The 144,179-nt window shown below is 45.1% G+C and overlaps 1 protein-coding gene across 1 annotated transcript; it reads right to left on the minus strand.

The window, feature by feature from the left end:
- Nucleotides 1–47,128: 47,128 nt before the first annotated feature.
- LOC138248764 (nectin-3-like) lies at nt 47,129–117,964 on the minus strand. The gene is made up of 5 exons (XM_069202639.1): nt 117,730–117,964; nt 99,774–100,112; nt 87,111–87,413; nt 83,437–83,557; nt 47,129–49,953 (listed from the first exon to the last, which is right to left on the minus strand). Exons 1-5 carry the CDS (start codon nt 117,785–117,787, stop codon nt 49,941–49,943), a joined length of 834 nt encoding a protein of 277 aa, XP_069058740.1. The 5' UTR covers nt 117,788–117,964; the 3' UTR covers nt 47,129–49,940.
- Between the last annotated feature and the right edge of the window lie 26,215 nt (nt 117,965–144,179).

Here is a 144,179-nt window from a genome sequence, read left to right on the forward strand (position 1 = left end):
TTACCTGAGAACAGCTCCCACAATAGAGAGCCCCAATGTTTCCTATCTACTTCTCTGGCTATCCAATCTATGTCATAGGCAGAAAACCATTTGATGATGTCATCACCTTCTCTTGTAAAGGGGGGTCAACTCCTTTGGGTAGTTTTAGGTTAAAGGATTTCTCTTTTTCCCTATTTATTATTTTAGTCAACCTGGCTAAAGCCAAACCCTCCTCTGAGGAGCTTCTACTTCAGAGACAGAGGATCTGCCCTCATCCTCAGCCTCATTTGTGGTTTCAGGATTCTCGGAGGAATCTCTTTCCACTGGATGTTCTTTCTCATAGGCTGTCACAACTTTATTACGTTTCTTAGTGGTAGCATGAGGTCCAGTGCAAATTTGGTAAGCTTTAGAGAGAGCTAATAGACCTTGCATCCTTGGTGTGGTTTTCTCTGTCTTTTTGCCTCTGCTTCCTGTATTTTGACTGTGTGCTGGATTTCGTGTTTGCTGGATTTTGGTACTCTGGGCCCTTTACCACTACTGACGAATGCTAAAGTGCAAGTGGGCCCTGTGTAAATTGTGATTGGTTATTCCTGATTGGCATATATGATTTACTAGTAAGTTACTAATAAAGTGTACTACCGGTGACCATGGCCTGTAAATCAAAGGCTACTAGTGGGCCTGCAGCACTGATTGTGCCACCCACAAATGTAGCCCTGTAAACCTGTCTAAGACCTGCCACTGCAGTGTTTGTGTGTGCAGGTTTAAACTGACAATTTGACCTGGCAAGTGTACCCACTTGCCAGGCCCAAACTTTCCCTTTTACTACATGTAAGTCATCCATAAGTCAGGCCCTAGGTAGCCCCATGGGGGATGTGCAGTGTATGTAAAAGATAGGACATGTACTGGTGTGTTTTACATGTTGTGTAAAATACTGCCAAATTCGATACTGGGAACCTGGTTAGCAGGAACCCAGTCGCTTCAGTCAAAGTGGCATCTAAAAACTAGGCAAAAAGTGGCAGGAGCTGTAACCAGAACCCAGCTCCCTATGCCGCTCACCAGCCAACTCACAGGCACTACAGGATAGCTGTATGCACCTCAACTTTAGGGTGACCAGATTTTGAAAGTCAAAAACTGGGACATTTAGCAAGCATGGGAAACAAATTACAATTTTACATTGCCTGAGGGACACATATTGACTGAAATGACAGCTGATGAGCGCAGACAGCACAGACAGACATTAAGGGACTAAATGAAAAACTGTTTTTAAACCCAGCATCATGAGTGCTAATTATACTGCTTTCTGATAAGAGCTGCTAAGCAGTCCTACTTATGCGTAAACACATGCAACCTCTGTTGTCGGTCGACCCTCACTTAAAAACTGAGATGTGCTCAATTTGTGGAAAGTGGGAGATTTTCACAAATAAATGGGAGAATGAATTTTCCCCATTCATTTATATTGAAACAGAGGCAATTTCCGGCAGAAGATAGCCAAAATGAAGACATTTTTGGCTTGAAAAACCAAGGGTCTTCCTCCTGCAATCTCCTCAATACTTTCATGTTTTTTACAACTGCCCCTGAATGAAGCCATAAATGTGCACCACGTGTTTCCAGCTAGAAAGACATTATCTATACCAAAACACTGCTTTGAGTCAAGGAGCAAGCAATTACGAGTGGGTACTGGGGGTGGAGCCAACAGCAACAATGATGTCATAGGGACTTCCAAGGCTGGCTCATGTTTGGCTATAAAGGGTTAGAGTGCACAGGAGGGTCATTCTGTTACAAATGTGACGGATATCCTGTCTGCTGTATTACATGTGCATTATATCATATCCAGTGGCTCTTGTAATATGGTGGGAGGGATATCCATCACAGTTGTGATGGAGTAACGCGTCCACCTAACTCTAAATCAGGCCCAAGGTACTGAAAGCAGCTTTATAGTCTGTGGCTCGCCTCATTAAAACCAGAGGGCCTTAATCTCTATAGAGTCACCTGACCTGTATGTATGCCTTATTTAAAATTCCAACTGGTGAGGAGTCACAGTACTGGTTTTATTTTATTATTGATCTGGACTTTTATTGGCTCCACAGTATTGACAAATATTCACTCTATCATCAATGCAAATAGCTGTGGGGTTAAAATAGTAATTCTATACTCCCTATGTATGCTTACTTTGACAATATCGTGGCATCCATATATGTATAGGGGGGTATTATTGATGTTCATATTGTGACGTATTCCTTCGAATGCCAAGCAGGTGGGTTAGTGTGTCACATGCGAAGCAGTGACCATCTGATGCAATGTGTTCCATTGGAGCCCTGTTCAAAAGAAAAAAACAGCCAAAGCAAACAATGTCATAGCAGACCCTGGAGGACAGTACGGGGGCCAGGATCTCCTCAGCAGCTGACTGCCTGCTGAATCGGGAGAATTGCCATGTAGGTGGTTTCGCCGCGTTGATGTGCCAGTCTAGGAGGTGGCTCAAATGAGAACTCTCTGGGATGTGGTCCTGGATAAAGAGGCTCTCTCAAATGCAATTTCTGTAGAAGGGGACTGCAAATGGTTCATTGTAATGCATGTGAAAGTGAACCAATTACATAATATAATACATCATGGTCTGTCATAGTACCTAGGAGCAATGTTTCTCAGTTGCTTTCTCTGTGACTCTCTTTTTCTCCACCCTTTGCATCTCCACTGCCTTTTCGTATGTCCCTTCGTTGCCTCTCTTTACTTTCCAGTCCTGGTTTACCCCCAACTTCCCATCTTACTGTACTCTCCTTTGTTTTCCTATCTTTCTGCTTGTACATGCATTCTGTTACACTAGAAACACATCCGTTTAACGCATTATCACCTGAGTTAAAACAAACACGCAGGGGACTAACTACCATAGGCAATGAACATTTCATGAAGCTTGAAATGACATCACTGAAAGTGACTTCACAGCCCCAGCGTTCACCTTTTGTTAATTTATTTGCTGAAAACGTGCTTTTGAACCAGTAATGCTCCTCATGCTCAGGGACCAGGACTTTAAGAGCCAGTCTAGAAGGATGCTCAAAGGAGACGCTCTGGGATGTGGTGAGTGTGGAAATGAGAGTTATTACAGAGGGGAGAGAAGGGGCAGAGCTTGCATGAAGGTCAACATTTGGGACACTTCAAGAGGTAGACTGTGTAGGAAATACTATGAAACCATTATGTGCTCATTTACCTAACCTGGAACGGTCGACCTCTTAGAATGGGGAACAAGTAAAAAGTAGTGGAAATATATGAATACTTAAGCAAACAACATCAGTTGACTGCCTCCTAAATAGGGAGAATTGTCATGTAGGTGGTATAGCAGTGTCGATGTGATGGATAGAGTTGAAGACCTGTGGGGAACCGGTCTGTCAGCCAAGGCTCATACACATGTACATCTAGTGCAGCGGACCTGCGTCTCCAGCCCTTGGACACTGAGTCACCCTGAACTTCCCAGGGTGTGGAAAGGCCCTTGTAGTCTCGGCTCCCCTGTGTAAGTATTGCAAGGCACTGTTAGGGGATACGTGAACTGGGCAGTGTTGAAGCAGATACTGCTAGGGATATATCCGAAAGCTGTTTCGCAGTGGCAAGTTGGAAAACAGCGGTAGCTAGTAATTCCTCACGGATACTCCAGAGATGTGGGTGCTTGATTCACCAGACTGACACGGGACATGACTTATCTACATGCTCGCCACTCATACAATTCAAATTCCACCCAGATCAAGAAATTGTCTCTGTTTGGACCGCAGAAAGCCATTACCCTAGACCAGTGGTTTTCAAACGTTTTAATGTTGAGCACCCCAAGTGGGGGGAAAAAGTAATAGCCCCCCTTTTAGAATTTTTCACAATTATTCTATTATGTTGACAATGTTTAAATATGTTTAGACCTCTTTAAATATTTCAGTTAAGTTCTGTTACCTTTTTAAAAATGTATTAAATGTTTGTCTGCTTGAAACAAACCACTGGTATCTGCATAAGGCTTCTTTTGGCCAGAGCTTGGCTCCCCCCCTGGGATTACTTCAGGCCCCCCTAGGGCGGCCTGCCCCTCAGTTTGAAGACCCCTGCCCGAGGCAATGCCAGGCAAATCGACATTAAAACCATGCACCAAACAGATGTGGAATCAAGGCAGTCTGTTGGGCATCATAACAGTCCCTGTGGGTGTAAACAGAGTCCAGACCTACCCTGACCCTAATCCTTACCATGTCCCTTAGGCATACCTGGAAAAGATAGAATGAAGCACATGCACTGGCCATGTCAAAGCTAGTCAAACACATTCCTGCTTGCTCATGTGGTTCTATTAGTGAAACGCCACGTGGACATCACACATTTTAATGTATGTTAACAAACAATACTGCTTCACATGATCTATCACATCTCTAATGTTCCATAGATCCATGCATTCTTTCACCCTGCAAGTTGTAATCATGATGCGATCATGATGGGCAGCAAACCTCCTACATAGAGAAGCTGCCGTGACATTGCTTTAGATATGGTGAGCAGCTGAGCTACAATATAGCAACACATTCATCATTGCATAACTGTAAACTGAACTAGTTTTCCACCTTTACATCCCTCCAAATTACAAAGTAGAGCTTCTCCTCATCCACGACCCAGGATAGGAAGCAAACTCCCCCAACCCAAAGCACATCAAACTCATGTTTAAGTTTCGTCTGCACAGCGCTTACAATGTGCTTGTGAAATTTATTGTGTTTAAAATAAATCTTAAAAGGGGCTTAGATCCCGCCCCCTTGCTTTCCTTGCTTTCCTTGCTTTCATAGGTTTACCATGTGTAAACAAAGAGAAACAGAGTTGAATCCTCCTTGGAGTCAGAATGAAAGGAAATATACATGTGATAACAGCAACATAACTCTGAAGTTATTTTCGAAGTAAGAAATGCCAGTTAAACAGAGTTCTTAATTGAAGCCCGGCTCCAAATCACCTGAACACGGCCCCTCAGCTGAGCAAAGAACAACACTTTCTGTCAGGACACAGCATCAGCTGCTGAAGAGATAAGGGGCTTTCTTCTGTTTAAACTGGGAGGCTGCACCAGGGGAATTAAATTACTGTTGACCTTTGGTTGAACTCTCCACACAGCACAGGGAAGCCTCTGACAAGTCTCAACTCTGAGGTATTTTCTCTTCACTTAACTGTTCAGACTCCATTACCTGAATGTGTGAGCACAGGATTTTCTTGTCAGCTGAGTGTGTGGAAGGAAATACAGCCAGTTCCTTAACAGATAAGTGGAATTCCCTTTCTTGAAAGGCTGCTGTAGGGGAAACATATGGACTTTCACTTCTGAGGTATTTCTCTTCATGTGACAGTTTAGAGTCTGCTACGCAATTAAGTAAATGCTGGAATTCCTATCAGCAGAGGGTGTAAAGCAAATTTGGATAGGCAGGCAAAACATGTGAGCTATTTCTGATGCACTGATTCTCAGGGACACCTCTCTGAAAGCATTCAGTCATTATTTTTAAAAATTATAGAAGTCTGTGGCAAAGACTAATTCTGTCAGGAAACACAGCCAGCTGCTGATGAGATGAGTGAAAGGCTGCTGTAAGAGAAGCCTCTGACAACTCTCAACTCTGAGGTATTACTCTTCACTTAACTGTTCAGGATCCATTACGTGATTATGTAAGCACAGGAATTTCTTGTCTACAGGTGTGTGGCGTAAATACAGTTTGCCAAGTGAGTGTTGTACACCATTCCTACAGCTGAGAGAGTTTGTGAAAATTACTCATTCTATCAGGAAACACAGACAGTTTCTGAAGAGATATGTGAAATTCCTTTCCTTGAATGTCGAAAGGCAGCTGTATGAGAAGCATATAAACGTTCACTTCTGAGATATTTTTCTAAATTTCACAATTCAAACTCTACTACGAAATTACATAAACGCCGGAATTCCTATCAGCAGAGGGGGTAAAGTGAATTTGGGTAGGCAGGCGAAAACTGTACAACATTTCTGATGCACTGTTTCTCAGCGACACCTGCTTGAAAACATATAGCCATAATTTTAAAATCCCAGATGTCTGTCACCATTTACAGTGATAATATCTACCTACTTTGTGAGTCAATTAGATATCATATTTGATTACTAAGCTGTACTTATTTATTGTCTTCTCTAACATTAAAATATAACAGTATGGCCAGTGGCAAATCTAATAGAAAGCCTTTGTTTACACAAATAGTAGGGAACACTGTACCTCCAGGCACGTCTACTATTGTCCCACAAGACATTGCTTCTATGGACCTTATTTTAAAAGAGATCTCTGCCGTGGGGCAAAGATTGGGATCTATGGATGTAAAAATTTCAGATCTCGCAACAGAAATGAAGACATTACGGATGGATCTAAACTCTTTTCATACCAAAGTGGAAATTTTAGATCAAAGAACCACTTTTTTGGAAGAGAAATTAGATAATGCAGAGTATTGGGGTCTGGATATCTGGCACCTAAAACAAAAAGTTATAGATTTGGAAGACAGGGCCCGAAGAAATAACATTTGTTTTTATGGAATTCCAGAAAAAATGGAAGTCAATAATGATGTGAAGAACTTGCTACTAACGTTAATATCTTTTGAGCATCCCCTTGAGTTGCAGAGAGCTCACAGAATTCGACCAAGAACTTCACCTCTTGAATCTAGACCTAGATCGATTATAGCATGCCTCTTACGTCATGAACAGGTCCGCCAAATATTAACAGCTGCTCGTAAACATGGTCCGTATGACTTGGAAGGCCATAAAGTATTTATTGCTGCAGACTTCTCCACTGAAACCAATGCCAAACGAAAAGCGTTCCTGCAACTTCGGCCAAGACTTTGCAAATGGGATATCAAATATGGTCTTTTAGAACCTGCCACAATATGGATCACAATGGATGGGAACTCAAGGTATTACACAGAGCCTGAGGATCTGGTACGCTTCCCGGACAGTTTGGATGACCAACATATGGACTCAACGCCACTGGACAAAACATCTATGAATAGTCCGCTTCAATTACAAAAAGATCCACAAAGCCATCGCACCAGTAGATTACACGTCCATACCTTTAAGAAACAGTTTGACAGAGATAAAGCAGTCCACTGCGTAAAGTCACTCACACAGGAAAATCCCAGAGACAAATCGAGATCACCTCTAAAGTCACCCACGTCTTTTAATAAAGTAACTGATGCTCAACCTTCCACTATCACTTCTTCCAGCTAGATGAGTATATTTATACATACTATGTATTAATATAATGTTATTAGTGTTTTACTACAGGTATTAATTCTGTTGGATATGATTTATTTCCTATCCTCATATATTGCTGTTCAATAACCATGTACATTTCCTACTGTGTTTGTATTTGCAGATTTTCTCTTGGATAGATTTTATAACTCCATGGAGTGTTTTTTCTTATAATTTATTTACCATGAGTGGTTTTTCCTTTCCTCCCCTCCATAGTCTGGGTTTCGAACTGAGGTTTAGACCCACCGACGAAAGATACATATTATTTGATCTGCAGTGTTCTTTTACATTCTAGCATTTAGAACGGTGTACTTACACCATTTAGAGTTTAGTGTTAACAATATTTTATGATTATAGTTCCACATATTGGTTTCAGGTTTACTATACTCCAGATAGTTTTTTTTTTTTTTTCTCCTCCAGTAAGTTCTCATTATCACATTACCATATAATTTATCTACTTCCTTTTCCCTTTTTTAGCATTTTGACTCTGTTTCACACAGTACAAATATACTCTAACATTTTTAGTCATCATCATGACAACAAGTCCTATGCAAATTGTATCTCTCAATGTCAATGGCTTTACTAATTACATTAAAAGGAAGAAAATTATTTCCTATTTAGCCTCCAAACATACTGACATTGCTCTCATCCAGGAGACTCATCTATCTGATATAGAATCAGAAAAATTAAAACGAGATTGGGTAGGCCAGATTCTTTACAGTTGCAAATCCCCTTCTCACAAATCAGGAGATGCTACATCCCTCACTACTACTAGAAAAAGTGATGTAGCCATTCTAATACGGAAAACACTGCAATGCCAAATACTTCAGTCATGGTCAGATGAGGATGGTAGATTTGTTTTAGCGAAGCTTAAAGTTGTTAACAATATATTAGGAGTGGGTTCCATTTATGCCCCTGTTAGGACTAAAGCCCCCTTTTTCCTTCATCTAAATAGAATTCTAACAGAAATGTGAATTTCCAGAATAGTTTTGGGAGGTGATTGGAATCTTGCGCCAGATGTGATCTTAGACAGAACAAGTCCCCTGGACACAACTCATGGTAGAGATAGAGCCATACTGGGAGACATCAGAGAAGATCATGGTTTGATCGATATCTGGCATTTACTACATCCATCAGATAAGGGGTTTACATATCACTCGACAGTACATGATTCCCATGCTAGAATAGATTACTTCCTTATTTCACATCCTATTACACCACAAGTACTAGATTGTGATATTTTAGAAATTGCACTGTCAGATCATGTTCCTATCAGTCTCCAGCTTGATTGGGGTCTGAAACGCCCATGTAGGAAACCATGGCGATTAAACATATCGCGCTACAAACTACCGGCAGAAAAGTCACAATTACAATCACATTTGACTACTTATATGAAAGATAACAAAGGATCAGTTTCTTCTCCACAAATCTTATGGACAGCCGCAAAAACCACTATTAGGGGGAAAATTATGAGGGATTCTGCCATAACAAATAAAAACGCAGAATAGAACAACAGGCCATTTTGGAAAATGATATCAAAACACTGACATATACTCATTTTAGTAATCCAACTGAAGCTTCCAGATGCAGATTGGAAAAAGCTAAGATGGAACTTAATACACTATATACTTCCAAAGCAGACAATATGCTATATAGACTTAAGGCTCGCAATTATGAACAAGGAGAAAAAGTAGGCCGTTTACTAGCGGCACGATTAAAACAGCAAAAAGCTATTACAGCTATTACAGCTATATATAACCCTGAGGGTAAACTAATAACTGAGACTCAAGCAATAGCTAATACGTTTGCAGATTATTATACCAAGTTATATAGTTCAGAAGTTGATGATGACCTCCTCAAAGAACAGGAATTCTTTGATAAAATAACACTCCCCTGTCTCAATAAACAGGACCGGCTCATACTGACTGGCGAAATAACAAAGGATGAAATTGTGCAAGCAATCTCCAGTCTCCCATACAATAAAGCACCGGGAGAAGATGGTTTTCCTGGAGAATTTTACCGTTGGGTAAAGCCAGAAGCAATAGATGCCCTTTATGAGGTTTATAAAGAAGCAGAGGAAACTGGTAGTCTCTCCTCACTCTCAAATAAAGCTATCATAAATGTCCTTCCCAAACCTGAGAAAGATCCATTATACTGAAGTAACTATCGTCCGATATCTCTTCTGAATACAGATTCAAAGCTATTAGCCACCATTCTTGCCAAAAGACTCAAACAAGTTATCTCTAAACTAATACATAATTCTCAAGTTGGATTCATGCCAGGCAGAAACTCTCGTAGCCATCTCCGCACTTTGGCGCACATACTTTGGTTTTCCAAGGATGCTGGAGAAGACAGAGTAGCATTATCCTTAGATGCCGAGAAGGCCTTTGACCGCATTGAATGGAGCTATATGTTCCGTACATTGCATAGGTTGGGATTAGGTGATGATTTTATCTCTAAGGTTAAATGGTTATACAAGACACCATCTGCACAAGTGAATTGTGGAGGTTTCCTTTCAAAAACCTTTTTACTGCAAAGAGGTACCCGACAGGGTTGCCCTTTATCGCCCCCCCTTATTTCTTCTTGCACTTGAACCACTGGCTGCAGCAATAAGACAGTGTTCACAAATAGCAGGCATTCCTACACCAGCAGGCATCTCAAAACTACTTCTATATGCGGATGACATATTACTCACACTTACAGATCTACCTACTTCACTCTCGGCACTCATGTCTACTATTTCTCACTTCTCAAACATTTCTGGATACAAAGTCAATTGGAATAAGAGTGGAGCTCTCCCATTGTCCCGGGGCACAACAAAAGCAGCTATCTTAGGCTACAATTTTCAATGGAAAGCAGATCGCCTGAAGTATCTAGGTATTTATATCAACACTGGTTTAGAACGTATGATTCAAGATAACTTAGATCCACTCATTGCTAAAACGAAGTCAGAATATGAAAAATGGACCCATCTTAACCTGTCCTTTTGGGGTAGAGTCCAGGCAGTGAAAATGATTATAGTGCCTCGTTTCACATATGTTTTAGGTATATTACCTTTGACAGTTAAAATATCAATACTGCAAGACATTGACAAAGGTATTAAAACCTTTATTTGGGGATCTCTGAGACCTAGACTCAAAATCTCCAAACTGATTGCTCACAGGCGATCTGGTGGCCTTAGTTTACCATGCATTGAACATTACTATACAGCCCTCCGTTTATCTCAATTGGTTTATCTTTGGCCAATACAGGATGACCCCCCACTATGGGTTATTATTGAAAAGCAATCTTTACAGGTATCTTCAGGTTTGCAAATGTTTTATACTCATACATCGCCTGCTTTACAAAGTTCTAACCCTATTATTCAGTCTATGCTTAAGATTTGGATACACTCCCACAAACTCCTTAAGAGTAATCCGAGGCTACATAATAAGGCTCCCAAATGGCATAACGCTGATATTAGAATAGGGAAACAGACAATTTCCTGGGATATATGGGAGAGAGCAGGTATTCTAATGCTGGATCATTTATTCACTTTAGAAGGGGAGCTTAAAACCTTTACGATGCTTCAGATAGAATTTCAACTCCCTAGCTCTCAAAAGGGGAAATACTTACAATTGAAACAAGCTCTACTTAGTAGACTAGGACCATTTCAGTGGATACCTGAGGATTCCCCAGTCGTACAATACTTAAAAACTTGGGGGAAATTGAAAGGAGCGATCTCTGGATTTACATTCATCACCATTACTAGCACAACTCCACGTCAAATGACAAGGATTACTTAATGTAGCGTATTCCATTGAGGACTGGACGGATGTTGTTTTGAACATGGATAAAGGAATCAGAGAGGCAAGAATGAAATTTACTCTTTTCAAAATTCTTCATAATTGGTACTGGTCACCACAAAAACTCAAGGCAGCAGGTTTACTACACCATTCTACCTGTTGGAGGTGTCCTCATGGGGACTGTGATATCCTACACATTTTATTTCGATGTCCAGTTTTGACGGAATACTGGTCTTCTATAACTTCCTCTATACACAGAGCTATACATGTGCCCATTCCTTTAACCCCTTCGCTGCCAGGCCTTTTCCCCCTCCTGTGCCAGGCCTTTTTTTGCCTATTTGGGGCAGTTCGCGCTTAGGCCCTCATAACTTTTTGTCCACATAAGCTAACCAAGCCAAATTTGCGTCCTTTTTTTCCAACATCCTAGGGATTCTAGAGGTACCCAGACTTTGTGGGTTCCCTTGAAGGAGGCCAAGAAATTGGCCAAAATACAGTGAAAATTTCGTTTTTTTCAAAAAAATTGGAAAAAGTGGCTGCAGAAAAAGGCTTGTGGTTTTTCCCCTGAAAATGGCATCAACAAAGGGTTTGCGGTGCTAAACTCAGCAGCTTCCCAGCTTTCAGGAACAGGCAGACTTGAATCAGAAAACACAATTTTTCAACACAATTTTGGCATTTTACTGGGACATACCCCATTTTTGCAGTTTTTTGTGCTTTCAGCCTCCTTCCAGTCAGTGACAGAAATGGGCATGAAACCAATGCTGGATCCCAGAAACCTAAACATTTCTGAAAAGTAGACAAAATTCTGAATTCAGCAAGGGGTCATTTGTGTAGATCCTACAAGGGTTTCCTACAGAAAATAACAACTGAAAAAGAAAAATATTGAAATTGAGGTGAAAAAAACATAAATGTTTCTCTACGTTTTACTCTGTAACTTTTCCCTGCAATGTCAGATTATCGAAAGCAATATACCGTTACGTCTGCTGGACTCCTCTGGTTGCGGGGATACATAGGGCTTGTAGGTTCATCAAGAACCCAAGGAACCCAGAGCCAATAAATGAGCTGCACCCTGACGTGCGTTTTCATTCTATACCGGGTATAAAGCAATTCATTTGCTGAAATATAAAGAGTAAAAAATTGCTATCAAGAAAACCTTTGTATTTCCAAAAAGGGCAGAAGATAAGGTGTTGAGGAGCAGTGGTTATTTGCACATATCTGAATTCCGGGGTGACCAAACTAGCATGTGAATTACAGGGCATTTCTCAAATAGATGTCTTTTTTACACACTCTCCTATATTTGGAAGGAAAAAATGTAGAGAAAGACAAGGGCCAATAGCACTTGTTTTGCTAATCTATGTTCCCCCAAGTCTCCCGATAAAAATGATACCTCACTTGTGTGGGTAGGCCTAGCGCCCGCGACAGGAAACGCCCCAAAGCGCAACGTGGACACATCCAAAATTTTGGGAGAAAACAGAGGTGTTTTTTTGCGGAGTGCCTACCTGTAGATTTTGGCCTCTAGCTCAGCCGGCACCTAGGGAAACCTACCAAACCTGTGCATTTCTGAAAACTAGAGACCTAGGGGAATCCAAGGAGGGGTGACTTGCGGGGCTCGGACCAGGTTCTGTTACCCAGAATCCTTTGCAAACCTCAAAATTTGGCTAAAAAAACACATGTCCCTCACATTTCTGTGGCAGAAAGTTCTGGAATCTGAGAGGAGCTACAAATTTCCTTCCACCCAGCGTTCCCCCAAGTCTCCCGATAAAAATGATACCTCACTTGCGTGGGTAGGCCTAGCGCCGGCGACAGGAAACAGCCCAAAGCGCAACGTGGACACATCCTAAATTTTGGAAAAAAACAGAGGTGTTTTTTGCGAAGTGCCTACCTGTAGATTTTGGCCTCTAGCTCAGCCGGCACCTAGGGAAACCTACCAAACCTGTGCATTTCTGAAAACTAGAGACCTAGGGGAATCCAAGGAGGGGTGACTTGCGGGGCTCGGACCAGGTTCTGTTACCCAGAATCCTTTGCAAACCTCAAAATTTGGCTAAAAAAACACATGTCCCTCACATTTCTGTGGCAGAAAGTTCTGGAATCTGAGAGGAGCTACAAATTTCCTTCCACCCAGCGTTCCCCCAAGTCTCCCGATAAAAATGATACCTCACTTGCGTGGGTAGGCCTAGCGCCGGCGACAGGAAACAGCCCAAAGCGCAACGTGGACACATCCTAAATTTTGGAAAAAAACAGAGGTGTTTTTTGCGAAGTGCCTACCTGTAGATTTTGGCCTCTAGCTCAGCCGGCACCTAGGGAAACCTACCAAACCTGTGCATTTCTGAAAACTAGAGACCTAGGGAAATCCAAGGAGGGGTGACTTGCGGGGCTCGGACCAGGTTCTGTTACCCAGAATCCTTTGCAAACCTCAAAATTTGGCTAAAAAAACACATGTTCCTCACATTTCTGTGGCAGAAAGTTCTGGAATCTGAGAGGAGCTACAAATTTCCTTCCACCCAGCGTTCCCCCAAGTCTCCCGATAAAAATGATACCTCACTTGCGTGGGTAGGCCTAGCGCCGGCGACAGGAAACAGCCCAAAGCGCAACGTGGACACATCCTAAATTTTGGAAAAAAACAGAGGTGTTTTTTGCGAAGTGCCTACCTGTAGATTTTGGCCTCTAGCTCAGCCGGCACCTAGGGAAACCTACCAAACCTGTGCATTTCTGAAAACTAGAGATCTAGGGGAATCCAAAGAGGGGTGACTTGCGGGGCTCGGACCAGGTTCTGTTACCCAGAATCCTTTGCAAACCTCAAAATTTGGCTAAAAAAACACATGTCCCTCACATTTCTGTGGCAGAAAGTTCTGGAATCTGAGAGGAGCTACAAATTTCCTTCCACCCAGCGTTCCCCCAAGTCTCCCGATAAAAATGATACCTCACTTGCGTGGGTAGGCCTAGCGCCGGCGACAGGAAACACCCCAAAGCGCAACGTGGACACATCCTAAATTTTGGAAAAAAACAGAGGTGTTTTTTGCGAAGTGCCTACCTGTAGATTTTGGCCTCTAGCTCAGCCGGCACCTAGGGAAACCTACCAAACCTGTGCATTTCTGAAAACTAGAGACCTAGGGGAATCCAAGGAGGGGTGACTTGCGGGGCTCGGACCAGGTTCTGTTACCCAGAATCCTTTGCAAACCTCAAAATTTGGCTAAAAAAACACATGTCCCTCACATTTCGGTGGCAGAAAGTACTGGAATCTGAGAGGAGCTACAAATTTCCTTCCACCCAGCGTTCCCCCAAGTCTCCCGATAAAAATGATACCTCACTTGCGTGGGTAGGCCTAGCGCCGGCGACAGGAAACACCCCAAAGCGCAACGTGGACACAGCCTAAATTTTGGGAAAAAACAGAGGTGTTTTTTGCGAAGTGCCTACCTGTAGATTTTGGCCTCTAGCTCAGCCGGCACCTAGGGAAACCTACCAAACCTGTGCATTTCTGAAAACTAGAGACCTAGGGGAATCCAAGGAGGGGTGACTTGCGGGGCTCGGACCAGGTTCTGTTACCCAGAATCCTTTGTAAACCTCAAAATTTGGCTAAAAAAACACATGTCCCTCACATTTCTGTGGCAGAAAGTTCTGGAATCTGAGAGGAGCTACAAATTTCCTTCCACCCAGCGTTCCCCCAAGTCTCCCGATAAAAATGATACCTCACTTGCGTGGGTAGGCCTAGCGCCGGCGACAGGAAACACCCCAAAGCGCAATGTGGACACATCCTAAATTTTGGAAAAAAACAGAGGTGTTTTTTGCGAAGTGCCTACCTGTAGATTTTGGCCTCTAGCTCAGCCGGCACCTAGGGAAACCTACCAAACCTGTGCATTTCTGAAAACTAGAGACCTAGGGGAATCCAAGGAGGGCTGACTTGCGGGGCTCGGACCAGGTTCTGTTACCCAGAATCCTTTGCAAACCTCAAAATTTGGCTAAAAAAACACATGTCCCTCACATTTCTGTGGCAGAAAGTTCTAGAATCTGAGAGGAGCTACAAATTTCCTTCCACCCAGCGTTCCCCCAAGTCTCCCGATAAAAATGATACCTCACTTGCGTGGGTAGGCCTAGCGCCGGCGACAGGAAACACCCCAAAGCGCAACGTGGACACATCCTAAATTTTGGAAAAAAACAGAGGTGTTTTTTGCAAAGTGCCTACCTGTAGATTTTGGCCTCTAGCTCAGCCGGCACCTAGGGAAACCTACCAAACCTGTGCATTTCTGAAAACTAGAGACCTAGGGGAATCCAAGGAGGGCTGACTTGCGGGGCTCGGTCCAGGTTCTGTTACCCAGAATCCTTTGCAAACCTCAAAATTTGGCTAAAAAAACACATGTCCCTCACATTTCTGTGGCAGAAAGTTCTGGAATCTGAGAGGAGCTACAAATTTCCTTCCACCCAGCGTTCCCCCAAGTCTCCCGATAAAAATGATACCTCACTTGCGTGGGTAGGCCTAGCGCCGGCGACAGGAAACAGCCCAAAGCGCAACGTGGACACATCCTAAATTTTGGAAAAAAACAGAGGTGTTTTTTGCGAAGTGCCTACCTGTAGATTTTGGCCTCTAGCTCAGCCGGCACCTAGGGAAACCTACCAAACCTGTGCATTTCTGAAAACTAGAGACCTAGGGGAATCCAAGGAGGGGTGACTTGCGGGGCTCGGACCAGGTTCTGTTACCCAGAATCCTTTGCAAACCTCAAAATTTGGCTAAAAAAACACATGTCCCTCACATTTCTGTGGCAGAAAGTTCTGGAATCTGAGAGGAGCTACAAATTTCCTTCCACCCAGCGTTCCCCCAAGTCTCCCGATAAAAATGATACCTCACTTGCGTGGGTAGGCCTAGCGCCGGCGACAGGAAACACCCCAAAGCGCAACGTGGACACATCCTAAATTTTGGAAAAAAACAGAGGTGTTTTTTGCGAAGTGCCTACCTGTAGATTTTGGCCTCTAGCTCAGCCGGCACCTAGGGAAACCTACCAAACCTGTGCATTTCTGAAAACTAGAGACCTAGGGGAATCCAAGGAGGGGTGACTTGCGGGGCTCGGACCAGGTTCTGTTACCCAGAATCCTTTTCAAACCTCAAAATGTGGCTAAAAAAACACATGTTCCTCACATTTCTGTGGCAGAAAGTTCTGGAATCTGAGAGGAGCCACAAATTTCCTTCCACCCAGCGTTCCCCCAAGTCTCCCGATAAAAATGATACCTCACTTGTGTGGGTGGGCCAGGTGCCTGGAACAGAATAAGGCCCAAAACCTGAAGGGATAGAAGGGATAGTTGGGGGAGCCACGCAAGCCACACCTCCCTGGACTCCTTGGGGTGCCTATTTTTAAAAAATTTCTGGGTTTTGTAGGTTTCCCTACATGACAGCCGCACCCTGGACCAAAAACATAGGTGGGCCCTCCCCCCCCAAACACAGGCATTTTTGGAATATATCACTTTGATGTGTGCACATACGTCCGTGATGTGCCAAACACTAGAATTGTGAAAAGAAATACACTTAGGTTATGTGAAGAAGACCCCTCACCCACCAACCAAGTTGGTGGCATGCTTCATCATCGGGGTCCCACCCGAGGCACCTAGCGTGTCACAGGTGTGCTGCGACGCCTGATTACAGCGGAGCAGGTTTTGTCTTTTTGTACAACACATACTGGTTGGATTTGGCACACGGGTGAGTGATGGTTCAGTGGATCAAATTTTATTAACAAGAGATTTCACAAAAATGAAATGCACTGCTAATAACTGAAAGGCAAAAAAGTGAACCAATGACTCACAGCTCGTGAGCTGTAAAGCCGCGACAAGGCACCAACCGCTTTACAGGCCATTCACACACCTTTCATACATGACACGCACAAGACCATTCACACCGCCAGCCACGGGCCCAGCACATTACAACACTCACATCGACAGACCGCGCCACTCAAGGGCCAATCACTTACATACGCCCACATGCCTGATACAAGAATCACACCAGCTGATGGGAGTGTGGACTGTCGTTCGGCTGGCACCGCCAGCCAAGCGCCACCCCACGCACACCGCCAGCCAAGCGCCACCCCACGCACACCGCCAGCCAAGCGCCACCCCAGCCAAGCGCCACCCCACGCACACCGCCAGCCAAGCGCCACCCCACGCACACCGCCAGCCAAGCGCCACCCCACGCACACCACAATCACTTATTTTTATTTATAAACAACAAAGAAACTACTAATTATAAAATAAGCACAAAACTACAAACACAAAAGCTCTAACTAAATACACAACAGATGCCAACCGTGAAACATATGAAAATATAAAACAGACAGCTTACGCTCACGGTATTTCCCAAAAGTTTTTCCTTGTGTGGTAACTTCTAAAACAGCTGGGAACACACAGCCCAGGCTTTGAAGGGCATTCAGGGCAGTACATCCGGCTCTCCCTCCGGATTGATCTCCGGGCACATACTCTACATTTCTTTGTGGCCATGTCTTTTTTGGGAGTGGGAGGAATGTGATCTGGAAAGTGCCGATCTTTCAATCTAGCCACATCCTCCACCACTTCTACTCTAGGAACTCTTGCCGGTTCCACCACAATAAGGCTTTCTATCACCGACTCCTGAAATTTAACAAATGTCATCCTTGACTCGGGTGAACAATCCTTGTATACAATAAAGGCATTAAAAGTTGCCAAATGAAATAAATGTAGGGCCAACTTTTTATACCACACATATGACTTACGAAGAGCAGTGTAAGGTTCTAACCTCTGATCTACTCTATCAACACCACCCATGTGCCTATTGTAGTCCAAAATGCACGCAGGTTTGCGCACTTCCGCAACCTGACCCCAAACAGCCACAGGGGAAGTACTCTCATCATGGATGGTCGATAGCATGTACACATCCCTCCTGTCTGAAAATTTCAGAGCTAGCAGCTCATTATTCCGCAAGGCACTGCACTGTCCCCTCTCAAGTTTTTTACAGACAAGCTCCATTGGATAGCCTTTCCGGTTAGAACGGATTGTGCCACAAGCAACAGTGTCCACCCTAAACAACTCCTTGAACAACTGCACTCCAGTGTAGAAATTATCTACGTACAAATGGTGACCTTTGTTAAACAGCCGTCTAGCAAGTTCCCACACAATTTTTTCGCTAACTCCAAAAGTGGCCGGACAACCAGGAGGGTCAATACTGGAATCCCTACCAGTGTAGACCCGGAAATTATACACATATCCTGTACTGCTTTCTGACAGCAGATACAATTTAATCCCATACCGTGCCCTCTTACTAGGAATGTACTGCTTAAAAACTAAACGCCCCTTGAAAAGGACCAAAGACTCGTCCACACTTATCTCTTTGCCTGGGACATAGACCTCTGAAAACCGATCCACAAAATGATCAAGGACAGGCCTAATCTTAAAAAGGCGGTCACAATCAGGGTGATCTCGTGGCAAGGCTAAAGCATTGTCTACAAAATGCAGCATACGAAGAAGAAGCAAATACCGATTACGTGTCATAGTTGCAGGAAATATAGCAGTTGCCATCAAGGGACTAGTAGACCAATAAGAAGCCAGTGACGGCTTCATGATCAACCCCATCAAAAAAGACAAACCTAAAAACCTTTTCATCTCTTCCAGATATGTGGGAACCCAATGAGTAGTTCTAGACTGAGGTTTAAGTCTGGCAGCGTTGTCCCGCAAATATTGCTCTGCATACACATTTGTCTGCTCCACAATCTCTTCCAAAAATACATTGTCCATAAACAAGTGAAAGAAATGGACAGGCAGAAAGTTTTCCGTATTAACTCTACACCCTGGGAGACCAGTAAATGCAGGTAACAGTGGCTGCTCCATGTTTGGGGCAATCCAGGTGTCAGGTCTTCCAATGGGAAACCCTGCAGCCCCAGGCTGCTGCACTCTTGGCACATCAATGTCCTCCTCTAACACAGGCCCTTCATCTGCACTGAGAGTAGCTTCCTCATCAGAAGAATACTCTCGGACAGAAAACTCACTGCCAGAATCTCCTGCTTCCTCCTCTGCCTCAGATGCAGAGTCAGTGTCGTAATCATGGTCTGAAGACGACTCAAAGAGCATGCGAACAACCTGCTGAGCGGTCACTTTGCGGCTAGCCATGATCCTAACAACAAATGGATTGCCAACAACAACTAGCACTAAAATAAGTCATAAACAAAGTGTAGCTTTATCACAAAGAGTTATGTACTACAAAAAACAATACCACACAGTTGCCTGAAATAGCTACTCACCAAGCAACTACTCTGCAATCACCAATGATATCCCACTAAAAAGAAAAAAGAAAAAAGCAATTTAGACATATGACAACACAAACACCACTGTGCTCAAATCTAAGGACAATGTCAAACACACAATACTGCATTTAGTACACCACCTACAAACATGTCAACAATACTCCTTTGGAGTAAATTGCGTTCACTTACCTAAAACATGCAACTATGCAAACCGCAGGACAACTACTGCCAAAACCGCAAAGATCCACAGCAAAGGAAGCAAAAGCGTTGAACTAGAAGAAAAAGAAGAAATAAATTGTTATAATCACAAATACAAATACTTTGCCAGTTGACAAACACCCCACCACCAAGAACTTAGCAGTTGTCCCTGGTACCTAAGTGGATCCTGCCCCCCTCGGGGTAGATGGCCGTAAAAGATTTGTCCAATCTGACCCCAAGGGGGACAGAAATGGGCAACACCTCTGTGCCCCCTTTCAGGTGGTGACCCTTCCCCAAGGGGGCACCCCCAGCACAACACAAAACAAAAAAATCCCTGCCCTCCTTGGGGGCAGATGGCCCTACAAAATTACGGGCAGAGATGGGCAATACAAATTTTCCCCACCTTAGGGGGGCGACCGTTGCCCAAGGGGTGCCCCCAAACACACACCAAACACAATCCCTGGCACCTAGTGTGCTTCCACCCCCCCCCCCCCCCGGGCCAGATCGTCCAAAAAATGGCTGGTCTGCCATCGGGGGGGGGGGGGGCGAAACAGAAAAAAAAGCTCCCCAGGGGAGCGACCCTTGCCACAGGAGTTGCCCCCAAAATAAACAATAAAAACAAAATCCCTGGTGTCTAGTGGTTTTCGCCCCCCCCCCCCCCCCGGGGGCAGATCAGCCCAAAAATCGGCTGATCTGCCCCCGGGGGGGGGGGGGGCAAAATACAAATAAAAATTGCCCCCGGGGGGAGGGCGACCCTTGCCCAAGGGGTCGCCCCCAAAAACACACATAAACAAAGATATCCCTGGTGTCTAGTGGTTTTCGCCCCCCCCTGGGGGCAGATCCGCAGAAAAAACGGCGGATCTGCCCCCAGGGGGGGCCAAATACAAATAAAAATTGCCCCCGGGGAGGGGCGACCCCTTGGGCAAAAACAAACATAAAAAAAGATATCCCTGGTGTCTAGTGGTTTTCGCCCCCCCCTGGGGGCAGATCCGCCGAAAAAACGGCCGATCTGCCCCCAGGGGGGGGCGAAATACAAATAAAAATTGCCCCCGGGGGGGGCGACCCTTGCCCAAGGGGTCGCCCCCAAAAACAAACATAAAAAAATATATCCCTGGAGTCTAGTGGTTTTCGCCCCCCCCGGGGGCAGATCCGCCGAAAAATCGGCGGATCTGCCCCCAGGGGGGGGCGAAATCCAAATAAAAATTGCCCCCGGGGGGGGCGACCCTTGCCCAAGGGGTCGCACCCAAATTTAGGCACAAAGAAAATCCCTGGTGGCTAGTGGAGAGCCCGCGATCGTGGAGCAGGAATCTTTTGAAAACAGACACAGGGGGGAAGGAAAAACACTTTCCTTTCCCCCCATGTCTGTTTTCTCAACCCCCCCGCCCCCCAAAAAACGGAGAGGACTCACCTGTGAGTTCCTGCTCCGAAGACGCGCTGGAAGCAAATGGCTTCCAGCGCGCCGGCAACACTAGATGACGTCAGCGCGCTGCGCGCGCGCTGACGTCATCGGATTGCCGTGGGGGGGGCAGGGGTGGAAGGAGAAGGTCTTCCCCTTCCATCCCCGCCTGGGGGGGAAGGGGGGTGCACGGGGGGTGCGCTAGCGTGCCCCCAAGTTCCCCTGTGCCTTGGACGAGATCATCTCGTCCAAGGCACAGAAGGGGTTAACAGAAAAATGTGTTATATTACATGATGTTACTGATCTCCCAAATCTAACAAACCATACAAGACGATTGATTGCTATTGCACTCACTGTAGCAAAAATTTGTATATTACGACATTGGAGAACACCACAAAGTCCTACACATAATGAATGGCTTATTGAAATGTATAACATGGCATCATATGAAAAGCTGATTTACAGATTGCAAGATAATGTTGGGATTTTCATCCAAATTTGGAAACCCTTTCTAGCTAATACATATTCTATTAATATTCACACGTAAACGTTTTCTCATTCTTTGTCTCCTATCTTTATTAAGACATTTTTATTATTGTTTTGAGTCATGCTGTTATTAAGACAATTGACATCTCACCCATTAACACTGTTATTTTAAGTAGGACTTACTGTTCACCAATTCAACACTGTTAAATTGGCAGGAATATCTGCATTTGAAATGTTATATATGTGGATTTGCGTGATATTACTATCTCAACTGTCTTCTAACAACCTATAATATATGGTTTAATACATATTGCATAATTCTTTCTTTCCAGATTTTCTGTTATAGGTCTACTTCTAAGAGTTAATGCACAGTTGGATGCCTTATAAATAATCTCATATATTGCATTTATTGATATATGTACAATGTTTTTTTTTTCGTTTTTTTTTTGTGTTTAGAAATCTGAGAAGTTAATATTTCATAATATTTTTCATATATGGCCATAATTTGATGTATTGTTTCTCTATTTAACACAGTCTGTATATTGACATGTACTTCTCAATAAACATATAAAAAAAAAAAAGAAAAACAAACAGCAGGTAACAGACATATGCATTTGGACCACTTCTGGGCCTATTATCTGGGTAAGCTGTTATTTGACTTACCAACATTTCCAACCCTACCAGTCTTATTGTGGTAAGCTTGTAATAGGCTCCTATGGCCACTATTGTAAATATGATAGAATGTTTGGGGCAGGAAGGTTGGAATGTTGGGGTGACGGTTGGCTAAGGTGGATGGATGGGTGTGAAGCTCCCTCTTGTCTTACAATAAATCTTGCATGCAATGCTTGGTCCAATCTCTTCATTGTTGGATAAACACATTTATTTTGGCAACGAGTGGGAGACTGGAGGCAGCGTTCATCCAATTAACATTGCACCACATGTTGTCTCATTGCGGGACCTGTATAGTGTGGAAATGGAGACCACTGTGAATTGCACTACAGTGAAGTTGGAGGGGAACTTTGACAAAAACAATCGTCTGGGTGAGGAACAATCCTTCATTCTTCATTTTTGGGTTGATGGGCGTTTCTCTGTCACTGTGACAGTTGGGAACTAGCAGAGCCCCTCTCCTTTAAAAAAAAAAGGAGTATGTTTCTAAACAGGCTCTACTTAGTTTAGAAAACACACTGAGCGTTTCTTCATCGCAGCCATTTTAAAATTTAAGAAAAATAAGCTCATCTCCTACGGAAACAAGCCCCATTGTTGATTAGTAGATCCAGGGCGGCCACCTCAGAGAAATTTGACATTACATTTGGCAGTCATCTTGGACTGGGCACTACTTTGAAAATCCATATTTTTATTTCCTGCAATTCATTGTGCACAGGATGTATCTAGAGCGGTCAATTTGAAGTGTGGAAAATTTTACAGACTTTTATGTAATCCTCTCATATTCCACAGTTTGGATTTGAGTTTATTATTTTGGAAACCATTCGTTCACTTAACTACTTACATGTCAAGATGTCAAATATTGTGGCTCCTTATCCATTATTGCAAGTTGCAGGTGAACTCCTATGGAGTGGGAATTATGATTTCCAGTTTTTCAAGCATATGTGGATGTTTTAGAGGGTGAAGATTGTTCTCCTTAAAGAAAACTTGCTTTACTGAAGCATTGTTAAGGAGGAATGGGGTTGAAAGAATTTAAGAACTTTCCTCCTTTAGAACACATAGGTGAAATGGATGTATTTGAGCAAGCAGTGGAGAAATTAAAAAAACGATTTGGAAAAAAAAAAAATACAGTGATGGAAATATTCAAATGTATTCTTGTTCTCAAAAAGAAGATTAATTTATTGAAGACTATAATTCAGTATTAAGAGCACTGGCTGGTTTTTGTGAATTTGAGATGATCACATATGATCAGAGGCTTTGGAATCAAATAATGATGAAGACGAAGAGTAAATAAATCAAGGAAAGGTTATGGGTTGGTGCAGAGACTTCATTGAGGGCTATAATAAATATAGCTAAAGGTATTGAACGATCGGAAAAGTTTGTGAGTGAGATCAGAGGCCAACATCAAAAGACTATCAATATCAATGCAGAAGTTAATGTAATAAAAAACAAGGTTAAACAGAAAAAACACTTAGGGGGTCAATACGAACACGTTGGTTGGTGCAATACTGGAGGTATTACTGACAACAGGCTGGCGGTACCTTCCTCCACTATTATGACATTGGCGGTTTGGCCAAAGCCAAACCGCCAGGTTAACACACTGACCGCCACAGCGGTAGCAACCGCCGGGCTGGAGACTTCAGACTTCAGTCTCCAGCCCGGCGGCCGTCACTAGACCGCCCATTTTGACCCCGCCCACTGCCATGGTTTCCATGGTTTCTGTACCGCCACGGACACCATGGTGGTAGGCACTAGCAGTGCCAGGGAATTCCTTCTCTGGCACTGACAGGGGTCTCCCCTACCCCCTCCCTCTCGTCTTTCCCCACCCTCACCCTCCTGATCCCCCCATATACACACATACACGCACAGACATACACACCCATAGTCACACGCATTCACACATTTACCCAAGCATGCATACATTCATACACATTCACAGCAACACTCACAAACATACATCCAGGCAGACACGCACTCACACGACATGCACGTACACACACACCCACTCATGCACACATGCATTACACATGCATGCACGCATTCTCACACAGTCACACAAATCCCCACACATGCACACAATACCCCCCCTTCTGTCGGAGAACTCGACTTACCTGCTTGCAGGGGGTCCTCCGGCAGGAGACGGAACGTGGTGCTGCTGCCAGAAGCAGCATCCACCAGCAAAACACCGCCAGGCTGTATCATGGAACATGATATAGTAGACGGTGTTTTGCTGGAGTGGTGCTGCTGCTGGCAGCAGCGCCACCTTACCTTACCGCCATGACCCTTGCTGGAATTCCGCCAGCCATCCAGCGGAATTCTGGCAATGGTCATAATTCCATGGATGGTCGGTAGCCACGGTGACGGTATGTTGGCGGCTCTTGCCGTGGCGGTAGGCAGCATTTGCCGCCAATGTCATAATGAGGCCCTTAGACTTTAGAGGTACAGATACGAAGACAAATGGCATGTTATGTTACAGATGTGGTAATCAGTACCATGCAGGCAATATCAAAGGGTGTCCAGCTTTAGACAAATTCTGTTTTAAATGTAAAAAAAAGTACATTTTGGAAGGGTGTGCAGGGCTATTACGTCCAACAAAATTAACTCTGTTACATGTGATGACTTTGATTCAGAAACATTAAGTGGTGGTTCTGTACTTTGTGTTTCTGATAAACAAACCAAAGGGTTTTCCTAAAAAGCATTTCTTTGTTGGTAGACTCTTGAGCATGGTATAGTATAATAGGGAAATCGATATTCAATGACTTATGGAATGGTTGGGAGTTATATCCTCCAGATGTACAACCTGGTGGTTATTCTGGGCACAAAATTGATTTGAAAGGATACTTTTGGTCTGACATTGAATTTGATGGTAGGAGAAGTAAAGGAAAGGTCTATGTGGCCAAGAAGGGAAATTCTATTTTGGGATGGCCACATCAGCAAGAGTTGGGGATGAAGTTAGATTCAAATGCTTTCCAAGCTGTGTCGGTTATCACATCAGAGGTAGACAAAATTGGTTTTGTGAATGGCTTAAAATGTTCATTTCCAAATTTGTTTAAATATGAGCTAGAGAAATTTCAAGGATTCAAACGTTAGGTTATTTTGAAAAAAGGGGCTGTGCCAGTTAGACATAAAGTCAGAAAGATGCCTTTGGCATTTGGAGACAAAATAAAGGAGATGTTACATGACTTATGCCTCAAAAAAGTGATTGAACCGATCGGATCCGCACCTTGGGTATCTGTTAGGGTTTGTGCACAGCAAAGAGCATGTCCCCTCTCACTGCACTAGTGGGTTCTGTAATAGCTCCCTTTTAAACTTACTGTTGAAAGCCTTTCTTGTTATCTCACCTCCCCCCCCCAGGCTTCTGTGTATGTTGTTTAATGTGCTGTTTTGTTTACACATTGGGCCTTGCTTTTACCAAGGATTCTTTAAAACACTCCTCCCTAGACCATGTGTTAATTCAACTCATTTGCATAATAACTGAAACTCTGCACACCTTTCAAGAACATGTGCAGCATGTGAGGACCACACCCAGCTCTTCAAACCACACCCAGCTCTGCACACCTTTCAAGAACATGTGCAGCATGTGAGGACCACACCCAGCCCTTCAAATCACACCCAGCTCTTCAAACCACACCCAGCCCTGTCTATAAAAGGCAGCCCCCGAGCCTCACCCAGTGCTTGTGCTCGTCTACCTCCCGCTTACCTGAGAACAGATCCCTCGGCGCTGGCACTCCTGCTCTCTACAGACTTTCATTGGCTTCAATGGGCGCAGCTGCTGGCTCTTCCTTCTTCCGGTTTCCGGTTCCTCCTTGCCTCAGCCTCTCTCCTACAAGCAACCTGCAAAAGAGAAAGAAGACAAGGTTAGACTGATCAGTATCTCTTGCCAGCAACAAGTAAGTGCAAAACTTTTTATTACCTGAAAGAACTTTGACAACAATTTCTGGATTCGTGTATAGACAATTTGAAACAAGATACCTTCCACGAACATTGTGATTCAAACTCTTTGTTACAAGAATACTTTGCGGAACTTTGTGAAGCAAACAATTTTTTTTTTTTTTTTTTTATGGAACTTTTAAGAATCGAACAGTGGAAACCATTAACAGCAAGGCAAACAGTAAATCAAGGACTTGCACAAATTACATGCTGTATTTTGATGTAAAAGTACAGTATTTGTTTTATAAAAGATTCTGGAAATATGGGAAAAGTGAGTCTGCTATTGGGAATTTAGGCTTTAGTTATATTAAGATGAATGTTTGATATTGGTAATTCTGATAACGGTATTTGTTTAATGTTTTAGAAGCTTTACAGTAATAGAAAGCACATCCCAGAGCAGTAACACATTCCAAACCTGGAAACTAGAGACCAGGATCCAAGAGGTACTTTTAGAAGAGAATTTCTAATAAATAAAGGGATAGTCAGGAACCCATTTAGGAATAGGTTGCACTTATCTGTTCTTTGTTTATGTTTCATTAGGCACCAGTTTCTACAGAAGTCAGAAAGGGCCGCAGATTTGTGCAGCACTTCAACAGTGGAAACGCAAGAACGGTGTTGTCTCTCTATTTTGTTTTATCCACTTCCCCCCTTCCCTTGAGCTTCTGTTCTTAGTGCACTGTTTAAAAACTAGTGTGCTGGAACAAGCAGTTTCAGGGTGGGGTCGGATTGTATTCAACCTCCATCTGAACTGAACAAGAACTCAGGTGAGCTGGGCTTTGATAGAAGCACAAGCCTTAAAAAATGTCAGTTCTGGTGGACGATGAATACCGGGGAAGAAATAGAGAGCATTGACGTCACCGATATGGCGCAGGCCCTAAATGAGGACTTGGCTCATAATGAATCAGTGTCTGGCATCTTGCAACATATGCAAGAGGAAATAGAGAGATTAAAGATGGAGAATACCTCTTTAAAACAGGATTTAAGCAGGTATAAATTTAGGGGATCTCAGTGGAACACAGCTTTTACGCCTTTGTTTAAAACCTCCTCAGAGACAGGGGCGCCATCAAAACATACAACTTTGCCTCCCCCAGTTGAGGTTACTGTTAATGTTCCTAATGCTGTGCCCTTAGCAGCACCTGAACGTTTTCATGGAGATAGTAACAAATTCCATGTTTTTATCAATCAATGTCAATTACACTTCGTTTGTAAGCCACAACAGTTCCCTACTGATGCTACGAAAGTGGCATTCGTCTTGTCTTATTTGGGTGGCACAGCAGCCAATTGGTCATTTCCTTTCGTGGATAGAGATGATCCCATCCTCCATAATTGGAATCAATTTAAACGTACCATGACCAGCCTTTTTGCAAAACACACTTTCATGCAGGCAAGTGATAATGAGCTTTTAAATCTTAAACAAGGTAACAAGGATTTATTGACCTATCTCACTAGTTTTAATCGTTTACTCACCGAGACACAGTGGCCAGAAGAAAAGCGTGTCTCCCTTTTTTATAAAGGTTTGAGAGACGAGTTAAAAGACGCGCTGGCTCATATCGTTGATTTGCCAGAAAACTATTCGGACTTTGTAGATTTAGTTGTGAAATTAGAACATAGACTAGGAGAAAGAAAGGGAGATAAATACAAACTGGAATCACGGTTAACTTTTATTAGACACGAGATGAAAGACACAGACAATAAACTCCCTGAACCTGAGCCTATGCAAATAGGGACACTCAGAGGTCCACTCACATCAGAGGAAAAAGAAAGAAGGAGAAAACTTCAATTATGTTTATATTGTGGCAGGGCAGGTCACTTTGCCAGAGAATGTCCAGTAAAGCCTAAAACTCCACGAAAGGGTGCTGTTTCCACCACCTCCTCAACTGAATCGGGAAACGATTAAGCTCAACAAGGGGAGAGGTTACTTGTTCGAGAAAACATCTTAATCAAACCTCTAATGCTGCAGCCTTCATGGTACCGCACATACCTAGACATTTCATAATTCAGGTCGTTTTAATTGTTACTACCCAAGTGAGGCATTCTCTCCCTGTCCTACTGGACTCAGGCGCGACAGGAAATTTTGTGGATAATAAGTTAGCTGAAATCTTAGGACTTCCTATGTGCCTAAAGCCTTGTCCAGAAGCAGTATGTGCAGTGGATGGGTCAGAATTGACCTCTGGATTAATCACAAAACAAACAAGTCCACTTGTTATGGTCTGTCAGAACGGGCACACAGAGGTGATTAGCTTTGATCTGATAGATACTCCTAATTTTGGTTTGATTCTCGGGGTACCCTGGTTAACAACTCATAACCCAAAAATTGATTGGGTGAATAGAACTGTTACTTTGGATTCCTCTTTCTGTAGAACCAATTGCTATCAAGAAGCAGGTACAGAACAGAGCACAGTATTACACTGTGCTAGTGTTACACAAGATGAACCAAGTCTCCCTCCTGAATATTCTGACTTTAAAGACGTCTTTGATCCAGTAAAGGCTAGTGTGCTGCCCCCACATCGGTCTTATGACTGCCGTATAGATCTTATCCCAGGGGCCCCTTTACCTAATAACAGAGTATATGCTTTGACTGACGAAGAAACCAAATACTTAAGAACCTACCTAGATGACCTACTACAGTCTGGGTTCATCCGACATTCCACATCTCCGGTGTCATCTCCACTCTTTTTTATCCCGAAGCCGGATAAATCCCTGCGCGCGTGTATCGATTATAGAGGACTAAATAAGGCTACAATAAAGAATAAATATCCTCTTCCTCTAATACCTGTGTTGTTGGATCAATTAAGACATTCTACTGTATACACTAAACTAGATCTGCGGGGAGCTTACCACCTGGTCCGAGTAAAAGAGGGGGATGAGTGGAAGACAGCTTTCAAGACAAAGTTTGGTTTATTTGAGTACACAGTAATGCCCTTTGGGTTATGTAATGCCCCTGCGGCCTTTCAGTTCTTTATAAATGAGGTCCTACTCGAATTCCTGGACGTTTGTGTCATAGTATACATAGACGACATCCTCATTTACTCTAAGAACTCAGAAGAACATACCCAACATGTTCGTGCAGTATTATCAAAGTTAAAAGAAAATCATCTTTTTGCTAAGTTAGAAAAGTGTACTTTTAATGTCAGCAAGGTGGACTTTTTGGGATACTGCCTGTCACCTCAAGGAATAACTATGGATGTAAAGAAAATCAGTGCTATTGCTGATTGGCCAGAACCATCCTCTGTAAAAGATATTCAGAAATTTCTGGGTTTCGCCAATTTTTATAGGAGGTTTATTGCACATTTTGCAGACATTGCGGCCCCAATAACTACCTTGTTGCGGAAAGGGCAACGATTTCTTTGGACTGATGAGGCGGCACACGCCTTTCAACTCCTAAAACAAAAGTTCACTTCAGCCCCAATTCTGAAACATCCTGATCCTGACTTGCCCTTTTTTGTTGAAGCGGATGCTTCACAAGTAGCTTTAGGAGGAGTTCTCTCTCAACGAGATGCAGTAGATGGCCAGTTACATCCTATAGCCTTCTATTCCAAAAAGTTATTACCAGCTGAACAAAATTACACTGTGGCTGAAAGGGAACTACTAGCTATCAAAGTAGCCTTTTCAGAATGGAGGCAGCATTTAATGGGATCCAAGTACCCAGTTACAATCTTTTCTGACCATAAGAACCTACAGTTTTTTGGATCACTTAAAGCACTAACACCACGTCAGATGCGCTGGTTAAATTTTTTTAGCACATTTGACTTTGTTATAACCTATAGACCAGGTGCACAACAAATTCAATCTGATGTGTTATCTAGATACGGACATACCTCAGACATGAAACAAGATAAAATAGGAGAACCCGTTATTCCTCCCCAAAAGTTTTTGGCACCAGTACAACAGAAGGATTTCATCACAGATCTATATAATGCACACATGCAAATAGCACCTCAGGATTGGTTAAAGGATTCCCATAACACAATACAACGAGGTTTATTGTATCACGACAACATGTTGTTAGTGCCCACCTCTGAATTACAAACACAGGTGATAATTTGGCATCACGCCTCACCGTTGGCAGGTCATCCTGGTTGGGTAAAAACCCTGGAAAATGTGCAAAAACACTTTTGGTGGGACACTATAAGAAAGGACATTAAGCAATTTGTCACTACCTGTCCAATTTGTGCAAGACATAAATCTTCTCATAAGGCCCCTGACGGCTTGTTAATACCAATGCCAACACCCAAACAACCTTGGCACACTGTGAGCGTAGACTTTATTGTAGGTTTACCACCTGTAAAATCCTTCACAACAGTGTTGGTTATAGTGGATTTTTTATCTAAAATGGCACATTTTGTACCATTACGGAAATTACCCACGGCGGCAGAATTTGCCGATATTTTTATAAGGGAAATTGTGCGTTTACATGGTTTGCCAAGCAAAGTGGTGTCAGACCGAGGGAGCCAGTTCAACTCTAGATTTTGGAAATAATTATGTGAAAAACTGAAAATAGATGTGGCATTATCCACTGCTTTCCACCCAGAGACAGATGGACAGACTGAACGACTGAACCAAACCTTACTTCAAACGCTACGTTGTTTATTGGCTGATTATTCTAGTGAATGGTTGAAAGCTCTCCCTGTAGCGGAGTTTGTTTATAATAATACTGAGCCTTCAGCTCTACTTTGCTCACCATTCTATTTCTTGCAGGGGTATCATCCAAGAGCTATACCCATTTTGTTAGAAGATTCCCTGTTGCCTACAGTAACGGATAGACTAACGAGGTTAGGTGACATACAAGACAAAGCCAGGAAACATTTATTAAAGTACAAGGAAAGCATGAAAAGACAAGCAGACAAACACAGATCTGAGGCCCCAATATATAAAATTGGTGACAAGGTATGGCTCTCCACAAAGAATCTAAACATAGAGGGATCCCGAAAGCTGCAACCACGTTTCATTGGACCCTTTAGTATAACTGCCATAGTAAACCCGGTAACAGCAAAATTAGATTTACCAAAAGAATATCCAGTACATACTACATTCCATGTGTCCTTGCTTAAGCCGTACAACCCAAAAACCCGACCTGAACCACCACCTCCACCCATACCAATTAAGGGAAATCTAGAATATGAAGTGAAAAGCATAAAAGACTCAAAAAGAATTAGTGGACGTCTGTTTTATTTAGTAGAATGGAAAGGATATAATGAATCTGAGAATTCATGGGAACCAGCATCAAATGTACATGCCCCACAGCTGATTAGACGGTTTTATTTAAAAAATCCAGGAAAACCCCGTCCTGTAGGAGGGCCTTTGAGGGGGGTAACTGTTAGGGTTTGTGCACAGCAAAGAGCATGTCCCCTCTCACTGCACTAGTGGGTTCTGTAATAGCTCCCTTTTAAACTTACTGTTGAAAGCCTTTCTTGTTATCTCACCTTCCCCCCCCCTAGGCTTCTGTGTATGTTGTTTAATGTGCTGTTTTGTTTACACATTGGGCCTTGCTTTTACCAAGGCTTCCTTAAAACACTCCTCCCTAGACCATGTGTTAATTCAACTCATTTGCATAATAACTGAAACTCTGCACACCTTTCAAGAACATGTGCAGCATGTGAGGACCACACCCAGCTCTTCAAACCACACCCAGCTCTGCACAGCTTTCAAGAACATGTGCAGCATGTGAGGACCACACCCAGCCCTTCAAACCACACCCAGCTCTTCAAACCACACCCAGCTCTTCGAACCACACCCAGCCCTGTCTATAAAAGGCAGCCCCCGAGCCTCACCCAGTGCTTGTGCTCGTCTACCTCCTGCTTACCTGAGAACAGATCCCTCGGCGCTGGCACTCCTGCTCTCTACAGACTTTCATTGGCTTCAATGGGCGCAGCTGCTGGCTCTTCCTTCTTCTGGTTTCCGGTTCCTCCTTGCCTCAGCCTCTCTCCTACAAGCAACCTGCAAAAGAGAAAGAAGACAAGGTTAGACTGATCAGTATCTCTTGCCAGCAACAAGTAAGTGCAAAACTTTTTATTACCTGAAAGAACTTTGACAACAATTTCTGGATTCGTGTATAGACAATTTGAAACAAGATACCTTCCACGAACATTGTGATTCAAACTCTTTGTTACAAGAATACTTTGTGGAACTTTGTGAAGCAAACATTTTTTTTATTTTTTTTTTATGGAACTTTTAAGAATCAAACAGTGGAAACCATTAACAGCAAGGCAAACAGTAAATCAAGGACTTGCACAAATTACATGCTGTATTTTGATGTAAACGTACAGTATTTGTTTTATAAAAGATTCTGGAAATATGGGAAAAGTGAGTCTACTATTGGGAATTTAGGCTTTAGTTATTTTAAGATGAATGTTTGATATTGGTAATTCTGATAACGGTATTTGTTTAATGTTTTAGAAGCTTTACGGTAATAGAAAGCACATCCCAGAGCAGTAACACATTCCAAACCTGGAAACTAGAGACCAGGATCCAAGAGGTACTTTTAGAAGAGAATTTCTAATAAATAAAGGGATAGTCAGGAACCCATTTAGGAATAGGTTGCACTTATCTGTTCTTTGTTTATGTTTCATTAGGCACCAGTTTCTACAGAAGTCAGAAAGGGCCGCAGATTTGTGCAGCACTTCAACAGTGGAAACGCAAGAACGGTGTTGTCTCTCTATTTTGTTTTATCCACTTCCCCCCTTCCCTTGAGCTTCTGTTTTAGTGCACTGTTTTAAAAACTAGTGTGCTGGAACAAGCAGTTTCAGGGTGGGGTCGGATTGTCTTCAACCTCCATCCGAACTGAACAAGAACTCAGGTGAGCTGGGCTTTGACAGTATCTCCTGTTGTAATTTTGATTAAACGTTCAGGTGAGTTACACTTGTGTGTGGATTTGTGCAGTCTAAATAATGAGATCTGGATAGATAGACATCCTCTAGCTAATTTCCATGAGATGGTTTCTACTCTTGCAGCTGCAGTGGTGTTTCCAACAATTGATTTAGCAAGTTCTAAATCCAAGTATCTTACTGCTGGGGAATGTATCAGTTTCTGAGGATGCCTTTTTGTTTAGAAAGTGCAGCATCGATGTTCCAACGTTTGATGAAGGTTACTTTAGAGGGGGGCATGGGTGCGGTGGGTTTTCAGGATGATATTCTAGTGTTTGGGAAAACGTATGAAGAACATGATAAAAATGTACATGTTGTATTAGACTACAGGAGAAGGGTTTGACTGTAAGGATGGATAAATATTGTTTGCAAAGAAAAGTTGTTGAATATTTAAGCTATGAAATTTCAGAGGAGGGAATCAAATCCAAAACAAATCATGTAGGTGCAATAGTTAATGTTGCCGCTCCTACTTCTAAGGAACAATTGTTGTCCTTCCTTGTCTTGACAGAATTTTATGCAAAATTCATGCAATATTATGCTGCAAAAGTTGATCCTCTCAGAGCTTTGTTCAAGAAAAATGTAAAATTTGAGTGGGGTGAGTTACAGCAAAGAACATTTGATCTTTTAAAGAAGGAAATTGTTCATGCTCCTTGTTTAAAACCTTACATTGTTGGTAAAAAGTGCATAGTGGTTGTGGATGCAAGCAGTGTGGGTTTGGGTGCAGTTCTTATGCAAAAGGATAGAGGAAAGGAGTGGATTGTAGCATTTGCTTTGTGCACGCTTAATCTCTCTGAAAGAAACTAGGCTGTAATCGAAACAGAGTTATTAGCATGTACATGGGCTGTTCAACATTTTAGACAATTTTTGTGGGGAACAAAATTTACAATCAAACCTGACCACAAACCTCTAATTAATATGTTATCAGCGGGTAGTGGAAGAACATTGACAACACGTCTTGCTCGTCTAGCCGCAAAATTTAAAGTATATCAATGCATTTCACAGTATGTTTTCTGGTAAAGAAAATATTCATGCAGATTGTATGTCATGCTTTCCGTTAACTGATGCTAAGGAAATGGAGGATGTAAATGAATGTGATGTGGCATATACTATTGAGGATTCGAAGGATGAGTGTATGGCTGGTGAATCTTTGTCTGCAATTTCTGAAGATACATGGAGAGAATCTTTACTAAAAGATAAGGTATTGAAATTGGTGAGTGAATATTTAGACAAAGGCAGAGCACAGGAAATAGAGAGGGGATTTAGCTTCTTCCTACAGGTCAAGGATAAATTAATGTTCAATAAGGGCATTATTTTGAGAGGTGATAAAGTTGTGCCTTCACATAGTTTGTGGAGGAAATTTTTTACTCTAGCTCATGTGGGACATCCGGGATGTCATCTACTAAAAGGAGAATTAGAGATTTCTACTAGAGGCCTAAAATGGATGACATGATAGACAATTGGATGAGAGAATGTATTCATTGTGCGGAGAGAGATAAAACTGCTAAAGCATATGTTGTAGAACATGAATGCATTGAAGTGCCTGCAGGTCCCTGGAGAAAGCTAGGTATCGTTATAATTGGCCCATTTGTGGTGGTGAAAAAAAAATCATCCTTGGCTCTTGTTTTGGTTGATTATTTCTCAAAATGGCCAGAAGTGAAAATCATTGAGCGAGTGGATTCTAATGTGGTGATTGAATTCTTGGATGAAATGTTTTGTAGAGAAGGTTTACCTGAGGATATTGTGTCGAACAATGGGCCACAATTCATTAGTAGTGAATTTGAGTTGTTTCTTGCCAGATGTGGTATTATCCACAAAAAATCTCTAATTATCATCCCCAGGCAAATGGTCAGGTAGAAAGGTTCAATAGAGTAGTGAAGGAATCTATCTAATTGGCTGTCAAGAGTGGTATGTCACGGAAAAAAGCATTACAAGCGACCTTGTTAACATATAGGACATCTCCCAGTTCTGTTACCTGGGTTTCACCTTTTGAATTGTTATGAGGTAAAAAGCCAAGGTGTAGACGTATTCCTTGGTGGTTGAGCGAGAAGAGACAAAACAATGTTCTTTGTTGATTTTTCTGCTGTTAGAATGAAAGTCATGGAACACCAAAGGAAGGTTACAGGAGTGAGGAAAGACATTCCAAACTCTAAGTTGAGTGTGGGAAACTATGTAAGAATTTATCTTCCAAATTTAGATGGGAAAGGTTTTCCCAGGTGGTCTGAACCTAAGAAAGTAGTTGATGTTTTCAGTAATTTCTTTATGATTTTTGTTAAACCATATTTTGTACAAATTATAAAGAACATATAGAAATGTATATGTTAGTGCATGTTATTCTTGAATCTATATTGTGTTTGTATCTAATTTATATAGGGTTGATAGTGTTATCCTTGGGCTTATTATTAGTATAAGCATGTGTATAGTTGGGTAATGGATATTTTTTTTTTTTATTAAAAAAGGGGGGGGAGATGTGTGGTAAACTTGTAATAGGCTCCTATAACCTCTATTTTAAATATGATAGAAGCTGCCTCTTGTCTTACAATAAATCTTACCTGCAACGCTTGGCCCAATCTCTTCATTGTTGGATTAACACACTTATCTATATTGAGTTTTCCTCAGTTCAGTTTAGATTTATTGCATAATGTGATTTAAAATAATTCATCATGTATTGTTATATAATAATTTATAATTATTACATAGTTTATTAATAAATACAAAAAATCTGCTAAAACCACACGATTAAGAAAAAAGAGGAAATGCCAGCAAAAAATACATAATTGCTAAATCTAAGCCAAATACCCATTGAAAGACAGGCTTTAATTAGGTCCATAAACAACTTCTTATGTGAGTTGTATATCTTCACCTTTTATACACAGGATAACAGCCTCCTCACGGGTCTGGGCACCACTCTTGGTCCAATGGTTTCTTAAGAACTTTATACCATTGTCCAGTAATTCTACAAAGGTGCACATAATATGAGACAGAACTTTTCTGACAAAACCACAGAACACGCAGATCTTTTTGCCACCAATGGCTGGGTCCCAGCCACCCTTCAGATCTGCTAGGGACAATTTTAATAAACATCTTAATAAACGTATGCACATTGTTTCATAGTTGAATACAAATACCTGTTGTGATACCAAATGCATATTTATTACACATAGAGAGAGACGAGGAAGGTTATAACCCCATACTACCTCCCAAAATCAAAAGTCATTTACACACAAGTCATGGGGGGTGGTATCTAGTGAACAGACATGCAGGACCTGTTCAACTTGTGATAAGAACACTCTTTTCTGTGTTCTAGTCAAAATAAAGTATGATTGTGATAACCGTGTGTTGGGGCCCTATCTCAGGGGTTCCTCCTTACGGAATAGGTGGTCTCACACACATTAGTCTCATGCTTCATCATTTGGCCACCCATCCCCACCCAGGTAGGATGATACCACCTGGGCGGACTCAACCTCATAGTTAAATGAACCCTGAGGGAGAACCGAAATGATAATATAGGGATCCAGTTATACAAATAAAATTACCTAGCAGATCACCAGTGTAGAACACATCTTTTAATAATGTCGCTCTAATTCTACTGCCCAACATGTTTCTGCCCACACTTCTAGCCTTTACTGGTCTGAGGCATTCATCAGGGCTATATATACGTGAACATAACAACAGCAAACCACTGCACACAAAGTGTAAAAACGCATGCCAATTGTGGTATCACACCCATGCAATTACTCATTGTTGTGAACACAGTGCCTAGAGACATTAATTTATTGTATACTCTGCATCTGTAAAGAAAAAGGGACTTTTTCCTCTTACCCTAAACATCAAGAGCATCTGGCCCCTGGTCTGGGGGAGGGGGTGATGCCCCTTATAGTCACACACTATGAGAGAAATTAAAAGGAATCAAATGGAAAGGAAAACGAATGCCGTACACAGGTATTACACATGTCGCAATTCCATAACCTCCTCCCATCAAAGCAGAGGGAAGAAAAGCTAGGGCTGAGGAAATCCAGAGCATTGTGAAATGCCTAGTGTAGGAAAGTCCTCCTTTTTGCCCTGGTCACCCCCACACTTTTTGGACAGGTAATGGTGGTTACTGACTCTTGGCTGTGCCCTGGGTACTGCTACCAGTCCCAGGGCCAGTGCTCTGTGTAAAGTGGATATGCAAATTAGGCTAATTATAATTGGCTAAGTTAACCTATCTATATGTCCCTAGTATATGGTAGGGCATGTAGGTTTAGGGACCACAGCATAGCACTGCTGAGGTGCCCAGTGTCATTTTAAAGGCAGGCCTGTCTTGCGGCCTGCTTTTAAATTAAAGTTATATGCAAATTCGACTTCGGAATTACAAGTAGTTCCAAAGTCTTAAACTACCTAATTTGTACATATAAGTCACCCCTGAGGTGTGCCCTATGTGCCCCTAGGGCTGGGTGCCATGTAACTATAAGCAGGGACCTTATAAAAATAGTTTTATAAACCCTGGTGAGGAAAAAACAGCCAAATTTGTTTTTCCCTCATTGTCGTGAATGGCCTCCATAGGCTAGAATGGGGGGACTTTATTTTAATTTTTAAAGTCCCCTTAAGTAATGGATACCAAGAGTTTGGAATCAAATTAATTGTTATAATAAATCCCACAACTTCCAGTTGTGGGATTTAATATAACTTGTCCAGGTGAAGAGTTTTAAACTTTACCTGAAAAGTTGCCAATTTCAGCCCTGCATTGTTCTTGCTGCTGTGCTCTGATTGGCCAGCCTCTGGCCTTGATGAGGTGTGAAGTGGCCTGGCTTCACAGAAAGATATGTGCCTGTGGGAGGGAATTTCCGCTCAGCAAATGGTGAGGCAGGAAGGGGGAGGGCTGCCAAACTGGTCTTCAAAGGTAGAGAAGGACATTTGGAGCACCCCAGCAACACCCCCACATCCTGCAACGCCAGACAACTAGGTGCCCCCTTGATTAGATTAGGAGAGGGCAGGAGAGGGGTTTGTTTATGAGTTTTAGCCACACCAGTGGGTGGGCTCAGCCAGATGTAACCTCCAAAAATCAGATTCAGCCATGATGGATTTTTGAAGAATGTTGCCTCCTAGGATTGATTTTTGCCACACTTCCCAGCAAGTGGTCATCACAGGGGGAAGGACCCTGCACCTGATTGGACAATCAGGACCCCCCTGTTTTTCACCCAGGAGCAAGGATAAAACTGGCAGACCTGCACCCACACCTCAGATCCCCATCAGATTCCAACAGGGAAGAACCAAAGGAGAAGAAGGACTGCCCTGCTGGACCCCTGCCTGCACCTGGAACCTGCACTCAGAAGGACTGCACCAGCTGCACACTTGGGCTTCACCACAAGAAGGACTTTGCCTGGCGTCAACTGGTTCAAGGAGGGACTCCCTGTTGGCTACAGGTGAGAAACTGCTAACCATAGTCCCCTGTCCAACTCCTGAAGAAATCAACCAGCTGGCCACTGCCCAGTGGCCAAAAAGGAGTTTGCGCCAGGTGCATTCTGGGAGTTGTAGTCCGCACCCCCCAAGGATCATCTCAGAGCTTCTGGACCCTGGGGGAGCTGTGGACCCCAAATGAACCTTAAAAGAACATTTGGGGGAAGCCCCAGAAGTTTCGAGAAGTTTTGAGAACTTTTGAAAAAAAGCTCCATAGAGGAACCGACCCGCCGCGGCAACTCTAGCCGGCTTGCCTCAACCGCGACCCGGCCTGATTTGCAGGTTCGTCCCGGTAAAGAAAATCTCCAAAAAAGAGACTAAGTCCGAAGGTAAAAAGTTGACCGGAACCTCCCAGCCAGCGTATCCGAGGAGGGCTCAAGGGACGTCGGATCAAGATCCAGGTTTACCCCGGTCGAAGGATTTTCTCCTTGAAAAAATGACTAAGTCTGAAGGTAGAAATCTCCACCGAGGATTCCCGTGACGCGTATCCGGAGAAGGGCCCCAGAAGGTCAGATTGGACTGGCAGGTTCGTCCCGCTGAAGAAAATCTTCAGAAAAGCAACTAAGTGTGAAGGTGAACTTTTGACCGAGGCCTCCCGCGGCCTGTAGCTGAGCCGGGCTCCATCGCGGTCGGCCTGAAACTTTAACTTTGTCCCGGTCGAGGTGCAACCAGATGACCCGATTGGCGCTTTTTATTTCTAGGCACTAAAAAAACAATAATTCTTTAAAAATTCATATCTCCAGTTCCCCTTATCCGATTTTATTCGTTTTTGTGTCATTTTAAAGATAAAAATATAATCTATTTTTATCAATTGGTTAAGGATTTTTAAACTGTTTCCTGTGTTTTATTTAATTACTGTTTTGTGATATTTGAATGCTTTACACTCTGTCTCCTAAGTTAAGCCTTGTTGCTCGTTGCCAAGCTACCAAGGGTTGAGCTGGGTTTAATTTACTGAGACCTAACTGGATCTAAGTGGAGGTTAGTGGCCTATTGCTAAGTGTAAGTACTTACCTGCCCTTACCAATAACCCATTTTCCAACACCTCGTCTCTAATTAAATTAAGAGTGGCCTTTAGTACAATTAAGTAAATGAACACGCATACCGGGCGTCTCTCTAGGTTACCAAGGAGCCCCCAAATAAACTTAGGATTTTAATTAGTGGAAGGCAGTAGGTCACGAAAGTGCATAATTAGATAAATAAATATACAAACTGAGCCTCTGCATTTGGACAAAGAAGCCCAGCCCTTCCGGGGGAACTCACTTCCACGTGCCTGTATAAAAAAAGAAAGAGAAAACGGGGGAGGCCACATCTTGAAGGTGCACAGGAGCTAGTGAGCTCCATACCTCCATTTCCGGGAGATAAGATTAGTCTCCTTTGTTCTCTCTTTCTATTTCCTCTTTCTTTTTTGTCTCATTTTGTGTTTGTCGTCGTTTTTGTCTCGTTTTGCCTGTGTTGAGTTGTGTTCTATTATGATACACTAACTCAACTCATCATCACATTTGACATGCCCTGTGCATATCTAGTCACATTGATATGTCGGACTGATCTTTGTCTCCCTCATTCCTTTCTCTGAGTGGGTATTGTGCAATTTACAATCTCTGATGCTACCATAGAGTAATCCATAACTGCCATGTTCTTTATGCTCATGCTAATACTCTGTTCACCAAATGTGCCAATCCCTGAGGCAAGTTCAGCCGTGCCTTGGCACTCAAGACATAGATTTTGCAAACCAGCTTGTTAAGTCACATTTATTTATTTTATTGTTACTTGAGAATGCCATGTACTATCTCAGATGAGTTTAGCAACGCTGTGCTCATTTACGCAGTGGGAAATAGACCCTGTGGTTGATAGTGGAAACCATCTGTAGTACAGTATACATTTTGCAAGTTGCCTTTGTTCTGGCAGCTTGCCCTCATTTGCCTATGATGGTGATCCTCTTGCTGGTGCCCCCTGTAACTCACAGCTGATTCATGTTTACAATAAACAACTTACAGTTTGACGCCAAATGTGAGATGGAGTTTTCTTTTACATATCTCGGTACTTTGATAATTGCAGCGACTCGAGAAATGCAACTGAAGGTGAATTGGACCTCCTTTTGATGAACCCCAATCCCAAAGGTAAGGCAGTCCATGGTGAAGTGTCTGGAGGATGGTCCAGTATTCTTCTTTTACACTATATTCCAAGAAGAAGGGAGTGAGAAGTGATACAAGGTTCTCTCACATTCCCAAACATATAACAATTCAAAAACAACAGGTGGGAACCCCTAGCATGTTTAGCCTATTTCTCTGTACCCATTCAAGGGGATCCTCCTATGTTGTTGAAAGGACTCACACCCGCTGGGATTCCAAATGACACGCTTCTTCAGAGAGTCCTTGTCCAGATAGGTAGTGCAACTAGATGTGTTCAATATTTGTTGCCAAAGGATTAATTCTATTTTCAAAGGGTGCCCTTACATAGTTAGATGGGGGAGCACTAAGGAAATTAGTATCTTCTGTCTCCCTGTATCAGCATGTTCAGCCATCACACCAAGATAGTTGGCTTTCGTCAGGACCTCACAAGGATGCCATTAGTATCCCATGCTTTCTATTGTGAAACTTCCATTCACCATACTCATATGTGCCATACATACCGGCCCATTTGGTCTCAATGTTCACATTTCTTTAGTAGTGGGATCCTTGTAAGGTAAGTATCTTGAGTTTCCCCACACAGGCTGATATGGATAAGGGCACGCTATCTATAGTGGCTATTTTTGTGGGCCAGCTGATGAGCTGGCTGATGGGGTTCAAGCAGGCACAGTGCGGATATTGAGGGCACAATCGGGTGCAGTGAGAGCTCTGAGCAAAGTGAACTCAGCCTGGAGAAGAAAGTCACGCTGCAGCACAGCTGATGGTAGTGTGGCAAGGGGGAGAACTAGGCAAGAGGCAGACATGATGACAACCCTATGACCACAGAATGCACTGTTGCAACAGGAGCTTTAATGTCTGGTGGTACGGTACATGTTTGATGCAGTTGGACACACAGTCTGATTATTAAATAGGATAGTGTGTGGTCGACTCCTCAACAAAGGGCCAGAAACCATGAATGTGCGCTTGATGGATACTGTGTCCTTTCCAAAATCCATCCATCTTTGTGTGCTCCTGACCTTGAAAGAGTATTCAGGTCAAGACTGATTACCAAACATGCTCCTTGCTCCCTGTCCAACCTTTTAAATATCCTCCAAATAGCTTCCAAAAATCAAGCAAAATCCACAACAAGCATTTGATGTATTGTAATGTTTTTTTAAATGCTATAATTCTAGTTTGGCTGATGTAAATCAATTGTGGCACATTATTAGACTTGACTGTGTTTGGGGCCAGTTGGTCAACAAGGCCTGTTGGCCACAAAAAGCAAATATGGACAATGCTGCATTAACAACTGCTATACATGCTTTACTGACTGCAATAACTAAGGTATGCTTTGTTAAAATAGGCTTGAGGGAATTTAATAATTGGTAGCAAAATAAGGGTGAATCTCCCATTGATTTCGTAGATCGACTGAATAATATGTTTGATTGTCATTTTATGTTGTTAGCACTGCCGACGTTGCTCTATCAGCAATTGGGACAGATTTTGAAAAAAAAGGTGTTACAGAAAGCACAGGAATATTTATGAACAACCTGCGTTCACTGGCAACATAAAAGTGTATTTGAATTGGTTTCTGTGTCATTGTTCAAAAACAAAAGAAAGAATCTGCTAAATTAACTAAATTGTTGCAAATGCAATCTTTGCAACAAATAGTGAGAAAAAGAGACGGAGAAGGAGACAGAAAGGCAGTGAGGGGCCGGGTTAGTGTTGGACTTGGCCCTCTCTGCAAGCTCACCCCAAAAGTGTTTGCCTGCACCGCTCCTGCTTTCTGAATTCGTTTTTCTTAACATTAGGACTCAGAGCACTTTACCACTGCTAACCAGTGCAAAAGTGCTTGTGCTCTCTCCTCTAAACATGATAAAAAATGGTTTACACCTAATTGACACATTTAATTTACTTGTAGGTCCCTAGTAAAGCACTAGTACCTGTGCGCACGTCATGTAATTTAAATGCTATGAGTGGGCCCCTCACTCATTGTGGCACTTACTAAAATACCAAATTAAAACATGTCTTAGGCCTGCCATTGCAGTCTGTAGTGCACGTTTAAATTGCTAATTCGATATGACTAAATACACCTTCTGCCAGCCTAAATACACCTTCTGCCAGCCCTAAGCCTTCCTTTTTAATACATATAGGGCACCCCTAAGGTAGGCCCTAAAAGTCCATAGTGGGGAGTACACTGTATTTAAAGAGTAGGACTTGTGGGTTTAAGGTGTACAGCATATATATATATATATACACATGATTTTGAGCCTATGAGGTAACTCTGAGGATGCACAGGGTCCCATAGTGGTACTGGAGGGGATATTCTGCTCCACTAGAAGTAGAGGACCAGATGAGGTATGCCCCCAGAAGGCGGCTCTTCTTGATAATTTTGGACTCACCAGAGAAGTACAGCGTGAGATTTAGGGACAGCCAAAAATTGCCAACCCAGTATTGGGAGGATTTCTTTGAGCATTCCAGCAAGGCACTGAGTGGTTGGAAGGTGAATGATTTCAATGGGTTGTATGACCTGATTTTGGCGGAGAACATACACAGTACTTGCTTTACACAGATGTGCCAACATCTCAATGACAGTAGGCGCACTTCACCTAAGGAGCTTCCCAGGTGGTGGGCCTCTGGGTCAGTACCAGCATATCCAAGCATGTATCTGGGAGGGACCCAAAGAAGGGTGGTTTAGATTTGCCCCAGCAGAGTGAGGTCCAGGGAGACCTAGACAGGTCCCAGACTAAGGTGGGAGGTAAGGATTCTCAAACCCCTTCTGAGAAACAAGGGAGGTTCTGGTGGGTGATGGTCAAAAGCGCTCCATTTCCAAACCTGCTGCTTTCAGTGTCCCTAGTTAGGATACAAGCAGGGGGACTCTGTCTGGCCCAAGAAACCAGCCATTAGTGGGGATTCTACATGGGTGGCCAATGTGGCCATAGGAGGAAGCAGAATAAGGTTAGGGGGCAGAACATGCTCTAGTCTCCCTTAGTTGGAGGTAGACTCAGAAGGTGAGCTCTCAACTGCCATTGGTTAGACTAATTGCAAGCATTCCTCCTATCACCTTTTGTGTGTTTGATGTAATGCCCCAAATGGCCAAAGGTATGCATAGAGGTTGGTCCCTTCCTCACTGTGCCACTGGAACTAAGGTACACCCAACTGAAGAGCCCCAATCAGGGTGAAACCATTCTTTGGTTGCTTGTGTTACAGTTCAGAGAGTAGGACTGGACTGTTCCAACTGAACTGAAACAAAACAGATACTCACTTGTGTATAGCTGTGTCTAATCTAAGGTGATATGGTGGGCAAAGGAAGGGTCTGTAATGCTACACCAGGCAATTGCCAGTGGTTAGACAGATTGCAAGCATTCCTCCTGTCACCATTTTTGTGTTTGATCATTATTGGCAGACCAATAATCCCTCCAGAGTCTCCACCTTCACCTGATTTTAACCTGCCTGATGATGTTCCAACAAAAGATTTGCAGTCTCAACAGCTTCCTTTCTCAAGCTATGCTGCTCATCATCCTGATTAACGCCTGTCATGACCAGGCGACTGGATTCATTTGAAGATTCATCAGTGAAAACCAGTGCTTAAGCCCTGGTGGTAAGGTCCACTCCACCTGCTCATCAACAACACTGCCTCCAAGGGGAGGACTGTTGTGCTAAATCCATGTGTCACTCTACTAGCAAATCATAAAGATGCAACGAAGGTGCAGCCCCTTCTCCTCATAGCTACTGCCTCTTACTGTGGTGGGTAGCCTCCCAGCTACCTAATCCCTCAATTGGAGTGGCCGGCTCACTTTGCAGCAAGCTTGTTTGGGTGGTTCATCACGTGGCTCTGTCAGGAGGGGGCTGCCGGTAAGTTTGAAATAATTAACTGCACGGAGGACAATGCCCTGTTCAGAAACAAGTAATCAAGCTACAAAGGCAACAGTTTCCTGCAGGTTCTGAATCAGTACAAGCAGGACCTCATCTTTTTTCTTTTGGGCTGTATTCCTGGATGTCCACTGAAATGGATGTGTTCTTATTATCCCACCCCCTTTTAAATGGTAGAACAATGCACTAATTTACACTCTCACTTTATTCCTCAATGTGATACCTACACTACAAAAGTGACTGTGCCTTTGCATGATTAATAGGTTCTGCCCCTGGCACTCATCTAACCTCAACTACCTAGGGACCAGTTTGTGATGAAGGAAACAACAGTATCCTCGTGTGATGCAGCAAATGTAATGTGACCACATGTGTAAAGGACCCATTCTGTTATACATACCCACCCAAGTTGATAAACCCACTTTTTTTCTGGAGCGCTATTCACCCACAGTGGTGTCTCCAATCATGCTAGGACTTACTGATTTTGGCATCTTAGCCTATGTGTGGCTACCTAAAGACTGGCCCTTTTCACACTAGTTTGGGTATCTTGGTATGCGGTATCAGACATTCAACCACACCACCTTCTGCCTTGTGCAGAAGGTAGAAAAGAGGCATTTCAGAGCCTGCATGATTCTTTACCATCTTGGTACCCTTCTGTGGAATGGGCCTGTTCCTCATTGATTCAAGAAGTGCTTAATTCAACTGTAAATACTCTTAAGCTCATAACAAGTAGGCCGGGGAAGAATTTGCATTATGCTGGCATAATTAACATAATTTCACTAATTTCACAGTACCTTTGTTATGGTGAAAAATTACTATGAATGTGCCATTCGCTGTAAAAATTCACCGTGAATGCTCAGGAACAACAAGAGCGCAAGTGGTGGCTGATGGCAGCTCTTTTGTGGGTTTTTGCCCTATTTTCTGATCTTAAAAGGCATCCTTGCAACCTAAGTGGACACGAGGATGCATTTCCCACTAAAATACAGAACCCAATGCCAGTGTTCTATTTCAACTAATATAATTTAATTTTGCCAAAATTCCACATAATTACACAAAAGGAAACTAACCTAATTAGGCACACCCCTAATAACGACCCAATTAGTGTCACAAAAAAGTGTCATTTTAGAGAACAGGATGACTCTCAACTTCATACTGTTGGATAAGGGTAGTGTTTGTATCAAATTTGATGTTGGATGCTGAGCTTACATTTCTTACACCCATGTAGGTGTTACCAAAGGATTAAAAGTATATGCGAAAGAGTCAAAGACTTACATATTGTGGATTTGAGTGGAGGGACATTGGTGCAGATTGCAAAGTGTGGGGCGTATTTACAAGCCCCTTGCGCCTCCCTGTGCTGCCCTACCGTCAATTTTTGTTAGGCTAAGGAGGCGTTAAGGAGGCCCCCACCGTGTGCCATATTTATAAAGTGGAGCAATGCATGCATTGCGCCACTTTGTAATACCTTGCGCCACATTAAACCTGCCCAAGGTATAATATATAGAAAGGGCGTTCCTATGCAGGGAGGCCCAGAAAAATGGCGCAGTGAAATTTACAAGATTTCATAGCGCCATTGTTTACAGCATTATTAATGGCTGCTCAGGGCAGGCGTTAAAGTGATGCTACCATTATAACCTATGGGCCTCCTTGTGCTTTTCTGGACTAGCCCCATCATTTATGCTGCTAATCCAGCAAAGCGCCACATTAGCACCATAAATTATGACACTGTTGTGCTAACGTGCGCCATGGTGCACTGTATAGTAAATACAGAGCTACCGTAGTGGCGTTAGGGGGAGCAGGATGACAAAAGGAAAGTGGCGCATCAGAGCTGGGCTCCACTTTCTTGTAAAGATGCCCCTGTGTTTGGTGTTCAGGCGATGAAAATATTGAAGATTGTCTTGACAATTCCCATAGGTTTGATGACTCACGTTCTCATGTAAGTTTATATCACCAAGAGGCAAGAGAACATCCCTATTTTACCACCTAGTGGCTTGTGATGGCCGTGTTGATGGTGAATTTCACGAGGGCACTTTAGAAAGCAGAGAAGATGGAGGAAAGGAAGTGCCTAACGTAATGAACATGGAGTTGCTCCATGAGCCGAGTTGTGCATAAAAATAGTGCACAAGGGAGGAACTGTGAAATCTAATAATGATGCTTGGCAATAGATCCTGCAACTTCAATGTGTTTCTGCTCATGCTAACGCTGCATACTAGATGAGCTGATCTTTGAGGGAAACTGTGCTTTAGCACCTGATATGTAGATTTTGCTCATCCAAGTTTATACTGTTGTTGCTCGTGAAGACCATGTACCTGTTAAGCACTTGTATTCTTGGTGAGAATGTAGTCATTTCATCAGTACTAGAAAGCATATGTTACAATGCTATTGCATGATATATGGATTCCGGATGTGGCTCCCCAAGGTGATGCTGACTGGGTGGAGATGAAGACGCCTCCTCAGGTCCTCACTGCATCTATACGCGTTAGGCACATTCAAATGAAATACTTACATTGCTTATTTAAACCAATAATATTATGAAGCGTTTTTTAAAAATAAGAAAACATCTATTACAATATAAATCTGTGTTTTCCTTTGGTGTGGAAGCATGCAGCTATTTGCTGGTTAGAAGGATCCCTTGGTGGCTCACACTGTGACTCACAGACTAGAATTATTTAATATACAATCCAAACTTCTTTGATAGTATCCAGGTTACAGATGCCGCTCTGAACCCGTCCCCACGTCTCTCCATCACATCAATCATTTGTTTTGATGCACTTTATCAACCACTTTTTTACCATCTGCATGCTAATAATATTTAAGATATATTGTGAGAATGGCTAATAAAGTCCACTTATATAATGTGTCCTCACAGCAGTGCAGCTCAGGCCACCATAGCGAAGTGAACTATACTGCATCTCATACATTGTAAAAATATACAAAATATATAGGTTGAACTCAATACCAATTCAGTTTATTTGGAATGAGATCTTACATTGGTCCATAGCATACAACAATATAAAAATGACCTGCACTTCAACATTGCTGTTCATTCACAGTAAAGTACAAAACAAAGATAACACTGAATTGTAATCAAACTTTTGCAATACACCACTGTGTCCAGGGTCCTGATTTCTTAAACTGTTCAGTCTCTTATGTGCCCCTCAATGGCAGTGACAAGGGCCGTGAAGCCCACTCTGTTAAAAAACACCAGTGACAAGGGTTTCTGAAAATCTTTAACCGGACCAGGCTATTTACCAATGATTCTGTGAGGACAGGGCCTTGCTTGAAGTGCCGGACAGGAACGTTCCTCCTATTTCTTGAATACGACAGACAAGGCTGACGATGAAGCTTCGAATGTCAGGACACAATATGTTATCATTATTAGTGATGCATCCCTTTCGAATCACATCGACAAAAAAAAATGTCAATGAGGCTGGAAATGGCATCTGCTTATTATCCCAATTTTCTACAATGACTGCGTGTGTTGTTATCGGAATTGATTTGAGGAGAGGATTAAAGTCCTCGGTCGGGTCTTAGTGATATGGGAGCTGTGCCCCCAACGTGGTTGGCCTCTGCACTGACACAGGGTCATACTGGTAGAAAGTCCACCCTATTTGGGATGGGGTATCAGTTACTGATTGCTCCTTCCAGGGGCTGCCACACACAGGGAATATAAAAATATCTTTGACGCCTTAAGAAAACCTGCTTTGAGAACATTTGATGCTGTTCAGCTAAAAGAAAGCCCTACTTTGGTTACTTCTTTCTTTTGCAGATTAACAAAGAATGCGCAGTGGCCTCAAGATCATGGCAGGACACCAGACAAGGCGAAAGTATATCCTCCATTGTGGCAGGTGCTTTTTCAGCAAGGTAGACCAGAAAGTCTAAACAGAGTAGGCAGTCCTTTACCGGGGGCTGAAAGTGAGGGGGTCTGCTGACCTGAAGGTCTGGCAGGTTGGACAAAGCACGCCCGCGTGCATCACCACACTTCAATATGCAGTATATATTTAGCAAAATAATTACCTACATTAATATGCATGAAGCCTTTTATTAGAAGAAGAATGAACACAGCCTCACACGTTGCATTACTTCCAGAAAAACGTAATCACATCCTGGACAAAGTGTCTACTGATGGTAGGGGCTCATCTTCCGATCTCCCATAAAAAATTGATCTAATTATCTGGCGTTTCATTTTGCATCTGACTACCTTCACATGCCCTGCCACCATGGCCAGACTGACCGTACCAGGCATTGGGCGTTTCCCTGGGAGGATGGAAGGGTGTGGGGCCACTTTTGTTACTGGGGGGCAGTTTTGTAGTAGTGGAGCAGTTTTAAAAGCACTGCAGAGTTCCTTATATATCCAACAGTTTTCAAACAACAATAAAAGTGCCACGATAACTCTGGGGAGTAATGTACCTGCTGGAGAGAGATTGGGTTTTGCCTAGTGGCAGTTTTAACTAATCCAAGGTAGCGCAGAAGGTTAGTATACCTGCTACAACGAGTGTATACTATGCAGATGACAGAACTGTATTTTAGGAGCATAGTCCAGTGGGATACTGCTTTTGTCATAGAGCTCCTTTTGTTACTAGTCCACAAGTTACAATCATAATCTAGCACAGCAAGCTTTGACCTGCCATTAAGGAGCTGCATGCAAACTGCATGGTACAGGTTAGAAAGTTATTTTTTTTACCAGTCTTTGATTATTCTAATTTTGCTAAAAAAGGGTTTGTATCGGTACAAATAAATTGTTATTAGTAAAGTCAACCTTAACCACCGAGTTATGTTCTGAGCCCTCAGTTTATGCTTCCCCAGATCAAGCGCTCTTAAAAATGCCTATCAGTATGGAAGATGTGAATCCTATTCCTTGCAGTCCCCTTTGTCTTATATACCATTTTCTATACACCTATTTACACACATATGATTCGTTGTGTCTGTATGTGTGTGTGATGTGTAGTGCTTCAACATCCTACGCTGGTAAGTGGCGCTATAAAACAAATGAAATACATGAGAGAGAGGAGCTATGGGGAGATGAGAGGCACTGTGAGGGGGTTATGGCGAGGGAATTATATAAGAGCCCCAGTAAAGATTGCTGTACTTTGGGATATGTAAGGTCATCATTTACTATGCCTTAAAAACGAATACAATCTAATATATAATTAAAAATGTGCTGTAAGAATGCATCATTTTTTGCGATTGATTCCCAAATGTTCTTGGAGGGGAGAGCCCAGGGAGGCCCACTGTAATGGGCAGGCTTGCCTGCTATGTACTCCATAGGGGCTGGTCTGACACAGTTTGCCAGGGCACCTTTGGGTCCCCAGTCCGGCCCTATCTGCCATCTCTAATGAGCACGCAAACGCTTTGTGCACAAGGACAAACAAACCTTCTTCAAAGGGCAGAGCTTCAGTGGGTAGAACACCATCAGGCTTTAAAAGCAGGATAAAACGTGCGCACACATAAACTCAGAAAACTGCATATGCATGCAAACAACAGGCAGGTCCTGCTTTCCACATTTATAATATCGAATAATATGGTCTGCGGATAAGTCATGGAATAATATTCCCAAACATTTTATGAGGCAGTTTGATAGATTAATTACAGTTCTATAAAGACAAGTCACACAAAATGAAGTAGTGTTGAATACGCAGTTTTTAGCACGTTGTAAACGTCATCTGTTTTCTTCAGAAGCAAGAGAACACACCTGAAACAGGTGCTGTTGGAGCGTATTTTCTTTCACTCGCTGTACAGCTGTCAAAATAGGAACCTGTCAAAATAGGAACCTATGGAGACAAAAAAAAATCAGTTCAGAAAATTACATATGGTGTTACGTCACCTGTTTTTTAGCATTCTGGGATGATGATATCAGGCGTGATCAAACAGCAGTCAAGAAATGTCTCACCAACCAGCAGTGCGTCATCAACCTCACTGATTTACGACAGCTGCATTGCCGTAAACCAGAACAATATAGGCAGCGGGGGTACTCCTCCAATTTACCTGGGTGATATGCGTTTTGCAAACTCGTTATGGAGAAGTGAGACCTGTAACTGATGCTGTCAGTAGCACTATCCCCGCTGGAGCGAGCACATGGGCTTTACGGGCCCCTCATCGACCAGCTCTTTCCTGCATTTTTCTTGGACTGATTAATCTCAGGATTCGATTTTTAGCTTGGTCAAAAAAAAAATTCGGGAGTTCCACTGTCAATCTAAGAAAAACTTTTTTTCATCTTTATTTAAGAAAGGGTCTCTTATTTTAACTCCCTTCTTCTCCTTTAACATAAACCGTTTCAGTTTCCTCCCCCTCCTCCAGATTGTCCTTTATAGTTACTAGCACCCTTCTTGTTTTTTTGGACATGACCCTCTTCAACTATTTCCTGAACTGATCCTTTTTAGGGTAGAGTCTGCGAGTGGATGCGCTAGCGCATGAGTCTCGCTTGCAGGACTCTCTTTGCACAGTAAAGGGCTTGGAGCCCTCTGTCGCTCACCATTTGTTGGCTTGCGTGGCCATCTTCTTTAGAGCCTCCTAATTCGTCCACTTCAGGCCTGGCATCATTTCCGTTCTTCTCTGTGGTGCAGGGACCAAGCACTGTTTAATTTAACTTAGTGCCCGCCTGCTGCTCCCAATGTGATTGAGGTACTATTTTGTTCTTTTGAACTTTTAGCGCCCTGTAAACAGAAGGCTTGTAACTGACAAAAACGTACCAGCAGGACAAATAAAATTGCAAAGTTTTCTTTTTTATAGCTAACTTTCTTTTATTTTGTCTAGTTGTCTTTTCTCACGTTCCACACATGTTTTATTTTGTTTTTGCTTGTAGGCACTCTTCACAAAAGATTGTCTTGTTTGAAATATTGCCATCAACGTTGTTTCTTTGCTATGTGTAATTGATGAAATGATGCTTTAAAACATAATCGTGCAGTACACCTCAATCCACCCCACTCCAATTCGCCCAACTACAATCTAGCCCAATTCACCCAACTTTATCCCACACCAATCCACCCCAATCCAAACCAAACCACTCAATCCCAATCCAGTCCACCCCACTCTACTCCAATCCACCCCACCACCTCAGTCCACTCCAACCTACTTCACTCTATCCACCTCACTCTATTCTACAACACTCTTTGCCACTGTACTCTACTCAATTCTACAAAACCCTGCTCCACCTACTCCACTTTACAGCATTCCAACAAATACACTCTGCAGCACTTTACTGCCCCACTCCGCTCTGACACAACAGGCCACTAACTTTTAGCCATGCTGAACAGCAGCCACACTGGTGTACAACAGGGCAAAACACATTGCCAAAGCCAACAGATCTTGTATAGGCAAGACCTACTGGCTTTGCCAATGCTTGTTCTGTTTCTTATTACGCAAACCCTTCTCTTACTCTTAGCACTACTGGTAAGCGTGTTCCTAATAATCCATCAGTCTTCCCTTGTGTCTGATATTCCCCTTATCTTTATTCTAAGCAACATTTTGGTAGGTCCATTCTCCCTAGAAATCCCTTTTGGTGGACACCCAGATTGGAGACCCCCAATTCGTCTCCATACTATTAATCACAATGGGGTACTCCCTCCCTTATTAGTTTGAGCCACACCTGGTTGCAGTGTTATGTATTGTTTTTGGGTGGGAGTGGCAATCAGAGTAGATATCTACTAGCCTTGCCATGTGGTTTATGTCCACAGGTTCTGCGTGACATGGGCCCTTTTATGTGTATTTTTTTTTTTTTAAATAAATCTAATGTTCACTACCGTTATGAACACCCATTCTTACCAAAGCTCTTTGCTAATAGCATGAGTGAGGTATGATACAGAGCAGTGGTTCTTAATCTGTGGTCTGGGGATGCAAAGCCTACTCAAGGAGTCCACGACTGCTTAGAAAATTAAATAATATTAACATATTAAGATAGTGAATATAAGTAAAGAAGCAAAATGTGTAATTGGAAATTAGTAAACATTCTGTAAGTGTGAAGAAATTTGAAATGGGAGGCTAAAACTTGTATTAGTTTTCTGAGACTGATTATTGGGAACAGTGCAAACATTTCAAACAGAAGGCAGTATGGAAAATTAGTGACCTCAATTGAATTAAGAAGACTCCAACCTTCCCATTTCAAATTTAGATTTTTTTTATATTTGTTTGTGAATTAAATAAAATACTTCAGCATGTATTCAGCTGTTTGATGAATGCCTGGTTCTGTGTGTTTTTTGTGTAATGTTTTGTGGTTCAAATGATCGAAAATGCTTAAGCCGGGGTCCTCGAATTCCAGTCATCACTTAGTGGGGATCCTTGGTTCGAATAATAATTCATTAGGAGTCCCCGTGTTCCAGTAATGATTAAGTGGGGGGTACATAAATGTCAGAAGGTTAAGAAACACTTATATAGAGTGTCACAAATATTACCTGTACACCTGTTAGTGTTATTTTCTAGCTGTTTGTGAACATTTATGGTAAAGTAAACATGAAGTTTGCAAGCTGGAGAGTGAGTGCTGCCCTTTAAGCGCTACCCCATCTCTATTTCATCATGCCCTCTGCTGATGTGTGTAGACTTCTGGGAAGGCTACTATCAAACAATCCTCTGTGACCCTAGAAACACTGGCTGACAGTTTTAGACCGTGAGATGCCCTGGATGCTGAGAGGTAGTGGGTCTCTACCCAACTGCCCATTTTATTTGGAATATAAACTACTCCCAAGTATGGCCTATTAAGCACAAACCTTTTAGCAGGGGCCCATTAATTTCTTAAATTTGGCAATTTACTGGTGCCCAATATAACAGAAACACCAGTTTGCAAAACTACATCCCAACAAATTCAAGCACCCACTCACATAGTTCATTTGACTGCAGGTGCTAGGCCTCAGCTCCAAATTACATGGATTGGTCCTCTAATCAGTCTAAGGCCCTTTTGGATCCTGACTTGGTGCCTCAAGTCCACTTCTTGTTCTTTCGCTTCTGCTCCTCTCTCGCTCACTGCCCCTTCTTTTCACCCTTCACTTATGTGCCATTCTCTGTGTCCTTTTCACTCTCTTTCTCTCTCTCTCTCACTGTTAGAACTGCCATTCTTAGGGTGGTCTTCCCCCATACGTTTTGCCTTTTGCCTCATATTTTGCTGATTCTTTTTGTTGGCCTTAGGATTCAGCACTGTTGACCAGTGCTAAAATGCATGTCCTAAACATGGTAACATTGGTGTACATGCAATTTGCATATTTAATTTACTTGTAAATCCTGTGTAAAGATGTAGTGGGCCTGTAGCACTGGTTGTGCCCCTCACATCGGTACCCTTTCAAACCTGTCTCAGGCCACCCATTGCAGGGCCGGTGTGTGCGGTTTACTGTCGCTTCACCTTTGTATTTAAAACTACTTGCCAAGCCGTAAACTCCTGTTTTATTACACATAAATCACCCCTAAGGTAGGCCCTACGTAGCCCTAAGGGCAGGGCACTGTGTAAGTAAAAGACAGGACATGTATTTTTAGGTTTAACATTTCCTGGTAGTAAAACACTCTTGTTTTTCAATACTGTGAAGCCTACTCCTCCCTAGACTAGTATTAGGTATTCCTTAAATGAACTTTTAATCTATAATTCTCAATTAGAAAGGGATAGCTGCATCATGTTTCATATCTTTGGAATAGTAACAATAAACGCTCTTTAATGGTAAAGTTGGATTTAACACCACTACTTTAGAAATGCCACTTTTAGAAAGTGGGCATTTCTCTGCTTCTACTGCTCTGTGTGCCTTGCAGCTTGTCTCCAATACACGTCTGGGGTGGGTGAAAGCTACACTTTGTGCATTCCTTTTAGAGACAAACACAGAGGAGTTAGGTGTGCCTGAGCACCTATTTGCATTCTGATGGCTTTTTCCGGACAGGAAGGGTGGAGGGGAACTGACATCTACAACTGAATAGGTAGTACCTGTCCTCACACAAAGGGCTGATTACCCTTAACTGACAGTCTCGAACAATGCCTGAAGAAGAAAGGATACTTGTGCACTTCAAAGACCCTCTTTGAAGTAACCATCACTTCAAGGGCACCTTTGGGTACAAGTACTGGGTCTCTGAGACAACCAAATCAGACACTTCTGGACCTGTAACTAGACTATGTCAGAAGAGCTGCTGTGCTGCTCAAAGCACTCATCTGCAGGACTGTTGGACCCAAAAGGCCTGCTTTTCTCTTGTGTTGCCCTGCTGCCTGATGGACACTGACCCTGCTGAAGGAGGGCTGGACTCTGCCTTTTATCTGAAGTGTACTCCAAGGGCTTGTTGTCTTTCCTCCTGTTGCTTGAGACTCAAGAATATCAAAGTCTCTACCCCTGCTCCCGTGCCTGTTTCAACAACTTGCTGGAAGCTTAACAACAGGGGATCGCGCAGCACTCAAACAAGTCCACAAAATAGTCTACGTCATCACAAATAAGAGTCCATGGAAAATTTGTAAGATTCAATGTTTTTATTAGCATACAAAAACATCCATTCCACGTATGTACAAGTATAAGTCCATCCATAGCCAACATGTGTTTCGTCACCTATGTGACTTTTCATGGCTAATGTCCACAATAAATTCCCAGTAGGAGTGATACCACCGTGTAGTAGTATAACTATAAGGGTGAGGTATGATTGGTAAGAACAATACTGAGTACACTCTAACAGATGTCAGTACGCCAGACAATGGCCGAAAGCCAGTGTCCCATTAAGTAAAATGGGCTTCACAAAGAAGGTTTCAATATTATAGCCCAGAAGAGTAAAAGATCATCAAGTCAAACCACGAAAAGAACAGGTAACTGAAAAGCAGAAAGGCACAAATTAACAGAAAGGTAAAGGTGGTGTTCCAAGGTAATCCTCAGCAAGGAAAAGAACAAGGATTCATTAAATAATAAAAATCAATAGACGAATGACTGTGATAAGTCATTAACCAGAAAAGGCAGCAGCACTATAGAATGACTTCTTAAGTGTGCTGGAAGCTGTAGTGGGTCCCACAGCGGACAGCAGCATCTCATCAAGGATACTGCCTCCAGAGGAGCTGGCATACAGGATGGAGGAAAGAAGGCTCTAGAGGAAAAGAGGCTGGGTCTGGAGAGAAGAAACTAACCCATGAGCTTAAGCTCAGAGAGCTGGATATCAGAGCCCTACAAGTGGTCTCCAGCAACAGTATTGGTGGCAGCATATCTGCAGTGTATGCTGCAGAAGCAAGAGTCTGGATACCCAAGTATATGGTGCTCTGCTATGTAGTAGGCCATGACACAGATGAATGGTTTGCAGCCTATGAAGTGGCTCTAAGAGTGCATAGGGTCCCAGAGGAATCCTTGAGTTTATGCAGGTACATGCCCACAGTGGCGAGGGATACACTTCTCACACTAGAAGTGGGGGACCAGACATGCTACACTGCTATGAAGGCCATACTGCTCAACAAGTTTGGGCTGACACCTGAGAGATACCGACATATGTTCAAGGGCAGGCACAAGATTTCATCACAGCTGAGTGGACTGCTTAGACTATGCTAACAAGGCACTGAAAGGGTGTCTGAGGGGCATCAAAGCAGAAGAATATACAGGGCTGTACAACTTGATTTTGAAGGAGCACATGCTTGATCTTTGTTTTACAGAGCTGCGCCAACACCTGATGGATAGCAAGCTTTCTAATTCCAGGAAGCTTGCTGAGAAGGCGGACATTTGGGTCAGCACCAGAGTGTCCAAAAAGGTATCCGGAGGGGACTCCCAAAAGGGTGGTCAAGGTTCCCACCAGAATAAGGAAGGGGGAGATAGACAAAGTTCTTTAAAGGCCCCCAAAACAACTCACAGTGGAAAGGGTCTGGTTCTCTTTCTCAATCTGCCCACCAGAAGAAAAGCTACTCTGACAAAGGTAAGCAACCCAAAACTTTCAGTTGCTATCAGTGCCGCAAGTATGGACACTACAAAGGGGTTCCCAGGTGTCCAAAAAGAGCACAACCTCCCACTGGAGGAAAGGTCCCAGGGGTGGAAATTGTAGTGCTGGGGAGGATTTTGCCTCAGTTAATTTGGGGGAGGGGAATTTAGTGAGGTTACCCTAGTGTCCCTTGGTGACAGTGAGATGGTTCCTAAGATCCATGTGCCCTCTAATAGTACCAAGTATAGGCAATGGGTCACCATCAATGGGCAAGGTGTGGAGGCTCTGAGGGTCACAGGTGCCAGCATGACTAGATGGTGTCCCCAGAGCAGGTGATAACCAATGCACTCCATCAAGCTGTGGTGAATGACAATAGAGAGAGTCGTTATCCAGTGGTTCCTGATCCATTTGTGGGGGATTGGGGTGGGGTTCAGGTCTTCTGAAAGCTGCAGTGACCCCTGTCATGCCTCTGGACTGTTTGTTACGTAATGACCTTGTGCATGCTACCTGGAAGGAAGTGGAGCTCAAGGCTCATATGGAGATGTTGGGGTTACCTGAGTGGATCTGTGCCACAACTAGGTCCAGGGCTGCCCAGGATGGGAGTCAGAAAGGGCAGGAACTTCGAAAAATGGCCCAGCCAGCTGCTTAGAAAGGGAAAGGCAGAAGGTGTAGGAAACTGCCCCTGAATGCTCTCCCAATGAGGCAGATGGGGCACCTATGGTGACCGCCCCAGAGCCCACTGAGGAGGACACTGCTTAACTTGCTGATCTGCCAGAGCTTGCTGGATGGCATGTGGAAGGAGGTCCCACCAAGGAGGAGTTTTGTAGGGCACAGAGGGAGTACCCCACCCCTGAAGGCATGAGGCAACAGGCTGAAGAACAAGCAGCAGGGATTGCCTCTGGTAGTCATCATATTTACTGTGAGGACAACCTCCTTTACAATGAGCATAAGGCTCCCTCAATGCTACACTGCCTTCCTACTAGAGCTGGCTCACAAAATTCCCCTGGCAGGACACCTGGGCCAAGACAAGACCAGTGCAAGGCTTGTCCCCCACTTTTATAGGCCCAGGATCAAGAATGCCTCAGATGCATTCTGTAGGGCCTGTGTGGCCTGCCAGGCAAATACGAAGAAAGGGCAAAGGCTTAAAGCCCCTCTTAATCCCCTGTTTTTCATTAGCACACTCTATGAGAGGGTAGACATCGACACTATTGGGTCTATGGATCCCCAGACTGCTTCGGGCAACAGGTTTATCCTGGTTCGGGTGGCTCATGTCACTAGGTACCCAGAGGGCATCTCTCTGAGGACCACAACTGCACCTACAAAGGCAAAGGCCCTGATGGGGATTTTTACCCACCTGGGTTTCCCCAAGGAAGTGAGTGTACCAGGGGCACCAACTTAATGTCTGCTTATGCGCAGTCAATGTAGAAGGAGTGTGGGGTAACCTCCAGATCGTATCCCTTACCACCCACAAACAAATGATCTCGTTGAGAGGTTCAACAAGATCCTGAAGGGCATCATTAGAGGCCTACCTGAGGCCTTGAGGAAAAAGTGGAATATCTTCTTGCCATGCCTTCTGTGTTCATAGAGGGAGGTGCCACAGAAGGGAGTGGGCTTCAGAACCGTCAAGCTTCTGCATGAACATCCTTTCAGGGGACCTCTGAGTTTGGTCAAAGGATGGTTGGTGCAAGCTCCCAGGAAAGTTCCGCAGGATATAGTGAGCTACATGCTGGCCTTCAGAAGGCAAGCAAGATTCAAACAACTTATAAGCCAGCCAGTCAGTGATGAAAGAGTGGTATGACCAAATTTCTACCACTGTGGAATTGCAGCCTGGGCATAAAGTGTGGGTTATGGAACTTGTGGAATCTGGGCCCCTCCAGGACCATTGGTCCTGGCCTTATGAAATGACTGAGAGAAAGGGTGAGGCCACCTAGCTGGTGGACCTCAGGGCCCCTAGGCAACCCTCCAGGGTGCTGCAACCCATACTTTGAGAGGTCTAAACTCACCCTGTTGTAGGTGACAGATGGAGAAGAGGAAGTGGAAAGTGAACCTCTTCCTGACCTTTTGGATTCCAAGGAGATGATGGATCTGTGGAGGGAGTAATCCTTTCCCCCAGCCTAACTCCTGCACAGCAGAGAGACTGCAACCAAGTGTTGGAACAATACTCCTCTGTTCTCCATAATTCCTGGGACTACTCACCTGTGTGCCCACGATGTGGACACAGGGTAAAACCCCCCTGTCAAGAATAAATCTTCAAAGTTGTGTGATAAGGTGAGGGGCAGTATTAAGAGTGAAGTCTCTAAAATGTTGGAATTGGGGGTGATAGAACCCTCCTGTAGCCCATGGTCCAGTCCTGTGATTTTGGTACCAAAAGCTGCCTCACCGGGCACCACACCTGAAGTCAGGTTCTCTGTGGATTATAGAGGGCTAAACACATTTAGAAAGACAGATGCTCATCCCATCCTCTGGGCTGATGAGCTTATTGACTGGTTAGTGGCTGCCCAGTAATTAAGAAACTTTGATTTTACATCAGGGAACTGGCATATTGCTGTACCAGAAATTGCCAAGCAGAGGTCAGCCTTTTTCCACTCTAGAAGTCCATTACCAGTTTAGGGTGATACCCTCCGTACTCAAGAATGCCCCTGCTGCCTTCCAGAAGTTGGTGGACTAGGTCTATGCTGATATGGAGGACTTCTCAGCTGCCTATCTGGATGACATAGGTTTTGTCAGTGTCAGATGAGAAGACCACCTCTTACAACGCCAGGAAGTGCTTCGGGCTCTGCAACAGGCAGACCAGACTACCAAGGTTAGTAACTGCCAGATAAGGAAGGGGCTTTGGTGTACTTGGGACACCTGGCGGGCAGAGGTAAGGTGCCAGCCCTCCAGGCCAAGATAGAGACTGTCATAGCCTAGGAGCCCCCAAAACCCAGACTGAGTACAGAGCATTCTTAAGCCTCTCTGACTACTACAGGAGTTTTGTTGAAGGATATGGCACCATTGTTCCCCCATTGATAGAGCTGACTTCTAAGAAGCAGTCCAGAAAAGTGATTTGTAAAGAGTCATGCCAAAAATCATTTGACTCCCTTAAGCAGGCCATGTTCACAGCCCCTGTGCTCAAGGCTCCTGACTTCTTCAAGGAGTGTATTGTTAAGGCTGATGCCTCAGAACATAGAGTAGGGCCACTATTTTCACAACTTAATGAAGAGGGCCTATACCAACCTGTAGCCTTCATTCCAGGAGGTTACTCACCAGGGAACAAAGGTAAAGTGCTAAAGAAAGAGAAGCTTTTGCTGTGGTCTGGGCACTAAAGACGTTGAGGCCATACCTGTTTGGAACTCACTTCCCTATTCAGATTGACCACAGGCCCCTCAGGTGACTCATGCAAATGAGGGGTGAGAACCAAAATTTTTGAGGTGGTCCATTTCCCTACAGGTTATGTATTTCAGAGTGGAACACAGACCAGGGATAGACCACGCCAATGCTGACAGCCTTTCCAGATTTTCCACTTTAGTGATGAGAAATTCAAAGAGGTTGGGTATATCTCCCCACTTTCAGATGGGGGGAACACTTTTGACCTGTCATCCTTAGGGTGGTCTTCCCTCAAACCTTTTGCCTCTTTGCCTCATATTTGTGCTGATTCTTTTTGTTAGCATGATTACCTTACCACTACTGACCAATACTAAAGTGCATGTGCTCCTCCCCTTAAATGGTAACACTGGTGTATACACAATTGGCATATTTAACTCACTTGTTAGACCCTTGTAAAGTGGTATTCCATATACCCAGTGTAGGAAAGTACCATCTTCCTTGGCATGTTACCCCCATTTTTACCTGTATGTCAGTATGTTTTTGCCTGTCTCACTGGGATCCTGCTGGTCAGGACCCCAGTGCTCATAGTTTATGGCCTAATGTGTGTGTCAGTATAGTGCTTGACTGTGTCACGGAGGCTCTGCTAACCAGAACCTCAGTGCTTATGCTCTCTCTGCTTTTAAATCTGTCACTGTAGGCTAGTAACTTCATTTTCAATTGGCACACTGGACCCCCCCCCCTTATAAGTTCCTAGTATATGGTACCTAGGTACCCAGGGCATTGGGTTTCCAGGAGATCCATATGGGCTGCAGCATTTCTTTTGCCACCCATGGGGAGCTCAGACAAACCCTTGCACATGCCTGCCATTGCAGCCTGCGTGAACTAACACACGTTATTTCACAGGCATTTTCACTGCACTTCAGTAACTTATAAGTCACCTATATGTCTAACCTTTACTTGCTGAAGGTTAGGTGCAAAGTTACTAAGTGTGAGGGCACCCTTGCACAAGTCGCTGAGTTGTTCTCTGGTGGCGTGGGACCTTCCTTTGCTGTGCTGCACCAACCGTGTTTTGCACCTCCTTTGTGCCCGTGTCCTGGGACTCCTGTGGGTGCTGCCTGGCATCTTCGGCATCATGTAGGAACCAGCTGGCATCTTCCTAGGGTGCATTCCTACAGTCTTCGTCCAACCGGGGACTCTTCTTTTGCACCTTCTTCTGGGTTGGCAGGGGCTCCTGCCCTTCCTGGAACTTCTTTCGACTTCTGGACTTGGTCCCCTTCTTTTTCAGGTCTTCAGGTCCAGGAATCCAGCAGTTGTTGTCTGCAGACGTGGTTGGTTACTGCAGTATCCCAATCACGAGGTGTAGTGTGTCCTAAGGAAACTTGCAATACTTTACTCCTGCTTTTCTGGGTTCTGGGGTGGGGTAATTTGTTTACCTTTACTGTATTCTTACTCTCCCAGCGATTCTGCACACACTACACTTGTCTAGGGGGGAATTCGTGATTTGGATTCCATTTTCTTAGTATATGTTTTGTGTTGCCCCAGACCTATTTTCTCCCATTGCATTCTATAGCATTTCCTATTGTTTGCAATGTATGTCTAATTACTTGCCTTATTTTGGTGTCTAGTGTATATACTGTGTATAATACTTACCTCCAGAAGGAGTTTTCCCTGTAAGATATTGTTGGTACTGTGTCACTCAAATAAACTACCTTTCTTTTTGGTAACACTGAGTATTGTCTTTACTTGTGTATAAGTACTGTGTAACCATAAGTGGTATTGCAGGAGCTTTGCATGTCTCTAGTTCAGCCTAAGCTGCTCTGCTATAGCTACCTCTGTCAGCCTAAGCTGCTAGAACACTACTACATCTCTAATAAGGGATAACTGGACCTGGTATAAGGTGTAAGTACCCAAGGTACCCACTACAAACCAGGCCAGCCTCCTACACCCAGGGCATGTAAATTAAATGCTACTAGTGGGCCTGCAGCACTGGTGTGTGCAGTTTACTACCACTTCAACTTGTCATTTAAAACTACTTGCCTTAAACTCTCCTTTCATTACACATGAGTCACCCTAGGGGCAGGGTGCTGTGACAGTAAAAGGTAGGGCATGTACTCTTAAGTTTTACATGTTCTGGTACTGAAAAACTCCCAAAGTCATTTTTCACTACTGTGAGATCCACTCCTCCATAGGCGAGCATGGGGAATTCCTTAAAAACACCTTTGAGCTGTAATTCCTGATTAGTAAGGATTAGCTGCATCATGTTTCATATCTTTCGAATGGCAATGATAAGCTCTCTTTAATGGTAAAATTGGATTTCATTTCACTATTTTAGAAATGCCACTTATAGAAAGTGGGCATTTCTCTGCCCTTACTGCTCTGTGTGCCTCGCAGCCTGTCTCCAATAAACATTTGGGGTGGGTGACAGCAACATCTTGTGTATTCCCTCTAGGCAGCTACAAACGCGGGAAGAGTAGCTGTGCCTGAGCACCCATCTGCATTCATCTGCCTTCTGATGGCTCTTTCTGGGCAGGAAGCGTGGAGAGAAGCTGATACAACAGAACACCCACACAAAGGGCTGGTTACCCCTACTGACAGTCTGGAGCCAGGGCTGAGGATGAAAGGATACTTGTGCACTTCAGAGACCCTTCTTTAAAGTCGCCTCCACTTCAAAGGCAATTTCGGGTATACGTACTGGATCTCTAACCCCCCCCCCACTAATCAGATACTTCTGGCCCTGTAACTGGAGTCTTTCAGAAGAACTGCTGTGCCACTTAAAGAACTCATCTGCTGGCCTGCTTTTCCTCCTGTGTTGCCCTGCTGCCCGCTGGACTCTGACCCTGCTGAAGGAGGACTGGACACCTGAAGTGTGCTCCAAGGGCATTTTGGTTTGCCTTGTATTGCTTGAGACTCAGGAATATCTCTACCCCTGCTCCTGTGCCTGGCTCACTGAAAGTGAACCCACATGCTTGCATCATGGAACTCGAAGCATCTCCTGTCTGCGTGTAGCAGAACCATTTCATCAACCCGGTTGCGGGAGGAGCAGTGGTGCATCGCTCTCTGCATAAAACTCTGCCTTGAGAGCCCGAAGCATCAGAACCGCTCTTTGCTGCCGCAGCAGTCTACAGAGACCAACGTATCTCTCAACTGCGTGGAGAATACCAGCACATTGCACTTTGGAACAAATGCATCATGGCACCAGTCCTTGTCTTCAGCACCGACGCACCGCCATCCCTGCGTGGGACAGATCTGCGCATCGCCATTCCTTCGAGGACCAGATCGACACATTTCACCACGCATTTCGCTGCTGCGACCAGGAAAGGTACTTTGTTCCCCGGGGCCTGCATGGGTCCTGTAGCCAGCCTGCGGTCCATCGAGGTGGGCCCTAAGTTTGACTTTGCCCCTGTCCAGCATGACCTAAAGTAACTCCTAAAGCCCTATTTGCTTCTAGAACTTTTTATTTCTTTAAAAATTCATTACTTGGCTTCTACGTATTGGATTTTTGTTTTTTTGGTCCTAATTTATTTATGAAATTGCTGTCTATTTTTCTAAACCTGTGTAGAGACTTTGGGCCTCATTACGACCCTGGCGGTAAAAAACGCCAGGGCCGTGGTCCGCGGGAGCACCGCCAACAGGCTGGCGGTGCTCCCTTGGGCATTCTGACCGCGGCGGTACAGCCGCGGTCAGAAACGGAAAACCGGCGGTGTACCGCCGGTTTTCCGCTGCCCTGTGGAATCCTCCATGGCGGCGCAGCTTGCTGTGCCGCCATGGGGATTCCGACCCCCATACCGCCACCCTGTTCCTGGCGGTTTCGGCCACCAGGAACAGGATGGCGGTATGGGGTGTCGTGGGGCCCCTGGGGGCCCCTGCAGTGCCCATGCCAATGGCATGGGCACTGCAGGGGCCCCCATAAGAGGGCCCCACTGAGAATTTCAGTGCTTAGCAGACACTGAAATTCGCGACGGGTGCAACCCGTCGCACCCCTTCCACTCCGCCGGCTCCATTCGGAGCCGGCATCCTCATGGAAGGGTGTTTCCCGCTGGGCTGGCGGGCGGCCTTTTGGCGGTTCCCACCAGCCCAGCGGGAAACCCAGAATACCCGCGGAGGTCTTTTAACCGTGCAGCGGTATTCTGGCGGCCCCAGCCAGGCCGGCGGCTTCCGCCGCCGGCCGGGGTCAGAATGACCCCCTTTGTTTTGGTAATGTGTGTGTTGCACAAATACACATTGTCTCTTTATATAAGCCTGAATGCTCTGTGCCAAGATACCAGAGGGTGAGCACAGGTTATCTTTTAGCGTGTACTTAGCTTATCCTGACTAGAGTGGTGGTTCCTGGATGGCCTTGGTGCATACCCTAGCCAACCAGGAATCCCTCACTCTTTTGCCCTTGTTTCCATGCACCACTCTCTCTCTTTTTGCCACTGTGTGCCCATTTTCCACTCTCAACTCTCTTTGTCTCTCTTTTTGCCCTTGTCTCACTCTCTTGTTATATACCTCTTTTTCTCAGTTTCGCCTGTGCCTACTTTTACATTGTGCCTGTTCTCCTCTGGTTCCTACTGTGCTTTCTCGTCTCCCCTGATCCTTACCTGCATCTCCCTCACATGCCTTCTTCCACCTCCCGTGCCTGCCATTCCCTTGCCCCATCCTCCGCCCCTGTGCAACCCCCCTCCCAAAACATACTTAATGGCTCCTGTGATTCCACCTAACAGCTGTCTAGGCCCCAGCTCCCACTTACCTGGATTGGTCCTCTGACCAGTGTAAGGCTCTTTTAGACCCAGCCTCGCTGCCTCAAGGTCTGCCTCGTTCTTGTCCTGCTCCTTCTCTCTCTCGCTCCTTGCTCCTTTCTCTCTCCTCCTTCACTGCTGTGCTCTTCTGTTTGCCCTTTTCACTCTCTCACTCTTCACTCATTTGCCTTCATCCTTGTGCCCTTTCTCCACTCTCTCTTTGTGACCATTTTCCACTCTCCCTCTTTGTGCCTGTGTTCCACTTTCCACTCTTTGTGTGCCTTTTTTTGCCCTTGTTCCACTCTCCAGTCTCTCTCTTTGTGCCTCTTTTTGCCCATTTTCCTTGCACACACTTTTCCTTTGCGCCCTTTCTCCTCTGGTTCCTTCTGTGCTTTCCTGCCTCCCACACTTTCTCGCCTTCCCCACTCCTTAATTGCATCTCAACTTGCGTGCCTTTTCCCACTTCCTGTGCCCTGCGCTTCACTAGCCCCACCCTCTGCCACCATGTTCCCACTCCTCCCAGGACCTACTTAATGGAGTCTGCTGCATGGCCTCACAGCAAGCGCACCCCTGGAGTACAAAGGGACACCAAAGTCAAGACCATCTACACCCATTTGGACCTGGACTGCACCCAGCACTATGGACCCTGGTCCGATTAAACACCACTGCTACACATCCACCCTCCTGTATGCACTGAACACCAGGTGCCACCACAACAGCTGCTTCCGCACCTCAACTGGCTCCACAGTAGAACCTTTCTCGTGTACTCACTGCCATTTCACTTGGACCAACACACTCACCCCACAGATGCCTCACCCCATCTGGCATGCATACTCCTCAATACCAGAACTCTCAGCAAACACACCACTGAGATCTGGGACACCATCAATACACACTCTTCAGACATCCTCTTCCTAAAAGAGAGCTGGCTAAACCCCATATCAGCACCCAGTACAGCCACGGCTATTCCACCGCCTAAACAATCTCCCACCACGACTGACCAAATAAGCAAGGAGGAGGACGTGCCACAATCCAAAAGGACTCCATCACCTGTACCACCTCCCCCACAAGAACAGAACCTTCATGGAAAACATGCACTTTCGACTACAGATCCGCAACCACACCAGCATTAAAGGCACCCTAGCTTACTAACCCCCCGGACCACACAACACCTTCAGCTATCTTCTCACTGACTTTATCTCCCCCATCGCCATCAGCTTGAACAACTTTATCTTACTCGTCGACCTCACCTTCCATGTAGACGACTGAAAAGGCCCCAACTCCATTGGACTACTTGAGAACCTCAAGATCCTGAAACTCACCCAGATCATCCTAGGCCCTACCCGCTAACGCAGGACACACCCTCAACCCCATCTTCACAGCCAGCAACATGGTCAAGTTCAGCCACCTCACTCGGCTTACTTGGGCAGACAACTTCCTAGTCTACTTTTTCATCGATGCACCCCAAGCCCCACAGCCAAGACTACTAGCAACCTCAGACATAGCTGGAACAAGATAAAGGACACAGACTGGACCAACACCCTCAATGTCCACCAACCAAACCTCATCAGCACCCTGAAGACTGACATCAAAGCCTTCAACAACTGGATCACTACCAGCGCAGTCACCCTAGTCCTCCTGTAGAACTTTAGACACTCAAGAAACAACCACAAGCCAGCTGGTACACCTTAGAAACTCCAAACACCACTGCAAACAGCTGGAGAGAAAATGGAGAACCAGCCGGGACAACACCGCAAGAAGCACAAGTCAGCAATCAGGAAATATCACACCCAACTCAACGAGGCAAGAAAAACAGCCCTAGCTCTCAGACTGGCAAACAGATCCAACAACTGCAAAGAGCTCTTCAATATCGTCACAGAATTCTACAATTCCTCCCAGCCACCACCAACTCCATCACTCGTTCACAAGACCTCTGCGACAACCTCTCTGATTTTTCTTTCACAACAAAATCCCCAAGACCTACAAGAACTTTGACCCAGATGCAAGACACAAGAACTCATCATTTAGCTGCCTACCACCACCAAATCAGACCACCAGATCCCAAACTGAAAATCCCTCACCCATGAAGACACTGCCGAAATCATGAAAACAATCTATTCCAGGGCCCCCACTGACCCTTGTCCCCATCATATCTACAACCTAGGAGGAAATCTGAACAGCTCCCACCTCACTACCATCATCAACATATCCATCCAAAGTGGAACCTTTCCGAACAACTAGAAACATGCTGAAGTGACAGCTCTCTTGAAAACAAAAACCCTCAGCAGACCCAAGAGACCTCACCAATTACAGATTCATCTCTCTCCTGCCCTTCCTATCCAAAATCGTGGAGAAAGCTATCAACAAACAACTTTCCAACCATCTTGAACACCACCACCTGCTAGACATCTCGCAGTCTGGATTCCACAGCAGCCATGTAGTCATCAAGCTGCAACAGAACTGATTTAAGGGTGATTTAATAGGCAGAAGATACTGCATGTCTTAACACCTCGACAACGAGCCTTTAACTGTCGTTCCTCAGTTAAACATTTACTTATATTCTGAAATAGAACAAAATAAAATCATAAAGCATAATGAAGTTGGCTCTTTAGTCATGAGGCAGTCAGTGCCTGAACGTAGCGCTGACTCCTACATTATCCTCTTCCTTTCATAATACAAAATATAATGTTTGGCTTAACAACAGCAACACAACAATGAACATAACAAAAAAATATATATCTATATAACATATCTTAATACTATTTAGGACTTAAATAAAAAAAGAAAATCAGACCTATAAGTATGCTAAATTTTTACCATACCCATGTCTTCAGCTGTGATAGTAAGTATTAGTATTCAACGATGCATAAATCATTTGCAATCATGAAAATTAAGAAATATAGCCACATTCCAGATACCATAAACACACACTACAGATGTACACGATATCTGATGAGTATCTCCCGTTGGTGAGCGCTCTTACGAGCACAAAAATAACTCTGGACTATACTGTTTTCAATACTTGTGTTATTGGTATCAGTCTTATTTCTGTCCATATGACCCACACTTGGATTGTCATTTCTGACATTTTCTGTTAGCTAAACTCTTATACAGTTGAGTATTGCTAACCTTAACCACCTCCCCTGCATTCTACCACTTCTTATTATTAACCCTGATTGCATTTCCACAAACCTGGTCAACAATCATAGGTTTAGTACATTTCAAAGTTCCTTTCTTTAAATGGACAGGCACTTTGATCCGTACCTGATCATCAACCTTTATATGAGGAGGAGCAATTTTTTTTCTTGCATCAAAATAATTATTTTGCTTAACTTGTAAGTTATATACATTATGTCTGACTACATCATCTACATCTTCAATTACATTCTGCTTAACCCATTTCGGCATCCAGCCACAACAAATTTTGGATGATGGTTTCCTACCCCTCAATATTTCAAATGGGGACACTTTCGTGGAAGAATGTAGGGTGGCACAGTAGAACCAAAGCATTGAACGCACTGCATTTTAGACAATACATTTGCTTGCTACAACCCACTGGATGCAATTGCCCAGGACCCTGTTCATGTGTTTTACGAGCCCATTTGTTTGAGGCCAGTACAGTGAACTTTTCAAGTGCTTTATCCCCCCTTGCTGCAGAAAATTTTGAAATTCCTCACTGGTAAACTGTACTCCATTGTCAAATATAATGAAAGACAGGAAAGCTCTCAAAAAACATCTTTCAAAATGTTTGACATTTTTAGACGTGGGTTCACTCATGAACTGAACCTCTGACCATTTAAAATAATAATGAACCAGAACAACTGCAAAGCTGTACGTATACGGTAATACATTGAACAGTCCCACCAGGTCAGTCCCAATTCTTTCCCATGACCTGGTTGAAAGTTCAATAGGCTACATGGGAGGGTTTGTAACTTTAAATTCCTTTTCTACATTGCAACAGACAACGCAGTCACCCCCATATTCAAAGACTGTTCATAGTAGGCCACCAGAAAATCTCATGTATTCTATAATTCGTTAAGGTCTTACCCAAATAGCTTTCATGTTCTCCACACATTATTTGTCTCCTTAACTTCTTAGGAGGCACAAATCTGGTACATTTTTCTCTTTGGGTCATCCATCCTTGACAAACTTCATCACTTGCAACAAGGAAGCATCTTTATTCATCTCTCTCTTTCACTCCTCTTCACTAATGGCACACATGTTCTCCACATCAATATTTGCAATGAAACAACTTTCCTGCTCTTCCTCCTCAACTTGCCATGAATGGAAACCTGGACGGATAACCTCTTCTACCAATCTTATTACCCGTAAATATGACACTTCAAAGTCATATTGCAGTAGTTTGGTGGATAACCTTGCGATACCTGGGTATAATCTTAGATCTTATCTCCCCATAATATGGAGACAAGAGAACTGTGTTCAGTGCACAGTACAAAATTACTTACCCAAATGTAAGGATGGAACTTGCTGATTGCCCACCAACAAGCCAAAATGTTTTCTTAATCACAGAAATATTCAATCCTGCTTCTTTTAATAGCCTTGATTCATAGCCTAAAGTGTTTTTCACACCTTTTTTTGGTTTGGGTGAACACAGCACCCAGCCCAAAACCACCGCCATCAACAGTTGGGGTGCATTTTTCAATGGGGTCAAAAGGTTTTACAATTTTTGTACCTGCCAGCTGCATTTAATCCATTCAAAGACCTCCTGACAACTTTTATCCCACACAAATGGGACACTTTTCTTCAACATAGGCTTAATTTTAGTTGCATAATCTGGTAAGAATCTTGAGTAGAACTCCCAGAGACCAATGAATGATTTGAGACCATTCTTGTCAACAGGTAATGACACTTCAATAATAGCTTTGACCAGACCTGGTTTTGGTTCTACCCCATGCTAAGATATGACATGCCCCAAATATTCTACCTGCTCTTTCAAAAATTGGCATTTTTCACCTTTCAACACAACTTTGTTTTACTGCTTTATGCTCAACACTTGTGACAAGGTATGATCATTTTCCTCCTTTGTAGTCCAATTAATCAACATGTCATCCTGAAACATTGCTACACCTTTCATCCCCTTGAGCATTCGACATGTGATTCTCTGACAGACTGCTGCAGCAGATGCTAGCCCAAAAGGCATCCTGCAATACGAATAGGTACCAATAGGAGACACAAATGTTGTAAAGTGTCTAGATGCAGGATCTAAGACAACCTGTTGGCAAGCTGAAGCTATATACAATTTAGAGAACCACTTAGATCCATTAATCATGGTTAGTGACTTGGGGATCTTAGGTAAGGGATGAGAATTGACCCATATATGTTTGTTTAAACTGCGTAAATCCACACAAACATGCAAACCTCCACTCTTCTTCCTTGTTACAACTAATGGTGATAACCATAGTGATGCATCAATAGGTTCAAATATACCATTATTACATAGTTCGTTAAATTATTTTTCTAATTTCTCCCTTATACTAAAAGATACACTTTTTAACTTATGTTTGACTGCAATGGATCCTTCCTTGCCTTTTATTTGAAGAGTAAACCCTTTGATAATACCTAATTGATCACTGAATCCTGAGGGATGACATTTTAAGATTTCTTCTACAAAATCAGTGGGTTCAATAACTGATACTTGTTCCTAGGTGCTTGGTCTGAGAACTATCTTAAGTAGACATTGATGGAACCACCCTAGTATCGACATCCCTTTGATAGTGACTTAAAATTTTCCCCAAATCTTCATTCCTCTAAATTCTAAAACATCCTCAAAAAATCCTGCGAGTTCAATTTTGCTTCCCTCATAGACACAGGTGTCCTGTCCAGTGGTTCTAATGGTTTCTTTCCCCAAGTTTCCTCAAATAACTCCTGTGTAATCATGGTTATTCTAGATCCAGAATCTATGAGTTAATTAATTTTTCAACACCCACCCCTGTCTCAACATAGCGCTCCACACATGTAGAGGCATCTCCCGTCACCACATGCTCCGCAACTACCATGACCATGGCCCTCACTTCAACATTGGCGGTATTGACCATCTACTGCCACAGCGACGGCCGCCAACATACGGCCGCCGTGGCTACCAGCCGTCTACCGGTATCATGACCGCCGACGGTATTCGGCCAGAATGCTGGTGGTCATGGCGGTGGACGGCGGTAAGGCAGCGCTGCAGACAGCAGCACCGCCACACCAGCAAAACACCGCCGACTGTATCAGGAGCAAAGATACGGCCTGGTGGTGTTTTGCTGACAGATGCTGCTGCCGACAGCAGCGCCGCGGACTGTCTCTAGCCAGAGGACCCCCTGCAAGCAGGTAAGTTAGGTTCTCCGACCGGGGAGGGGGATGGGGGTGTTGTTTGTATGTGGGGGTGTGTGTGTGTATGTAGTGGTATGCATGCATGCGGGTACGAGTTGCGTAGGATGCATGTGTGAATGAGTGATTGTGAGTGTTGTGTGTTGTGAATGCATGTGTGTGACAAGGTATGTTGGTATGTGTTCCATTGTGTGGGTATGTATGTGTGCATGCATGGGTGGTGGTGGGTATGGATGTTTGCATGTGTGTATATAGGTGCGCATGTGGGTGTGTATATGTGCGGGGGCAGGAGCGGGAGAGTGGGAGAGGACTCTGGGGAGGGTGAGAGGGCTGGCGGAGACCCCTATCAGTGCCAGGGAGGGGATTCCCTGGCACTGATAGTGCCTACCACTATGGTTTTCGTGGCGGTATGTTTGTCACGAAAACCATGGCGGTAGGCCGGGTCGTAATCCTGAGGGTGGGATTGTGGTGGCCGCCAGGCTGGAGACCGAAGTCTCCAGCCCAGCGGCCATTACCACCCTGGCGGTCGGTGTGTTAAGGTGGTGGTACTGGATGGGGGTAACCGCCATGGTCCAAATCCCATTTTTTTTACTGCTGGCCTGTTGGCGGTATTACCGCCGCTTTAACACAGACCGCCAGGGTTGTAATGAGGGCCCATGTCTCTGAGTTCATCTTGAATCTTTTGGACCTTTTCTAAACTCATAGTCAACTTCGAACACATAGGCTACTCCATTGCTGTTAAGTTTGGCACTTGTGACTTCAATGTTTCTACCACTCCGCTTGCCACTCAGACACACCTAAGCAAAGTGGCCCACTTTACCACATGCTCTGCACACATTTTGTCCTCAACAAACTTTGTTACCCCTGGCATGTGTAGCTTTGCCACACCTAAAACAAATGTTAGTCTGTTTGAAGAATTATTTGTTGTCCGCTCATGCCTTGGTGCTAGATTGGACCTCTTTAACATCCACAGTTTCACCAGACCTAACTTCAAGCTCCCTGACAGAGGCTTTAGACATTTCAATCCTTTTCAAGGGAATAGTCTCTTCTAGGGATGGGTTCCCCAAAGAAAGGAGCTTCTGTTGGATAGTTTTATCAGACCATTTGCAAATATACTGATTCCTGACCAGCTGATCAGCAAATCCATCAAATTGGCAATCTACACTTAACTTGCTGAGTGCAGAAATGATCGCACCCACATCCTCACCAGACCTTTGCTCCCTTTTGAAGAACTTGTGTCTAATAACCACTAGACTTGAATGAATGTCAAAATGAAGTTCTAATCTTTTTACAGCTCAGCTTCAATAAAATCATCAGGTTCTTCTTCCTCATTATTACCTGCAACTGGTGGTAAATGCTTGAATACAGACCTTCCTTCAAAGCCCAATGAATGAAGTCGTAAGATTTTTTTTCTTTCAATGTGTTGCACCTATTGTCCCCACATACGTGGTAAACGCATCATATCAGTTTTTTCCACTAAATGGGAGGATTACCAGGAACCTCCAGAAGAGATGGTGGTGGTGTGACTGCCTGCATTGTGTCTTGCATTAAGTAATACTACACACCATAACAGTAGCACAAATTTAGGAGTGAAACTCTTACATAGAATGCAAAACAATGACACACAATGAACTGAATAGTTACACACTGATCACTAATAATGAAGGTGTGTGCATTACTGTGACGCAACTGTGCACGTAAGGATGAACTAGCCGCAGTAATCAATATCCAGTGTGTGCATATGACATAGTAACAGCTCAAATGGGTGTGCACTTCACTGAATGACAGAAAACATTTTTTTAAATGTGCTCCTACATGTATCTTTTTAATATAATAATTTTTCTATGGGTAGCTTGTAGTGAACATGTTTCTCTGTACGGAGAAAAAAGAATCTAAAACTGCTCAGGTGTGCAGATCACCGTAAACTCCTTTTAAAACAAATCTGTACAATTCCTCAGGTTTGCAGATCACCATGCAAAGAGATGCTTAATTCTAATAAAAATGTGTACTTTGGACTTAATTTTGCTGTCTAAAACTAGTCTGTAAGTTGAACAAAAGATCTGAAGTACCTCACTGTTGCTGAGATGCTAAAATGAAACGAGTACTTGAAAGTTATTTCATTATGGCGGCATGCAAGCACACTACGTGACAGGTGGTTCACACAGAGCACTGTTCAAAACGCTGCTCACACCCTTTTGCCAAAGTGTCACTTAGCCAGCATTGACCAACACGCCTAGAAAGCTTAATTGATGTAAATTGCCACTGAAAGTTAATGAAATATGGTGGCACATACGCACATAGTATAAATTGTAGTCCACGCAGAACCACTGCTTCAATATGGCGCTCAAACACAACGGCAAAGACATCACTCAGCCAGCATTAACTAACAAACACAGCGTCAGGCCCCTCCTGCCTCATCTTCCCCTCCACAAGTTGCATGTGCACCAACCGTGTCAGAAACACCCCCAAAATGCTGGCAAGAACTCAGTGTTATTCCCACCGCCGTTGTACTCGCAGAACAAGCCTGACTCCAATTTGGAGAGCACCGTGTAGCTCGCCGTTCGTCACACACAGTGGTAATAGACACCTTAATGGCCTTAACGTTCCGTGGGCTCTGTAGTCTCTTCAAAATCGTCGCCACAAGTCTTTGTAGTGATCATGCCATGATTTAATGGGCAGAAGAGACTGTGGCCCTCATTACAACCCTGGCGGTCAAAGACCACCAGGGTTGAAGTGGCGATCGTACCGCAACAGGTTGGCGGTACAATTCACCATATTTTGACCGGGACTGACGGTTTTCCGCCATGGTTGTCCCGGCGGTTTGAATCCGCCAGGGCAGCGCTGCTTGCAGCGCCGCCCTGGGGATTTTGACACCCCTTCCCACCAGCCTGTCCATAGCAGTAGAGACTGGCGGGAAAGGGAGTCGCGGGGCTGGGGACCGCATGGGCAGTGCAGGGGTCCCCAGGCACAGCCCGTCGCGATTTTTACTGTCTGCCTGGCAGACAGTGAAAAGCGCGACGGGTGCTGCTGCACCCGCCGAACCACCGCATTGCCGCTGGCTACGTTAGGAAACTGTTTCCGCCCGCCGGCCCAGCTGGGATGTCCAAATGCGGCCGGCGGGTTTCCGGCCGCATGGGCGGCTGTCTGGCTGTACAACCTTGGCGGTCGGCCTCGTCCGACTGCCAAGGTTGTAATGAGGGCCTGTGTGTCCTAACACCTCGGCAAGGAGCCTTCAACTGCCGTTCCTCAGTTAAATATTCTGAAATAGAACAACATTACATCATAAAGCATAATGCGGTTAGCTCCTAAGTCATGAGGTAGTCAGTGCAGAGATCTACCACTCACTACTACAAACCACAGCACAGACACTGCTCTCATCACAGAAACTGATTAATCCAGACAATCATGGACAATGAGGAAAACCCAACACTCGTACTACTCGACCTCTCTGCAGCATCAGACACCGTCTTTCTTAGCATCCTCATCACAAGACTCCACAGCTCTGGAGTAAATGGACCCACCCTGAGACGGCTGACCTATTTTCTCTCCTACAGGACGCAGTGAGTCAGACTCCTGTCCTACAGTTCCGAGCCCAAGAATCTCATCTGCGGCTTCCTTGAAGGATCATTGCTGAGCCTCACCCTCTTCAATTTCTACATGGCGCCACTTGCCCATGTCATAAGATTCCACAGAATCAACAATGTCTTCTGCGTAGACAACACCCAGCTCATCCTCCCCTTCATAGACAACAACCACACCATCAGGGCCAACTTCACCACCTGCATGCCAAACTGGATGAAACAGAACTGCCTAAAACTCATCGCTGATGAAATAGAAGTTCTGATCTTCGGGAACTAGAGCTCTCCATCGGATTCCTCCCGGTGGCCTGTACACGTGCCCCGCCCCCAATAACCACACCAAAAACCTTTGCATCATCTTGGACTAAAGACTCATGATGGTCAAACAAGTGAACGCCATAGCCTGCTTCTGCTTCTTCATCCTACAGATGCTCTGCAAAATATTCCAATAGTTCTCCTCTGACACCAGACGCACAATCACCCAGGCCCTCCTCACCAGCAGACTAGACTTCAGCAACTTAGTCTATGTTGGCATTACAAATCAACTCATACAAAAGCTACAGACCACCAGACTCATCCTCAACACCCCTCAAAGCACACACATTACGCCCCACCTCAGAGAGCTACACTGGCTACCAATACAGAAGTGATGCCAATTTAAACTGCTCACCTACACATACCAAAATCCTCCACAATGCTGGACCTGCCTATTTTAACCACTGCCTCAACTTCAACCAACCCACCAGACAACTGTGCACTGGTACACTCCATCTTGCACAAATACTCAACATCCGCAGGAGCAAAGCAGGAGGATGGTCTTTCTCCAACATCAATGCCAAATCCTGGAACGACCTTCCACATCACATCATTACGTCCCCCCCCCCTACTCGAGTTCCAGAACAAACTGAAGACCTGGCTGTTCAACTAGCAGCCTGATCGGCCTACTCATCTATTCCAGTGCCTGTATACCCCTCAGGTGATAAGTGTTCTATGCCAATTCTCATAACATAACATCTTCATTAGTGCATGTTTTAAGAATAATGGGGGTCATTACAACATTGGCGGTAAAAGCCGCTTACTGCCGTGCAGAAGACCGCCAACACACCGCCGCAGCCGCAGAATTCCGCCACAGCTATTATGACACACATCTCGGAATCCGCCAAAATTCAGACACCCACACAAGTCCGCCACGCCAAAGGTCAGTGATAAACTGGCGAAAACAAAAACCTCCACCGTCATGCCAACAGAAATACGCCCATGCTATCATGACCCACGAATCCACGCGGCGGTCTTTCAACCGCGGTATTCCATTGGTGGTACACACCGCCGCGCTCAAAATACACACACGTCTCCAAAACACCACTACATTGGACAATTCGAAATACACACACCTGATACACATATACACACCACTCCCACACAATCAATACTAAATAAAACACACACCCATATCACCCACAAACCCCTACAACCAAAAATTCTGAAAGAAGGCCTGAGAGAGACAGCACCAGCAAGACCAACAGCATCCACAGGCACACAACACCATCACCCACACAACTTCCACGCACAAAACACCACACACCACTACATACCACCATACTTATCACCACATACACCACCCCACACATCACCTACACCACCCCACAGCACGGCAAAGACACCCCAGGTTCTCGGAGGAGGCGCTCAGGGTCATGGTGGAGGAAATCGTACGGGCAGAGCCACAGCTATTTGGATCACAGGTGCAGCACACCTCCATAGCTAGGAAGATGGAGCTATGGCGAAGAATAGTCGACAGGGTCAACGTAGTGGGACAGCACCCAAGAAATCGGGACGACATCAGGAAGAGGTGGAACGACCTACGGGGGAAGGTGTGTTCTGGGATCTCCAGACACAACATCGAGGTACAGCGGACTGGAGGCGGACCCCTACCTCCTCCCCAACAACTAACAACATGGGAGGAGCAGGTCTTGACTATCATGCATCCTGAGGGCCTCACAGGAGTCGGTGGAGGAATGGACTCTGGTAAGTCAAATCTTAACTCTCATATCCCCCACCCTACCTGCATGCTATCACAGACCACCACCCTCACACCCTCCCCTATCACTCCAACTCCTCACATATGTACTACTAACACAAACCACCCATCCCAACACCAAGCCCTGCATGACACAACAAAGCATGGACACCCCTCACTAAAGCATGCCCACTGCACATACCCATAACACCCCCCTCAACCATCATCACACAAGCACACACACAGGAATGCTAGCACTGGGGTACACGGTCACCTACCCATTGCACACCATGATACACACAGATGCAATAATCATGCTTTTCCACCCCTGCAGGACCACTACCCAACGTCACCAGACAGGAGGGACCAGACATCTCTACCCCACCCAGATAAGAGGCCCACAGTGATGACAGCAGCTCTGTCCAACTGGATCCAGATGACCAGCTCGGACCATCGTGGGCCTCGGGACAGTCGGTTCCCCACACCCAGTCACAGGCCACCACAGACCTTCCACCCTCTGGTAACACCAGCACAGCACCCACCCAGCTGGCCCATACCTCCGTACCCAGGACACATCAATCAGCTGTGTGTCCACCACTACAGGGAACCCAGGATAACCCACCACCCCAACAACAACAGGGACCTGGGGGCAGTGGTAGTGGGCACACGGTCCAGGGGACGGAGGCCCAGGAACACAGGGGAACTGGGAGGGCTGCTTTGCGACAGGGGGCGGACAGGCCTAGGGAACCCACTCTCCACGAGGCCCTCTCCTCCATCATGGGAGCATACCACCACTCCCAGGAGACGATGGCAACGGTCCTGGCCAAGTTTCAGGAGACCCAACGCATGCAGGAGGAACAGTATATGGGCTTCAGGGAGGAACTCAGAACCATCAGCTCCGCCCTTGGCACCATCGTAGGGGTGCTGAAGGAGATACTTAACACCAGGAGGGACACTGTGGCACTACAAGGGGCCCCTGACACTAGCATGGATGATGAACTGCCCACCACCTCCGCCGGCGCTAGTGGACAGGAGGCACCGCCACAGGACCACCACACCAGCACCCCACCCCCTGCAGACGGAGAACCACCCCGCAAGCGGTCCCTGAGATCCAGGCACAGGACAGAGCACGATGGCAAGACCCCAGCCAAGAAATGAGACCACCCTGATTGTCATCCCACTGTCCCACTTTGTAACCCTGTCCATATTGGAACTGCCCCAGCTCCACTTCCTATGCCCATATGGGCAGTGCACCTGTGAGACTAATAGACTGGACTCTGCCATGGACATTCCTCCACCATCACCCCTCACCATTTTACCACCCCCCTCCAATATTTAGCACTTCAATAAACACCCTTGAAGCACAAAACAATCCTCCTCATCACTGTCCACAGGCTCCACAGCTGCCACAACACCGTCATCTGGACCATCTTCCAGCAGAAAAGGCACCTGTCGTCGCAAAGCCAGATTGTGAAGCATACAGCAGGCCACGGTGATCTGGCACACCTTCCTTGGTGAGTAGAATAGGGAACCACCTGTCGTATAGAGGCACCTGAACCTGGCCTTCTGGAGGCTGAAGGTGCGTTCGATCACCCTCCTAGTCCGCCTATGGGCCTCAATGTAGCGTTCCTCTGCCCTGGTCCTGGGATTCCTCACTGGGGTCAGTAGCCATGACAGGTTGGGGTAACCAGGGTCCCCTAACAGCCACACACGGTGCCTCTGGAGTTGACCCATAACATAAGGGATGCTGCTATTCCGCAGGATGTAGGCGTCATGCACAGAGCCAGGAAACATAGCATTTACCTAGGAGATGTACTGTTCTGCCAAACATACCATCTGTACATTCATCGAATGATAACTCTTCCGGTTCCTGTACACCTGTTCACTCCTGTGGGGGGGGGGACCAGAGCTACATGGGTCCCATCAATGGCACCTATGATGTTGGGGATATGTCCAAGGGCGTAGAAGTCACCTTTAACTGTAGGCAAATCCTCCACCTGAAGGAAAACAATGTAGCTCCGCATGTGTTTCAGAAGGGCAGACAACACTCTGGAAAACACGTTGGAAAACATAGGCTGGGACATCCCTGATGCCATGGCCACAGTTGTTTGAAACGACCCACTTGCAAGGAAATGGAGCACTGATAGCACCTGCACATGAGGGGGGATCCCTGTGGGATGGCGGATTGCTGACATCAGGTCTGGCTCCAACTGGGTACACAGTTCTTGGATTGTGGCACGGTCAAACCTGTAGGTGATGATCAAATGTCGCTCCTCCATTGTCAACAGGTCCACCAGCGGTCGGTACACCGGTACACCGGAGGATTCCGCCATCTCCTCACATGTCCCAGCGGACGGTGCCTAGGAAGGACAACAGCGACCACAGAGTCAAACAACTCAGAGGTATGTACCCACAGTCTACATAGAACACCATTCACACACAGAATCTGGCCTGTATTTGTGTTGTGCGACAAGGCCTAGGTCTGTGTGATGCAGTTGTGAATCAGGCCATGTGGGCCCCTGAAATGGTGGCTGCCTGACCTCTACAGTGGGACAATGGGATGTGAGGTAACTGCGCTGGTGTTGTACACCGTCGCGGTAGGTGGTCGGAGACCGCGGCGCAATGCTGCATTGGTTAACATTGGACCCTATGGGTCCCAGGAGCCAATGACTATGTACGCCGGCGGTGATGGTACGCACAGCCGCGGACGTGACCGCCATTTTCTATCTGTTCAATCACTTGATACCTGATCTTCAACAGGAGAGGACCTACACTGCAAGTGCTGCTGGGACCTCGGTCTGGAAGAGACAATGGCTTGTGCGTCTGGGGAAAGGGCCCCTGCCTTCACTGCAGAGGAGCTGGAGAAGCTTGTGGACGGGGTCCTCCCCCAGTACAGGCTACTCTACGGTCCTCCAGACCAACAGGTAAGTACACAGGGAGCACGTTGTATGGGCTATGCCTGCGTGGAGAGGGCTGGTTGTAAGAAGGAAGGGGGCACAGTTCTGTGTGCATGAAGGACTGTGAATGCATATGCCGCAAGGCTAGGGATGTGGGCCACTCACTTCGACGGTGCAGTTGGTAATGACTTCTCTTCTTCCCCTGTACATTTCATGTAGGTCAGCGCCCACCAGAAGAAGGATATTTGGCGTGCCATTGCCAAGGACGTCCGGACCCTGGGGGTCCACCACAGACGGAGCACCCACTGCTGGAAAAGATGGGAGGACATTCGCCGCTGGAGCAAGAAGACGGCGGAGGCTCAGCTGGGGATGGCCTCCCAACGTGGGAGGGGTGCCCGTCGAACCATGACCCCCCTGATGTTCCGGATCCTGGCGGTGGCCTACCCTGAGTTGGATGGGCACTTGAGGGCATCACAGCAGACACAAGGGGGTGAGTACAACAACACTCAGCGGACTTAGCGCGCAGTGAAGGTGTCTGGGTGGGGGAGGAGGGCTGTGGGTTTCCCTAGGCCAGGGCGAGTTCCGTAGGCTAGGCCCCTCTGTAATGCAGCCCATGTGGCACCCCACCCCACCTCTGTGGAGTGCCAAGTACAGGTATACATGCCCCTGTGTCATCTATGTGTGCAGATGTCGACTATAGCCATGTAGGACATATCCCAGGAATTGCATCTGTAGAGCCCAAGAGCCTGGCGTAGTGCAGGGGGCTTCTGTGTCTGTATTGTCCGCCAACGGTAGCGGTAAGCCATGCACTCAACCTGTCTTTCTTCTGTCGTCGTCCCCCCCCATTTAGTGGTCTCCCTGTTCTTGTGTGCATCAGCATCATCAAGCGGAGGTTCAGTGGCACCGGAGCACGAGGGAGCTGCATCCCACATGGCCACGGAGGGCCACACCACAGACTCAGAATACACCAGTGGGACGGAGGGCGAGGGGAGCTTCACGGCGGTCACAGGATCAGCAACCAGCGACACGGACTCGTCCTCCGATGGGAGCTCCCTTGTGGTGGCGGCAAAATCTGTGCCCCCCACTTCTACAGGTACAGCCGCCACCCCCCCTACCAGCACCGCCGTCCCAGCAGGCCCTCAGCCTTCGCCCCGTACCCGCTCACCCAGGAGGGTGGGCATCACCTTCGCCCCAGGCACCTCAGCCCCTGCCCCTGTCACCTCTGCTGCCCTCAGTGAGGAGGCCATTGACCTCCTCAGGTCACTCACTGTTGGGCAGTCTACCATTTTGAATGCCATCCAGGGTGTAGAAACACCAACACACAAATGCATTCCTGGAGGGCATTCATTCTGGTCAGGCTGCCCTTCATCGAACCCTGCAAACTCTGGCCTCAGCACTGATGGCAGCCATTGTCCCTGTCTCAAGCCTCCCCCCTCCAACTTCCTCCACCCAGACCCAGTCCCCTGTACCCCAGCCTATCCCAAGCACACCATCAGAGGAGCATGCACACACGTCAACACACAAGGGAAGCTCAGGCAAACATAAGCACCACACATCCCACAGGCACTCACGCAAGCATCACACACATACAGACACAGCAACATCCACTGCCTCCACTGTGTCCCCCTCCTCGTCGTCTCCCACCTCCCTCCCAGTCTCGTCTACACTCTCACCTGCATGCACTACCACTACAGCCACTACGTCCCGCACCAGCACACCCACCACCACACCCCGCTCACGTGCACTCACCACCCCACTACCATTTACACATCCCCTGTGTCCTCTCCCAGTGTGTCTGTGACGCCCCCTCCCAAGATACACAAACGCAGGCACACACCCACCCAACAGCCATCCACCTCACGACAGCCTCCAGCGCATGCACCTTCATCCAAAGTCACCAAACGTACACCTCCTACAACCACTACCTCTTCCTCCACTCCCAAACCCCCTCCAGCTACCCGTCCCAGTGGTCCTAAGAAACTTTTCCTGACCAAGCTTGACCTCTTTCCCACCCCCTCTTCCAAATCATAGGTCCCGTACTAGCACCTCAGCCAAAAAATCTCCCGGACCAGTGGTGCCTGTTGTTACAGATATGTGGAGTGCACCGGCCACCAGGACAGCCAGTGTGACACGGAGCCACAGCACAGCCAGTCCCCTCCTGTGAAGCACCAGAAGTTGGACAGTGCCCGGCGGGAGAGGGTGAAGACTCCAGCCAGCAAAGCCGCTCACAAGGGTCCCGGGGGGAGTGTCGACTCAGCTGTGACTCCTCCCAAGGTGGGGAAGGGGCAGAAAAAAATCTCCAAAGTCTGGGAGGAGCAGCACGGCGGAGAAGACCGCCATCATCCCCGCTGCCCAGGAGGCCACCACCAGCCCGATCGTCACTGGCCAGGAGGTCACCGCCAGAGTCAGTGCCCAGGAGGGCAGCCCGATCGTCACTGGCCAGGAGGCCACCGCCAGCCACAGCCCAGCTGCCCAGGAGGGCCCCGGCAGCCACAGCCCAGCTGCCCAATGAAGGACTGCCAGCCCCAGCCCAGCTGGGCAATGAAGGGCTGCCATGGCAAGCACCGCTGAACAGGGCAAGCACCGCTGAACAGGTCAGAAACTGCAAACTCAAGCACCGCTGAACAGGGCAAAGACCGCCATGGCAAGCACCGCTGAACAGGGCAAGCACCGCTGAACAGGGCAAAGACCGCAAACGCAAGCACCACTAGCCCATGGGCGGCAGGGGCAGTGACACAACTGGGACCGTCACGGGGTGAGTGCTGCACTCTGGGCACCAGTCCCCTCCAGAACCAGTGGAGACATTCATCCACTCCATCTGTCCTTCACAGGATGAAGCACTCTGGGCACCAGTCCTCCTCCAGAACCAGTGGAGACATGCATCCACTCCATCTGTCCTTCACAGGATGAAGCACTCTGGGCACCATTCCCCCTCCAGAACCAGTGGAGACATGCATCCACTCCATATGGCCTTCACAGGATGAAGCACTCTGGGCACCAGTCCCCCTCCAGAACCAGTGGAGACTGTTATCCACTTGAGAGACTGTGGCTTTGCACTCCCCAGGATGGTACAGTGGGCAGATCACCCACTGTAGAGACTTGAGAGACTGTGGCTTTGCACTCCCCAGGATGGTACAGTGGGCAAACCACCCACTGTAGAGACTTGAGAGACGGTGGCTTTGCACTCCCCAGGATTGAACAGTGGGCAAACCACCCACTTGTGAGACTTGAGAGACTGTGGCTTTGCACTCCCCAGGATTGAACAGTGGGCAACCCACCCACTGTAGAGACTTGAGAGACTGTGGCTTTGCACTCCCCAGGATGGTACAGTGGGCAACCCACCCACTGTAGAGGATGGTACAGTGGGCAACCCACCCACTGTAGAGACTTGAGAGACTGTGGCTTTGCACTCCCCAGGATACATCAATGGGCATGGAGCCCCGTTGTGGATCTGGCGTGGTGCACTCATCTGGCTGAGGTGCCCCCCTTCCCTTCCCCCTGAGGTGCCTGTTGTATTTCTATCTGATGCCCGGCAGTGTTCTCTCCGTTTTGATCAGGTATCTGGTGTGGGCCTTGCCCATGCATTTTGGGCCCAGTGGTACACGGACAATGAATGGTGCATTACCTGCACTACTAATCGTGATGTATATTTTGTTGAATGTGTATATATATATATCTGTATATATTTGGTTACTGTATTTTGATATATTACAATGATTCCACTCATTTCCTTTTGTCTTTGCATTCTTCTGGGGGGGTTGTTACTGTAATGTTTGGATATGCGTTGGTGTGTGTGTTGTAGTGGGTGAGGGTCGGGTGGGGGTGTTGGTTGTGTGTGTCCCTGTCTTTTGCCTCCCCTATGTCGTAGGTGCAGTACTCACTGTTGTCTTCGCCGCCGGCGTTGATGATCGTCGTATAGGAGCAGGAAGACTAGTGCAGGAAGTATATGAAGTTCCGGCTCCATGGTGCCCTCCTTCCTCGTGGAGTTTGTAGAGGTGAGCGTTTTCCCTTTGAAATGGCTGTTTCCGCCGTGTTTTTATCCGCGGTGAATCCGCCCCGGAAAAGGTGGCGGATTGGTAGGTTGTGATACTGTGGGCGGTACACTGTCCTCCGCCTGTCTGTTGGCGGTGACCGCCGTGCTCTTTGTCTGTACCTCCGTGGTGGTCGGAGTGTTAAAGTGGCTGCCTTTGTTGGCGGTTTCTGCCACGGTCATAATTCCCATTTTTTTACCGCCGGCATGTTGGCGGTCTTAGCGCCGCTTTAACACTGTCCGCCAGGGTTGTAATGACCCCCACTGTGTTTTTCATACTCTTTTGCTGTACACAGAGCTAGCCTTTCTAAAAACTGACTTTTTAAATGCTGCAACTTTTTTAATACTTGAACAGTCTACAGCTGGTAGTATTTTATTCCATATATCATGCAAATGCCAAAGATACCTCAAAATAATTAATTACAGTGTTAAGCTTCCAATATTTGCTTAGACCATTGAAGACAAGATACTTTTTGCAGCAGTAACAAGGGCAGCCTATCTCTTGGGCTAGAGCAGAATGTGGTGTAAATGCTCCAATATACTTACACAGGGTGAGCGTTTTTTCTTTTATGACGTTTCATGTAGAAGAGAATCACGAGTGCAGACACAACAAGCATGACTACAATTAGGCACACAATCCAAACCAAAGGTGACGAAGAAGCAAGATCTGCAGAAAGACAAAATCATTCAGGAGTTATGAAGTGTGTTTTATTCTGAACATACACTTACACATACTATGGAAGAGATGTGGATAGATGCTGCTCTGCAGCGTGATGCGACACCCCGACAATCAAAGTTCTCTTTTCCTGAAAACCCTAGAAAGGAGCTGACACCAAGAACAGCTAATAGAATTCTGCATTTATAGCAAAATCCTAAATGAATAGCACACATTTTTTATGTGTATGCCACGTGAGCACCTAGATATCTATTCAGGTAGTGGGCACTTTATTGATGCTGTCAGTCAACAGGGCACTCGGTCATGTCAGCCTGCAAAGAACCTCTACATAAAATGCATCCAAAAAACCACCAGGAGACAGACAAGATTGTATTACCAGGTTCTCCACTACAGACACCTAGAAGCACACCCTGTTACCTGGATACTCCAGCCCATCAGTCAACACTGGGGCCAATTCACAGACCCCACTTATGCTTCTGATAGAATCCGTAAATGACTCCTTCGAGCCAGGATTCGTCCCAATACTCCTGAAAGAGTCACTTATTTCCAGAACCTACAAAATTCCTTTTTTGATGGAGCCAAGCTGACCACTAGCTGAGCTACAGAAGGCTAGCATGGAACTCAGATACTAGAAAGTGTGGACGCATCCCAATGGCTGGACAATAATGTGCCCAAAGCATCCTAGATGGATGCCGATACAGCGTCCTCTCGTGGCTTGAACGGAAACTGGACTTGTATCAGACCTTGTCCTGCATGTACAGCTGCACTTCCCTGTGTTATTCGACACAGTGCACCACACCATCCATCTGAAGAGCCTGCAGAAGGTGGCCAGTATCTGAGGCCATGCTCATGGCCCCCACTATCATCAGTGCAGGGACACTGGGGTCTAGGCTTTGGAAGGGAGTAGTGGCACCTCAAGCATGGCAAATGTAGTACTAAACTGGTAGCAGAAGGACCATTTTTTCTACTTAGTGCACGGGTAACTGATGAAAGTCCGCAGAGTATTGAGGCCTCTCTTACATGGCAGAGTCCTCTATCACAGCTGTTTAACTGCCTTCTCTCCATTCTTCACCAACATTCTAATGCAAGCTTCCTATAAACATTCTAATATGGAGTGTGGAACATAACATCAGACAATAGCAAGGGGGGGGGGTAGAAAGAGATAGGAATGCACCATTTAAGATAAATTGCAACAGTAACCCGTGGCATCCTTAGTACTGCACTGCTCATGCATGGCAATGCTCCAAGTCATTACTCCGTTTACACTACACTCTGGTTGTGGACTCAGTGATCATGTCTCACCCCTGACATATCAAATCCCAGAGTCCTTACTGTGCTGCGCTTCGCAGGCCACATTGCTCGCCATCACTACTTAACTAATGCTCTTACACCACTGGTCTCAGGGCTTTCATTTCTAAACCTACGCTGATAACACTCAAGTGTACCTGTGGGTCACGGGCCAGCAGGACCTGTTCTCATCCATTAACTACCAAGTGACTGAGGTACATGAGTGCTTAGTGAGGCAAAACAGGTTTAAACCAAATACTTTCAAAACGGAAATCCTGCCTCCACTAACTCCCTCCAACTAACTCTACATCCATTGAAGAAACTGTTTGCATTAGGTTACCAATTTGGGGGAAAGGTGTGGTTTAGGCAATGCAAGTACAGTGGTCAAGTCCGTATTATACAATGTTAAATCCCTCAGATAAAACATGTCCTTCATCCACTCCCTAAATCACCCCGTAGTTCTAGACGACTTGTGCTCCAGCAAAGACTATGCCCCCCAAACCACTTCCCAGCATATAAGTGTAAGCTCGGAGCACCCCCAAAAGGCTTGTATTCATCCTAAGGAAATTCTGACCATTCACCTCTGATCCTCCTAGGTCTTACTCCACTCCATCCCTGGGTCACTTTTAAAACCAAGTGCTTTGGTTAGGGATGTCTGAACGGTCCTCCACCCCAGAGTGCCGCCTATCCACCACTGGGAGTAAATCAAGTAGCACGAGCCGTCACGCTCCCTTTGGTGAGCTCTTGTGAGGTGGGAGTACACAAGCAGTGAGGAATGAGGTCTCCTCAGTCACTCTTGCTTCTGAAACTATCCCCCCCTTGAGCATTCACAACTACACCAGCCTTGTGCACTTCAGTACAGGGCCCGACTGGGACCCCAAAGCAGCCCCAACAAAGTTTGTCAGTCCTGCTCCCTTACATCGCTTTGCGAGAGAGCTCCGCAAGAAAGTCTAACCACTAGGGGGGACTTGGGAGAAAATTTAGGAAGAAATGGCAAAAATGATGCACTCTACAACACATTTTTCTTTACATGTTTAATTGTATTAGCATTTAAAGCATAGTAAATGATGACTGGACAGTGCACCATGAAACAGCAATCTTTTTAAAGGGGCTCTTCAACGATTCTCTTACTATCACCCTCCAACAGTGCTTCTCATCTCACCATCGGCCCTCTCTCACATATATTTAATTTGTTTTATAGCACCTCTCTTACCAGTGTAGGGTGTCAAAACTATTTACACCACACACACAATGAATCATACATGTGTAAATCAGTGTATAGAAAATGTTATATAAAGGGGACTACAAGGTGTAGGATTCATATGTCATCCATGCTGGTAGGCATTCTTTAAGAGTGCTTGGTCTGGGGAAGCATAAACTCAAGATTCAGAACTTGATACAGTGTAATGGTTGACTTTCCCAATAAGAAGTTGATTCTACCCAAACAAACCCCGTTTAGCAAAATTAGGGTAATGAAAGACTGGTAAAAACATAACTTTCTAACCAGTACCATGCACTTTGTATGCAGCTCTTTCATGGCAGTTCATAGCTTACTGTTCTAGATTATGATTGTATCACATGAACTACACAGTAACAAAAGGATCTCTGAGACCAATTCTGTAACCCAGTGAGCTATGCACAGAAAATACTCTTCCTGTGATCTGTATAGTACATATTCTTTGCATATTAAGCCTCTGCACTACCTTGGGTGAGTCAAAACTGGCACTAGTCACTACTCCTATCCCTCTCCACAAGGTACATTGATCACCAGAATGTTCTTGCAACTTTGTTGCCGGAAAACTGCTGTATATACTAGGGACACGCGGTGCTTTTAGAACTGCTGCACTGCTACAAAACCGCCCCCTTTGACAAAAGCGCCCCCCGCCATTCCAGCCTCCTGGGGAAACGTCCAATGCTCAGTACGGCCCTGCTTCAGAGCAAAATTTAGAACATACCTTTTCTAAACTTCTTTTCTCACATTATCCGATCTTCTGAGACCATGAGGCAAACTGCTAAAAACAAATAAACTCCAACTGTGGTGTGATCTCCACAGCCACATGCCTCCACTTTCAGCCTTCATGATCATTTAATAATTTAAGCAAATCATAGTGCAAAGGTTATAAAATGCCCATAAGCCCCACGAACCACCCGTAATGCGATGTGCAGGGTCACCTTACCCTTGATCTGCCCTATGCAACAATGTAACCAAGAGGATCGTCATAACTTTCAGTCAGACATCTCACTTCTGGGTACTTACTTTGTTTCTCGGTTTCAACAGGAAGTGTAATCTCCACGTTGAGCGCTGGGTGTCGCAGCACGCACGTCACAAGGATGTGAGGGTTGAATTGCGAGGATACATAAGTGAAGTTGCTGATGACGGTGATAGTGCGGTTAGGGTTGTCGATGAAGTAGTGTTGGGGTTTACCCAAGAGGCTCTTGGTGAGGTTCCACGTGATTTCTGGGGCTGGCTTTCCTGTCGCTGAACAGCTGACTACTTGTTCTTTCTCCTCACTCTCTGGTTTGGACAGGAGACTTGCTTCGAGTATGGGTTCAGATATTGCTGTAAATTAAATAAAAATTGATGATTATCCAAATGCACGTTATTCTCATCACAGACGTTTCAAATGTAAAACCATGTATGTTTTTTATCGTACTCATGCCTTGTGACTAAATTATATGAATTGGTGAAAATGTTCACGCAAGGCAGTAAGCAAAGGTGCTGTGCTAAGGGAGAGGGCAGAAATGCGCTATATTTACAATGGTGGGATGCATCTCTGCTCTTCTTGGGCTGGTGCACTGTGTGCTGCCTAGCGCCAACACACAGACCCTTGCACCCTAGTGCATGGATGCCTGCATTACAGGGAAGATTGTTTTGTGCAGGAAGAAATACCTGCTGCACAAAAACAATCCTTAGGGGTATTTTTCTCTTTGCACGTGCACAGCAGAATGCAGCACATATGGAAAGAGGAAATGACGAGGAGAAATAAAGACAATGTCCACCCTTGAAATGCCTCCAAAGTTAAAGTTTAATGTAACGCAGTACACACATCTAGGTTGCGTTACATTTCTTTACAAAGCCATGCAAATCAGGCCTTGGCTTTGTAAGTTACAAACAAGCCTTTGTGTTGCCCTACGTCACCCTGCACGACACAAAAGATTAATAAGTCTAGGCCTCATTGTGTATAAGGCCTGTTTATTGTGACACGTCTGAGTTTATAATACGTGCTGGATCAACTATGGCATCTAACAGGTTCATAAAAAAATGTTCATGTATGCACATTTTTCCTAACCCCGCCCTCCTTAAATCCCATCAACTTGGCGGGTTGTCTGACAGAATACTGAGGAAACAAATATCATGGAACAGAATATTGTACCAAAATATAGGGAATGTAAGTGCAATGAGGTAGGTAAAGATTCATTATCTTAACTCCACATCTATGTACTAAGACGATATATATATCGTCAAGGTACATGGATGTGGGGTTAAGTATAGTTAAACTTTGTTTACCCATAGATACTTACCTTCACAATGTTTTTGTCCTCAATGTTCTTACACAACATTTTGTCCACACAATGTTTTTTCTCTAATATTTTGTGCAAACTCCCATTTGGCCTACTTGGCCTCTGCCCTTTCAGACCGGCAGGTGGTCCTAGAGCATGGGTACTCACAAACTTTTTCTCAGGGGCCAAAATTGCAGTATGGTTTGAAGTCGAGGGCCGCACTGAAGTGACAGCAGGGGTGGGGGGGGCGGGGCTTATAGGGGGCACAACCACCCCACCCCCTTTTTCAAAAACATTGCTCCCCCAGTAACACACACAGCGCCATACACACACAGCGCCATCAGCACACAGCGCCATCTGCACACCGCGCCACCTGCTCTCACCCCTACCCCAGTATCACACACAGCGCCATCTGCTCTCACCCTACCCCAGTAACACACACAGCGCCATCTGCTTTCACCCCTACCCCAGTAACACACACAGCGCCATACACACACAGCGCCATCTGCACACAGCGCCATCTGCTCTCACCCCTACCCCAGTATCACACACAGCGCCATCTGCTCTCACCCCTACCCCAGTAACACACACAGCGCCATCTGCTCTCACCCCTACCCTAGTATCTCACACAGCGCCATCTGCTCTCACCCCTACCCCAGTAACACACACACAGCGTCATCTGCTCTCACCCCTACCCCAGTAACACACACACACAGCGCACACACACAGCGCAATCTGCTCTCACCCCTACCCCAGTAACACACACACACAGCGCAATCTGCTTTCACCCCTACCCCAGTAACACACACACTACATTAAAAACAAATAAATAAATAACCAAAGAGCCTTACCTGCCTCAATAAAGCACTGTAAAGATGCCACAAATGTAGAACGGCATGCAGGCAGGCGGGCGGCAGACGTGGAGCCGTTGACAGGAAGCAGACGAAAAAGCCCCGTAAAAGTTAGCTGCAAGCGCGGACTTTTAAGGGGCTTTGGCTTCCAGGATCGCCATAAATAATGGCCGCCGTACGTAAACATAGAGGAGGGCCGCGGGAGCATGTGCAAAGAAGCCACTGTTGCGCATGCTCCCGCGGCCCTCTTCTATGTTTATATACTGCGGCCATTATTATCTGGCGTTTCTTGGACGTGTCCGCAGGCCGCCAAGGTAGGTCCGTGGGGCCGATGGCAGCCCACGGGCCGTACTTTGAGTAACGTCGTCCTAGAGTAACTTGGCTGTTTGTCCTGCCTCGTCCTCATTCATCTTTTCTACCAAACACTGCCTGTTTTTCTATGGCCCTTTTCTACTTTAGAACTTATTCAGACCTATTAGTCTTCAAGAATGCTCCCCCTTCCACTGCCAGTGACCTATCCACTCATGGACATAGCCACCTCTTCATCACTATCGCACATAAACAACCCTACCAAAGAAAGACCCCAAACCACTGCTGCTCTTTCACCCTAAAGGTGTATTTTTCTACTCTGCTGTCACACTCACAGTCATCAACACCCAAACATCACAAAAAATGTTCCTTATAAAAATGACCTTATGAAGGACATAAAATAACTTGAACCAAAAAAAAGCCACATGTCCTACTACCATCTTTTCTTAGCAAGACATTCAATGACTCATGTTGCTGCAACATGCAATATGCACTCCTTGTGATTAAGGTAAAATAAAGAGCCATTTCATGTGCATTTGCTCCAAAGACCCTCAAAACATCATCCCCTTGTGAGTCCTCTCAGTTGGAATTAATGCAGTTCTGGACTGTACCAGCTTCCCAAAAATCCATGGGGCATCTGTTAGCTGCCCCTACCTCCCCAAGCCCAGTGTCCTCCTGCTGGCGTCACTCTAATTCTTGAGACCCTCCATCTAGCTGTGAGGGCTCTTGAGCCTCTTCCCGGGCAGATAGGATAGAGAGGCATGGGAGAGAGACAGAGAGAGAGAGAGAAGAAGGGGTAACAAAATGGCGATATATCTAGAAGCAGCAGAGAGAAAAGATGGGGTGCAATGAATGAGAGAATGGATAAGCAACGACAGGAACTGAAATGGGGAGGGAGGGAATGAGCTAGGGGCACCAATGAACAGAGGAATGCGTGCACATGAGGATGGTGTGGGGTACACAAAAGACACCAGCCTTCCTTTAGAAATATCACTATGCCAGGCAAGTGGAGTGGGCTAGGCGAACCAGAACTATGGTACTTATGCTGACTTACTCCCCCCACCCCCCAACAGCCGGACACATTCCAGGTGGAATCCTAATTTCTATGGGGTTCTCTTGGAATTAACTCATCATAGCTGAAAACTTCCAGTGACATAAGAAACCATTAGACCGAGTGCAACCACATCATAAAGAGTACCACCCAAAGCTTAAAATGGTGATACCTCTGGAAATGTATGAGTTAGGAGGAGGAGTCAAATGGTTCTGGGATACAGTAAACCTCTCTCAGTCTTGAACCAGACTCCCTGCCAGGGTGTTATGGTGGACTGCCTCTGGTCTTGGAGTTGGTGATAAAAGCATATTAAGGGCAAGGGATTGTTTCATGAAGATGCTCGGCTGCGCAGTGGAAACTTGGGTAGAGTGATACGTCTATCAGGCTGTCTATCTCTTCCCAGAGTAAACTCCTTTTGTCTTTGTTGGGAAGGGTCACTATCATAAAAATATTAATCATCCCGTGACTACTGTATTGCTTTATGGCACTTCCATTTATGCTACATAGACATTCTTCAAAGAAGTGAAGGGGATGCTATTGGATTTGATATGGGCCCACAGGAGAAAGACAATTGCCACTGCAGCAACAATGCGACCACTGCAGGAGGATGGCATGTGAAACCTCGAATTTAGAAGCATACAATATGGCAGCGCAGCTGATATGGCGGATGAGATGGTTAGGATGTGATGAAGATTAGAAAGGAAGAGGAATTCAGACAGTGCTAGGCGGGACAAAATATACTTGCTGTGTTATTGGCTAGGGCTAGATTCCTTGGCTCGTACCGCAGGGCACTCCAAGCATCTACCCACTGTTGGAAGAAATATGTCCCAAAGGCAGGAATAAAGATGCCGTACCTCTTACGGATTCCCCCTAGGAGCCTTCCGCAGATTAAGAAACTGATTTGTATCAATGGGAAGAAACTGCCTTATGATGCTGGGATAAGGGTAGTGGGAGATCTGAATGCAGGGGGGAAACGTCTCTCCTTTCATGATCCCACAGAAGAATATGAGGTGACAGTGGGTCACTTTTTGGCCCACAATGCGGTAGTGGGTGTGGAACAATAGAGCTGGGAGACAGAAGACAATGAGCCTAACAGTTTGGGGCTGCTGACTACAATTTTGACTTGGGGAAATACAAAAGAAGCAGTGACGGCTTTAATCCAAGTTACAGCACCCACCTTTTATCTAGACATAACCCAGCTGAAAGAGATGGAAGGAGAAACTAAAGAAAGAGTACAGGCACACGGACCGAGGCTCCATCTTGGCATACACAAAGAAGATGATGAAAAGGACCAAAGAAGTGAGGGAGATGGACTTGGGAACGGATCCAGAAGTGTGCTTACTGGGACAAATACCAAGACCAAAAAACATAAGTAACTTTGTACTTGTAAAGATCTTGCCATGTCACAAGCCAAAATAAATATTGCTAGGAGGTGGAAGGCAAACAAAGTCCCTGATGTATATAAATGGACAAAGGGTGTGCATTAATGGCCTATGGCAAAGGTGGCGGCCCTACATACACAATTTAAAATAAGTGGTATTTGTCCTCCCAGTGGTGAGTGGGACATGATCTTGGTAGCTATAGCGGCTAAGTCGATTGTGTCATTGTTTTTGAATCTGACAGGGGAATAGCAAAGAGAGACTTGTTACGAATGTCAAAAAGTGATAAAAAATATATTGGATACCGAGTTAGTTATAAAGATGTATGATGTACCCGTGCGTATAAAGAAAGGGGGTTGTCCATGTTTACTTCTGTTTATTGGAGAGCGCAGATTAGATCATTTGTCTGTTCTTAATGAGATGCACTGGGGGCAAAAAAGGGGGGCGTTATTGGAATTTGAATCGTTTAACTGTACATCAGCTAAAGATGTTGACTGTATCATGAAAAAAGATACGGGACTGTTTGGAATTGTACAGGATTATCAGTTCATTGCAGGCAAGTGCTATTGCAGATCCATGACCCTGGTGTTGGTTCTTCCCCTTGCCAGCAGATTTGTAGGTTTCTTAAGGCTCCTGATTGATCTTCGTCCAGTAAAACGTCCTTCACTCCTTTTCTCTAGGCAGCATGGCCTTGTTCAGGTCTTCCTGGGAATAAGTCCACTCCTCCCGGCAGGTGCAGTCTAGCTTCACATGCAAGCAACTAAATTCTTCCTTCCTCTCAGGTCTAAAGATCCAACACTTCATGCAGGATTGAAAGACACTAGCCCAGTCTGGATTGAGAGAAGTAATCTAGCGCGTTGCACTCCTAGTGATATATCTGTCCATATATGTTGTAAAGGAACTCATTAGTTTATGAATGATCTACCAAATGCTCGTTCAAGGGGGAAGGGATTTCTCCTTTTCTGGTATCCAAGGAAAGAAGCTACAGCCAACCAGGAGTTTGCCTTTTTCAGAGGTTAAATCACTCCTCCAATTCGGGTGAAATGCATCTTCCTGTAGGTGCTTCAGTATTTGCAGGTTCTGGTACAAGGAGTCACAAGTCAACACCAGTTTTGACTGGACAAGGTGATTGTCTGTATTCCAGGTCAAACAGAGCTCTTGATTAACTTGATATTTGTTCTTGTTCGGAAAGAATACAGAGAACGCAAATGGTTTTGAAGAACTATAGCTGAAATGTAAAACAAGCACTGGAAAAGCCAATAGGTCAAACGTTGGCTACCCCCTTTTGGGTCTGTTAATACTTGTTTTGTTGTATCATGTTTTTATTTTACAAAAACCTTATTGTAGGAGAACCTTCCAGGACTAATCTAAGAAAAAACCTGCTTAAAAGTGAAAATATATTTTGATCCTAAAAGGCAATCACTGCATTAGTATTCCTTGGCACTGGAGGAAACTAGATTCTATGGGCGTGTGCTCTTGTGAAAGGGCAGAATGTCATGTCTCACAGAGAAGTTAACCACTGGCTGAGGTGGGCTGATCTACTGTCCCATGCTTTATGATGTACTGAGCGGAAAAAGCATGATGACACAATAACAGTCAAATGGGTGAACAAAGTTGACTGAAAGACACTAGAAGTATATTATACATGTAATTTTAGTAAAATCGAAAGATCTTGGCTAACGCCAAACCCAAAGAAGGCATGCAAACTTTTATAATGGTTAAAAAAAGACACAAGGAAAAAGTTCATCCTTATACTTCTAGCATATCTTGTTTTCTTTACCTCTACCTGATTTTCAAAATTAAACATAAAAAAGCTCCTCTACTTCCAAACTATGGTCAAAACACAAAGTGAAACCTCTCAAGCTGACACCCAACTTTAGGGAGACCTGCTGTGCTGAAAACCTATCATCCAGTTCAACGCTCTTCTCGAAAGACTTGGTTCTCTCCTTTCTTCACCCCCACTCACAATGGATGGATGGATGTTATGACATGGCAGGTTTTCAGGATAGCCTCTTAAGGTAAATGTACATACAATATATCTAAAAAAATGAATGCCACCCGCATAGTCTGAGGTTATACTGAAAATCTGGAAAAAATCCAGTTTTCCTGCACGTAAGTTGGACGCCCTTGATGCTATAACAAGATTTTGTATAGAGACGTGTGGCTCCGATTCTTGTATCACAATACATTGTATGTGGAGCCTGGACCATGAACCTGAGAGAGGAAAGGCAGTTGGCTACCATTTCTATATCCTAAAATACGTAAAACACTGATGGAAGGAATGCTTGAATTAATCTCATGCACTGGTAATCACTTCTGGCTTCATTCTAGTCCATTGTTATTATGTACACCATGCCACCTTAGTTTGGACCCAACCATATGCAAATCAGTTTTGACCCTGCTCCAATGGGAGCAGTCCCCAGCCCAAACTGACAGCCCAGTCCTCCCTATACCGGAACCCTAGGGCTGGCTTCACCCTAGTTAGGGCCTCAACTGGGCGTCAGGTTTTTCCTGAAGATAGTTAGGGAGAGACACAGATGTCCAATTGAAGTGAGTTTCAGATTAGGGGCGGGGTCTGCATCAATAAATAGCAACTATCACATGGTTTATGATTAAACCTGGGCATAGCCTTTTTGAGAATACAGAATGCCTGGAGCGTACTCTGCATGAGCGGGCCTTAGTGGGCGTAGGTACCATAGTGACCAAAAGGGACATTGCTACTCGAAGTCGAGGACTGCACCCCTGATAGATGCATGGAGGAGAGCCATGGACACATTTGCAAAGTTCGATGTACTTAGTTAAAAAGAGCCCGTGGTGGCCCCCCATAAACACAAGAAGAACTGAGGTGATGGTGGGATTATAATGACATTCAGAATGCCTAAATGAAGAGTTCTCAGTAACTAAACAGCTGTTGGTATGTTTTGTCATATGCATGTGTTTTTTTGCTTGGTGCCCTGGGCCACGCTGTTGTTTTCATAAAATATGGTCAACGAAAAACATGGAACCTGGACATTGATAATAGGACCTTCTTCATATGCACGCTAGTCCTCAAACGATGTACTAAAACAACTGCTCCTGCAATGTTTGTACTAGGCTCTTGAGGAAACATCTGGCACACATGTTATTACATAAATATATGCACCTGCTGTAAAGACTGGGCTGACCCTGAAAACTCACCTGTTGGACAAACAGGAGACTGAATGTAATGCACAGTTACAGGTTTACAGCAAAGCTAATAGATCTCAACTCTGACCCTAGCACAATACCCATTGCATCCCATAAGGATTACACTATGAACATACTTTCTCGCAGCCAAACGCTACAAGGTGTGAAGCGCCTTACATGATTGTCCTTGAGTGTACCATGTCAGCGCTATGAGCAGAGCTCTAGGAGTTTCTCAGGTTCGCTCATAAGTAGTTCATCCAATACAGGCTTTCTCTTTACACTGTAATTCTGATTTTATAATGGAATCGAGAGGACTACAACTACCAGAATGCAAATAAAAACCTGGCCTGGCTGAACCATTCAGGAATAAAACTGGGAAACATGCATGAGCACTAGGTCAGGGGTGTTCTCTGTGTGTCCAGGAAGGGCAGGTCAATGCAAGATTTTCACGATATCTACCTGAGATATAGTTGCATACAATAAAACGTAATACAACGAATTATCCAGAAAATCTAGCATAGATCTCACTGTCTTGGAACCACGTCGGACTGCCCTAGACTACAAAAACTGCTGTATGAATATAATTAACTAAGGTTACCAGATGACTCCATATCATCAAGTACAAAATGTTAGAGTCGTAGTGTCTCCTTTTCCAAATGATTGTTTTCACGCGTTAATAATTCGTTTGTGTCAGAATGACCTAGCACTACAAATCCCATAATGCATTATGTTAAAAAATAAAGCTCACTACTGAAAAACGGTCTAACTCCCATTGATTCTATGCACGTGCTAGAGAATAGGCGAAGGTAGATTTTGAGACCGTGGCGCCTGAGCAAGACTGGTTCTCCGTCTTGTTTACACAACAGAGTTGAATCTCTAACACGTGGAGTACACGAGGGCAGCTCGCGACCGACGTCAAATGAACATAGAAACTCCCTGTTAGCGAGAAGGCAATAATGAAAACTCCGTGTGGTTTTCGCAGACGAGTGCTTGCGCTTTCTTTCTCGGTTGGCGGACCTTCACGTGGTATTTCCCTTAATCATGTCACAAGTCTCCACTCACGTGGGCGTCCACAGCGACCTCCCCCTGATGTCTGGAGAGATTCCGCTCATCAGAGCTCCATGGCCTTTCTGTTCTACTTTTTACAATATTCGGCCTTCCTCATGACGTGGATTCCTTCGGTAGCCCATTGTCTGCCTTCGCCTCGTGCACTATTCGTTTTCCACATCCTTTTCACATTCTCCTCTCCTGCCTCCCCCACTCATTTCCTTCACTTCTTCCTCTCTTTGTTTGCATCCTTTCGCATCCTTTGCTACTCTTTCTTTTGTTCCACAACCCGGAGCCCTGCGCTATTGCACCACATGTAACAATCATTGGCAACCAGTGGCGACTCGCGGGAGCGAAAGGGGGCGGGGAGGTGCGGATCGTGGCTTGAGGGGGGATGGAGGGGGAAACACGAGGAAAAAAAATATAATAATTTTTAAAAAGTACCTTTTTGCGCCCTGACGTTCCTCGAGCAGCACTCAGCCTCGTCCCTGTCACAGCCCCATGGCCCCGGCCCTTTTACTATAAAACGATAATAAACGCAGTTTATTATCGTTTTATAGTTATCGTTTTGCAGCTGCTACTGCTGGCGGGGGAGAGACGCTCCTCTGCCATAGCGGAGGAACCGCCCCTGTTGGCAACCCAATAGGCCTCGCAAAATCTATTGGCTTTGCCAATGTATTTTACCCATGTTGTGCACCAGTGTAGCTGCTGTTCAGCATGGCTACAAGTTACTGCCGCAGAGGGGTGGCGTGGAGTGTCATAGAGTGGGGTACCATAGTATGGAGTCGTGTAGAGTGGCATAGAGTAGAGTGGTCTGGTGTAGAGTACATTGGCATAGAGTGTTGCAGAGTGCAGTGGCGTAGAGTGCAGTGGCGTTGAGTGTAGTGGCGTACAGTGCAGCATCGCAGAATGCAGTGGGATAGATTAGAGTGGTGCATAGTGGAGTGCAGTTGTGGAGAATGGAGTGGCGCAGAGGGGAGTGGCACAGAGTGGAGTTGTGCAGAGTAGACTGGCGCAGAGTAGAGTGGTGTAGAGTGCAGTGGCACAGAGCAGAGGTGTGTAAAGCTGAGTGATACAGTGGGCAGTGACAGAGTAAAGTCGAGTGGCATAGAGTGCACAGCAGAATCAAATGCGTAGAGTACAGTGTCAGAGTTGTACAGAGTAGAGTAGCATAGAGTCATGCAGAGTAGAATATAGTGTCGTAGAGTGCAGTGGCATAAAGTGCAGTGGCATAGAGTTGAGTAGCATAGTGTACAGTAGTGCAGAGTAGAGGGGCGTATAGTTCAAAAGCAGAGAGGGCAGTGTTGCAGAGCAGTGTCAGAATGCAGTGGTGTAGAATGGAGTACAGTGGAGTAGAGTGCAGTGGTGGATAGCACATTGATGCAGAATAGAGTGCACTGGCAGACTGCAGTGGTATAGAGTGCATTGCGTAGAGTGCAGTAGTTAGGAGTAGAGTGACGTAGAGTGCAGTGGCATAGAGTGGAGTGGCAGAGAGTAGAGTGGTGAAAAGCACAGTGGCATAGAGTAGATTGTTTCAGAGTAGAGCAAAGTGGCGTGGAGTGGCAGAGTAAAGTGGTTTAGAGTGCAGTGGCATAGAGTGCAGTGCAGCGTAGATTGGAGGGGAGTTGTGCACAGTAGATTGGTGTGGCCTAGACCAGAGTGGTGTAGAGTGCAGTGCTGAAGAGTGCAATGGTGTATAATCAAGTAATGCCAAGCAGGCCCATAGTGTGCATGTATGGATCAGTGTGTATAACCAAAGTCATCTGGTTCAAATGCAAGGGGAGACTGGCTCCTTCTGAAGTGGAGGAAAGGAGTGTCAGTAGGTGGGCAGGGGAGGAGTAGTGGAAGGGACAAGACAAGTAGGTTGGTGAGAATGAGGCCAGTAGTGACAGTCAAACACCCTGTGCCCACAATGGCTGCTGAGGATACCTAAAAATATATATATAATATACTGTATATTTACAGACACATACATGCATACATTATATATATATATATGTAAAAGCAGTAGGTAGTTATGTGTGTATTTTTGTCTTTCTCTCTCTATGTCTCTCTCACTCTCTTTCTCCCCCCCCCCCCCCCTCTCTCTCATCACTTCCAAAAAGGCAACAAATACAATACCTGGGACTTGACTAATCACCTAGTCACCCGGGGAAGCGCCCTTCATGACAGTGACACTATGGGATACAATGAAGTCGGTTTCACTGTAGAATGTTATCACAGGTCACGTGGTGTGACACCATCTTTCTTCATATCCGTACACCATTGTCATGATTCCTATTCCTTCTTAACCAGTTCCTCTAGCATAGAAATGCTAACAATGGCTCTTCCAAACACGGATGTAAGACAATGGAATGCACACGTGGCGAATACTCATCCCATTATGTCTGTATACATTGTTCCTGGTTTATAGTCTGTTTAAGGAACCGGGATTTCTGCTTTCTGAAAATGAGGAAATAAGTTACACCTGATGATGGGTTTGACACGTCTACTGAAATCAGGAGGAGGAAGTTCTTGTTCTTTCCAGTTACATCACAGAAGTTGTAATTCATTTAACTCGTAGAAATTACCTGTTTTTCCCCACAAGACATGTACATAGTATAAGTTCCCTGAACCTGTAAACCAGCATCGGGGACTAACAGAAACTATCTGTAACTAGGCAACCACAATTTCCCCAGGAAAAAAAGAACTACTGAATCAGAATGCATCATCCGCATGGATATCAGTTGTTTTGTATGTTGGCAATTTTAGGAAAACACCAAAGCTGTCTGCTGTGAGTCATTGGGCAGGTCTGTAGAGCGGGACATTTTTGGGTAAACGTAATGTATGATTTATTTTTATTTTAGGTATTAGATATAGTTCAAAAGAAGCTGCTAGTAGCCAGAGAGGATCTGGTAGATAATATTTTGCTGCAACACGAGCATCATAAATTCCAAATGCTATACGGTAAACATGATGCTATGTGATAAAAAGTATTGTCGCCTGGGGCCCAGTAACACCAGATTCCAGACTCCAAGATGTAATAGCAGGGACATGATATTTTTCATCACACCTTTTGAAGTATCATGCAAATTGAACTGTTTACATTGCGCACATTTTCAAATTTAGTGCTTCGATGCTTCAGCCGGAATGCGCTCTATAAATACAAATACAATACAATAAATTTTCAAATTGCTGCACATGAAGCAATTTGTACAGAATTTCTCAATTTCTGGTCAAGTGCAGAGGCCAGATTAGAAACTGGTTCTCTAGGATGGACGAGGGGTGACATTATGAATACTAGTGGCAAGAACCATACTTTTGGTATATGCAAGTGAGTGAGAGCTGAAGAATTTAGGGCCATATGTACCAAAGCATTTTCCCATTGACACAGAATGGGTAAAACCCTTTGCTACATCTGGCCCTTAGCTCTTTTAGGAATACCACATACATACATACCAATCACACATCCATACGTACATATACATATGAAAAACATGCTTATTTCCTCAATAACATGCGCTCCTTGATCTGACTGCTCGTCTATAACGATGTCACTGTGGATGGCCACAAAGCCTTGTGAGGAGAGCGAGCTACAGATTTAAGACTCTAAGGCATATGAGAGGGTCACATCTCACCGTAGACATGGAGGCACGTCCTTCCTACAACGGATCCTGTTGGGAACACGCTGAAGAAGCACTTGTAGCAGCCCTCATCACTCAGGCTAACAGAATGGAGTGTTATGGCTGTGGCGTTCAGTATCGTCCTGGAGAAGTCGACTACACGCCTCTTGTAGGGACCCATAACTTTCTGCCCATAAGCTTTGCTGTAGGTGGCCACGGTGCCGCTGAAGTCTCCAGTGTCCTTCTGCCATGTGACTTGAAGAACATCATGGGCATGTTCGAGTTGGCACTTGAAAGTCACTCGGTCCCCTTCCGTTGCAGTCAGAGTCTTCTCATGAATCACCATGGCGGAACCTGCATTAGAAGACGAGATTGGGTCACTTGTTCATACATCTACTATAGCACCTCACCTAAAGCTTTATTGCCACGAGTCAGAAGGTTTCTATCCTGTCCCTGGAGATGGTCACCTCTCAGCTTTGTGTACATCATTATCATTTATTTGGTTCAGAGACTGTGGGCCAGATTATTGAAGAAAGTCGTCAATATGCATCTATGACCTCACATAGGTACAGATTCCAACTTTCAGGAATTCAGAGACGTTTTCAGAAGGACGCAAGGAAATCTGCCACAGATGCATGTTTCCAGGCATACTCCTGGAAAGATAAGAGAATTCTGTTTTCGAATGAGAAAATATATAAGTATGAGAAAATCTCCAACTTTTGTCTTTCTTCAGAGGGAAACTATTTTTCACCATGTTCAACCAATCACTTTACCCACCGCCCCTATTTTGGTGGTGTTCCAATCTCCTTCCTACCCTGGAAAGTGACTTCCTTCTGACATTTTCAGGAGTAAATATATGACTTTTTCCAAATTTGGAAGGTGTCAAAAAGAACTTGGATCATGCGAGGGGAAGGCCTTGAAGAGCATGATAGGGCGGAAATAGGCAACTTAATGGTTGAGCTAATAGTGGTGAGGACAGTTGAACGTAAACCAAAAAAGAAAACGCTCTGCTGAAATGATTTCGGTGAAGTGATGTGGTAACTTTCCCTCCTAGTCTGTGCTAAGATACTGCTATTTATACTGTGCTGCCTGACTAAGCCTCAGCTAAGCTGAAGACCCTCACATCCATTATATCGGTGGGGGGACGAGGGGGAGGGATATAAATGTATTAATTTCTGCTACATTACGTTAAATTCTGTAGTAATTGATGCACACAACAACAGTAATTTATAACCGCGCTGCACAGAAAAGCAATGCGCAAGAGCCAGTGTGTGTACATGCTGTTTGTTCAAATGAATAACAGTTACAACAAACAGAAATATGTTTAATTCTTCCATGTGATGCTCAAGCAGCAATCACCCATTTGGATGTCACGCGCACTGCTGGGTGGCACAAACACTGCAGTGCACCAATACACTATTGTATCACAGCTTGCATCTTAATAAGCAAAGCAAGGTGTCACTGAGTACAACTATTGTTGGGACAGGGGTGTTTATTACAGCCCATTTCCTGAAAGGCACTGATACAATATGCCATTAAGTTACCCTACAGGAATGGGCCCACTCACGGTGCCAGGATTGGAAGGCAGTGGGGAGACAGAAAGACAAATAAGAAAAATAAAGCGCTGGTCAGTGCACTGCTCTGCCTCCCGTGGCTCCATCTTGCAAGTAGAGCCCTTTCCCTGGCTCCTCTGAACTCCTGACCCCTGTCAGTAGTTCGAGGCCCTCCTCCACCCGCCGGCCTCTGCCTATACCTCATCCCTGGTGTCCAGTGGGAGAGCTCTGCTTTCTTACTAGGCTACCTTCTGCCTCTCTTCTCCTTTTCTCCTCCTTTGCTCTCTGCTCTGCTTCTCTTCTGTCCATTTGTGCTCCTTTTTCTTCCCTACTCTCTTCCTCATTTATCTCTGCTGCTGCCCCCGCGGCCTGCCCCATTTTTCCACCACCCACAGCTGTCCTCTCCCCCCCCACCTCCCGAACGTAATGGCGGCCGCTGCGTGCGCCAAAGGTGCACTAAAGGGAAGCCCATCTGTGCTGGTCCACGTCTGGACCGCACCCAGTGCCAGAACCTCCGCTTCCCATCCCCCCACCGCCGCCACACACGTCTTCACTATGACAACGCCACCCTCCACACCCTCAACACCGGCTGCTCTTCCGCCTGCCTTCAAGCCTCCCCGCAGACCACCCGCGGACCTTTCTCCTTCCGGAACTGCACCTTCACCAGCCTCCACGCCAATGACCCACCCACCAAGGAAGGACGCAACCATCTCAGATGTATCCTCCTCAACACCGGCTCCGTCCTCAAGCACGCGCTAGAGCTATGGAATCTATTCGACTCAGCCTCCCCAGACGTCGCATTCCTGACCGAGACCTGGATGAACCCCTCCTCAGCGCCTGACATGGCCATAGCCATCCCGGACGGCTACAATGTCACCCGCAGGGACCGCTCCAACAAACCAGGAGGAGGCATCGCCATCGCCAACAAGAACACCCTCAGGATCATGACCAGCACTGAAAGACACCCTCAGCAGCATCAAACACCTGCACTTCCAGATCCACACTGACCCAAAGACCACCCTCCGAGGGATCCTCATCTACAGGCCCCCTAGCCCCTGACAGAAGTTCAGTGACTCCATCACCGATGTCATCAGCACGCACGCTCTCGCATCCACTGACTACATACCCTGAGGGGACTTAAACTTCCACCTCGAGAACACCAACGACAACAACACCGCCACCCTGCTCTCCAACCTCTCCAACCTTGGCCTCAAACAGCTTGTCACGACACCGACCCACTCCGCAGGACCCACACTCTACCTATTTTCTCCACCAGCAATCACGTCTCCTTCAGCCACACCACCGAACTCCACTGGACAGACCACCGCTGCATCCCCTTCTCCTTCAAGAAACCCGCAACACACCACCACCCACAACAGATCCCCCACCGCAGTTGGAACAAGGTCACCAAAAACCAACTTATCGCGACCCTCTCCCGGAACCCACCCATTGACACCACCGACACTGATATAGCTGCCCAAAACTTCAGGCAATAGGTCGACACCTGTGCAGGTCCACCCCTCGCGGAGGAAGGATGAAAGACAGGTATTCGAAGATCCGGATAGGAGGCCTAGGGTATGAGAAAGAGAGGGCATTTGGAGTTCGCTTGGTGAAAAAAGTGACAAAGATGTATGGAATGGGGTGAATTGAATGGAACAAGGGCAAAGAAAACATAAAGCCTTATGTGAAAGGAGTTTGGGGGGGTAGGTCAAAAAGGGTACAATTTTGAGATGTTAATGTTAAAAGAATTGTTGTTGCATGTTATACTAATGATGCAATCCTGTCCTAATAAATGGCCTTATGAACAAAGACTGGAGTCTCGATTGTGAATGCCTCGCGAAAGCACACCTTCCTTTCTGCTCAGACACTGAGCTTTGCTGAAAATGGTGGAAAAAATTTATGAAAAAAGGACAGGGGTGTTGCAGGGTGGAGAGCAAACAGCCTGACCCCTTTAGGTATTGAGACAGCATAACGTGGCTGTGCCATTATGCGTTTCAGAAATACAAATGAAATGCACTCGACAACATATAAAATGTATGTTTAAAATGTATTAATGTAAATGAAGAAACTGAAAGTCATGAACTGAAATGCATTTATAAGTAGAATACTGTAATCACTCTTTGGGCTTCCAACCTCGCCCATGTCACGTGAGTCACTTACATTGGTTTGTGGGCTTGCCTTTTAAAATCCGCTTGCTTTCATTTGTAAAAAGGTATGCATACGTCATGCCTTTTCCGGTGTTTAGCCCACCTACACAGCACTGGTAAACTACTAAAAACATACGAGGCTCGATGTTTTCAACATGGTGTCCGGACTACTTTATCTGTTTATTTTCCATGCAGCATGATCGCACTGCATTTTACATAGTGAAATCGCGCTGCATTTTTTTTCTTTAAAACGCTAATAGTTCTAACTCGAGCAAATGCGAGACCCTTTGCTTTGAAAATGCTTGTTCATTTTTTATTTGTACCTCCCCTATTTCTGTTTGTTTCTCCCCAGGGACCTAGCCTCTTTACCATCCTGATTGGTTGACTGTACCCTTTCACTTGTTACACTTAGGGAACTTCTTTCATTACTTCATGAAAGTGCGTGTGTTTTCTAGCTCTCTCTCGTGTGTTGCTTCCTCCTTGAAACATTCACCCACCACTCTATCCATGTTGCTCCCTCATCCCTCACTCAAATTTGTCCATTGCTCTTCCAACCCCTCCCTGGCTTTTTTATTATTTATTGGGGGGTCTCCCCAAACCAGGCTCAAGTGCCTCCTTTGCTCCTTGCCACTTGCCCACTCTCTGCTTTCCACCCGCTCGCCCCACCAGCTCCTCCATTGTCCCCCTAAATTGCAAATTGCTGCTGGGCTGCTCCACCTCACAAAAAGCTTTTTTTGTGCTGCTCAAATGTATTTTTTTATATATCAACCCACTTTGGATGGGTAAAAAAAAAAAAAAACACATGGGGCTAGATGTACTTAGCTTTAGCGACTCGCAAATCAGTCGCTAAGTGCTTTGCAGCCACTTTTTTTTGTATTTATTATGTACAAAAGCCATTCGCAAGCTGTTAATAGCGAAGCAAATGGATTGTGAGTTCCTAAATTTAAGGACCAGATTTAGCAAATCGTTATTTTGAAATACCAAATAGTGATTCCCAAATAATATGTTCAAGACAGTCACAATTTTGCAAATGAGTAAATATTCACAAACTAACACCAAGTCAGAACAGGTAACAGTGTAATCTATAAGAAAAGCCCAAAATGCATCAGGGTTTTTCCAAAATGGCGGCTGTTAGACTTTTAATCCTTGGCGTGGTCTCCCTTAACTTGTTGCCTCTGTTCCCCAGGTTGTTGATGTGTGCTGGTCTCTGATTTTATTGTTTTTGTTACTCTGGGCACTTTACCACTGCTAACCAGTGCTAAAGTGCAAGTGCTCCTGTTTAAAATGTGTACGTAATTGGTTCTCCATGATTGGCATATTTGTTTTACTGTTAAGTCCCTAGTAAAGTGCACTAGAGGTGCCCAGGGCCTGTAAATCAAAAGCTACTATTGGGCCTGCAGCACTGGTTGTGCCACCCACATAAGTAGCTCTGTAATCATGTCTCAGACCTGCCACTGCAGTGTCTGTGTGTGTATTTTTACACTGTAAATTCGACTTGGCAAGTGTACCCACTTGCCAGGCCTAAACCTTCCCTTTTCTTACATGTAAGGCACCCCTAAGGTAGGCCCTAGGTAGCCCCAAGGGCAGGGTGCAGTGTATGGATAAGGTAGGACATATAGTAATGTGGTTTATATGTCCTGACAGTGAAATACTGCCAATTTCGTTTTTCACTGTTGCAAAGCCTGTCTCTCTCATAGGATAACATGGGTGCTACCTTTAAATATGATTAAAGTGTAGATTCCCCTAGAGAGTAGATGGACATGTGGAGTTTAGGGTCCCTGAACTCACAATTTAAAAATACATCTTTTAGTAAAGTTGATTTTAAGATTGTGCGTTTGAAAATGCCACTTTTAGAAAGTGAGCATTTTCTTGCTTAAACCATTCTGTGACTCTGCCGTGTTTGTGGATTCCCTGTCTGGGTCAGTTTGACAGTTGGGTTGTTTTTCACCTCACACCAGACAGTGACACAAAGGGGGCTGGGGTGTAACCTGCATTTCCTGATTAGCCATCTCTGCTAGGAGGGAGGGGTGGAGTGGTCACTCTCATCTGAAAGGACTGTGCCTGCCTCTGACAATGCCGGCTCCAACCCCCTGCTGTGTGTCTGATGACTTGCCTGGGCAAGGCAGGATTTCACAAGTAGGTGTGAGTCCCCTTTGAAGAAAGGTGACTTCAAAGACTAAAATGGGTATAAGAAGGGCACCCAAATCTACAGACTTTAGAAACACTTCTGGAACCAAGAGGAACCTCTGCCTGGAGAAGAGCTGATAGCTGAGGAAGAAGTGCTGCCCTGCCTGTGACTGTGCTTTGTGGAGCTTTCCTGCAGTGCTGCTTCTGTCAGAGTAAGAGGGCAAAGACTGGACTTTGTGTGCCTTCCATCTTGTGAAGAAATCTCCAAGGGCTTGATTTAGAGCTTGCCTCCTGTTGTTTGAAGTCTCAGGGACAGCAAAGACTTCTCTCTGCCAGCACCTGGAGTCTCTGGAGAGACTCCTGCTCTGACAAGTGGTGCCCTGTCCAGTCCCTGGGCCCTTGAAAGGAAAGCTGGTGGAAATCCAAGGAAATCGACTTCGGACGACTCCGGACCGACGCCGCTGCTGAATCCGGTAACGCCGCCTGCACCTGACGCCGTGACCTTCGCTGGAACGCGACACTCTTCGCAGGCCCGTCGCCGCAGCCGCCCTGCTGAAGTCCGCGACTACGTGGAAGTCGCTGCTCCACGTCGTGACCGACGCCGCTTGAAGTGCACGGATTCAACGTTTCGCACAGACGCCGCGATTCCTGACTTCGCGCCTCAGCTTGTTTTCACTCTTCACCAAAGGTACTGTACTTGGGGGTCTACACGACTCCGTGTCCGGCACCGCTGGTGTCGGCTTGTTGGGAACGACTCCGTCACGATGCCGTGTTAACATCTCATTGAAGCATTTTTGTTTCTAAGCGCTATTTTTGAGTTTAATCTTTAAAAATTCATAACTTGACTTGTGGATGTTGGATTTTTGTCGTTTTGGTCTCGTTTTGTTTAGATAAATATTTCCTATTTTTCTAAACCGGTGTCGTGTCATTTTGTAGTGTTTTCATTAAGTTACTGTGTGTGTTGGTACAAATACTTTACACCTAGCGCTCTGAAGTTAAGCCTACTGCTCTGCCAAGCTACCAAGGGGGTAAGCAGGGGTTAGCTGAGGGTGATTCTCTTTTACCCTGACTAGAGTGAGGGTCCTTGCTTGAACAGGGGGTAACCTGACTGTCAACCAAAGACCCCATTTCTAACAGCGGCATTGTATGCTATGATTTTCAGAGTCAAGGTGACCAACTTAAACCAAACGGAGAAGGAAATCTATAACAAATACACTCTGAGTAGTGTTATAATTTTAGTTCTCATTACACTCCTGAGACTACACCTTGAAAGCAACACGCTGCACAGTATTTCCATCCCCATACATGTGAAGGTGCTGTGCTTACTACAACTGTTAGAATCTGGTAGTTACCTGGGTGTCATTACTGTTGCTGGTGGTGTGTGTCAGAGTCTATTGTCACTTTTTTGGTGCATTCCTCGATGCCATGTTAATATATATCAAGCAATACATCCATCTTTACAGAAGTGCCACTCAAATCCAAACAACTAAATTGGATTTGTATAGGATTATCAATTTTCCACATGTGGTAAGGTGTGTGGATAGTACCTAGGATATATTTTCTTGAAACCGAACAAAACACATTCCCTTAACATACAAGCGGTGTGTAATGCACACAACATCATCACAGATATGGTATGCCAGTATACTAGAAGCACCCATGATTGCTTAATGTTCAGGCATGGTGGCATTGCTTGCCAGCTAGAACATGGGGAGTTCGATGATGGACATCTATTAGGTAAAGCTGCGTACTGCAATGTGTGAAGAGTTGTATTGTGACATTAATGTGGTGACCAGACACCAATGTGCATGTCTTCTACAGCTGACCGTGCATATACCTTACGACCCTGGATACTGACACCATACCTTTCAACAAATAACTCTACTGAGCAGTGCTACAATGTTGCACATAAATGCACCAGAGGAGTAATTGAACAGGCCTTTGGCCTATTAAAAAACAGATTTTGGTGTTTACATAAGGGTGGAGGAGCATTACAGTGTGCACCAGAAACATCATGCAAAATTATTGCAACGTGCGAAATGCTGCACAACATTGTCACCAGGACAGGAATACTCATCGCAGTGTCACACTCTGAGTCTAAATATGGCAATACTGCACCTCCACCACAGCAGCAAGCAGAAGAAAGGAGAACAGTGGAGGGAAGAGGGTGATGGGACAACATTGCCAACAATTATTTTGGAAGGGAAGTCAACAGTTATAATGCATTTGATCATGTTAACAAAAAAACTGAAACTTGTTGATGCGCGAAAGCAAACTCCCTTTAGTGGCTGGTACATATGTTAATTTCTTCATTAACAAACAACGATTTAGCAAATTATGCAATGCTGAATACTTCACCAGATAGGACTATTATCAAATATGTGAAATACACATAGAAAAAAACCACATCAATGCTTTCTGCCCCATGTGGCCTGATGGTGTATTCTCAGAATGTGTGTCAGCATGTGTCTGGCTGCTGCTGCATCTTTGGGATATAGCATCAGTAGTGGACACACTACAGATGCTAGAGTGGTCCTTGCTCCCCTGACCGTCACCAACTGTGCCACCTGCAATGCGGCCAGTTTGCATTGCCTCAACTGCTGTTGCAATGAGTTGCAAATTCCTTGCTTCATCACCACTAAAGTGGCCCATTTCAACTTGGACACATGTGTGCATGTCATCACATGTGTGCATATGTCAGCAAACATGCACACATGCTTGGGACCACATGTGCATGCCAAAGTCATCATGCCAACAAAACAACACATCCATCATTGCACCTTTTTTCTTTTCTTTTGACTGATGCTGCACAGGACCGGGAAACCACATTGGCAAAGTCAATAGGTTAAAAAGCCAAGACCTATTGGCTTTGTCAATGATTGCTCATGTAGTCTGTTACAAAGAAGTGTGTCAGTGCAGCCTTTTACATTATGGTGCTGTCAATGTAACCCTTCTACATCCAAACTGTCTGACAGTATTTTGCCTTTATTTATCTATGGCATGTCCTGGTTGTAAGGTCTGGAATGACAGAGCAGCTGTCTGTATAGGTTGTTGTTACCAATTCTTAAAATATATAGAGTGGGCTCTTTCTCCACCAGCAAGAGTACTTCTATCTCATCAAATGCTACTGCCTATCAATCAATCAATCAGTCTATTTCTAAAGCGCACTACTTACCCGTGAGGGTTTCAAGGCGCTGGGGGTTGGGGGTAGGGGTGCTGCTACTGCTCGAAGAGCCAGGTCCTGAGGTGTCTTCTGAAGGAGAGCAGGTCCTGGATCTGTCTTAGGTCAGACGGGAGGGTGTTCCAGGTCTTGGCGGGGAGGTAAGAGAAAGATCTGCCGCCGGAAGATCCGTGCCAGATGCGGGGGATGGAGGCGAGGGCAATGTTGGCAGAGCGGAGTTGCCGGGTGGGGGTGTAGAAGCTGAGTCTGCTGTTCAGGTAGGCTGGTCCGGTGTTGTGAAGTGCTTTGTGTGTGTGGGTGAGGAGCTTGAAGGTGATCCTCTTGTTGACGGGGAGCCAGTGGAGGTCTCTTAGGTGGGGGGTGACGTGGCTGTGGCGAAGGAGCCAGAGACCTCTCAAAAGCAGTGATAGTGGCAACTTGTAAAAAAATATTTTTATGGGCTCTCCGTGTGAATGCATTTTCTACTGATCATGTGGTGTACCATTGGTACAAGATTGCAAAGGCAGCAGCGCAAACTATACAATCTTACACAACCTGGCAAACAACATAGTAGTGTGTGACATAAATGCAGACTTTGAATGCAAGATCATACATCTCTATTCTTAAAGTTTTAGTGAAACTAAATTATTGAAGCATCATGTGCCAGTCACTGCTCTGTTGTATTATGTAATTATAAGGGATCCTCCAAGTTACAGTTGAGGTGCTACTGAAGAGCTGTGTGAACGACCATACAATGGTAAGTGCTGCAGATAGTGCATCCAGGGACTGAGATGCCATCCTTGAGCTATGCAAAGAGTTGTTCACTATATACTTCTGTGGACCCCCAGTGAATCATTACTGGAACCTGGGGACCACCACTGAGTCATTATTGAAGTCTGGGGACCCCCAACGAGTCATTAGTAGAAGCAATTTCTCTGCTTTGAACCTCAATATATTACACAGAAATACAGAAAAAGCTGCACAGATTATGAAATGTTTTATTTCATTCACATACAAATATAGAAAAATATACATTTTAATGGGAAGGTTACAGTTTTTCTATATTTGTTTTTCATTCTAAACAATGTGCTAGGCGTTAGCCAGAAACTCAAACTCAAGAAAAAATGGATCCTCGAGCGTACACCCGACTACCTTGCCACCCTCAAGGAAACCAACCGCAAACACCACCAACTGATCCGACTCGCCAAGCGCTCCCACTTCACAGAACGCCTCAATAACAACGCTCACGACTGCAAAGAACTCTTCTGCATCGTGAAGGAACTTTCCAACGTCAACGACGTCCCTCCTTCCCAGGAACTCTGCGACGAGCTCTCCACCTTCTTCTACCAGAAAATCGCAACCATCCACGACAGCTTCAACACCTCACCTCCGCCGGACCCCACCCCCAGCAACTCCTCCCACGCCTACTGCATCACCACCTGGACTCAAGTAGATGACGCAGAAACACGAAAAACCATGAACTCCATTCACTCAGGATCCCCCGCTGACCCCTGCCCACATCACGTGTTCAACAAAGGCGACGCCACCATCGCCCCCAAACTCCGCAAGATCATCAACCTCTCCTTCGACACCGCTACTTTCCCGGACAGCTGGAAGCACGCAGAAATCCAACCCCTCCTCAAGAAACCCAAGGCAGACCTCAACGATCTCAAAAACTTCCGTCCGATCTCCCTCCTCCCTTTCCCAGCGAAAGTCATCGAGAAGATCGTCAACGCACAACTCGCCCACTTCCTAGAAGATCGCCATCCTAGACCCCTCTCAATCTGGTTTCAGACGAAACCCCAGCACTGAGACCGCACTCCTCGCCGCCACAGATGACATCAGACAACAAATGGACAACGGCGAAACCTCAGCCCTGATCCTCCTAGACCTATCAGCCGCTTTCGATACAGTCTGCCACCGCACCCTACTAAACCGTCTCCACGAGGCCGGCATCCAAGACAAAGCCGTCAACTGGATCTCATCCTTTTTCTCCGACAGAACTCAGAGAGTCCGACTCTCACCCCTCCGCTCCAAAGCCACCAACCTCATCTGCGGCGTCCCCCAAGGCTCCTCACTCAGCCCAACATTGTTCAACGTCTACATGGCCCCCCTCGCACAACTGGCCCGCCAACACAACCTCAGCATCATCTCCTACGCCGACGACACCCAACTCGTCCTCTCCCTGACCAAAGATCCTCTCACCGCCAAAACCAACCTCCACGAGGGACTGAAATCCATCGCCGAGTGGATGAGCAACAGCCGCCTGAAACTCACCTCCGACAAGACGGAAGTCCTCATCCTCGGACGCACCCCCTCGGCCTGGAGCGACTCTTGGTGGCCCACCGCCCTCGGCCCGCCACCCACCCCTGCCAGCCAAGCACAAAACCTGGGCTTCATCCTCGACTCCGCTCTCACCATGTCCAAACAGGTCAACGCTGTCTCCTCTTCCTGTTTCAACACCCTCCGCATGCTCCGCAGGATTTTCAAGTGGTTTCCAACAGGAACCAGAAAGACGTTGACCCAAGCCCTCGTCAGTAGCAGATTCGACTACGGCAACGCACTCTACACAGGCATCCCAACGAAAGACATCAAACGACTCCAACGCATCCAGAACGCAGCCGCCCGCCTGATCCTCGACGTACCCCGCCGGTGTCACATCTCCCCCCACCTGAAGAACCTCCACTGGCTCCCCGTGGAAAAGAGGATCACCTTTAAACTCCTCACCCACGCACACAAGGCACTCCACAACACCGGACCCACCTACCTGAACTCCAGACTCAACTTCTACGTTCCCTCACGTCAACTACGCTCTGTCAATCTCGCCCTCGCCATCGTCCCCCGAATCCAGCACAAGACCTCTGGCGGCAGATCCTTCTCCTACCTCGCCGCCAAGACCTGGAACTCTCTCCCCACCTCTCTCTGCCAGACCCAGGACCTCCTCACCTTCTGGAGACTCCTCAAGACATGGCTCTTCGAACGTTAGCAGCACCCCCCCCAGCGCCTCGAAACCCTAACGGGTACATAGCGCGCTTTATAAATCTTTTGATTGATTGATATCTAACACATACTGTCTTTTTGCCGGTGCATACCAGTGCGCCAGCAGAGGCCCACCAGTCATCTACACTAGATGTATTTCCTGCACTTGTGCTGCTCCCACAAATCAATCTAAGGATACCAACTTCATTTGTAGCCTCCAATTTCAAATTCCTTCGCATTTCCACAACATTTTAAAACTTTACATTTTATATTTTGTTTCTTTATATACATATCTTTAATTAATCTGCTAATACTAGTTACTCTTGTTAAGAGTCGCTGGCATCGAGGACCACAGGTTAAGAACCGCTGCACTATAATATCAGGTTTCGAAGGTGCTGCAGGTGAGGACTGAGATGCCCAAACAGCTGTTTCAGCTGTTTGAAGGTTACTACAGCAGAGGGTGCTGCAGGTGAGAAAAGAGGCACAATAGAAGAGTTTTGGGAAGTACTGCAGTGCAGCATTTCAGAATTGAGGTGCAATAGAAGAGCTATTTGAAAAGACCGCATTTGTAGGTGCTGAAGGTCTAAATCAAAGTAGTCCTTCTTCTGATTTTCCACCAGTCCAGGAGTGTCCTGGAGATGGTACTGTGGATTCCACATGTATGCCCAGTGCAAGCCTGTGGGTAGTGGAAACTCCTGGCCAGTACCTAACCAATTAGATAAACTTTGCCCCGGGAGACCCTACAAACTTTTGATGCACATGCTGCATATTTTGCTGTAAACTATCACACAGTATCCCTCTTTCCCTAAAACTGATAAGGCAGAACCCTTCTTCCCCTAGTCAGAGCTCTCTGTACCCACCCAGAGGTGTGGCTATGGAAATGTGCAAACCCTTCCTGTGGTTAGTCCAAACCTGTTCTGGGGCAACTTCCCCTCAGATTGGGTTTGGAGCCAACCTGGCTAGCAAGACAAAAGGGAGGCAGGGCTAGGTGTGAGCTACATTTGCCAATGACAGTGTAGGCATCCTTTGAAGCTCAGGAATGGGCTGGGTACAGAACCACTGAGGCCATCATCCGAAATACACCTCTCCACACCCAAGACCTTTGTCCACTGCCTGGGAGCAATTCACATCTCACCACAGGGGAGCCATGCACCAGTCGGCTGGCACTGGGTAGTGGTACAAAGGCGCACTTGGCTTAGTCAGGAGAATAAAACCATTCTCAAAGTGTCATTTCTAAAAATAGTAATATAAAAATCAGACTTGCCCATTAAGTTTAATTTTAAATTACTATTACAATGAGTCCTTGAATCAAACAGAAACTAGGTACTATAAGTTGTTATAGTGTAACCCAGTGTTTGTCTATGGATGAGCCAGCCTTGCATGAGTGAACAAGCACTGGCAAAGCCAGTAGGCCTTACGTTGGCCACTAGCCTTCTGGCATGCCTTGTTTTGTTCTGTCATGGTTTTTGTAAAACGTTCTTTTGTGGGAATATGCCAGGCCCTCATCAATCTAAAAGCAAATCATTTGCCACAGGCAAAAAACACATAATACCAGAGTGCCCACTGGCACCGAAATGAACTATTTTGTGTATGGATGTACTCCTTGCGAAAGGGCAACATGCAATAACACACAGTGAAGCCATCCAATGGCTGAAGAGGGCTAACGCACTGCCCCTTAATGCATGTAGGAGAGGGTGGAAGAAAAATTTGAATGGCACCAACCACAGGCTAATGGATGAAGGCATAATTTTAGTAAAATCAAAAGATCTTGGATAAGAAAGAAAGAAAGAAAGAAAGAAAGAAAGAAAGAAAGAAAGAAAGAAAGAAAGAAAGAAAGAAAATAGCATAATACAGAACAATTTTGAATGGACGCAATCTAGTATACTGTGAAATAGAAGCAGACGGAAAAGCAAAACACTCCAAAAGGAATTTACAACAGCATTGGCAGAATGGAGTGTGCTCTGTGGTCCAGTCAGAAAAGTCATGTTATCACATCAGGCTCTAAACATGAAGGCAATGTTAAAGTAATTAGAAAGTAATACCAAAATCACTGTCACTGAAGGGAACTAGCTTGTATGCAGATGAGCTCCTTGTGAAAAAGCAAAGTGGTGTAACTCAAAGTGAGGTTAACCAGTGACTAAAGTCGGATGGCTTTCTGTCCCATACAATGTGATGTAGTGAGTGGGAGCAAAATGGCAATGACACAACAACAGACCAATGGATAAAGAGAGGTGGCTGAAAGCTCCTTTATGTAAGTATATAATACACATTTTAGTAAAATCAAAAGATCTTGGCTAACACCAGACCTAAAAATGACTTTGAATGTTTCACTGCCAGAACATGTAAACCAATAAATATTCATGTAGCATTTTTTAAATACCATGCACCCCGTCTTTTGGGCATTTAGGGCATACCTTTTTGGTGACTTATAGGTATTTAAAGGAGAGTTAAGTTTGCCATGCTGAAATTGCAGTTTAAAACTGCATATCAGGCTGCAGGGGAAGGCCTGCAGACGTGTTTAATAGGGCTACTTTTGTGGGTGGCACAATGAGTGCAGCATCCAGGTAGTAGGATTTAACTTACAGGCCCTTAGTACATGCAGTACCATATACTAAAGCAGATTTCTTCAAGGTAGCTTGTGAGCTACTAGTAGCTCTGCAGCTATCTGTAAGCAGCACTCCTATGTGTCATCCCAGACCGCTAAATTCGAAGATTTTATTTTGTTGAATTAAAAAAATGTATACCAAAATCGAAAAGTGTGTATTGGAGAAGAAAATATGTGTATTTTCAGAACTCATCATTTCAAAACTATATCTAAAGCTGATCTTTGAGTGATAAATCATGTGGGGTTGGGAAGACTTATTACTAGGATTATTACTTTGGTGCCAGGGACATTGCAACTGTGGCTGTTATGTATTTTCCCTGTAGATGCACTCCAAATTGACCACGTTTTTTTTCTACCTTACTGTCAGCTCTCAAACCCAATTTTGAAAATAGTGTTGTGATTGGTCCAGGAAGCTATTTTTCTTTTTTTGGCTCCCTGGGCGAATCACAACATCTTGCTCCCGCGGGAGTCAGAGTCCCGCAGGGGTGAGCACTCTGACTGGCTTCCAGCAACATGAAGAAAATGTTTCTGGCAGCCAATACAGCACTCAGAGACTTAGGGCCTGATTACAACCTGGGCTGAGGGGATTACTTCGCTACAAACGTGACAGATATCCCGTCCGCTATATTACAGTTCCATAGGATATAATGGAACTTGCAATATGGCGGACGGGATATCCATCAAGTTTGTGACTGAGTAATCCCCTCCGCCAAGGTCGTAATCAGGCCGTTAGTCCCAGGTCCTGCAATGCTTTTTGAAAAATAATATAAGGGGGCAGGTTAGGGATACCCTGCCACTCTAAGTTCTGTGGGGGTGGCTCCTAGGGCCAAAATAAAAAAAAAAGGCCAGCTTTTGCCATGATCCTGTGGGACACCCACAGGATGACAGCAAACACACAAAAAAAAAAAAAAAAGGAGATGCTGGTCCATCCATTTTCTAAAATATGTGGAGAGGCGAGAGTATAGCCCCCCTCCCAAGCCCATTTTGGTACCTGGGGACCTTATGCCCCTGGGACAGTGTACCTTAAATAAGGGGAGGGGGCATGGGGGTTGGCCGATTGCGGAGGTTCGACGTAGGACCTGGATGCAGTCCATGCTGTGCAACTGACTTCCCACCTCGCACAGCCAAAGGCCATACGCGTTGTGGGTTAGCTTTAAGCATGATAATAAATTATTATTTTATGTTTTTAAAAAACCTAGAAATTTAGTGACAAAAGAAAGGTTAAAGTGATGTTATAGTTAGATGTGATAGAAAGATCAGATTTTTTTTTTAAGACCTTAGAAATTCACTGGAAAATACCAAAGGTCATTTGAGATGTCATCAGTGATGTGATAATTGATGTAGAACATGTCATTAGTGATGTGATATGCGAGGTCATAAGCAGTGCATGGTGGGGCGCAAGTTATAGTTAGCTCTGCTAACTGAGCACATCGATATATACAAAGCAGACATTAATTTTGTCAAAAAGTCACCAATAATTATATTCAAATGTATATTTTATAAATACACACAATGCAAAATATGTAATACTTATTGTCACAAAATATTTTAAATAAAGCATTTTTCAAAACAAACTTTTTTCACCTTTTTCAAATCTGAAAATCCAGCCATAGAACCAACCACAAGGAGTCTCTGCACTCCAGCTGAAGAGAGTACAGCTCGGAGTGCTTTAAAAATTATGATACAATCTCCTGCGTGATGTATTCAATGATCCAGGCTACCAGGAGTACTTTGATTTTTTTTTTATCTGTGGGGCTGCTGCACTCCCCGCAACACTAAATGGTTGCGGGGGTCCCTGCATCTTCCTGTGACACCACCAGGATCAAAAAATATAATTATAAGGCCCTCGAAGGGCATTTTGGGTGCTCATTGCCTGGAGCAGTGAATAAGAAATGGCCAGCTCCTGCAGCTCATTTATTATTCTGTTTTATATGTTTTTTTGGGGTGTCCTTTTTTCCAACTAGGATACTTATCCATCCAACCTACCCTCAAAATAAGGCTTGCAATATAACCCCATGGTCCACCCTTGGGGGCTTACAATTCAAAAGGGAGAGAGCCCGCCCCTTTATGGACACATTTTTTTATTCAGAATTGTACACCTGCTACTATTACGGATGTGTACATCCTTACACGTAGGAGTACCGTCGCAGCTTCGCCAGACTGACTTTTATGTGAAAGTGACCACGGGCCACTTACCTTGCTTGCAATCGAAAATGCCATGTAGGTAAAGCAGGTTTAAAATATGGTATGAATGCATAAACACAGTAACATCAGTAGAAGCTAAAAAAACAAGCATTATATTTATCACCCCAGAAAGAACTGCCAGTCAAGAAGTTGTACATTCAGATGAACATGCAATATTGCTTGTAGAGCCACCTGTCGCACTGCATTCCAAAAAGGATGAGACTCGAGCAACCACTGTCATCTCTAATAATGTGTTTAGCCCAATGCTTAATTTGTAAATAAAAACGTGCCGGTGCCCAAAGTCCTCCTCTTAAACCCGGGGCTGCTGCATTTAAATGTGCGAGCACGGAATACTGAGGTCGCGGAATCCTGAAGCCATCTCGGGCCTCTTTATTCCATTTAAAGCCACTCTCTGCCCCTTCAGCTCACTCTTGCACCTTACTGCTTTCTACCTTTGTGACTTCTCGTTTTTCACTTCCTCCGTCTCTCCCATATGTGTCTTTTGCTCGCAGCAAATGCTTGAGGCAGAAGACTAAGCGCCGGCCCTCAAAAATAAGTGCCGGTGCTCAGCACCGGACACAAGAAGCACAAATTAAGCACTGGTTTAGCCCATTATGGTGGCTCAGTGACGAGGCTTGTTATAGGAAGATTATAACAGTGTTGCCTGATGAGCCCTAAAGAGTCCCTCATTGGGAGTGACACTCCCGCATCTGGCTGTCAGGTTGAGCTCTCACTTGCAGGAGGTTAAATGTCGCAGTTGGAGCTTGAACCAGAAAGGTAAATCTGATTCAGTTCATATCCATGGCAAGCGCAGAGCAAAGGCTTGAATGGGTCATGGAGCCGCAGCCCACCCCAACAGACGCCTCCAGGTGATGAGAGTAACATCAGAATGCTGCACCACTGTTTTTTCAAGGCACGAGTCTACTCTAGTGAGGCTTTTTTTTGTTACTTTATTCACCGGACATGTTGATTCTGTCGTCACTTCCTGTGTTGTCAAAAGCTGTGCTACTTTAGTTCTCACTCCTAAGAAGTTTCTAAACTTGAGAGCAGGATCGCTAAACCCAGAATCTCTTAACTGGGGGCATGTCTGTCCCTGGTCCATATCTGTGCTACCCGTAGCTACCATATCTACCGTCTACTGCACTCACGAGCGCGTCCCCCACGGAAGTACAAACGGACCTTTACATTGTAAAGTACGCAATACATCCGTACTCACTCGATATGAAGCAGCAAACAGTGTGGGCCAGAAGGAGGCTGCTCACCTTCGCCGTCATTGCAAGAGCATCCGCAATGAACACTGCCTCGAGCAGCTGCTTCCCCTGGCGAGCATTGCCTTATATATTTGAATAGTGAAGTAAGGGCGTTCCCGTGTTCTCCTCCCCGCCCCCCCACAAACACAGGATCCTGGCCTGAGAGCTCCAGTGTGGTGAGTACTGAGCGCCCCCCTTCTTGTTCACTCGGGGGGCGGGGGACTCCCTCAAGTTTCATTACGCCACTGAGTCAGATTGGGTGACCACCCTTCGTAAATTTCACGGACTGCCCGTAATTTCGCTCTGTTGTCCGTGATGAAAGTCTTAAGGGACGGCATTTGTCGTAATTTTAGCCTTTCACCAAAAGGTCAAGGGATGGAAAGGCGCAGTGCTTGAAATGGGAAAAATAAAGTGCAGGTACTCTGTGCCAGAGTACCTGCTTGTTTCCGAGAAGTGCCGGTACTCACCAATTCAAAGTATTACGTTTTTCTTGAGATGTGCCGGTACTCTCCGTCTCAAAATAAAAAAGTGCCGGTACTCAGTACCGGACAGTACCGGCCCATTTAAAGCACTGGTAGGGCGAAATTATGGCAGATTAGTTTCCCTAGTTGGATTGGACAGCAGGGGGTCTCCTGTGCTGTGGGGGGGGGGGGGGGGGGGGGGGTCGTGTCTCCTTCCCTAAAGAAATGCAAATGTGGGCAACTGGTAAATCTGCAAATGCAAAGGATCTTGAAAACCTGCATTGACTTTCACTAAAGGAGTCATTTGAAGCTTTCTGATGGCAAATATATTTTCTTTTATTTAGAGAGGTACTGAAATGGTGTTCCAAGGTGAGCTGTGGAGTGTGTGGTTTTAAAGAGTGTTATAAAAATATTAGTACTAGGTATAAACTGTATATTATTCAAATCTGCATTTGAGAAGCACTTTTTTTTATTTAACCAAAATGTATTTGCGCATTTTGAACCAGCCTATATTATCATGTAATTGTATTTATAGAGCGCTTACTACCCCTGACGAGGTGTCTAATGCATGTTTAAAATAAGGACTCAGTCAGAGGAACTATCGTTACTTACAGTATTAGGTTGTTTTAATGAAGACGAGGGGACAGGGCAGAGCGGATCGGCCATGCCTGTGCTGATTGGCTCGCTGACGTCACCCGCACGGGCATTCCCTATATCTGGGGACTGGGGCTCTGGGGCCAAGAGACTGGGGGCGATGCAGTTGTGCATTATCACTGAATATTCCTCTTACTGAATAGTAGGAAAAATACATCTTTTGATGTTGTAAGACAAATGACAAACCCCATCCACAGGAGAAGCCTACTGCTGTAAACATGATTCAGAGCAACGTCTAGGCACCTAAATTTCAATGGAGTAACGCAAAATGATGCCCCCCCCCACAGATGGGATGTGTAAACTAGTGGGCCATAGGCCCCCATGCTGGAGAGTAAAGAACTACACAGACACAAGAGGTTTAGGTGTATAGCTGGCCCAGGGCTCGTGCGTCGGGACCCTTATATTAGTAGGCGTCCCCTCACTCATGACGCCTGTGCTGGAAGAGTGTGGGGCGGGTGCAGGGATCAAACCATAGAAAAATAAGTGGGGTACTCACCAAGTTAAGCGGAATTGGGTGTGGCATCACCACATGTGACATCACAGGAAGTAACATCATCAACATATGCCCCACTCCAACCAGCCCCATTCCAATCCCAAACTGTCAACTGTCTGCCCACTACAGCCTGCCCTATTCCAATCCAAAACAATATGCCCCACCTCAATTTGCCCCACTCCAGTCTGCCCCATTCAAATCCAAAACAATCTGCTCCACTCCAATCCAACTCAAGCTTCCCACTCCAATCCAAAACAATCTTCCCCACTCCAATCCCCAAAAAATCTGCCCCACTCCAATCCAACCCAATCTGCCCCACTGCAAATCAGAACAATCCACCCACTCCAATCCAACACAATCTGCTCTACCCCAATTTGCCCACTCCAGTCCATAACAATCTGACCACTCTAATCTGCAACACTCCAATCCACCCACTCCAATCTGCTCTAATCCAATCCACCTCACTCCAATCCAAGCCACCCTAATCCATCCCATTTTACCCCTCTCCAATCCACCACAATCTACCCCTCTCCAGTCAACCCCACAACAATCTAGTATAGTCCATCCAATATATCCCACTCCAATCCAATCAACCTTACACCAATCCAATTCACCCCCTTCCACCCCAGTCCACCCCACTCCAATTCAGTCCACCACAATCCACTCCACTCCCATCCAGTCCACGCCACTCTAGTCCACTCCACCCTAGTCCAATTCACCCCATACCAATCCAACCCACTCCATTCCAGTTCACCCAATCCATCCACTCAAATCCATTCCACCCCACTCTAATCCAATCTACCCCTCTCCACTCCAGTCCACCCCACTCAAATTCAATCCACTCAGATCCCGTCCTCTCCTCTCCACCTCAATCCAATCCACCATACTCCAGTCCACCCCACACAAATCCTCCCCACGCAAAAAAAAACATTCCACTCCAATCCGCACACTCCAATCCACCCCACCCCAGTCCAATCCACCCCACTCAGTCCAATCCACCTCCCTCCAATTTAGTCCAACCCAATGCAATCTGATTTACTCAACTGCAATCCACCCACCCATGACAGTCCAATCCACCACACTCCATTCCACCCCATTCCAGTCTCCCTACCCCATCTAATCCACCCACTCAATCCAATTCACCCAACTCCAATCTCACCCCAATCCAATCCACCCCACCCCATTTCAATCCACCCCTCCAATCTAATCCACCCCATCCAGTCCACTCCACTCCAATGCACCCCACTCCACCCCAAACCAATTACTCCAATTCACCCAACTCTACCCCAATCCAATCCACTCCACCCCAGGTCAGTCCACCCCACCCCACTCCACTCCAATCCAGTCCATCTAGCCCACCCACTCCTAATCCACCCCAATACAATCCACCCCACACCAGTCCAAAGCAATCCACCCCACTCTAGTTCGATCTAATCCATCCCACTCCAGCCCAATCTAATCCACCCCACCCCACTCCCAACCACCCACTCTAATTCACCCCACCCCAATCCACCCTACCCCAGTCCTATCACTTCAGTTCAATCCACCCACCCCTATCTAATCTAATCTACCTCACTAAAATCCACCCCACTCAACCCACCACAATCCAATACACGTCACCCCATTTCAGTCCACCCCACCCCACGCCAATCCACCCCATCCAGTCCATCCACTCCAGTCCACCCCACTCCACCCCTATCCAATCCATTTCACTACTTCAATCCAACTTGCCAGACTACCTCAGTCCACTCAACCCACTCCATTCTATTCCACACCACCCCACTCTACACCACGTCACACTCCAGCCCTGCACACTGCAACACTCTCTTGCTCTTGACCACTGAACTTTACTCAACTCTACAAAACTCTACTTTACAACACTACTCCCCCACTCCACTGTATGATACTCCATGCTCCTAGCTTTTAGCCAAGCTGAACAGCAGTCACACTGGTGTACAACCTGGCAAAAACACACTGCCAAGCCAATAGCTCTTGTAAAGGTGAAACCTATTGTCTTTGCCAATGCTTGTTTATTTTTGTACTGACACTTGTGCATTTTGCTTGAATGTATTATTTGGTTTCACTTTTTATTTTTCTTATTTTTTATCATTTATTTAGTTCTTCCCTCCCGGTACTCTGTCAAAAGAGTCAGATGGATAAGGAGCTGGGTTGTTTACCAGTGGTTGAGAAACAATGGCTTGGTATATGGCTGTTTGTCATTGTAGTCAGTCAGAACTTTTACATATGCCTTTTTGAAACTGACTCACTTCCCCCACAAAGCAATTCAAATGGAATCAGTTAACTGTAAACATGATTGGAAAGGTTAACCCCTTTGCTGCCAGGCCTTTTTCCCCTCAGGTGCCAGGCCTTTTTTTGGCTATTTGGGGCAGGGGGCGGTTAGGCCCTCATAACCTTTTGTACACATAAGCTACCCACGCAAAATGTGTGTCCTCTTTTTCCAACATCCTAGGGATTCTACAGGTACCCAGACTTTGTGGGTTCCCCTGAAGGAGACCAAGAAATTAGCCAAAATACAGTGAAAACTTTTTTTTTTTTTTTTTTTAAATGGGAAAAAGGGCTGCAGAAGAAGGCTTGTGTTTTTTCCCCTGAAAATGGCATAAGCAAAGGGTTTGCGGTGCTAAAATCACCAGCTTCCCAGCTTTCAGGAACAGGCAGACTTGAATCAGAAAACCCAATTTTTCAACACAATTTTGGCATTTTACAGGGACATACCCCATTTTTACGATTTGTTTGTGCTTTCAGCCTCCTTCCAGCCAGTGACCGAAATGGGTGTGAAACCAATGCTGGATCCCAGAAACCTAAACATTTCTGAAAAGTAGGCAACATTCTGAATTCAGCAATGGGTAATTTGTGTAGATCCTACAAGGGGTTCCTACAGAATATAACAACTGAAATAAAAAAATATTGAAATTGAGGTGAAAAAAACAGCCATTTTTCTCTACGTTTTACTCTGTAACTTTTTCCTGCAATGTCTGATTTTTTAAAACAATATACCGTTACGTCTGCTGGACTCTTCTGGTTGCGAGGATATATAGGGTTTGTAGGTTCATCAAGAACCCTAGGTACCCAGAGCCAATAAATGAGCTGCACCTTGCAGTGGGTTTTCATTCTATACCGGGTATACAGCAATTCATTTGCTGAAATATAAAGAGTGAAAAATAGGTTTCAAGAAAACCTTTATATTTCCAAAATGGGCACAAGATAAGGTGTTGAGGAGCAGTGGTTATTTGTACATCTCTGAATTCTGGGGTGCCCATACTAGCATGAGAATTACAGGGCAATTCTCAAATAAACATCTTTTTTACACACTGTCTTATATTTGGAAGGAAAAACTGTAGAGAAAGACAAGGGGCAATAACACTTGTTTTGGTATTCTATGTTCCCCCAAGTCTCCCGATAAAAATGGTACCTCACTTGTGTGGGTAGGCCTAGCGCCTGCGACGGGATATGCCCCAAAACACAACGTGGACACATCAAATTTTCCCAAAGAAAACAGAGGTATTTTTTGCAAAGGACCTACCTGTAGATTTTGGCCTCTAGCTCAGCCGGCACCTAGGGAAACCTACCAAGCCTGTGCGTTTATGAAAACTAGAGACCTAGGGGAATCTAAGATGGGGTGACTTGAGGGGCTCTCACCAGGTTCTGTTACCCAGAATCCTTTGCAAACCTCAAAATCTAGCAACAAAAACACTTTTTCCTCACATTTCGGTGACAGAAAGTTCTGGAATCAGAGGAGCCACAAATTTCCTTCCACCCAGCGTTCCCCCAAGTCTCCCGATAAAATTGATACCTCACTTGTGTGGGTAGGCCTCGTGCCCCCGACAGGAAATTCCCCAAAACACAACGTGGACACATCACATTTTTCCAAAGAAAACAGAGGTGTTTTTTGCAAAGTGCCTACCTGTGGATTTTGGCCTCTAGCTCAGCCGGCACCTAGGGAAACACAACCTACCAAGCCTGTGCATTTTTGAAAACTAGAGACCTAGAGGAATCCAAGATGGGGTGACATGTGGGGCTCTCAACAGGTTCTGTTACCCAGAATCCTTTGCAAACCTCAAAATTGGCTAAAAAAACACCTTTTACTCACATTTCGGTGACAGAAAGTTCTGGAATCTGAGAGGAGCCACAAATGTCCTTCCACCCAGCGTTCCCCCAAGTCTCCCGATAAAAATGGTACCTCACTTGTGTGGTTAGGCCTTGTGCTCGCAACAGGAAATGCCCCAAAACACTATCTGGACACATCAACATTATCAAATACAAAACGACCTGTTTTTGCTGGGGGGCACCTGTGTTTTTGGTCCTGGGCTCAGCAGCCATCTAGGGAAACCTACCAAACCCAGACATTTCTGAAAACTAGACACCCGAGGGAGTCCAGGGAGGTGTGACTTGCATGGATCACCCAATGTTTTCGTACCCAGAATCCTCAGCAAACCTAAAATTTAGCTAAAAAATCAAATTTTTTCCACATTTCTATGTGGGATCACCGCACCGGGACAAATTCCCTACCACCCAACGTTCCCCTCAGTCTCCTGGTAAAAATGATACCTCACTTGTGTAGGTGAGCCAAGTGCTTGTGACAGGGAAGAGCCAAAAACATGTCGAAATTGAGGGGGAACCAAAGTGAGTCCAAAAAGGAAGTATGAAAAAAAACATTTTTAGGCTGACAAGTGCAGAAGAATTTTTATCGGTATAGATGAGACAAAGCTGGGTGGTAGGAATTCTGTGGATTCCTGCAGATTCCGGTAGGTTCCATCACAAAAATGTGGGAAAAATGTGTGCTTTCCAGCAAAGCTGCAGGTTTGCAGGGCATTGTGGGTAAGGAAATGGTGCGGGTGCATGTGAAGCACACCACCCTGGAATCAACTAGATGTTTAGTTTTCAGATGTGTCTAGGTCTTGTGGATTTTTCTACATGGCAGCGTCCCAAAGTAAAAAAAAAGTGCAGTCCTCACCATTTCAAGTGGGACGATTTTGAGAGTTACCAAGCTCTCATGGCCCAAATGTAAAACAAAAACCAGAAATATTCAAATGTTCTCTTGCTTGCCATGGGATAAGATGTTTTAGTGTGCAGGGAGAGCTGAAAGACTGTTAGCCCCTTTAGTTCGGGTGGGGGCATAACCAGGCCCAGACTGGTTGGTAGCAACCACCCCACAATTTTTTTAATTTTTTTTATTCCCTGGCATCTAGTAGACTTTCTGCCCCCCAGGGTGTGGATTTGGGGGTAATTGCCCAATCTGCCCACTGGTGGGCAGAACAACTTTGGCCCCATTTATTTGGGGTGGTCTCTGGTGGGCTTTCTGCTTCTGCAGATGGTCCTTCCAAAAATAGGGCCAACAGTAATGTGTCCCCATGGGGAGCGACCCTTGCCCAAGGGGCTGCCCCCCCAACAAAACACACATATACACACACACCAATCCATGGTGTCTAGAGGTTTCTGCCACCTTTGGGGGCAGATTAGCCTAACAAAAATAGGCCGATCTGCCCCCAAGGGGGGCAGAAGTGGCCTAAATACAATTTGCCCCCCAGGGGAGCGACCCTTGTCTAAGGGGTCGCTCTCCATACATAAAAACATAAAGTAAATAAAAAAAAATATATATATCCCTGGTGTCTAGAGGTTTCTGCCACCCCCGGGGGGCAGAAATGGCCTAAAAATAATTTGGCCCCCCGAGAGCGACCCTTGCCTAAGGGGTCTCTCCCCACACATAAAAAAATAAAAATAAACAAAAAAAAATTATCCCTGGTGTCTAGTGGTTTTCTGCCCCCGGGGGGAAGGGGGGGGCAGAAACAGCCTAAAAATAATGTGGCCCCCTGGGGAGCGGCCCACTCCTCTTATGCGCAAGTATGAATAAAATAAATAATCCCTGGTGTCTAGTGGTTTCTGTTCCCCCCTGCGGGCAGATCGGCCTAATGATATTTTGGCCCCCCCAGGAGCGACCCTTGCCTAAGGGGTCGCTCCCCAAATATAAAAAAAAACAGCAAAAAAAATTTGCCCTGGTGTCTAGTGGTTTTCTGCACCCCCCCCCCGGGGGCAGATCGGCCGGATAATATTAGGCCGATCTGCCCCCGGGGGGGCAGAAATAGCCTAAAAATAATTTTCCCCCCTGGGGAGTGGCCCTTGTCCAAGGGGCCGCTCCCCTTATTCACAAGTATGAATAAAATAAATAATCCCTGGTGTCTAGTGGCTTTGGGCAGATAGCAAGGACGATCTGCATAATAATTTGGCCTCCCCTGATTCCTCTTTCATCCCTGATGGAGGGGTGTGGGTGGGGAGGCCCACGAGGGGAAGCACCTGTGGGCCCGGTGCAGGATGAGCTGGTCTCGTCCCAGGCATATGGCAACCGTGTGCCTGGACGAGATCAGCTCATCCCCGGCATGGGAGGGGTTAATTACTCCTTCTTTTTTAATTTAGTTCATAACAAAGCATTAAATAGCTTTTGCTACAGGCCATCATCTGACCATGTACAAAAGGAGAAGACGTTAAATAAAATACAATGACAGTAAAGAAAAGTCACAAGATTGAGTTAAACATTCAGACAGCATTTTCAAATAGTCACCGGAAAATAACGCTTTATTTAGAGTGCAAGGAAGACCAATCCCACAGAGGGAGATATTTGCACAAACAGAAACTCCCTGATCTGAAGTATTATGTGTTACCCATGTCTACCCTCGACTCAAGCCCTGAGTGGGTGAAAGACTAGCCCTCAGGGTGGGGCTGACACAGTTACGTGTCCAGCAGGACCCTCCCAAAATCCAAACGAAGGGACAAAGAGTCCAAACAGTGAGAATAAACAAAACAAACTGGACACCACTGAGACTCTCAGGGGGTTATTCTAACTTTGGAGGAGTGTTAATCCGTCCCAAAAGTGACGGTAAAGTGACGGATATACCACCAGCCGTATTACGAGTTCCATAGGATATAATGGACTCGTAATACGGCTGGTGGTAAATCCGTCACTTTTCCGTCACTTTTGGGACGGATTAACACCTCCTCCAAAGTTAGAATAACCCCCTCAGTCTCTTGAGGCAATCAGCAGGACTGCAATGGATAAGTGGACAGGTACAGCTGGCGGCACTAGGGCATCACTGCTCGTTCCCAGATGATTCTGGTTACAAACCTTGGTGTGGATTGAGTCTGGGCCCTTCAACAGCATGTAGGTTGGATTGAAGTCCACCCATACAATGCTGGTTGGTCGCGCCTGCGCTCACAGTGGTGTGGTTAGTTCAAACTGGGGTGCATCAAGAACATTGTTGGAATCCGCTGCAGAGCTTTCTGTTAGGGTGGGTTGACCTCGTGAAGGACAACGTTGTAAGGAATAGGACAGCATCAACAATATTAGGATATCTTCCTTTGAGGCTCAGGTGCCTCCTGGTACATCGTCAGTGGAGCAGCTTCAGGCCCATCTATCATGCAAGGATTCCCTTGAGGCCCTTTCCAACAGGTCGCCACTGGACCAAGTGGACTGTGCTGGACTACATGTGGGCTGTGCAGGGGCCACTACAAGACTGCCAACAGAGCCAAGGCCAAGTGGATTGTGCAACCACAAGAGTAGATGACTCATGGTCAGGTGTGCTCACCATCAGGACCCAGGTGCAGGTGGGGCTAACAGATAGTCTCTGGATGACTGGTCCCTCATGCTGCCAGGGGTGCCTCCTTTGTCTCGTGGTGGTTCACGGATGTAGAGCTTCACTCTGGTGGTGACATGCACCTTTGGTAGTTACAATGATGTACTCGGCATGATGGGGTTGTTCCCATTAGACAAACTGTATGATAAGCGGCGAGGCCTTGCTGGGAGTTAGGGACACTAAAGGGTCTTTGCAGCCCGTGGCTCGGTGTGTTGCTAGTGCTGTTCGTCTCCTATGGTCTGTGCGGTTCTTAGCATGGCTGCCATCGTTCATCAAGCAGATGGTGACTGTGGGCGAACAGTCTCTCTGGGAAGCGTGGGGGCATATATATGGTGAACAGATTTTTAAAGTAAAAAACTGGGACATTTAATAAAAATAGAAAAGGGACTACAATTTTGTTTCAACCCAGCACACAGAATGGCAATGCTCATCAGCATAAAATTAAAGCAGAGGCACTAAGAACATAAACAAATTCATTTTTTAAAAGCCAGTATCATGCCTCTTATTTAAATTGCTTTCTTTTAACAGCTGCTAACTATGCCTGCTTTGTCAAATATAAAAATGTACCTCCCACTGCTTTACTCGGACCCTCTCTTAAAACCAGGATATGAGCTACATTTCCCTAAATCTGCTGGGACAACTGAAGAAAAACCGGGACTGTCCAGGCAAATTCGGGATGCCTCGTCACCCTAGGCATATACATACATGTGGCTTACTTGTGGTTCTCATGCTGGGCTGACACCAGTGACATCGCTGCACACCCGTAGCTTGCTTGTGATGGTAGGTGCACGCTAAGGTAGGGAAACGAGTCCTTGGTCTTGTCACCCTTGATCATCTCTCCTGCGCACCTGTGGTCATCAGGTTCTTCAGTGTGACAGGTCTGGTCACACACCCTTCTCTCCTCTCCGTTTCTCAGTTCACCATTATGATGTGGGGTCCAGCCACATGCCTCATGTGCTCTCCCGTTCTTCTGGTGCCAGGTGGCATCAGGCCACGTGTCACCAGATTTCTTCTCATGGACCTTTCGGTCCTGTCCTGTTCGCAGGACTGTACATTTTCTCCCATCACGGACCTCTTGCAGGTCCTGTCCTGTCTGTAGGACTGCACGTTATCAGTTCATAGACCTTTCGCCAGGCCCTTCCTGTCCGTAGGACTGTGAGTCTTCTCTTCAGGTAGATTTGTCATCCACCCACACTTCCCAGGTCCCTTCCTCAGGGATCTTCCCAGGGCTCCACTTCATAGATGGCGGGTAACCTTCCTTCCGCCTCCCCTTCGCTCGAATGCACAGTGCTTGCACCTTGACATCTCACCATCGTCAGGCATGATGAATGGGTGTGGCTACCATGTACCTTGAGGGTTCAGGATGGTGGGGCTCTGGTGTCTTTCCCAGGGTGCCTCGCATACAATATGCTTTCATCCTTGCCTTCTCCTAATGGCACAGAGCCTGCGCCTCGAGGCTGCACTTTCGCTGCACTTGGTCCTTCCTAGGGTTGTGTGCGTCTGGCAGGGTTGGTCACTCTGTGTGACGTTCGAATGTGTGGGCCAATGGTGGCCGTCCGATGTTGAGGCGGCTGGTATGGCCTCTTTCATGCAGCCATTTATTGTCTCTCCACCCCTTGGCGGCACTCTGGCTGCACTGCAGTACAACAGTGGTCTCTTTTTTCCCCAAAGGGGTCCTTCCTGCCTGTGAGGCGGGAACTCGAGCAGCCGTGACTTCTTTTGGGGTCTGTATTGCCCTTGCCTGAGTGAGACCCTTGGTGAAGCTGCTGAAAGGTGGGTGCGGGGCCAAGTAGACTCTCCTGATTTGTCTAGCCAGTATTCCTACGTACTGGTAGAATCACAGTCTTTATTTTGTTTCAATTTTGTGCTGATGTAGTGCTGTGAAGCATGGGGCTCTGGTGCCCTCTAACGGGCATCTTTTGCCATTGTGCTGCTGTATTTCAAAATTACATTGATCGGCCCGGGATTGTTCCTCTATGTGTGGAAGGCCAACTTGCTGTCAGTCTCTCCCATACCTTGGCTGTTGGCGCTGCATTTGTTGCAGTCACATTCCTCCAGGGCTTCACACTGTGCTGCCTACTGTTCCACTGGGGGGACTGTGTGCAAACCGGCTCCTTTCTGGGGCATCACCGTAGGCAAGCAGGCTTGACGAGGGAACTCTCCTGTGAGGACTACCTTTTTAGGTTTCACCTGCACAGTGCTTGTGCTGTGCTTGTGATTAGGTTTCGCCAGCACAGCGCTTATGCTGTGCTTGTGAAATCAATTGTATTTAATATAAATCTTAAAAGGGGTTTACATCCCGCCCCTTTGCTTTCCTTGCTTTTCATTGGTTCCTGTGCTTACCACTTACTTTTTCTCTGTTTCTATTGGCTGTACCTCTATTTCCTGCATTTACCAATGCCTGTTCCTCGTGGGTTCACTCTTATCAGTGTCCAGAGGTCAAAGTACTGTGTCCTTCCGCTTTAATTTTGGAACTTCCTTTGTTAATTGGTTTACTTATTTACACATAGCGCAAACCCCAAAGAAAGTATCAGAGCACTGCACAGGCACATAAATTAAGTGATTTGCGCAGAAATACTAGCTGTTGTGCCTCACACCTAGACTCCAACCCTGATCGCAACAGCACTCACCAATCCCCCTGGGGCAAAGTGCACTCATCAGTCCTCCCGGGGTGGAAGCAGGCACCCACTCTAGTGTTCCCTTTTGTTGCAAAGGCCAGCACTTGTTCCTTTGCCCAATACCTTTAATGCAACAAAGCAGACGGACTGGTGTTCTGATTGGTTACCACCTGGCATTAGGCCCGCCTTTTGACCTTGCGGTGCACTGTTGTTAATATTTCAATGATGTGAGCATGCATTTCAAGCGCTCAAGATGCAGGCCATCATGTGCCTCGACCCAACAGCCTGTACCGACGAGCACACATCATGCCTGCACAATTCTCCATTGATGTACATATTAAATTATTTTAACGGAAAGTGCCTAAAGTTATATTGCAGTGGGCTTACTGGTACTGTAGGCCTAGAAAAATTTAAAAAAATGTTACTAGACCTGCAGGTCAAGTAACTTGAATAATCTACTCAACCATAACTGCAATGTACTTGACCTGTAAACAGGTCTGAAATTGTGTGATCCCAGGCAAATATTTTAGTTTACAGAGTCGCCTTTTTCTTCATTCTCACAAGAGTGTACCTTCAAATGTGTGAGTGCAGCATTTCTGCTGAACAAAAAAACTTCTATGTTTCATTAAATAGACTAAACGTTTGCACCATGTATAAGAGGAATCTAGCTCACATACAGGGGGACACATGACCCATTACTTGCCTCTTAGTTTACTAATAGCATTGTTACCAGGGCATGCAGGTTTATGTTTAGGCACTCACTTTTCATAAATATATTACTAAAGCATGATGTGGTCACACACTGTCATTTACAGACAGAAAATTTCAGAGAAATGTCCAAAATCCTTCCAACTAACTTTACTGATAAAACTACATGATGTATTACCGAATCTGTGAAAATCTGGTTTTAGAAAACACATTTATTCTTTGCACATCACCAAGTAAAGTTTTCTGATCTGTTTTCACCCTATTGGAATATTCTTTCATTACACAGAAGTACAAACAATGGGCTTTCACAACTTCTGAAATATATTTTGAAATGTTTGTACAGATGACTTATCCATTTAAATGTTGTGTTTAAACCGACAAATCCCAGAACTCTGCAGTCAGAAGGAAAATGAATTGTAAGACAAACTGACTTTTGACCTGTGCCTCTGAACTCAGAGCAAATGTGACAATAACAAGATTTAAAGAGCTGCTTCACTTTCTGACTGAACAGAACACTCAACATCAACTCGCCAGAAGGGGGCGAGTAAGTCCTAAAAATAGCTCGGCGTAATAAAATCTGACTCGCCATAGCTAGTGGGCGAGTAGAATTTTCGAGGCCTGTACTGGAACGATTGTCACCATAGCGAAGCTTAAATCATGTGATTCACAAAAAAGTAGAGCCAACTAGTAGAGAGTGTTATTCAATCTTTACAGGTGTCACGAAAAGGACCTTCATTGTTAGGAACTGCACAGTTTATGCTTCTCTTATGATGTCCCCGGTGTATTCTACTGACTACGTCATGAGCAGAAGACAGATCGTTGATTAATATGTGACTCCGGGAATGTGTTGCTAGGTCCATTCTGTTCAATGATGCTGTGCATTTACAATGATTAAACTGCAAACTGTGTAACCATGGCATTATGAACTCAAAGCTCGGATTGTAACAGATATTAACTTGTTAATGCAGTGGCCCTGCCAGTAATACTGTGACATTTCTAAACTTGTTCTGATCACATTTTTGTCTTAAGGGGTGATTCGTTTGAGAACAAAATTTGTGCTTTAGACATTTTTATTCACTATTTAGGAACCTGTGTAGAATGCAAAACTGTGTGCACATAGTAGGAGTGAGTATTCTTTGTCCGAGTAAGGGGCACAGCTACTCGCAGCACCCCTAAGCACATGATGGCGAAAACAAAAACACATTTTCATAACTGATAATTGCAAGAATTACCCCTCCATGGTCTGAAAAAGGACCAATCACATTGCACAGGTAAAAATATGCGCCCCTACAAAGTGCACAAATTCAAGATCCAAACCTTCCAATTTATTTTTATCCTTTCATTTTTATGACCGGAAACGGAACACCAGTTTTTTCACATGGAGGAAGGTAATTTCATTTTCAAGTACCATGCCCACAGGACACATGACTAAATGTCCGTAATAAACTGCCTTGAAAGTGTAGTGTTAATAATTAAGTGCCTGCGACCGGATGCAGTACTTTGCACAAGGCAAGAGGAAAAAAATATGCATTTATGGGAAATCTATAATGGAGCTGACGAGAACTGTGTGTGTTATTTAGTACTAAAGAGGGCATCAATTGCGTATCACACGGATGCTTTATGTACACATGCTTCTGTTGCAGAATTTTTTTTGTTATTGGCAACGCTGCCCAAAATTAATAACCGTTTTCGATGACGCTTGATTCCGCTGTTATTGCAGCTTGTCTGAAATGTAAATGGAAGGTTGTCCAGTTTGTCAAGCCTGGAATGATGAACGGCTGAGTTGGCCCACTTGAGATGCCAAACAGGTTAGGCGCATATTGCAGTAGCGGTATTTTAACTCCCTGAGCCATTTCTCCAGCAGCATCTATCTTTAATATGCACATTGGACGGTCACAGATGCACAAGCCCTGCACATGGTACAGAAATCAAAAGAAAAGGCATTTCAATCAAAACGGTAATCCCTAAAGCAGCTGACTTAAATATATGTTTTATACATTTTGTATATTTTTAGGTTTTGCATGCACAGCGCCTGGGCTGTGCTTGTGAAATCTATTGTATTTAATATAAATCACTTGCTTTCCTAACGCCCGAGGTGGTTGAAATTAGAATCATCAGTTAAGAACACAATGTAAAACATATAAATACACTCAAAATTTAAGTAGCCACACATTAGGGGTGTGTTCATACAGACTGGAGAGGTGTCCCTTCCCCATAACTTCCAAAGGGCGTTGAGGACTTATCACGGATTGTTTAAACACATTAACTGTATATTCAGCTTTTCAATGCAGCTGCTCCCCTCCTATGATGGAATCAGACAATCTCCTACCACAAGCAAGTTCTCCCTAAAAAGGAGGTGGTCAGCTGTTGTTTGGTTTGGTGTCTCCTTTCTAGGTGTCGCCTGCACAGCACTTGTGCTATGTGTGTGAAATCTATTGTATTTAATATACATCTTAAAAGGGGCTTATATCCCGCCCCTCTTGCTTTCCTTGCTTTTCATTAGTTCCTGTGCTTGCACTTACCTTTCCTCCGTTTCTATTGGATTTAGCACTGTTTCCTGTATTTATCTATGCTTGTTTCTCGTGTGCTCACCGAGCTAAATCTTACAACAGAAAGAAAATTCATAATAATCACCTAGGGGAAATTGAGTGCATTTACCAATGCTTGTTCTACTTATTATTTCTACTTATTTTTCTGGGCAAAGGATTCCTCAAGGAGGGCCGCCATGTGAAGTGAAGCGTCTCTTTTCACCAGTGGTGCTGACAGGTGGCCACAAGGGGGCATGCAGTGCTATCCTCACCTGACACAGCCTTCTCTTCCTGCGGAAAGCTGCTCCCAGTGCTACAGGTACTTGAGTCGGGCGGGAAGAACAGTGCAGTGGTGCAGCTCTTTCCTGCTGCCACTTTGTGAGTTGGGTGAGGCCCAGAGTCTTGCACTTGGCTTGCTCACCCCCATACAGGCCTCTTTGTTTTGGTGGGTCCCTATGTACGGGTGCAGCAGGGCCTCTCTCGGGCAGATCTGGTGCCCTGTCACACCAGAGGCTGTGTCGCTTGCCCATTCATCCCTCCTTCATCGCCAGTGTAAAGTAGTGGGCCCTGGGCCCACATGCTTGAGTAAGAATCACATAGACAGTAGGGGTATAGGTGCATAACTGGCCCAGGGAGGATGCTCGGCCCCTTTTATTAGCAGGCGTCACGTCACTCATGACGCTAGTGTTGGTTGGGTGTGGGGTGAGTGTAAGACCAGTCCTCAGGGAGGGGCTGAAACAGTTACATGTCCTGCAGGAAAGTACAGGATGGTGCCCTGGATCGCCCAAACCTGACAGATATTCATTGCTAAATGAGACCTCCGCCCAAGGGGTTGAGGGACCCCCCCACCACAAGACAGGGGCTGCAGGGTCCTGCATTACACACCTGGCATACCCTTTCGCTGGGCCTCTGTTTGCCAGCAATATCTACTTAAACATTTTATAATTGTGTTTCTTTCAGCTTGGGAAAGCAAGACTGGCTTTCTAACTGGTTCATATTCCATGTCTAATTCTGCAAACATGCAAAGGTATGGCTTAAGGGCTAAGGGTGCCCCCTCAAAAGCAATGAAGCCTACCCACCCGGACCACGGAGGGCTGTGGGCCCCTCCATTATGCCCCTGTGGAGACTGCTTAAAATAAGCAGTTCAATATGGTTCTTATCAAAGCCTTCTAATAGGGTCTTATATAAAACAAGCATTGACAAAGCCAATATGTCTGGCTATTCAGTCATTTCCACGATTATAAGAGGGAGACAGGAGGGATCCTGCCAAGGATGTCAATTCACCAAAATTTCAGGGGCAGCAGAAGTGGCATCACATACCCTTTGACCCTTAGAACATCACAGGATGTGACATTGTATGACTGATGACCCTGTTGATATCCTAGGAAGCAGTGCCATGTGACCTTCGGCCACATTTACAGAACAGGAAGTGCTCTCTCAGCTAAAATGTAAGTCTAACAAAATAGTAAAATATTACTAAAGCAAGTAAAAAACAAGCATTATTAATGGGAGGATGGCTATGAAATGCCAATGGTGCAACCATGAAATATCATGGGCATATTTCCAAATAAAGTGTAACATAAAAATACTCTATTGAGCACCTGTTTTGGAAGACCTGTTCTAGTTTGTACTCACAGTTCTGCATGCTGTTTAACCGAGTATAGGTTAATTCAGTGTTGGCAAGTTTGATATGCTTTATTCTACAGTGTGGTGCATTTCAATGTGGTTAATTACTGCAGTCCTTTGAATTTGTACTGGTGTTCTGCTACTTGCAACTTGATTATTTATTTGCGTTTTTAGGGTGTAGATAGGACACCTGTAATTCACTGAATAAGGATTAGTACAAGCACCTCTGAGCTCTTTTTTAGTATTGAACCCTTTTCTGTTTGTTCTTTCATGTTCTAACATAACTAAGACAGATACAATGTCATATTTGAGTGTGTGTGTGAGAGAATTGCCTAGTGAGTCCTCAGGTTCCAAAGGAATGTGCCAAGCATACTTTCTCATTTTTTCCCACAAGGACTGTGCCAGGTATCACAAAAGTGATATCAGGGGTCGCAGCTGCAACCCCTAAATGATATCCCTGGATCCTGCCCATATAGCTGCCCATATAACTATAATCACACAAAAACTGTATGGCAGGCTTTACTTTGATTGACCGCCTAAGAGATAAACACAGAAGAAACAATTTTGATATAACCATGGTTTCCTGTTTTCAGTGTTTATTTTTAGTGGATTTTAGTGGTGTTTTTTCAGTGTTTTCCAAACTGTTAGAAATCAGTGCTTATCAGTCTTTATTTAGCTTCCTAACCTGCAAAATATACAAAAACTGTATTTTCTAGTGTTTGTGAAACATATTTTTTTGCAGTGATTGTTATAAAGCACATTTTTCATATAAACGAGAAGCAATGCAGAGAATGTAGTGTCTTCCCATTGACAATGTGTCCAGCTGACTTATGTTAGACTGTTTAAAGCATGAACATTCTGTGTATTGCACTCACACTTACATCTCATTACCTTCTCTCTAATTCCAATTCCTTTCCCACTCACTTTGTCAGTACTCTGTCTGGTTTACAGTAATATTAGGGCCTGATTACGAGTTTGGCAGTCAGACTGTCAGTCCGCTGTGGTATCGGTCCCAAGAAGACTGCTGCGCCAGAGGTCTCTCGCCCGCCTTATTACAATGTATGCAGGTTGCACCGCTGACCACGTCGACATCTTGCTGCCAGCCAGCGGTGCAGTGGGCTGCAATGTTGGCAGTGTGACATCCGTCACTGTCATGGCCGCGGCCAACTGACGAGCCCATTACAAAAACACAGTTGACATAACGGCCCCTTTGCAGCAGTAAGCTGATGGCGGATGGCCGTTACCATATGCTCACTGCAAAGCACCAGAAGAGTGCCCAATGGATGGATTCAAAAACAACACAGCTGACATCCATTGAATTCAAAACAACACAGCTGACATCCATTGGCCAAGTGGACACATCTGCAAATCACACTATAAAACACATTCCATTCCAGACCATGATCCTTTGCCTGTCCACTGCAGCACAGCAAGACAGAGACCACAATTCTTTTTTTACATTTTGTCACATAAGGCAGCCCGTTTTAAAGCAGCCCTTTATGTCCCATCCCATTTCACACTTTTCAGACACTTCTTCTAATTTCCCCCCAAAATCACCTGTCTTGTTTAGATAGTCACTGTTACCCACTTCAATTTTCAGTCATGTCACGACCCAAAAATCCATGTTTTTCAGAGGTTGAATTGAAAGTCATGATGGATGAAATCATAAGAGTAGAGCCACAATCGTTTGGAGCCCAACATACTCCTCTCAGTAGGAAATTGGAAATGTGGCAAAGTATAGTCAACAGAGTGAACACATGGAGGCCGAGAAGACTGGTGGTGGTCCTCTCATCGCGCCATTACAACTGTTTTCCTGAGAGAAGGTCTTCGCCATCCTGCATCCTGATGGCTTGACAGGAATAGCTGGGGGAGCGGCGTCTAGCAAGTCACACAACAAAAATAGTCACAAAACCTCTATGTCCTGTATGCTCACATATCAGCTTTTGCCATTGTGTTCTTCATCTACTCTCATAACCTGCAATACCTAAAGTATCAGAGACGGTAGATTGTCAATGTCTAGTTGTACATAACATCACATATATCAATCTCCATCACATGCCATGTGCTGGAATGGGTTCTGTAAGTGTCTTAATATCAAACGATCATCACAGGACCCATGGTATGGGTCAACATTTAAATGTATGGTCCAACCTACTGCAGTGTGGCAACAGGTATGCCAGACTAAACATATGTCAAGTGTTGGGAAGTAGATAGTGACATGACTATACCTACCATGAGGCCCTCTTTCTATAACTCAAATCTAGTTTTGGGATTCAGAAAGTGACATGACTACAAAAGAGGGCCTCATGGTAGTTGCAAACAAGTGGCCACTGTGCACTTGCTCAAAGACACTTGATACCCATGTCAAAACTGATTTTCACTCATCATGGTCTGAGCAATCTACTTATCATGTTAAACTCTGAGACATGTATTCCTACCTAGCTTGATGTTGTCCTGGTAACCCTAAATGACACTATTGATGCCATGAATGACACCTTACCAACTGTGTACATCAAGCAGTTGTAAGGCATTAAGCTGCTGTAGCCGATCGGAAGTAGCAGGGAACCCATTGACTCTATACTGCTCACATGATGTCTACTGCTACACATACAACCAAGGTGGCCTGTATCTTATACAACTAGGCCTCGGAATGGTCAAATACACATGTTACATCTCCGCTGTGTTGGCTTAACTGTTTGTTAGATGCCATGCCATTCCTCAATCCAACATCCTAGTTATCAGCACATCTAATGAGCTGCTCAATCCTAATAGTTTTTGCAACCTCCACAAATGTCCTGTCAGCAACTTTAATACCATGGGAATATATTGCAATAGGAAACCCTACCTATTAATACTTCCCTTCGTCTCTACTTACTGTGTCACTAAACATTTGGATGTAGATTCCACACTGTACCTAGTACATTTAGTACTGTCTTGCCCCCCCCCCCCCAAGTCCTCGATCCTGAAGTGCAAATTACCACCCAGAGGGACCAGAACCCAGTTGGCGAGGGCACCCTGGAAGGGATGCTGTGGGATGGCAAAGTGAGGCCACAGGGGCCACACACAACCAGGACACCATCAGCCAAGTCGTGATGGGCCAGGTAGTAATGGAACTCCGGGAAATCAAGCAGCTGCAGAGGAACATGTACCGACAGATGGACACGAATAACTCCAACCTGGGTACCCTAACAGGGATGCTGATGGACATCCATACAACTCTACCACCATCTACCCCTTCATGTGGTGCAAGTACATCAAGGCCATTTACATCTGCAACAGACACAAGAAGGAAGGCCCTGCCAGAGGAAGAAACACTGTCAGACACTCCTGTCTCTGCAGCAGCTGACTCCCCTCACCCTTGCAAGCGGGGATGTCCATGCAAATATCCAGGAGGTGCGGATGGCAAGACACCCACCACTACCAGCAGGAAACATCAGCCTTAATGGCCTCCTTTGTGTGTCACACATTCACTCTGTGGACTAATTCTAGACACTTTTCCATTCCTGATGGAAGGTATATTCTGGACTTTGGAATTAAGATGATTTGGTATCTACATCTCTGTTTTCATTCACCATAACTGACTCCTTCACTTTATATTTATGTTTGATTTTGCAACAAGTATGTCTTCACCTTTTACACTTTAATAAATTCACAAGTCCCAAACTCTTTGTCATGTGTAGTAAATTTCACATTTAGCAAAGTAGATAAGTAAGACAATGTAAACCATACAATGACAAAACAAGCTACTTGTGTAAGCATTGATATGTTGCATGTGCACAATGTTTAGCTCAGGATCACAACCATGTCATACCGAAAGATATATACAAGTGTCTTGTCTAATAAGATTTTTATCACATTGTTCAAATCAAAGGTTAAGATGTCAGATACAGAGAAAATCAAACATGATTGTATCATACTGTGTACGTGATCAAATTACAGGTAAAGACCTCCAGAACATAAAAGGAAGGGATATATCAGACACTGTCCTGTAGAGAAGGCAAAAATAAGTATGTTTGATGTCCCCAGCTGAAGCCATATCACCTATCTCACTAAAGGAATCCAACATCACATAATGCAAGATTCAGACAGATGGCGGTACAACAGTACCTGATCACAGGGTCATTACAATCCATTGCTTCTGCATCTGGTAGAATGACACAAACAAATGTCACTTATGTGCCACAGGCACTTTGGCCTACAATGATGAAACACATCAACAGCTACATACAGTTTGAACAAAAAGAGTGTTTAGCCAATGTGAAGTAAAACTAACATGGATTTGGCCTATTACTACATATGCACTGACCACATGATGACACAAATAATGCATCATAGTCACCACACAAGAAGGAACACGTCCAATGGAGGCTCCTTAACTTCTATCCTATCACTGTGCTAGCTGTCTTGGCACAGGTCATGTACATACATTCCCAGGAACAATCCATGTCCACTTCATATGTCCCAACAGCATCAAATACCTGCCGATGTCACAACTCTGAAATGTCTGAATGAAGATGCCATGGTGAAGGTACCTAAACAAATACAAAAACAAAGAGCATAGTTATGAAACCATACATATAACACACTTCACATATCAAACATCTGGAGGACACAGTCCATGACAACCATCTGACATAAACAAAGCAACATTTACTAAATGTGAATGTGTGAAAGCTTCATCACCAAACACACTTTGTCAGATTTTTCCAGTGTCAGCCTCCTAACACTTAAAAAAAGATACTCCTCAAATCATCACAGGAGTTCATTGTACAGACAAAGCCATAACATCTCATGACATACTTACACTCATGAGAAGAAGCTGTTGATGAGGTCTTGTCACAAGTCAGCTCCTTCCTCTTCACCACTATCATCATCATTTGGCATTTTAGGATCCTCACCCGGTGGTACCTCGGGCTCTCCCTCCTGCGTGTGATGTAAGGTATATTCCTTCTCAGGGTGATGTTATGGAGCATGCAGCAGGCTACGGTGATCTGACACACCTTCCCGGGTGAGTACAGGAGGGCTCTGCCAGTCTTGACAGTAAAATCTGACCCTCAGGAGCCCAAAAGCCCGCTCAACTGGCTGCCGTATTCTTCCATGGGCCTCATTGAAGCAGACTTTCCCTGGCGTTTTTGGATGTATCAAAGGTGTTAACAACCAAGGACGCTGGGATATGCTGAGTCTCCTGTTGTGTAATGAGACATAAGAGCTACAGTGAGTCACATACTTCCTGATTATAGCACCTTACATTGCACAAACAAAGTTAGGACAGATGTCACTTACCAACAAGCCAGGCCCTCTACGGTTGCAGTTGTGACATCAGCCAGGTATGGTGCTGTTCCACATTACAAAGGAATTATGGGCTGAACCGGACACAGATGTTTGTAATGTACTGATATGGCAAGCAGACAACTTGCACTTTGATAGAAGAATGGAAGTGCTTCCTGTTTCAATAGGCTTGTTCACTGGCATATCGTGGCACTAATACAATGTGGGTGACATCAATGGCTTCCACCACATGAGAGGCGACCAAATCCATAGAAGCCAATCTGCACATTGGCTAAATTCTCATGTCTGGGGAACCTGATGAAGCTGTCATGTGTTTCATAATTGCTGCTAGCACGTCTTTTAAAACACCACTGAACATAGGTTGTGACATACCACCAGATAGAGCTACTGTATACTGAAAGGAACCTGTGGCCAGAAAATTTAATACTGCCATGAGTCTCATAATGGGTGGTTTACATGGTGGATTAGTGTTTTGAGGCATTAGATCTGGCTCCAACTGATGACATAGATCTTGTATAGTTTTTGCCTATTCAGACTAAACTGTTTTATTACACCCCTTTCTTCCATGGTCTGAAGGTCTGCCAATGGACAGTACGCTGGAGGTAGCGGTCTCCTCCCTCTCCCAGGATTTCTATATGTGGAATCAAATAAATACTGGCTGAAAAATCATTACCCGCATTTCACATTTCAATTGTCTACTCCCCAAGATACAGCTATACTTCTCATTGTTGTCTACACGTGTACAATATATTTGTGCACATCATACACCTATATGGTCCTCATGTGCACCTTGTTAATGAAAAGTATGTTTCCCCTCCCAAAATTCCATCCCCAGCACCGCAGCTATATGGCATTTATGACCAGTAAACGCACTACACTGATGATTGTGTACTAGAAATTACACATCAATGGTGTATTACATATGTTAAGATGTTACGATACATTTGTAGTGGTAGTGATGCATTTACCATTCAGCAATACTGTAGTTTTATCTGCTAAAATGGTGGATGCCTCACCTCGAATATTGGACTTTTGGAAGCTGACACCACTGGCAAAAGGTTACCACATGGTGGGTGGTTTCATCCACGGCAGTCCCAGCCAGAGGCTAATGTTGTTGACTGTGACAGTCGCGGACCAATGGCTGTGCCCGTATACACTGATGTCCGTGTACGTGGCATACATGTACGCCGTGGTTTGAAAAATAACTCAGTTGCCTCCTGACATTGCTGCCATCAAATCCTCTGCCACTTTAGCTGCTGTGCGCCCCCTCTGGGAGCAATCATGCCAGGCCAAGCAGGTAAAAGAGCCTCTGCCTTCTCTCCAGCAGAGCTGAAGAAACTTGTTGATAAGTTCCTTCACCTGTATGGTGACCTCTAGGACTCACCAGAGGAACAGGTAACTATCTCACAAACATATTTCACTATGTTCAACACCATCCTCTCCTTTCCCACGGGCTACAATGTACGTCTGAGTCCCAGATATTTTTTTGGATGACTGTAGTCACATTTTGTGGTCCAGAGGGTGTACATGTCATGGATTCCGGAGTTTCTGTACTTTGTGTATTTCAAACGACCATTGTGTTGTGTGATGCGTGATAAGATCTTCCTTCTGTTACATTCACATGTCTATGTAAGTAAACCTTTCCGGGTAACAATGATATATATGATGATCAGATCATGGTAAATGAGAAAATAAATGTATTTGCATTACAACATGAGCTGAGTATGTATACTGTTAGAAGCAGTTGAGGAGGATGTTAGCAAAGAGTAGAGTCCCACATATCACTCAGCCCAGATCAGAGGTTACCAAACTGCTGTCTGAGAGCTAGCTAAAACTCATTGATCCCTTCATAGTGCCACACAACCTTGAGTTCACATATAGGATGGACACAAGATGTACTGTTATGCATTGATGCGGTGGAATAGTAATGTTCATGTTGCTTTAGTATGCTCAGCCTGCAGAGAGCAAGGCCTGTCAAAGGTGTTCCCACTAGGGGCCATAGCTCAGGCTTGGGCAGAGTTACTATGGCAATGGAACCGATGCAGAGCGTAAACTCCATGTCAACCTGCAGATCCTTGGACGTTCCCAAAATCAGTCTTCAGAACCAATAGTAGGCCTGAATGCTTTTACATTGACTACATTTGGAATGGTGACTGATGTAACCCCCTGACCTGTTATATCTTTCCATTGACCCACATTGTTAATGTGTGACATTTAATCCTGGGAGTCCCCTTACTCCCACAGATCTGTTGTCTCTTTTCCCTAAGTCATGTTTGCTCTGAAATGGCCTCTTGCACAAGTGACAAACATACAGTGAAGATAGTTGGTTAGGTTTGGAGGATCATTATATGTGAATCACTAGCTTTGTTACATTGAACCAATCAGACCAAACATGCCTTGGTATGTTGAATGTCATGTCTGTAAGAGTGCCACATATGGTAAAAGGTGTTTCCTGTGATACCAGTGCATACCACACAAACTCAATCAGATGTAGCATAAGATACCATTGGGTAGTCTAATGTCCACACATCCACGTAGAGGAAGCTCTCAGTGACACCCATGCCAGCCCTTTCATTGTGACATAAGTCTTAGGGTGAAGTCTTCACTATGGTAGTGGCCTACATGGACCATATGCAACAAGACAATGGGCCTGGATGTAAAGGTGTCTGTACAGTCATCAATGCGTAGTCTACCCTTCAGAAGGTCACAATGGTGTGTTGTGCTTTATGGTGGCTCACATTACAGTACATGTTGGTTGGCCCTGGGCTACATGACGTTAGTGGTCTTGGTTAGTCAGTGTAGGTCATGACCAGGATTGTGGATATCAAGCAGATGACTGACATACCTTAGCAGCAAAACTCGAGCAGAATAATCTTAGACCAGCCTTTCTAGCTGCTGTCTTGTATAGGAAAGATACATTGTATTGGCTCTTTCAGGAAGAAGTAACAATGATTCATTCTCCCTCACTTTCTTTCTTTAAATGAAATTTAAATTGGTGTTTGTGCAGTTGTTTATAAGGGTTTATATGTTTACACTAATGAGGGTTGTTTCTGTTTCAGTGGTTTTTTTTTTATTTAACACAAACTTGGCCCTAAGACATCAGAGTGCTTTATAGGAGCACCAGATTATATTACACATGATCAGATTTATTTGTGTTTGCTTAGGCATAGAAAGATTAAGCGATGTCCAGAATCACAGGACATTGAGGTGACGCCCGGACTCAAACCTGGTTCCCCAGTTCTAATTTGGCTGCTTAGGAGCACTTTTTGTGGTGTTCATTATCAGGTTTTCACCACAGTCAGGGCTATGCATAGTCTGGCCTGACTCACCAAGATCTGGGAGCTCTTATATATCATGATATGTATTCTATAAGAAATTGCCTAGGGATGCTCTAAAAGGACCTTTATTAAAGGGGTCCCTGGTAGGATTTAGAACAAAAATCATGGGATTTACTGGAACATCAATATTCCCCATACCCTAACATCAACATTTTCTAACCATTTATTTAGCCCCACTGGTCAGTGAGGACAATTGCCTATCTAACCTGTGTGTAAATGTGCAAAAGTGATAGTGAAATGTAGTCACAAAAACAAATCCTCTGTATTTACCTTGATATATGGGTTCAGGACCCCAGAGATGAAAGCAGGATGTAATCTATTTAGTTAAACTTTAATAAATAATATTAACCTCTAGTGCACTACTGGCCCTCAGATTCATCTGAAGTTCAGAACCCATATAACAAGTGAAATGAAATGATAAAAATGTGTAAAGCGCAGTTACCAAACGGTGTCAAGGTGCTAAAAAAGGGGGCAGGGGCACTCTAAGGAAGGAAAGCTAAGTGCCAAGTGCCATGCATATAGGGGTAGTCTAACCCATTTAATTGTGACTGCTCTCGTTATCAATTTCTATAACTAGCCCTGCCATCTGCCATGCATCTAGGGTTAGACTAAGGCATTTTAGTGGATGTCCTTGACTCCCTGTACTAAAATGCATTGTTATGCATATTCAGTTCCTCTTCAGTGCTTAAGATACTTTCATATCAGCACAGTATGTGTATAGCCACTGCATGACTGATTGATTTTTAAAGAGCCCCAAGCAGTGTAAAATGGCCCAGATAAGAGTTGACTGTGGTCGTCATGGAAGCCAGCCGTGGGTGAGAGCAGTGACACAGAGGAAGTCTGGCCAGTGCTCCCAGACTACAGCCTAAACAGCGTGGCCCAGACTGAAATCTCAACAATGATTATAAACCCCTAAATAAATCCATGTCAGTGATGTAGTCTGAGTCCCCTTTTACATTTCACTTTTCAGCTCATACTGTGGACTGAGTTGTGTTAGAGATTGGGTCTCGAGTTGGCAGAGGTATGTACCCTGTCCAAGTAGAGGCAACAAACCTAGC

This window comes from Pleurodeles waltl, chromosome 8 (genome assembly GCF_031143425.1).
Source record: "Pleurodeles waltl isolate 20211129_DDA chromosome 8, aPleWal1.hap1.20221129, whole genome shotgun sequence".
In the NCBI taxonomy this organism is placed as follows: domain Eukaryota; kingdom Metazoa; phylum Chordata; class Amphibia; order Caudata; family Salamandridae; genus Pleurodeles; species Pleurodeles waltl.

Excerpts from the sequence above, each read along its gene's own strand:
- LOC138248764 (XM_069202639.1), bottom strand. The coding sequence starts at position 117,787 with ATGACGGCGAAGGTGAGCAGCCTCCTTCTGGCCCACACTGTTTGCTGC. Across the intron at positions 100,113-117,729 it reads TGTTTGCTGCTTCATATCGA|GTTCCGCCATGGTGATTCAT; the intron begins GTGAGTACGGAT and ends CTTCTAATGCAG. Across the intron at positions 83,558-87,110 it reads TGTTGAAACCGAGAAACAAA|ATCTTGCTTCTTCGTCACCT; the intron begins GTAAGTACCCAG and ends GTCTTTCTGCAG.